Source organism: Strigops habroptila, chromosome 3 (assembly GCF_004027225.2).
Source record: "Strigops habroptila isolate Jane chromosome 3, bStrHab1.2.pri, whole genome shotgun sequence".
Taxonomy (NCBI): domain Eukaryota; kingdom Metazoa; phylum Chordata; class Aves; order Psittaciformes; family Psittacidae; genus Strigops; species Strigops habroptila.
The window spans coordinates 85,795,243-85,914,461 of record NC_044279.2 but is presented as its reverse complement, the minus strand read 5'-3'; the positions used below and the strand labels follow the sequence as shown (position 1 = coordinate 85,914,461).

At 43.0% G+C, this 119,219-nt stretch overlaps 2 protein-coding genes across 11 annotated transcripts; one reads left to right on the top strand and one right to left on the bottom strand.

Annotated features, from left to right (window-relative positions):
* The first annotated feature begins 26,808 nt into the window (after nucleotides 1-26,808).
* Nucleotides 26,809-79,362, top strand: BMP2K (BMP2 inducible kinase). 4 transcript variants are annotated; one of them, XM_030480734.1, is made up of 16 exons: nucleotides 26,809-27,249; nucleotides 46,291-46,409; nucleotides 47,480-47,585; nucleotides 48,876-49,018; nucleotides 49,305-49,426; nucleotides 50,455-50,536; nucleotides 51,196-51,328; nucleotides 51,807-51,910; nucleotides 53,144-53,223; nucleotides 53,920-54,080; nucleotides 55,135-55,310; nucleotides 56,637-56,732; nucleotides 57,312-57,499; nucleotides 59,895-60,052; nucleotides 64,973-65,086; nucleotides 73,989-79,362. In XM_030480734.1, the coding sequence occupies exons 1-16, from the start codon at nucleotides 27,102-27,104 to the stop codon at nucleotides 75,425-75,427; spliced, it is 3,369 nt and encodes a 1,122-aa protein (XP_030336594.1). In that variant the 5' UTR covers nucleotides 26,809-27,101; the 3' UTR covers nucleotides 75,428-79,362. The 4 variants fall into 4 exon arrangements, with proteins under 4 accessions (XP_030336594.1, XP_030336596.1, XP_030336598.1 ...); XM_030480737.1 differs by lacking the exon at nucleotides 26,809-27,249 and adding an exon at nucleotides 32,960-34,742; XM_030480736.1 differs by lacking the exon at nucleotides 64,973-65,086 and having other exon boundaries at nucleotides 26,810-27,249.
* Nucleotides 79,363-79,456: 94 nt separating this feature from the next.
* On the bottom strand, nucleotides 79,457-87,129 carry PAQR3 (progestin and adipoQ receptor family member 3). 7 transcript variants are annotated; one of them, XR_003990725.1, is made up of 8 exons: nucleotides 86,871-87,129; nucleotides 86,622-86,784; nucleotides 85,557-85,712; nucleotides 84,651-84,848; nucleotides 83,269-83,359; nucleotides 82,799-82,947; nucleotides 80,708-82,205; nucleotides 79,819-80,130 (listed from the first exon to the last, which is right to left on the bottom strand). XR_003990725.1 is itself a non-coding variant. In XM_030480745.1 (7 exons), exons 1-6 carry the CDS (start codon nucleotides 87,053-87,055, stop codon nucleotides 82,805-82,807), a joined length of 936 nt encoding a protein of 311 aa, XP_030336605.1. In that variant the 5' UTR covers nucleotides 87,056-87,129; the 3' UTR covers nucleotides 79,457-80,130; nucleotides 82,799-82,804. The 7 variants fall into 7 exon arrangements, 5 of the variants coding, with proteins under 5 accessions (XP_030336605.1, XP_030336603.1, XP_030336606.1 ...); XR_003990726.1 differs by having other exon boundaries at nucleotides 80,112-80,130; nucleotides 82,152-82,205; XM_030480745.1 differs by lacking the exon at nucleotides 80,708-82,205 and having other exon boundaries at nucleotides 79,457-80,130.
* Between the last annotated feature and the right edge of the window lie 32,090 nt (nucleotides 87,130-119,219).

Here is a 119,219-nt window from a genome sequence, read left to right as displayed (position 1 = left end):
CGGGAAGAAGCGAGGGATCACTTGGAAAAGGCACTGCCTGAGAATGCGGAATAACCTAAAACTAATAGGCTTGCTCTTGAGCTAGCAGAAAGGATGGGGAAGGGAGAGGTTGGGTAAAGGAGGACTGTGGGGCTGGTCAAGGACTGTATTCTAAAAACACACTTGCACCCTTATTTTCACTTGTAGAAGAGAGGAGGAACTGAAGCTGCTCACCACTCTCAGTGCTTCCTCTGGACTACAAGCTAAGTCTCAAAGGGTTCTCACAAGCTCATCTTGTTTCTTCACCCACCCCAGAGGAGGATTAACTACACCTGCTTGTCTAACCTGTTACGAAAACCTCCCTTTGCTGGAAACATCACTGTCTCCCCAGGCAATTCATTCAATACTAATTATCCCTGCAGCTACAAAATCTGTCCATGCTGTTTAACCTATATTTCATTTGGTATAATTTAAGTATAACTTTATCTGCCTTGATTAAAGGGATCGTGGCTGCACAGACTGTACCCTTCCATTTGCTGTTTTTGTAACTAATAGGCTCTGTACTGACTCTGTCTTCTCTTTTCTGGGCTAAGCGAGTCCTTATACTTAATATTTACTTACAGGCATGTGGTCTCCAGACTTCTGATGGTTCTGACTGACATCCTCTGGAGCTGATCCTGTCTATGCACACCTTGTTTTAAAGCGCAGTTGCTACTTAGACACAGCGCTCCTGTGGAATAGAAGGGAAGGGTTACTTTATACCTCTGGCATCCTCTAGTCTTGTTTAATACATCCCTTCTTAGTGCCTGCCCCTTGTCAGAACCACAGATACGCCTGACTCAGGTCCCGTCTGTGATCTGCTGTAACCACTTAAGCCTTTCCTGCAGACTGGTGGAGTGACTGGTCCCTTCCCTTGCGCCAGGGCAGTGAGCGCTTCGCTCTTGTCTGTACCTAGCTGCACCCTTCTGCTCCAAGTCACACTTAAACCTAATTCTATTCTTCCTGGCTCAGTGTCAGGTTTTAAAGGCATGATCTCTTTTTTCACTAAAAGTATCACCCAGATTTTCTGTGGAAATATTTAACAGCACTGGGTAGGAAAATACCCCTCTGGAAACAAAAAAAAACCCAAACCCAAACCAAAACCATTTTTCCAGCTGGACAGTAGACTATTAGTAGCTAGAGCTTTCTAGCAGCAGTTTTTGCATTCCCACTAACATGTTTCCCTGTGTACTGTTTCTTTTGCTTGTTTAGAACATGAGACGGCCAAGGCCCAGTATGTCCCCACTTATCTGTAACCTCTTTATGGAGTTCCCAGGATATGATTCACGGCAGCTGCTGCTCTCCAGGCAGTGCTGTGCTGACTGACCCTCACTTGCCTATGGACTTTAACCCATCAGGATTTTCCTGAGGTGCAAGAGCAGGAAAACAGTTGTCTGGGGAGCTGTGGCTGCCTCAGCTCTTCATAGCCCAGCTAAACTTGATGGCAATTTTTGGGGGGGCTAGGGAAAGGTACTTCTTGGGCCACAGGGCACATACCCTGTCAACTAATTGGAAATGCTGTTGTGCAATCAAAGTGAGAGGTGTTCTTTAAAGGTGGATTTGCTACAATGCAGTGTACCAGGCCAGCCTGCTCTTCCTTCTCTAGAGATACGAGTTAATACACATGTTGTGGCACTTTCTGCTGTACTGTGATACCAGTATTATTATTTCTCCTAAGCTTAAACCAAAACCACTGTGTGACTGCCCACACTAAATGAGAAGATGTCACTCTGCAATTGGATCTGAGACTGGTTTCTTTTTGTGGTTGCTGAGTAATGGGTTCAGCATTTCACAGAATCCTTAGAGCTTTTCTAAGCCAGTGTCTCAGTCTCCTCCAGAAGCCAGTTTCTCTCTCCCAGCAGCCTGTCAGTGAGGAGAAGACCTTATGTGCCTGGTGAAGCAGAGCCCTGCACCTGTCTGCTTTGTCACTGGAGTGGCTCTGGGTAAGAAAAGGGAACATGTTGCTTCCATAAGAAACCCACTGCTTTGTACAGATCATTTATCATAGAGAGCAGTGGAACTCAGGCCAGAGCCTGTCTATCGAGGGTGGCTGTGTGGGGAAGGAGTTAGGCTTTTTACCCTCTACCCATGCGCATGGAGCAGTAAAAAGGAGTATGCTTGTTCTATCTTGTGCAGTAGGAACAACACTGATACCTGCATTTACACACTGATGGGTAGTCATTCGGGAGTCGCCCCTCCTCTGGGGCTTCCCAAGGCTTTACAGAATCATAGAATCATAGAATGGTTTGGGTTGGAAAGAACCTTAAGATCATCTAGTTCCAACCCCCTGCCATGAGCAGGGATACCTCACATTAGACCATGTTGCCCAAGGCTCTGTCCAACCTGGCCTTGAACACTGCCAGGAGTGGAGCATTCACCACTTCTTTAGGCAACCTGTTCCAGCACCTCACCACCCTCACAGTAAAGAACTTCTTCCTTATCCTCTTGTAGGCATCACATATATATCCTTCAGTTTTATTTCAGGAACACCTTTTATATGCTTTTTCAAGGAAGCAGTGCTAGGATTTCCAGAAGATTATGCCCTAGCTGTGTTTATCAAGCTTGGGGAATATAACACCAGAACTTTCTCTTTGCCTGCTTCACGGGACTAGGAACCCTTGTTCAGCCCAGAACCAAATGTACAGTCAGTTGGCTGTTGTGTTAATAAAGGTGAATGAGAGAGGTGTGGGACACAAGCAATGCTAAATCTGGATGTGCATTAAAAAAGTATCACCACTGAGACCTAACTCTGCTGAGGGGGATGATATCGACCTTCCTCTGTAACAGACTGGGGAGGAAATGTCTGCATCCTCCCTTTTGCCTTCTCTCCTCTATCTAGTGCGTGTTCTTGTCCAGTCAAATGAACTCTGAGATAAGCCATAAAGGAAGGAAGATAGCTATGAGTTCCTGGCCTTTTGCACCCCACCCAGTCCTTGCTCTGCTTGCTTTTGTTGATTTCCAAGTCCACTGAGTAAGGCTACAGTTGACCTTAAACCTTCCCAGAATTAGGACTCTAGTTTGGAAATTGCTTTAGGATCTTCTAAAGTACAGAAAATGAAATCCAAATAAAACAGTAATTTCTGTATCCTGGGCTGCATTACAGGGAGCATGACCAGCAGGTGGAAGGAGGTGATTCTGCCTCTCTCCTCTGCTCTCTTGAGACCCCACTTGGAGCTCTGTCTACAGCTCTGTGTACAAAAGGTCATGGAGCTGTTGGATCAAGTCCAGAAGAGGCCACAAGGATGATCAGGGGCTGGAGCACCTCCCGTATGAAGACAGGCTGAGAAAATTGGGGCTATTCAGCCTGGAAAAGAGAAGCTGCGTGGAGACCTCAGAGCAGCCTTCCAGTATCTGAAGGGGGCCTACAAGGATGCTGGGGAGGACTCTTCACTAGGGATTGTAGTGATAGGTCAAGGGATGACGGTTCAAACTAAAACAGGGGAAGTTGAGGTTAGATCTAAGGAAGAAGTTCTTTCCTGTGAGGGTGGTGAGGCACTGGCACAGGTTGCCCAAAGAAGCGGTGAATGCCCCATCCCTGGCAGTGTTCAAGGCCAGGTTGGACAGAGCCTTGGGTGACATGGTCTAGTGTGAGGTGTCCCTGCCCATGGCAGGGAGTTGGAACTGGATGATCTTAAGGTCCTTTTCAATTCAAACCTTTCTATGATTATATGATTCTATGATTTCTACAGCAATACTTGCTACTTTTAGTCCCGTAAGAAAGCAATGATTTGTCTTTTCTTTACGGGACACTCTTGGCATTTTCTACCTGTAAGGCTTATGATGGTTGCACACACCTGAGGTAACTGAGGAGAGAGGCTCCTAGATGATTTCCATGCCCAAGATAAAAGGTGTCTGCCTCCCAGGGAATGGTCCTTTAATTGCAAGGCAGTCAGCTATGTTAACTACCATGGCTGATACTGCCTTCTCTTTTTGGCAGGAGATGAGCTCATGCAGCTTTCACTTCCATTTCTGGAGGATTTTGTGCTTTGCAGAAGAAAAAATACCCTTTGTTATGTCAGTTAAAGAATGTGAAGCTACTGAGAGGTGTGGCAGATTGGTGTTATTGACTCTATCACTGTAAACCACAAATCTCCTGTGAGCTGTTCCCTGTCCCCTGTTTGAGATAGCAGCTCTGGAAATCTTATAATTAAGGGGGAGTTTGCTGGGGAATTTTAAATAGGCTTCTTTTATGATGGTGAGAAGAAACTGAAAACATGAATCCTGCAAGCACAAAATCCAGCAAGCAGAGAAATATTCCTGCTTGAAAAAAAGAGAAACCACCATAACTTGGGTGGAAATTGGGACTCCCTGGCTTAACAATTACTTGCACACATGTTCTGCCTGCTTAAAGCACATTTGAGTCACTGATGTGAGGATGTGGGCATCTCAGAATGGGAGGAATAGCCTATTGGTGTAATGCTAAGTCCTCTCACAGGATCTGCCATTTGCCCTCGGATCAGTCTCTCAGTGTGCAGTCCAGCTAAGAGAGCACACCTCGCTCTATATTCAAGGGTTATGGCCTTGAGAACAGCCAGAGACCTGAAAAAACCTTTTTTGCCAAGAGTCACTTCTAGTAGGTAGCAGTGAGGATGTAGAAATCTGCACTTTGAAGCAGAGAGATGACAAACGAGTTAAGATAGTCAGTAGCATCAAGGCTTTTGATGTAGCGTAAAAGATTTCTTGATTTTTAAATGAAAAGAGGTAGCTCCTGAAGTATCTACAGAACCCTTGCTTAAGAAGTCACAAGAGTACAGGGACTTTAACCACGCAGAAAATGTTGTCCATCCCTTAGGAGCACTTGAGCACCCTAAATTCCTTGGCTGAGGCTGGGCTCAGAGCTCAGTTCCTGCTCTGTGACAATTCTCCTCTCTCTCCCACAGTTGCTTCCAGAGAAGAGATTTTGATGCCATTTTCCAGCTGACAGGCAGCTGGGGTGGCCGAAGAATGTCCCTGTCAAAACAAGCCTAAGACCCTACGATGTTCATTTTCTCATTCATAGTAGAAGTTGTGCTTTATTGAATAGTTTCTCAATAAGCCTATTTTTAGTCAGGCACTGATGTTAGAAGATTTTAAAATGCAGTCCTGGTCCTAAAAGAGACTGCCTAAAAAAGAAAATGGGAGGGAGGAATCAAAGTGTTGAGCAGTTCCCTGTGTGTCTCCCTCAAGCAAACCCCAGCATTGACAAGCAGGAAGTTTTCCTTTGTTTTTCCAATTGTCAGTGTTGGAAAGCAGAAGCTGACATTTCAGCTAGGCTTTCTCGCACACATCCTGAGAGAAAAAAACCTACAAAACCTTTCCGAATTCATTAGCATCTCTCACAGGTGAGATGACAGTGGAATAAAACACTGCATGCTGTGAATAGCAGCACTGCAACCTATTCCTTGTCAATGTGAGATGAAAAAAGCTCACTCCTGTTACTATGTTTGCCCTTCAGTTCCAAGAGGAGCAGAGAAGTAGGAGACTCTCCTTTTGGTAGTCAGCAGCTCTGGATGCTCACTTAGGAAATGATTTTCTATGGAAGCAGGTGTTAGACTGAAGCTGAAGTCCATGGCCTAAATAGTTTTTTGACGAGTTATGCACATTACAACAGGTCATGAACAGCTGAAGTGCTTCTTACTGGGACTGAACACTTTTCCCTCCCACATGTTGTAGTTCTCAGAGTTATTTCTGATAAAGGAGTTGCTCTAACTTAAAACTTGCTTCTAAAACAGTACCCCATCTGCAAACTGTTTGAAGATATGAATCTGATTGTCCACTCTGGAGCTGATGTAAGATAAAACTTCCCCACACAAATGGTGTCTGTTTCATTTTAATGCTTTTATTTTCACCAGTGTGGGCTTGATTACTGATGGAGCTGACACGTATTAAGTGTTTATGTAGATGTTTCTTTCTGACAGATCACTAGAAAAAGCCTCCAAGGAAATGAATCTGGCCCTACTTCTTTCAGTGTCTTCAGGCTAAGGCAGGAAGCAAGTATTTTTCTTCTTGTGAAAAGTTATAAAACAACTGGGAATCCTTGCAGGGGATCAAACACTGGAACAAGACCATTCTTTACAAAGAAGACTTTAATTGCATGTCATCAGTTTGTCTTTGCAGCGCTGCTCTGGCCGACTTTTGGTTTATCTTCTGTCCAAATGGGACACATTGATGTGTCCTGCTTGGTTGCACATTTACATTTGCACATGTTCTATAGCAATTAGCTACTTCTCTCTTTTCTTTCTCCCTTTCCCCTTTCTTTCCTTCCAGTATTAAGCTTCCCGAGTCATCTGCTTCCTGTCCAAAACTCAAGGAATAAACTTTTGCAAAGCACTCTAATAGAAACAGGTATTTCAAACTGCTGTGAGTCTGCTGCCTTACGAAATGCTACAGCTCTGAGAGCACAAACCTTCCAAATTAGCTGATCAGATGGAGCGCTGCTATTTTTTGACTGTTTTCGCTGTGTGTCAAGTCTTGACAGCGAGCCAGTCTGAATTGGCAGCAGAGCTCTGGAATAAGCCATGGGGAAAGCAGCAAAACACAGTCATTTATCTTTGAAACAAAAGCACTGAAGATAGAATGTCTGATTCTCTTCTCATTTAGACTGGTGTGAAGCAGGCATAACTCCTCTGAAACCCAGAACAGAAGTGCAGGAGGCAAGAACTGAGCTCTTGCACTGTTTGCACAGCAAAAGTGAAATGGCTGTTTTGTATGATAGAGAAAAATCTGCCGCTTCACTGGGTGGGAGGGCAAATGGTGAAAACCCCAAACTTAATGTCCCTTGGAAAGATTTTTTAGATTGATTTGTTGGGTTTTTATGTTTGTTTGGTTTTTTTTTTTAAGGCGTATGCTCTCTACACTGCTGGTGTAATTCTATGATCAGTGGGAGCTTCTCTGCATTTCTGATGGTGACACTGACAGGGTTTGGTTACTGCTGTTCAATTCTCCTGGTAGCAGGACTTCTTGTCTTAAAAAGCATCAGGCTTCAATAATTTGCAGAATGCTGTTTATACTGCTCACGAATGAGTTTGGATGGGGTTTTCGCCTCTTCTATCCTAACAGCAATCCAGAGTAACTACTGACTTGGGGATGTTTTGGGTTTTGGTGTGAGATCAGAGCCGGTGCATGACACTTCCCTGTGTTCAGAAGGGCGCTGTTTTGAGACAATCTGATCATGACTGCCAGGACACACAATGCGGAAGCGAGAAAATGCTGAGGAAGTAAAACGAGCTGTTGAATGACACAGATCTCATTAGATCTTAAAGCGAAACTCCAAGGTTTCAAAAGAGCTGTTTTGAGCAGCTGATGACTCAGAATAACACCTCTGATGCACAAGTCTGATAACACAGGCCAGTACAGGGGTGGATCCTCCACTTATTCAACTCCTCCTGAAGTCAATAAATGGCACCTGAGAGACACATATCACTGTAATTTTCAATAGAGGCAGTCAGTGTCTGTGCAAGAAAGGGATGTTTTCCAGTGCCATCCAGTGAATTAGCAGCAGAAACCAGGTAACCGTAGTCCTGTGTCTCAGTAACCTGAGAACAGCATCTGCTGCTTGCAGATTTGTGGTCTGAACCCGAGCACATGATGTTGTGTGGTTTGCACTATTAGTTTGTTTCAGCTTTTGTGGTCACCTTGTTATGTAAGAAACTGAGCTTTTCTCCATGTGTGTATATACATGTGTTTATATACACACAAAAGGAAACTGAGTACCGGAGGAAAAGAAAAACCCCAAAGCCAATCAAGACAAATTAAAGTACAACCAAATCTTTAGTTCAAATATGCCAGGTGTGTTAGGTTAAATATATGAAATATTAGTGAACAGTCTTAAAGCAATTCATGACTTTTGGGAGGCTTTAGTGTCATTTTTCTGGCTAGAGTTAAGGGATATGGTGATAGAACTCTGATGGCAATGCTGTATGTCATATTTATAAAGAGAAGACTATAAAAATCTTTCCTTTTTTTATGTCTTGCAGGGAACTGAGCCATGTTTTTAGTGTGTTCCTAAGTCTTGTGACCTGTGCTAAAGCCTGCGCTGTATAACCCTTTCATCATTTGCAGCATGGTTGCTTTGTCAAGTAGATGGGAACAGATACGACAAAAAGACCAGCCACTAACAGGCAAATGATGCTTTCTTTTTCTCATCTCCAGCATGGAGAAATTGGTGGATTTTTTTCCTCCTCTCACAAAAATGCAGTTACATCAATTATGAAATGGGCACTGTGCTAAGTGCTGGACTTAGCTCTGCACTGACCTAAGTGCAGAGGTTTTGCCTGAAAAAAACCCACAAAACCAACCAAGAAAAGTCCCAAACCACTGCAAGGTGGGAAAAGGTGAAACCAGGGGCATTAAAACACAAATTAAGCCAGGAAGGGAGCAGCAACACAATGTTATATCCTAGTGAAGATTTCTTTACCTCTGCAATTAGGTGGAAGATGGCTTGACTGAGAAAAGGCTCTGCAACAGGGGAAGAAGAGTGATGTAAGCTGAAGGGAGGCAAGTAGGATGAAAAAGGCAGAGCAGAAGACAGATGGGGATTCTGTTGTGCATCATGACCAGGATACTTCCATTAGGGGATGAGAGAAATGGTTTAGCTGAAAAAAAAATTTCAAAGATGGATTTTTTTCTTTCACAGCATGTCCAGTATAATTTGAAAGAAAATGTGGCTTGTCGACCAAATACGGAGCTCTGTGATTCCCTGGGGTAAAAACCCTCGTGCTACCAAAGAAAAGCGGAGTTTTGCTTTGTCTCATCTCTGCGGCAGGCATGGGCATAAGCCTGTTCTCAGGTGGAGGTTCTTGGGTTAGGAATGGCTGTCAGCTATGTTCAGCAGCTCAGTTCACACTGCAATTACCTGGAGAGTTGAACTTCTCTAGACAACAGATGGTATTTCACAATGTGGGAATTAAATCCCGGATGGGAAAGCCAGAGACAACTATTCCTTACAATGGTATTGCCTTTGGAGGTTTTTGTTCTGTTAAGCTTACATCTTATTTTGGAAATGCCTGCTTGACCCTGCAGTTTTAAGAACAGGCTGAGCTGGGAAATCAGGGCTTGGTACTCTCTATTTATACTCTGTGCCTCGCGGGTCTGAGATTGGACAATACACATGGTGAGAATTAAAAAAGGAAGAAGAAAATAGATCACACGCTTTAGACCTTTCAGACTAAGCAGATGCATTTGAGTTGATGTATATTTACTTAAGTGAGAACATTTCTACTGGTTTTGGCTTCTAGGGAGGGGATGCTCTTTCCCTGAGGAACTGTCTGTGGCTTTTTGCATTTTTTGGTCTTGAACAAGCTTCTTATTTACAATACAAAAATAATAACTAAGCTGCACATTTTTCATTTTGACATGTGAAATTAAAAATAATTGTGCTTTGCATTAGTAGGCCAAGATGGTAATATACTTCCATTGTCTGGGTTCATTTTTAGTTCAGGTTAAACAAATTCCTTTGCACTGTGCTGGGTGGGTTGCAAAGCTGTATTACGGACTTACTTCTGTTCCCAAAACTGTGTCAGTAAAGGCTGAGAGTCATTTTGGCCATGTCTAGACAGTGGTGTAAGACATAATGTTGGCATGTGCCATGACAACCTTCCATTTGCAAACAAGGTCAGCGAGTGCTTCTGTCATTGCTGCAGGTAGTTATCTGTCTGAAAGTTGACAGCAATCTCAACAGACACAAATTTTATATGAAGTGCATTCAATGTAAATATGTAATTTAACCAGCTATTTATTTGTTTTACTTGGTAGCCCTTCCAGGGAAAAAAACAAAACCTGCTATCTCTTACTCTGCAGTGTGACTAGAACATTGCCCAGTAGGGCAAGTGAGTGATAGCACAGACAAGAGAAAACAGAGTATGTTTTCTTTAAGAAACATTTGGCATGCAAAACAGAAAGCCCTCTGTTTGAAAATCTGGCAGTTCACCTTACGGCATCTTAAAACACGCAAGCAAGCACATCAGCAACTTCCTGTTGCTGGCAGCACTGTTGAAGTGTACACTAAGAGTATGGAGAGATAATGCAAAGCCCATCTGGAAAGCATGCAGCAGCCTCTTCAGAAAGCACTTTGCCTTGAAACAAATCAATCCTATTGCTCTCAAGAAGAAGAGAACTATGGGAGCAAATTGTCTTCAGAGATTCTGTTCCCATGGCAAGAGATGGGAGATCATCTCCTCCTCCTAAAAACACACGACACTTCTTGATCTCTGCAGATTTCATTGTGGTGAAGTAAACTGATGCATAAAATGTTTTTTTTCTCAGCGTAGGCCACCGGATCATAGACTTGTTAGTCTCATGTCTCTGAAGGCTGTTTGCAGAAACAGGAAGAACACCTGGGTCTCCTCACTGTGAGTCCCATGCACGGGTCACCACACTAGACACTTCTCTACCTTAAATTTCCTGTGTACCACAAACTGGGTGAGTATCTAAGTCTTGTCTCTGCACCCAATATTTTTCCCTGTATAGAAGTCTAGTGACTGTGAGCATGAAGAGTATAGCCTGAAAAGAGCTTTCAAATAGCAATTTTTTTTTCCAAGGCAGTCCTGTCAGAGGACTTTGTGATCAAGGCAGGAACTGAAAGCAGCACTCCCTGAAAAGACAGAAATGCTGCGATATCTGAAAAATCCTTCCAGAGGCAGTTACCGCATTGTAGACATGCAGAGCAGCATTCCCTACATTTGACAGCTATTCTGCATTTACAGCTCTACCTAACTAGACTAACTGTTTTGGGGTAATTTCATTATCAGAATAAAATGTTTGGTTTAGGCACGACTGCTGCTTCTTCGGTCCTTCTTGCTGAGACCAAATTGTGAGTTACTTTCAGGGAAGCAAGAAGTGACCATGAAGAAGTGCTGAGCCTCAGCCAAGATGAGGTCTGTAGTGCTGCTGCAGTTGTGTGTGACAGTTTTCATGCTGATTGGAACCTTGTGGGATAATTTTAATTGGCCTGGGGAGTCATTAGCTGATGGCAAATAAAAAAAGGCACCATGCTTGACTGACCCCTGTTAACAGATGAAGTCTTTGTAGGATGACTCTTAGCACTGCTGTGGGATCTGATACAGTGGTAAATCATTGTCCAAGTCCTGTGGTTTCAGCTTCTGATAAGCACCTCAATTTGCTTTTGCTGCTGCCATCTGTATCTTTTGCTGCTGAATCCCTCTGGAGAGAGGAATTACAAGGAGTTAAAGGGGAACTGCAGATTAAGACCAGAGAAAGAAAAAGGGAGAGTCAAGATGAAGGGGTGGAAGTGGAAGGCAAAGTGCAAAATCTATGAGAACACTAGGGAAGAAGGGTAACATGCAAACAACTGAAGAGAAGGATGACATAGAAAAGGCTTGGATCAACTGCTGTAACATTCAAGAAGATACAGCTGAGAAAGAACAATGGAGGAGGAGGAGGGAGTGATGATTGATGTTTTTTTCTTCTTGGAGTGCTTCTGTAACGAGTTATCCTAAATATTCTCTTAAGGGAGACAGGAAGGGAACAAGAGGAAGTGGTTTCCTTAAGAAGATGGGACGTTCACTTTGCTGTCCCCTTTATGCACTCCTGATCTCCCATCTCTTCCCCACTCCCCATTATCAGTGTCCTAATATACTCCCAAACTGATTGCCCTACCCATCGAAAGGTTTCCCCCCTCCTCCTTAATGCTACAAGGCATTTTTCCCTGGTAGGCAAAACCATCCTGTCTGTGCTTGTAATTGTGTCTGTGTTGTTATGGACAAGGGTCTTTTCATTCCAAGACTCAGGGAGCTATTTTGGCCAAGCACACTGAATGCAGCATTTATTACTTTCCCTCTAATGCAGTTTCCTATTACAGGACACTCCATTTTTAAAAAGCTGAGGTTAAATAGCCCAGGAAATGTTCGACCAAAATACTACAGAAGCGGTTGCTTGTCATGGCATATAAAATATTCCATGATGCTGTCCTATAAGGGACACTGATACTCTTGCTAAGCCTCAGGTAGTTGAGGTTCAAAAGACATACACATTAAAACACACCACTTAAACTAAAACAAGTGTTTTCAGATGAAAAGGCAGCATGGAAGGAATCCAGTTCTGGAAAGGACTTTAGAGTGCAGAGAACGGTTTGGTTCATCTCTTTGGGAATAAACAACTTCTACGTGTGCATTTTTTTTAAAGCCTTTGAAACCAGGTTATTCTGGGAAGTATCTCTTTAGAGAGATTTGTGTAGGCCAAGTAAACTCACTCAATAATTTTGTAATAGCTTCACTGGGACTTGATCTTGTGGTGCAAAATACATGCCTACAAATACAAGCACTAGAAATTAATGGGGCAACACAACTTACTGGAAGTTACAGATTAAACAAGGGAAATTTGGTCTTCTATCTTCTCCTGGCTTGCATTATGACCAGTTGGAGTACTTCATCTAGAGACAGAGTGAGCCACTTACCAGCTTTGTCCCTTTTTACATGCCCTGCTGAAGGCTTGCTGCATTTCAGTGCTTGGGGGTCTTCCAGAGGCAACTGTGCCAAGCGTGCTTTAGCTTAGTGTATGGACACAGGCTTGAGGGGAAGTAGTTTGAAACCTGCCTCTGCTGTGCTATCAACTTTTTTACAGAAAACCGTGTTACATGAAAAACAACATACTTCAAGAATTTATCTGTGGGCATGTTTGTAACATGGTTGCTCCCTCTCCACCCAACCTGAGCCTAGGGAATCATGTTCAGGCTTGCATCAGCATGCAGAGCATCTCACAAGTACAACTACATTATTGCTTTCCCAGATGGAGTTCACTGATAAGTCAGGCAGAAAGATGTGCCTCCAAAGTCAGAACTAGAAGCAGGATTTGTATGTTAATATCAAATTTGGAAATAACCAGGTAGATACATTGCTGGTGCAAACATACATTGCTGTATTCTACAGCCTTGTGCTGGTCTATGGCACTGTGCAGATTTAATTAGCTTGATTAGGGATAGGTGAGAAATGCCTGTAAAACCCATGCCAGTGGTGTTTTGAGGTCTGCAGTAGCAGTGTGCCCTCACTGGGATGGAAGAGACCTGCTGCAGAGTTGGTACTCCAGTTTTATCTCTGGCTGTCTTTATACTGTTTTCCCAGGCGGAGGTCAGCTGGGTTTGTTGCTGTGTCAAAAACCAGCATCAATCCTAAACTACGATGTAGGCCTCTGGCACACATGGCAGCGTGCTTTAGCTAGGAGGTAGCTCCTCCATCTGCCTTTGTCACTTCCAGAGCCCCCAGATGCCTAGGGACCACTCTTCTCTATCTATCTTCCCCTGAACACAGGTTTCCTCAAAGTACTGCAAAGCCAGACAGCAGCTGTGTTGTCCCTCTGAGACAGTGCAGCACGAGCACCTTCCCTGCCTTGTTTCCTTGTTTTATCCCACATTTTTAGTGCAAGTAACTGGGACTGAATTCTTAGAAGAACTGAGATTAAGCTGCGGAATTATTAGTTCAAGTAACCCTGTCATCTTCTTTACTTTCAACTCCACACATTCATATACAGAACTCAAGGAGCTATGTGCTTTCCCAGTGTGAGAAACTGTGCTCCTTCTTCAGAAAAGCTCACCTAACAAGGGCAAGATGTAAGATGGAAGTTGGAGAGAAGACTAAACAGAGGATGCGGGACAAGTTAACAGCAAACTGGACTCTGAGACAAACTTGAGTATGGAAAGGGTAGAGTTCTTACATGCACATATAGCGTATTCCATTCCCCTTTATTTGTTAAAGGAACTCCTCCTATTTGGATGACTTAGAGCTAACATGATATTTGTGGAAACCTAGCGTTTTATATTTCCTATATTTGGGGAAAGAGGAGAGAAAGGGCATCTAATTTTTTCAAACTCAATGTTTCTTTTATGGAATCTGATTTTTTTTTTTTTTTTTGTCACTTATGTTGTGAGGAGAAATTGGTTTTGAAGATACTAAGAACCCATAAGTCTGCAAATAGTAGTGAGTCTCCATATGTGTAGAGTGTCTGTACGAAATTAATTTCTGCAAATTGAAAGCATGAACCTATATAAACACAAACCTCACAGTAGCATAAAAGGCAAATAAAGCCTTACATTTTAAATGGGAAACAAATTAAGAAAATCTTTGCCAACTTTCTCCAGCTTTGCCCAGTTGGAGGCACTAACAAAGGTTTACTTTTCTTTTTGGAGGAGATGTTTGCTTGGGAATGAAGAAAACACTGTGCTGTGGGAAGGATAAACCAAGACAGCTGTTTAAATCGCTTACTGTAGTATTAAGCTGTTCTTTGTACTTTTGTTTTATTGTTCGTGCCTTTTTCTTCCTGTAGTTGCCTAACATTGACTGGTGTATGAGGATGCAAAACAAATGGCTGGAATTATATTTGTGAACATGGCTTAATTCTCAACTTGAGGAGACAGTGGAAGAAGAGAAGTTAGAGATGTGCTGCCTGGTTTAATCGTTGTAAGCTTGGCTGGGCAAAGGGAGCTTTGCTTGTTACTGGCAATCATGGAAACAAAACCCAGTACAACAGAAGCTAGCTTGTGTCCTGATACTAGCCGAGAGAGATACTAGAGCCATCAGCCTTCATTGTTCAAAGTATAAATGGTTCACAGGAGGTCAAGTAGTAATTTCTGTCTTAAAATAATGCTGCACATTTGCCTGCCTTATGCAGACTTGAAACCTTCTTTTAACTTTCTATCAATTAAAAGCAGACACTTAGACAAGCTAGTGTTGAGCCAAATGATAGAATAAAGGTCACTGAGTTTCAGGGTAAGGATGGCTCAAGCTGAACCTGTCCCAAAAATAAAAAAGAGAATTGATTTATTACAGATATTTACTCTGGGAATTATGACAATCAACAGTGAAATTCCCACTGGGTCCCACAGCAATATTATATTTATATATACCACTTGGGGAGGGAAAGCCTAAGAAATGATAATGCCAAGTTGAGTCTGCCTCCTTAAGCCTGTTCTTTCATGCATTAGTGTGTCTTTAATAGTGTGACATATTGTTTCTCATCTAGAATATATTGGGCAATTTATTTTACACTTTTAGAGACACTGTGTGTTCTGTACTTCAGAGAACATCAAGCCATTTTTTATCTACTTCATCAATGACAGGCAAGCTTGTATGCTGCTTTTAATGATTCCGCACATGCATTTTTCCAGAGACAAAGCACGTTCGGGGAAGAACTGTATCACACAGCTCAGCAGAAGATTCCTGCTCCCATCAGATGAGAGTATTGTGGTGGTGGTTTATCAGGCTGGTACTCTTTGTAGCATGCTTTTTACCTTCTCATAGGTTTTAGCTGTAGGATGCTACTATAAAGACCATTTGCTGCTAACTCTGTGTTAGATGTCGAGTTCTCCCTTGTCTGTCCCAGGGTCACAGGGAGTGCGGGATGACCATGTGCCATCAGTGTCCTTGGGATAGAGGGTGTAGGATGTGCTCTGGCCCTTGGGGCGGGGAAGGCCCCTGCTGCTGCGTTTGTTCCCCCTTCGTGACCATGGTTCTATCTCCACTGGTGCCTTTCAGAATGCCCAGGCTTAGCATTTGTGCATTGGAATATTTCAATACCTGCAGATGTATGTGACCATCAGAGCTGAGAAGATGCACCAGAGGGTAAGCTGCACCCCAGAAAGGGTCGACGCTGAAGGATACACTCACTCTCCCTTCTATGCCTAAATGATGCTGATGAACACAAACACCAGCGTGGTGCTGTGATAAGAGCCTAAGATGAAACTTGTGGGCAAATGCTTCTTTTTGTGCTTTTGCAGAAAATGGTGCAATCCCTCTGGGTCTTCTGTCATTGGTTAGCAGCATTAGTGCTTCTGAACAGCAAACCCACATTTATGGGTTCGTCTCCAAGTTGTGCAACTTATCTCATTTCAGATGAGTTATGATTTCACTTGATAATAGAATGGAACTTTGAACTTCAGATGTAATTGCAGAGAAAAAGAAGAAACCTGTGATGCAGTCAACTGTCCCCAGTTATTCTCATGCAGGTTTTTAGTGTTTGCAGTACTGACTTCTGCCCTAAACACGTACACGTGTTCACCATGGGTAGGGAAATGTTTAAGCTGATGGTTTGTATTATGATCTCTCCATTCTTAAAAAGCTGAATTCGTATTGTTGCACAAATAGCAAGGTAGCTCCTCACATCTCATTCTATTATACAAGAGTTACATAGCACTAAAAGGAAGAATTTATTTTCCTTCTCTGGTAAAGGAGGCAACTTGCAAATCTCTATCAATACAGTTAACATCCCACTTTACTCATTTATCCTTCATGAGTGGGTGCTGCAGGAATAAAGGCCTGGATCCCATTTTTGTAGACTACTCAGAGGTCGTATCATGAAGCTGTGACTTTTGCCACATAGTTGTTAAAGTGCATCCTAATGTGCTTTTCTTGTAGACACAGGTGCCTTCAGCAGCAAGCCTATGCTAAGACAGGCTAGGCTGCGTATTCTTCCATGTGCTAAAGCATTTTCTGTATAAAAGCATAGCGTTTACAAATGGAAGCAGGAGTCATCTGCTCATCAGCACCTAAGGTTGACAGAAGCATAGCTAGAAATTTCCATACCTTATCTAAGGAATAAGACATTCCCTGCTTACTATAGATTAGAAAAAGGGAATTTTTGCAATGCAATGCACAAAATGTCACATCTGAGTGCCTAGTGTTACTCCTGGTGTAAACAAGTAATTGAACAAGTGAAGATGATCGTAACAATATTGATTCCCTACACTGTTGCCTGCACCTACAAGCCACGTGGCTGCATGTGTTCCATGCAAAAAGACCATTACAGATGACCCACGTTAGCAGAGAACCACAGTTAAGGCTGAAAAGTTGTTCATGTCTTGGCTGTGGACAGTTGTCCATTTTAATAAAGGATGTGTCAAAGGCACAACAGGGAAAACCTGCTCAACTGCCCTTTGCACTTTAGCAACATCTCCCTCATGATCTTAAACTACTAAACTTTTCCCAGTTTCTGGCTGCTTAGACACCAGAGCAGTTTCTCAAGCAGTTTGGTGGACCTAGACCAGAACAGGGAGCATTAACAGGCACTGTAAACATAAGCTTCTTGCAGCCCACATTGTAAGTAATTCCACCTTTGGTCATGCATAAGGTTGCCATTGCCTTCTTTTGGGATGTTATTTCACCACAGATATTTCAGCACAGATGCGGCTGTCAGCACGCACTTCTTGGTGATTGAGAAAAGCGGGAGGATACTTAGGGAGGTTCTGCTTTGCTCTGTCACACCCCATGTTTTTTATTTGCAGGTAACTCAGAGTTATTAACTGAAAAGTACCTGGCTTCATAAGGACAGTGGGGCTTGAAAATGCTTTTGGAAATGACACTTAATGAATCAACGAATCCAAACTAAATGGAGCACAACTGTGGCTTTTTTTTCTTTTTCTCATTTCTCAAGCAATAGATAATGTAGAAAGCTAAGAGAACAGTAACACTATTTCTCTCAATAGAAGAATATAAGACAAATCCCCCCAAGAGGTTTTGCTTTTAAGTAAATGGGCCATTTTGTGGTAAAATGTTTACATGTCATCAGTGTTTAACAATTCCAGCACACTGAGTTCTGCAGGTAGATGAGCTGTTTAGGTAAATTAAAATATTTATACAACAATATTAGAATATATTGTGTATGAAGTCTAATTTAGTAACTGACACTGATTCATCTAGACTTTGAAAGTGAACCACAGCAGATGCCGAAAAGGAGAAAGTAAACAATATATATGGAAATAATGAAGACACTTTTCCCATTACCTGGAATGAAGCACTAAAGTTAATAGTGCTGGTTAACGAATGAATAATTTATCGAGCTGCTTGAGGTAATTGTGACTCTTCTTATTATCAAAATAGATGTCTCCTTTGCATATACCTAAGCTCTTAATCTCTTCAACCTTAGTGGCAAAGAGTTCTACAGGTTAGCTCAGTATTCTATACATACATAATATTTCTGTGTATATTTATGTATCTCTGTTGTTGTATATTTATATCTTATTCCAGATGCAGCTTAAACCATACATGTTTGGGTGTAACTGGCTACCTTAGCTTTGGAATACAAATACAGAGTGTGCTAAATAAATATATTATTCATTGTTGTGTATACCCATACCAGGGTCATAGACTTACCGACATTGCCCAGTCTACCTTTTACTGACTTTCCTCACACAGTGATGCCGACAGGTATCAGCTGTGGACATAGTTGCCTTTGGTTTGGATGTGGCACTTTGCCAATTTAGTTTCTAAATATGAGAGTTTGATATAGGGCAGGATAGCAACAACTAAACAGGAATGCCATGCTACTCTCTGGGTGTACCCGCTGCTCACAGGCGACAGGGGGAAATGACCTCTTTGATCACAGATGAAGCACTTGAGCAAGAGTTTGAATAGAGACTTTGCCTTGATTGATTTAATTAAATCAGTTTAGAAACTGCTTGAGCAGTGAGCACATTGCAGCAATTTAACTAAGCTCACATCTAAACCAGTGCTGCTACACTGAAGTGAATGTCAGCCCCTAGAATCCCATCACTACAGGCAGTGGCAAATACCAGTGTTGCGTTCTTGTCATTGCTGGGTGTTCCTGTCAAACCTGGACTTGGTGCAGTGCATAACTGGACTGTCCCTAAAAGCAAAATGAAAGACCAAGCAGAAGTCAAGTTTCCCCTTGCTGCCACAGAATAAACAGCTGTGCCAACCCTCGATCCTTTCCCTCTTATTTGCCTCTCTGTGCCGATGCTTCTCTGCTGGGGCATGCGTGGGAGAACAGCTGACACTGAATCAGCTCCATTTTCCCGTGCACCAGCTCTCCAGTCATGTTGGTGAGAAGAGTTGTAGCCCAATGGAAGCTACTTTTGCCACTGAGATTACTAAACTCCGTGTGGAGGATGCAGCATCCCCTTTATGTCCTAGCTGGAGCATAAAATTACAGATGATAATCATGACTAACACCCGGGGCTAGTTGGCATCTTCTCTGATTCTGTGTTTTCACAAATGGTCAGAAGTTCACAGCTCTGTAACTGTGGACAAAATGAACTAGAGATGATGCAGCAAACAAATATGTAGAATTTATGTGCTAAAACCTGTGTCTGGTCTGTTTGAAGGTCTAGAGGTGAGCAGGAATTGCTCATGAAAGATGAATCATTCACTGCTAAAGAGCCAGACTCTGGTAGTTGCAGTCTAATGTGCTCATGCCTTTTTGTTTCTTTCTGCTCTTGTCAGCACTAACAGTGTTTACATGGGCAGTGCCCAGGTTTTGTCATGGTTCTTTGGATTGCTTTTACTCATCTCCTCTCAAGGACACTGCAAGTCTTCATTCATCACCCTTTGTAAAGATTAAAAGCATTGCTATTATTTGGTGACACTCCAGTTAAACAGTAATGACTAGGTGTAGGCATTTCCTAGAGACTAATAAAAGGCTGGAGGGAAGTGATAGGCCAAGATCCTGCAGAGAAATTGTTATTGCAATTGTGAGCTGAGAAAAAAAACAAGGGTAAAAATGCAGAAAGGATTTTTTTTTTAACGGGTTACACAATTTTATTGGCATTGGAAAGACAATGCATGCTCTGAAAAGAATGTATGTCCTGAAAGCTTGTCAGATTGTTTCAATCATTTTTCAACTTCCTAGCCAGCTTAAAAAGTGAACTTGAAAAACATTTTATGCTTTTGCTGGGTTTAGCTCACAGTCCCTCCTTCCAAACATATCCTGTCACAAAACTTTATTTATGGGCCTATGTTGGTATTTCTGCTTCATGAGTTGTTCTTCCTTCTACTGTTCAAGCTGGTTTTCATGTGTTACAAAAACTAACCTGTACTACTTTACTGACTTTTCGATAAAAAATGGAATAATTTCCTTAGTAAAGTCAACATGGCAGCAGTTTAAAGGCCCATTCCAACCAAGCATAGAGCAACACAAGAGTAAACCAAAGCAGCCAGCACATCGCAGGCTGGAACCACTGGTTGTTAAGTTCTGTGACATCTTTGTTACACGTCACATAAAACTGGATTGAGTTAGTGTTTCTTCAGCCTGAATGCATAGGTAGAAATATAGAGAAAAATTGAGAAAAATCTACTCAGCTCCTCTATCACCATGCACTAGGGAACATCATGTGTATCTACAACTCGGCTTTGGTCTTTTCTGCACTGACACTTGTCTATTTACCCTTTAAAAAAATCCCAAATGAAATGTTGAGTAGTTTAAGGCTTCTACAACCTTTTTGATAGGGGCACTGCATTTAATTAGTTTTCTTCTATCGCTTTCTTACCCTAATTATAGCAAAGGTTTTCAATGTCTAGTTTAAATTTTCTCTCCTGTAAATTAAGACAAATTATTTTGTCTTCCTAGTAGTAAATACTGAGAAATATCTATCAACTTCTTGTAATTTACAACCTTTGTGTAGCAGAAAATTAACTCGTTCTTTTCTCCCCTTCTCCAGAGGCATAGGACTTGTTTAACCTTTCTTCAGAGGATGTATTTTCTAAACTCCTTATATTTGCTTCACTTCTTTGAACTAATTAATGTCAAATAACTTGTCTTAATGTTTCCATCTCAAAGTTGCATATCGTTTCCTTACTAAGCTGCCCGTCTTTCCCCTGCATCAGAAAACATTGCTGCTAAGTCTGACATGTACGTTTCAGAAGTCATCAGGTGTCCTGCACTCCTATATTCCTTGACTTACTATCCCATATGGTCCCATATGTAAGTATTGTGATACTTAATGAAGTTTTCTGAAGTCCCTCACCTGTGCTTTGCCACTACTACTACTACTTTCCTTACATGGTGAAATTAATTGTTTTGTGACTGCTTTCATCCAATACATTTCACTCTTCTACATTTATAGCTACTTTCACCACATTACTCAAAACCAGACCCAACATATTTCTTCCCCTAATAATCTTCTCTGCTTTCCAGAACAGAAAGTTATGCCCATCTTGTGCCAAAGACTTATCTATCCTATTTAGTATGCACTGGGGCTGCAGAGCATGAGACCACAGTCATTAGAATATGCAATAGCTCTGTCACTGTCTTTTTGCACAGTGGAACAATGGACAGCCTATTTCAGGAAAGAGTGTTGCAAAATTATGAACAATTATTACAGTATTTCTGTATCTACTTAGATCTAGCATAAACTTGCTGCAATTCTCTTTTCTCCATCTTTCCCACTACTTCTGTTGTGGCATGTAACTTCAACCACACTAGCAGCAGATGAAATTCTTCCCTTTCCTTAGCCTGGATGCAAATGCTTTTGGCTAAACAACATCCAAAAGTCTTACTGATTTTTCTAACCAAATCAAAGTAGAACTGGAGTTCACACCTCCATAGTACTTGAAACATACATTCAGCTAACAGCCTGTAAGTGGAAATAACCTGTTTGCAAAATTAAACAATTTATAGTCAACATAAAAGTATTTAGAAGTGGGCTTTTAAAGAGACGAGCCAGCCAGCAATGACATCTGCAGCCATTCTTGTTGCACCATTTCAATGTTTTAACGTGCACCACCACAAAGGCTGCTCAGTTGTGACCCAAAAGACATTCTTTCTTCCCAGGCTCTCAGTTCCAAAGATTTTTTCCTCTCCCTTCAAGCTTATAAAACTATATAAAGAAGTAAGTATTTTTAGCATAAGGCTGATGACCAAGGATATTTTTGTAGTTCTCTAAGACACCAAAAAATACACGGGGGGAAAAAGTCCACTGCTCATTTTACAGAACAACTATAACAGTACAACCTATCTCTGCAAATAGGGTAAAAAGAAAGAGATCTGAAATAAAATTATTTCTTGAACCTCAGTGGCTGTGGCTTTTTTATGACATTTTACTGCTACAAGTAATTTTGGGGCATACCAATGCTTCTGGGGGGGTTTGGTGATGCTTGGATTGGGTTTTTTGCTATAAAATAATGTATTTACATCTCAAAGGGACTTAAATGAAGGATACTATCTTCCAATTTATATGCTGCTGAAATTAAGGTATCACTCAGACTTGATGTTTGTGCCTGACCTTTACCTTTTATCCTTCTTTTTACCAGTTGTAGTAGCAGGAGAGTAGTATTAGTGTTGGAATCTGGGCATTTTAGTTTTCTCGTTAGAAAGTTTAGCTTTCAGGCAGGGGAAAGTTGTGCCACATCCAGACCTCTGTGGACTATCAGCAGGCCCTTTATAAACTGTGTACCAAGGTTTAAAGATTGCTTAGAAACGCCATGTTTTGGTCACATGCATAACTCATTCATTTTTAAGAAAGAAAATAACTTTCTGAGACTTACTCATTAAATAAGTTAGAATGGTGGCCTTCATGAGGCTGCACACTTCATTTCTATAGAGAAACCTCTTAAGACATCTTTAGGACTGCAAAAGTTAATTGTTAAATTAGGTTGAAATTCGGGTGAAATTAGGTTTTGTTTGTAAGAGACAATGAATTAAACCAGACTGCTGGTGAGCTGGGAATAACCAGGCACCTGGACAACAGAAGGCAGGGGAGAGTTTGACTTCAAGAGGTAAAATACAGATCTATATGCTCTTACAAAGAAGCAGCAATATATTGCTCTATCAAACAGAGGAAAAGTCCTGGTCATCAGGATGAACATAGGAGACTGTTTTCCAGAAGGGAAACAGATTATTATTAATGTGAAGCAATTTACCAGGTCAAGATGCAAACAATTCTGAGCTTGTAATAACCTCTTTCCTATTCTTTCCTCCAGGATTTCCAGCTAGGACTCTTACAAACGCATCAGCCCTTATGTTTTCTCCACTTGCCGTTGCAGTTTTGAACCAGCCGAGAGTTGTCACACCAACAAGCAATTTATACTTTGTTTGGTCCCAGTGCTGGCTGTAGTACAGATGACCGAATCTCATGTTGCAATAAAACACTCTTGACCTCAATGTCAATGAGAGCTGCGCTCTGTATCACCACAGCTGATGTCAGCTATTTGTACCTTAAATATTTTCACCAGCATGCTCCTCAGTTTGTTTCCATTTGAATGTCAGAAATCAGTGACTTAGTTGTTTTCCACAGCTCCTTTTTTTCCTGTCCTGATTAGAACAGCTGATGATAGCAACTGAAAGGAATGAAAATTTGTCTCTGTTCACAAGGTCAATGCGAAGTCTCTGCCTCTGCTCAGATCTTCCAAACCGGAGGAGATGACAGAGAATGCACTTGCTTTCTAGCTCATTAGTGCTATTCCTCTGCACCAAGTGATTTCAGTCTTCTTCTTCGCTTTTTTTGTGGGTTTTTTTTTTTTTCCTCCATGTCAACATACTTCCCATGCCAACTTTTTTCACAACATACCAAAATCTTTCTGCTATTTTGTATATATAATTAAGCAAACAAAAAAAGCCTTTCACTACTACTACTGCCTCCGAGATGCGGAGCTGGGATATGACTTGATGCTAGAAAAAAGCAGAAGCAAACCCAAACCAGATGTCTCCTGGGGTTTTCTTAGCTTTTAGCTCATCATAAACATTTTGTCTGGTCTTAGTAACTGTGTCTAAAACAGACTGCATCAAGGTCAGCTGTATGAAACTAAGACACAGCATTTGCTAAGATAGGAAGATTGTATAGCTACTTCTCTGTGTAAAATGATGTTTCTCAAGGCTCCCAGGGGACCAGAAGGAAAACAAGCATGCAACAATGAGGCAGTAAGAGGGGGGAAAAAGAATTGAAAGTGTTTATTGGGAAAACCTTCTCTCTGGTAGGGCTTTATTCACACTGACTGAATGATTACAAAAGAGAAAATAACCCTCACAGACCTGAATAAGGAGAACAAAATTTTTCTGCAGTAATCACTGAACACTTGAGAGTCTGTGTTACAAATCAAAATTAAAAAAAAAAAAAGGTTTCATATGTAACCAGCATATTTCTAGAAAATTAGATTTCTTTCTCTTTCTTTTCTAACACTCATTACTTGGGTAATAAGAATGAAAAGAGTTTGTCCAGAAAAAGCAAGAGACATTTCCAAAACAGCACTCACACAAAGAAAGTTTTCCACTTCTATTTTGCCTTAATAACTACTTTCTGTAAGGGATATCGAACATTTTTGCAGGAAGCTGTTTTATTCTCATGGGATTGATTTAAAACCAATTTATGTAATGTACACAGGAAAGAGTTGTGAGTAGGGAGAGATGTAAGGAAACAAATGCTTAAGAAAAAGTAATCAAGGTAAAGGCATTTGAACTATTCAGCAGTTTTAAAGAGGATTAATCATCATGTTTCAAACTCCAAGCACATGTGAAAAATCTGACGTTTCATTTTCAAGTAGTGTTCTTACCTAGAGCTTTCCTCCATAAATCCTCAGAGGATTTTACAATGGAGTAAATAACCACTACACTAATTTTATAAATGGGAAAATTCTTCATATATGAAGATGAAGCAGCAGACTTAAAGTTGCCTTATCCTGATTTATAAGGTTCCTGATTAATAGACAGGAACCTTTTTTGTCTACTGAGATGAGGCAGCATGCTTAAGGCTGTCTGGCAGTCAAGAGTCAGGAGGGGGACCTAGATTTCCAGCACTCTGAATAAAGCCATAGATACATTATCTGACCCAAGCTATGGCTCTCCCCGTCCCAACACCGTCTTCTCCACCTCTGTAGTTGATCTCTCCTCACTTCAGGATTCCTACTTCTGATTTTCTGGTTTTTGTCACTGGATTTTATTTCCGACCACCTATTGTTTCACATCAACCAGAAAGTAACTGTGTTTGTGGATACTGTCAAGGTTTTACAGCTTTTTTCTGTTTTGTTTAGGGTTTTTTTAAGTAGTGCAAAGACCTTTCTGGTCTGTGTGTCAGACTGCCAAGCATGCGTTACATTGAATAGGTTGGTTTCCTTGCACACATTCCAGATGCAGAAGACAGAAGCATCCTTGCTTTGACTGAACCAAACAAGGGGTTTCATTTCAGTAAGGGAGAGCAGAGTTTACTCTGGGTTTCATACCCTGAGGGCAAGAAGTCTCACAATTCCCTTCTGGAAATTAATACAACTTCTAGAAATGCCAAAATGTTGTTCTGCTCAGGTGCGGAATTAAATCAAAGTCAGTGGGCCTGTTCACATACTCAAAATTATCACTCATTTACCTACTTGGAGGACTGGGCCCATATTTTTTAAGTGATCTGTCAAAATCTGTCTCTTCAGTGACCTGTACTTAATAAATGGGAATCCTTTACAGGAAACCTCCTCAAACATGCTGGCATCTTACAGAAAAGGACTATTTGGGTGCCAAATTTGCAATTCAATGGCCTGTGGAACACTGTAAGGTCGTCGCAGTGTGGCTCTTTGAGATTACTCACGAGAGACCAGCCACTTCTGCAGCCACCTACGTGTTCATCACCACAACTGGGTGTGCAGTACTGATATACTTGTTTGCCAGTGATGCCTAGTAGTTGACCTTAACGTCCTCTAGTATGTCAAGACAGAGATTAGTAGCATTAAACCCAGTATAACAAGACTGCTTATGTTGTCTGGCCTATAACTAACTCCAGCAATAATTCGATCTCTTACTTTAAAAAGAACAGAAATATATGAGTGGGGATAGGAACCCCCAGAACAAATAAAAACTATCCAGTTAACCTAAAAGTCAATCCTACCCTAAAAGTTGAAGTGTCTTTTAGAAAACGCATTATTTTTACTGATTGTGTTACTCACAAAACTAAACTTATGTGCTTTTAACCTAGCTGCGTTTTTCCCAGAGGCATAATTAAAAGCATCTATGTGAGGAGCGTAGGCACATCTCGCTGTAAGAATGCCCTCATTAATGAAATGCTGCTGATCATGCCATTCCTCTCACAGCACTCTGTTCCTTTCATCTGCAGTCAAAATATCGTTCTCTTCTAAGGAAAACTGTGAACTGGAGTCTCTCTATTCTGGTGAAAAGTTGATCTCTTACTGAAAGGATGGCAATGACTACAGAAAGGGGACTACTAATGTGAATAGCTATATCGGTGCTCTCAATGTATGACAAGTTGTCACTTCAATAGAGCAATACCGTCATTTTGTTACCGACTAAAAGCATGGCAACATGATTAAGTCAAACCTAATTCAGTTATTGAAATGTTATCCCAAAGATTTAAGCTTCTGAATTCTCCAGAAGTTTTACTGAACCAATGGCTGCAACTGATACCCATCCAAAACCTAGGTATTCAGTGTGAAAGCCTGTGCTGTTAAACTCCCACTTCAAATGTAAAAAACGCAACTTCATTCATTCATATGTGAGAATGACAGGAGATCCCATGTAAATTTTGGGTTTATTGTATGATTTCATTTGGCAATGGAGACAAAAAATGCACAAGTACCTCACGTGTATTTGCATGGGGAGACTATCCAAGGAGAACGGGCTTGGCACAGTCGCTTTTTCAATGGCTCTAATCCCTGACCGTTTTTGGATGCGTAGAAGTGCTGTTTAAGTACAAAAGCTTGGCTGTCATTGGTGGTTTTGGACAGTTTGAAACTTGCTTTCGGTCTGAACGTGGAAGCTTGAGATAAATTATTTGAAGCTTAGGGTGTTTCCCAAGCGTTGTGCCCAGTGAACTGTGACAAATACCGCCTTATCACAGCCACGCTGAACACGGCCCTCACAGTCCGCGCCTCCCGGCCATGTAACTGCCCCCCTCAGGGCCCTGAGGGAGCGCGCGCGGGGCGCGGGAAGCGGGAGGCGGGAGGCGGCGGGAACACAAGCGCGCGCCGCGCCTCACTCCAACCGCCCCCCCCGCCATCCCGGGCTCCCGCTCCACGTGCTCGCCCGGCGCCGACAACCTCACTTCCGGCCGCCGGGGTGCGTGTGTGTGTGTGTGTGTGTGTGTTCGGTGTGAGGCGAGCTGCGGCCGCGCATGCGCCCTGGCGCCGCTCCCTGGGGAGGCGGCTCCTGCCGGCGCCGCGCTCCTCCCCCCGTCCCGGGGCTGTGGCGGGGCTGTGCCCGCCCCCTTCCTCCCTCTCCGTCCTTCTCCTCCTCTTGCTGCCGCTGTGGGAGCGGGCGAGGAGAAGCGGGGCGGGGGCCGCGGCCGGCATGTGAACCGGGGCAGCCCCCACCCCGCTCCGGCCGCCTTTGGGCAGCGGCCGCCCCTCGCTTCAGGCGCGTCGCCTCCTTCCCGCCCGAGCGGCTTCTTCCTCGGCTGCCCCGCGCCCGTCCCGCGGGCCCGGCGGGCCCCCCTCGCCATGAAGAAGTTTTCTCGGATGCCCAAGCCCGAGGGGAGCGGCGGGACGGCGGGTGTGGGCTCTGGCGGCGGGGCGAGCGGCGTCGCCTTAGGCAAGGTGTTGGCCGTCGGGCGCTACCAGGTCACTCCCGAGGAGCTGCTGGCGGAAGGTAACGTGGGGGGACGGGAGTGGGGCCGTGCGCGGTCGCCGCGAGACGGGAAGGGGAGCTGTGGGGGCCGAGCGCGGCCGTGGGGCCAGGCGGGGGCCGGGGCCCCGCTCCCCGCCCTGGAGAGCCGCTTACCGGCGGTAAGCCGGTTAAGGGGGCTTTGGTGGTTCTTTCTTGTTTCGGCTAGTGCCTGGGGCTCGTTGGTGGGTTAGAGTGGAGTGTCCCGGCGTATTGTGGCGAGTCAACCGGTCAGAGATGTCCGGGGCGCGAGCGGATGGTACCCTGAGTCGGATGGAGCAGTTGGGGCCGGGGACGGCGCGCCCGGGCACTAGCTTCTCCGGATGGGGAGCTGTAATCCTGTAGTAAGGGTTTGCAGCTAATCTGGGAAAAAAAAAACAACAACCAACAAACCAGAGCAAACAAACAAAATAAACCTCATGGTCCTCCTTGTAGGAATGCAGTAGGTTTCTGGCAGGGTCACGAGTGAAGTTGCAGTGCTCGCAACTTCTGCTGTCGAGTGTTGCTGACCTCCCTCCCGCTTGTTGCAGGGTGCGTGACTGCTAATTCTTGTCGTTAGCTTGCACTTCATGTCCTTGGACCTCCATTGGCTCTTTAAAAAGAGTTGTGTGAATTCATATAGTCGTGGAGTTGGCTGGACTTTGTTAGCTGTGTGACTTTAATAGGCGCTGGCATGGGCCATCATCAAAACAGCCATGTTTGAGTTTTACTCCGTGTGTACGTGTGGGGAGGTGTTCTACCCTTGATATCTCCTAGTCGGTGGCAGCCCATGTTGTAATGTATAAAGTATAACTCACTTCCTAGGTCACTGAGCACAGGGTAGGCCTGCATACTTCATAGTGAATGGATTCTGCAGCACTACAACACACAGCTTTGGATGTTGTGGGTAAAATAACTTATTTTTACTCTTTTTGTTTGTACATTGCTTAGAGTAGTTTATCCATAAATGTGCTTGTAAACTTTCATTGCTTAGGCGCATTCCTCAATAAAGATTTAAGATGCGGTTTTAACAAGTACATGCAGATACTATTACTGTTTAAAATAGAAATGTATGGGTAGTACTTAAGTTGTCATTGCTATCTGGAAAAGGTTTTAGTAGAATTCTGAATTGGTACTTAATATTTAGAATGCAATATTTTGTCTTTGGGTTACAGAAATGAGGTCAGGGCTCAGCCAGCTGCATACCTGCTTGCCTAGAAGGTGAGTGGTCTTTGCTGACAGCTTCTTCAGAGTTGTCTTGGTCTGACAGAAGGTCATTTCTCTGCAGGGCTGGTTGCAGGATAGAGACTTGTGAAATTATGGAAATAGGCTCCTGATCAAATGGAGGAGGTAACACAAAAACAGTGTATGTAGTGGAAAGTGGAAAAAAAAATGCACAGTGCTTGGTTCAGGTGAGCATGTTATTGTTTTCTTACAATGTGTTGAGTCACTATAGATAACTGAGGTGGTGGTTTTTTTGTGGTTTTTTTTTTTTTCTTCTTTCTGTAGCTCGCAGAAACAAATTCATAGCCCAGAAGGGCCTGGGAGCAGGGGGAGTATGAATTTTACCAGTGAGTGTTGTGCCAGTTGGCTTCTGTACTTTGGAGACTGAAATAGAAAGTTTTTTGCAGCTTTTATATGGTCTCTTAAATATGGATGTCTCAGACCAGGACCGATAGGAATTGGGGCAGTGTAAATCTGCTGCAGCTTGGGAAAAGTCTTCAAAACCAACTCCAGAGCTGTTGGGCAGAGAGGACGCGAAGAGGCCTAAGAGGAATAGAAAAGAGCAGGTAGCGAAGCTGCATAATTGAGGTGGTCGGGGAGTGAGGGAGCCGGGGGACGATGCTCTTGCAGCTCCCTGACTGTGGTGTGCGTGGGGACCTGGCGTGTGCCCCATGGGGCTAGCGGGAGGGTCATGGTGATGAAGGGGCTCACTTGGTGCTTCGGTACTTACAACTGACCACAGTAGCGCATGAAAGAGAATTGCTTTTTATCTAGGGATTACTTCTTGACAGTCAGTTTTTCCCTTGACTTAGTAACACCTAATAGTAAGTAATTGCATGTTATTGATGTTAGATTAGTCATATTGGAACGTGTTATTAATACTTAACACTTCAAAAATCTTCTGCTTAATACTCTTTCTCTTTGTGGAGCAGGGAGGAACAAACTTTTTTTACCCTCGTCCCTTTGCATAAGGCTTTTTTTTTTTTTTCCTTCCTTCCTTTTCTGAAACCCAGTTTTACTGAGGGTCTTCGGCTTGTCACGTAGTTCCTGTTACTCCAAGAGGCTCAAATCAGAGTTTTATGTTGTGTCACAAAATGTTGTTAATGAGTTAATGAATATAATGAACATAAGCCTATTTCAGAATGGATATATAATGTTCTCTTAGCAGTGCTGTGGTATTGATAGGCCTTTTTACTAGCTATAAGAATTAGTAGCATTATACGGCTCAGACTCAAATGGTTTAAAGACCCACCTCCCTCCCTTCCAAATTTTGACTTAGGAAGCTAGCTCTTTATTTTGCATCTATTTTGCATAAATGTGTATAACGCTGTCTAAAGCAACTGCATCCTTTTGTAGTAAACCAAGTATAAGTGTTCAAGTGCTGTAGTTAGTAGGCCGTTAGATGGTTTTGTCTGTTTCAAACACATCTCTGGTGACTTCTTAACCTTTGTAACCTGTTGGTCAGTATGTTGTTGGATGGAGGTATTTGTTTTTAAGGTTTATTTCTCAGAGGTGGGAAAAAAACCCAGTTAATTTTGGTTAAGGCTTGAAAATGAGTTCCAGTCCATTTGGAGAGGATGGTAGAAATATGTGGAATAAATGACTGATGCAGGCAGAATTAAGGCCTTCTGTTTGTATCTTGTTGTTGAACAAAAGTACGTGCAATGCAGCTGAAGTTTGGAAAATTCAATCTGATAAAAATATGGAGAATTCTCTCTTGAAAGTTACAGTTAGTGCACGGGGAACTCTAGTTATGGTGAGTCCGAAAAAAGACTTCTAGTTCACATTTTGTGATAAATGCGTCATGTGGCTCGCAGGCAGTTGTAAACTTAGCACTACTGGACTTGGAGCTATCTTCAGCAAAGAACCTTGAAGTAAGGGAAGTAGTGTCCTAGAAACAAGCATGAGGGTTCTTTTCGTTGTTAATTTGCTTTTTTGGTCATGTCTTAGGAATGCTAGGGCTGTGGGTGAGCTTTACTGAGTTGGATTTCACAGGATTATCCAATAATTATTATTTGCTTATGCTATAGGTGCTAACCCTAGCTATAGATAAGGAATATCCTCGTGTGATGTCAATATAGCACAAGAGGGTGTTGCTTTTGCCCCCAAAAACCTTGTGTTTGAGGAAGGACTAGGCTGGCCGCATTTGGCAGAAGCAAAACTCTTTTGTCATTAATTCTGTGCCTTTTTTGTCATTTTAACCCTTCCACCAGCAAGTACATTGCTTACAGAAGTGGAGGCAAGATGCTGGAGACTTGAATTGAAAAAACTGGCTAATTCCCTATGCAGCTTGCTCCCAGAAGTACTCAGACTGGGTTTAAACTAGTGGTGGGTAGTGTTGCTGTGCTCAGAAAAGGCAATAGGCTTCTCTTCAGCTTTTATGTGCATCTAAACTTTGCTGCTTTTGGGCTGTAACTTTCTCTGTTGCCTTTGCCTTAGTATATGTGCTAAGAAGTTGTTTGGTAGCAGTTATGCTGGTGTGGGTTTTTTTTTAATCATTGTAATTGATAAAATGGTGAGTTTGGAGCAGTGTAGTGTTGAGCCTTGTATATGTTGTGTTCTATCTTAGGAAGGTGTTGGTTTTCTTAGTGACCTTACATCTGGGCCTAGAGAGAATGGCAGAGAAGAAGCCATTCAAGTGGTGGTTGCATTTAAGTTAATGAGTTTGTGTTTGTATAACACGTTTGCTTCACGTATTTGATATGATGGTTAAAGCTCAGTTTTCTGACGAGGGACCTCTTGATAGGACAAGTGAAAACCTCATGTCTTCCCTTTATAAAATTGGAAATTCCTTCTCCCTTCTTTTATAAGTCATCTCACTACAGCCTTTTGGAGTCATTACTGGCAAACTAGTGAAGTAATGAGCTGCTTACAAGCTCTACCACCGTACTTGCATTGAGCATGCAGCCTTTGCAAGTACTTGATGACATTTATTATTCAGTCGTTCTTTTATTTTCATACTATTCAGTTGAGGCCTAAGAAAACTATGACCTTAATGGAGAGGAACCCAGGTCCTGTTTTGTGAGATCCTGGGCTGTTTGCAGGTTGTCATGCTGTTCAATTTTTAGTGTGCATAAGGTTTTCCTGCCCTTTTAGGATGCTTTGGTAAGCCCCATTGCAATTAGCCATTCATATACTGATTTTTAGGTCTTTAGAGTAAGTTCTCTTGTGGGGATTTGCAACTGTGGCTGCTGCTATAAATCCTGAAGCGTGCTGCTGTACAGCATACGCTGCTTTATCTCATGAAGATGTGGCTCATGGGTTGTGCTTTGCTCTGAAGAGGCGAGTAGGGAGAAGTGCCTTCTTAATGCATGTGAACTTTAGTATCTGAAAGAGTTTAAATGTGGTGTGGACCAACTTTGTACCTCTTGAGATTCAGATTGTACAGTGGGAGAGCTTACTTTTGTGGTAGGTATTATGACTATAGCTGGTGCAGGGTGATTTCTATCATGGTGATGTGGTGTGGCACTGTCCTTCTATGTGGTAAGCTGAGATGTTTGTTATTGGCTTTCTTCATTGGTTTTTGAGGTTATATTGTATGTGACTTGCAACTGTTGGTAGTAGCTGCTGTTTTACTGTCAGTTGGAATCTAGTTCACTTGTTCGGGTGGACTATGAGCTGGAGGGTTATCTGGAAAGATTTGAGTTGGGATTGGTCATGTTGATAGTGTTTTTCAGAGTGTAACATCACTGAATCTGTGTTCACACGTGACTGTAAACATCAAGCCTGTTATTCTGTCTGAAACAGTTTTGCTTAGATAATATCTGAGTAGCAGAAATGGTTTGTTTGAGTTCAAAAGCTAAAGGGAGGAAAAAAAGCCGTGTGAGTACTTGAAACTTTCTGGTTTTCATTTTGTCTAAGAGTATAATGTAATACACGTGAAGTTCTGGCCCACTCCCAGTGATGGGCATGGCTGCCTTGCTCCCAGCTTCAGAATGGCAGGGTTGACATGCTGAACGGAGTTTTGGTCCCCGGGTAGTGCAACATCTGGAGCCTGTACTGTAGCACTTGGGGTTAATCTTTTGGGCTTCTCAAGCCTAATGAAAGCAGCTAACATCTTGAAACAAGAGTGTTGTGTTTTGCCTATTACACGATGTAGCTGTGTTGTGTGTCAAAAAAAGAAAGCAAACCAGGAAGCAGTTTGAGTATTTGCATGTGATCCTAGTCTCGCATCAATATGCAGGTAGAAATATCTTCTTATGTAACGTGGTGCACAAAATGAATGCTTTAACTTCATGTTAGTTAGATAAGTAGCATACTGACAACTCCAGTGGTACTTCTGGAGGACAGTCGTTCTCGCTGTGTTCTTGAGAGCTGTCATGTGCCTCTTTTTCAAAGACAGAGAAATTAACACGTTAGGAAGCATCCACAGGCTGACGAAGATATCTGTCGTACAGGTAAGTCCATGTTCAGCTCTTAGGGACATGTGTCCTAACACTTTTTGGTTGTCAAGTTATTACCCTTCGTGTCCCCTAAGGACTCTCCTTTCTGCTTTGCAGTACACACCAACATGTCGTGTTATGCCTCTGATAATTGCATGTAATTGTTCTGTTCTTTTTCAAGAACATTATGAATTTAACTTTTGTGTGCCCAGAAGTTGTTAAATACTGAGCATGTACTTTGAAATCTAGTAATTCTGAGCTAAGTTTTTAGGATAGTGATAGTGGCCAAGAGTTAAATGATTATAAAGGAGAAGCAACTTGATTTGTAGCAGTATCATACGATGCACAAACTGAAGCCATTTTTCCTATGCCAACTTTTGACCAAAGACAAATGTAACAAATGTATGTGCCATCTACTTGCATTTTTTTCTTAGGGATGAGTTTTGATCAAGTATTCTGATGTTACAGTAGTCATAAAAGGTGCTGTATGTATGCAGATGTGTTTACTATGAAGCTCCTGGACATCTTCAAAGTGTAAGGCAGTGTGTGAACATGGAGGGTATGTTGGCTTTGTCTGGGAAAGACTTGGCCTGGCTGGAAAAGAAGCTGTGCAGGGTCTTATTCTGGGGGTGTGTGTTCTGTTGTTTTTCTTTTTTTAGTTAGATTGGTATTTTGCATATCAACTTAGAAAACAAAGACTTTGTAAACTAATAGAATTCCTTTTCAGGCAGGTGTTAACTAGAAACTAGTGGTCCTTGGAAGAGTATGTTTATTTCTCTGGGCTGTTGTTAGTGTAGTATCAGAGCTGCCAGTCATTGACTAGTGTATTACCCATGTGGAAGTAGCTGTACAGTTCTGTGCGTGGAGCACTGGAGTTAATGCCAGAGATAGAACTTGGTTTCTCTGGAGCAGCATAATTACAGGCTTACATTCCTTTTGCATCTGGGAAGAATGAGCGTGCTTTAATATGTACACATGTTAACTGTGTGAGCTTAGGCATCTTTCTAGCTGTAGATGTTAGCTTGTTTTAGCTGTAAATGTGTGCACATGTGCTGTCTGATGAATGTCTTCTTGCTAAATAGATGTCACATCTGGTTCAGAGGAGAACTGTTGAGGTAATCACATTGTGCTTCTTGTCTCTGGCACTGTTTTGGTTTACAGTGTTCTTTATAAGACTTCATTCTCAAAGCTGTTGAATTTCTTAACCTTGGGCTGTATTTACTTTTTGCCTCTGCAGTAGTCTAGATAAGTAGGTTACCACAGCCCAAGTTGCTGTTTGGAAGCAGAGCTGTATTAACTGACACTATGAATGCTCTATGCCTGCCAAAATGTGAGGTGTAAGAGTGTCAGAAAACAGGGGGTTCTAGTAAACAGATTTTACTCCGCATTTGGGACTAACCAGGAACACGCACATGGTCAGTCACTGAACTAACTTGATTACTTGAGATGCTGTCCTCTTGCTAAGAAATTTAGATTTGTAGGGATCTCTTTTGAATGGCAGTTTTCCCTTGTGTGTTTTTATAGGTTTAGCTTAAAAGCTGTTAATACACTGGATGAACAGCCTTTTCCTGAAATGTTGGGAATATTTGCCTATTTCTAATACCTTAAGGTGAAAGTCTAAGGGTGATTTGCAGATCCCAGTGATGCAGGTCTCATCTCTAGTCTGTCCTTGTGCAGCAGTACAGGTGCTACGTCCTGGGTGTTGCTCTCCAGCTTAAGCAGTCAGATGGTGAACGTGAAACCCCTGTTCTTTTGAAGGGCTCGGTTCTGTTTTCTCTCTTCATCGTTGTCTAGCTGCTGACAAGAAAGGAAGATGAATTCCTCTTCTCCTGCTTCTCTGGTTGTCTTGGGAATGGATTTCAGTCTCTTGAGTGTTGTCTGCTGGTTAAGAAGGTAGGAACCTTTCCCTTCTTCTCCTCTGATTCATGTGTTCCTTGCTCACTCTTGTCTAGGTTGGTTACCTTTTACTATTAGCAGTGGGATGTCTTGGGTATGGGTATGTCATTTGTGAAACTGGGACTCCGAACAGAAGCAGGGTGGTGGAAAATGCACAGGGAAGGAGGTTAACAACTGGAAGCAAAAATCTTACTTGACCTTAGGGGTCTGTTTTACTTAAGCGGGAATATTTCTTTTGGTTTGAGTGGCAAAAGCCATGCTGCTTTTCTTGAGCAGCATGAACACAGATGTTACAAATCATGGAGTCTGTGTTGTGGAAGTGAACTAGCTAAATCGGAGTGTTCTCCATGTAAAGGTATGATAGTCTTTTCTTAGCCTTGATTCTCGTTGCATCTGCCTTGCCACTTCTGACGCAAATGGTAAAAACGCTGAAGAAATGATTTTGTAGACTGATATGAGAGAGAATACCTCTGAGCATTCTTTTGTCTGGCTCTTGAAGAGGTGTCAAAGCTGGTATCGATCTGAAGAACATCACATCCCCTTAGGGAGAGTCATTCAGCAGGTGGAGAAACTAAGGAAGATGAAGGGATTTGCCCCGAGTCATACAACAAGTCTGTACAAGAGATGCTGGAAGAGTCTGGAACATCCTGGCTCTGGGATGGTTTCTTCCTCATCACTTCTGTAATAGACTGTACCTTGATTGCCACATACAAAGAAAGGAATTCTGATTTTGCAGGGCTTGAGGAGGTCTTACTTGGAATAATGTATATGTTGGGCTTCCTTCCAAACTTGCACATTATTTTAATAGATGGATTTGTTTGCGTGGTGCCTTGAAACTTTAATGTGCAAGTCTCTAAGAGTTATGTACTAATATGTAAGAGTGGTCCAATTCTTGGTTTAATTCTTGTACTGTTGTGCTGGCTCATTTTACTTATTTTTTTTAATGTGTTATTTGCACCATGATTTGTATCTGTGCATCTTTCAGTAACAGTTCTAATGAGATTATCTTAGTGTTAGGCCACTTTTCTTTAAAACAAAAAATACTTTTAAAAGTCTGTGATTAATGTGACATGTTATTACGTTCTTTTGTAATTCCTGTAGGTTGAAAAACTGAATATATTTCTATTTAGTTAAATTGTTGCTGAACAACTGTGGGGTTTTTGATTTGGTTAATTACTGAATCACATGCATGCAACTATATGAAAAGAGCATTTCTTTGGAGAGCAAGCTGTGGAGGAACGGAACTTGGAGCTAATCTTTATTTAACTGCTAAATCTACATGGGCTTGGTCTGTGCTGTTTAAGAACTCTGGCAGCACCAAGTGCTCTTTTGGATTGCAGTAGTGTAAACACAGGAGAAGGCGATCTCTTGTAGTACTTTGGTTTTGAACTTGATGTCTTAGATATGGAGCAAATAAACCATTAAAGAATGAAAAGCACTTAATTACTCTGCTGACACGCATGTATAGTGACCTGACTTGAATATAGCATGTGTCGCAGGAATCAAGAATAGGAAGCGTGGATGAAATTTGTCATGTCAGTGTTGGACGTGACATTAGTTCCGTTCCATGCGTGATGTGCAGGAAAAGAAACTTTTTGAAAAGAAGGAAGTGAAGTAATTGTATCCTTGTGAGCTTCTGTCTCTTCAGAGCTCAGTAGCATGGTCTGTGGGGTCCAGACCTTGGCCTTGAGTTCTGTTTAGTTGAGTTATCACAGGGTACTACCACTTGGCTTTTACTTAATGAGAACTTCTGAAAGCAGTGGGAGGTTTATTTGTTCTCAGAAGGAGCTATCCAGAAATTCGTTAGGCCCTCTGAAGATAGAAGAGAAAGCTGATATTATTATGGTAGTTCTAAAAGCAGTATTACCATACAGAAACTCATCAAAAGCAAACTCATGTGCCACATCTAATTTGGTTTAGTCATGTAGATGTCTTCAAGTTCCTCCAGTCTTGGTTTGAATTTAGTATTACCAGCTTTGTGCTCTCTTGAAATAATTGTCTCCATCAAGCAGCTATTGTACTTCTTCCTCATGACTTGCTGTTCAGTGAAGCTGCTGTTGAATTGTATAGCTGCATTTGTAAGAGGAAGTTTTACTTGAATGTCTTTTGGCTTTAGGTGGTAGAGGGGTCCTAATATTTTCATTGTCTGAGATGCAGGCTTCCAGGCTTGTCCATTTAATGAATAACTGCCTTGTTCAGAGTTACTGTTGTTGACTGCCTGCCTTCAAACACAGTAGGTGTATGAGAGGTATTAAATGATTTTGATAATCTTGACTCTGATACTTGGAATCCCGTTGCCATTGCAGCATAGTTTATTTAAAACAATCAAGCTGCTTATACTGTTCAGAAATTTCAGTGTCTCTTTAAATCCTCATGTGTCACAGCGTGAAGTTTGAAAGTATTATTACCGAATGAAACCCAAGCATAAGAGATGTAAAATAATTCAGATAGGAGTCTTAATAAAGAGATGTTTTGTATGTGAATTGAAATATTCAAATGTATTCAACGCATACCAGATAGAGCTGTAAGAACTGCCTGCCCCTCTGCACATGCCGAGGAAATATTATTGCCTAAAATATTTAATTCTGTGTATTGGTATAAGCAGGTTGAATCTCAGTATTTTGCTCTTAGTTTATTGGTCTCCTGTCATTCATTTGCCAGATGGGTCTGTATCTGCTCCTTTGGTATCCTCAGAGTTTAAACAAACGTTTGCAGACAGCTAAAGATGAGGTGAGATAGTGAAAATCATTTACTGATTGCCTCAAATAATCATACGATATATCTTTAGCAACTAATTCCGGCCAGTTGATCCAGGTTTGATCATGCTCGTGTATGAAAAATGGTCAATGAGTTCAGTGGTGATTACTCTTGGATGTGAAGATGTGAATAAGGCTCTGTAGGCTCTTTGTAGCAGTGGAGAGGGACACGTTTCATTTAGCTAATGTGGTATGTGTATGGTGTCTTAGAAAAATAGTAAAGCAGAGACTTTTGTATGACATCTGCCTCAGTCTGGAATGCTTGTACATGATGAATTGCTTTGTTCATCTCAGCATGGCCTGGTGACTGTTCTGTTTCTGCTGCAACGGAAAGTGGCACATCTCCAAGATGCCATGGAACTTGCTGTTTTGCCCAAGCTGGGCACCTCATGCTTTGCCTTGTTTCTGTGCCATGGTGATTTTGTGGTACTGAGTGGGCAGGTTATTCCTGCGCGAGGTTGTAGATCGGTTCTCTAACTTTCTGTGCTTTGGATTCTTATGCTTGTGTATTTAAACAGCAATGTAAATGCTGATACCAAGGAAAACTAAGGACAAAGTACAGAGCAAGTAAGAGTTAAAGAAAAAGTTGTTTTAGATTTATTTTGATGGGTGGTAACGTTCAATGTGACAGTGAAGTTTACTTCCAGAAAAGCTGTGCTGATGCGTATTAGGTATATAATGCATTTGTACCCACTGATTTAACCTTTCTGTAAGTTATTTTGACACTTGTTTATTATGTTGGAGTTAAAATCAAGGTATCGAGGCGTGTTTTGTTTGTTTGTTTAAATAAATGTGTGCATTAAAAATGCTTAACAAATGCCTTTTAGAGCTGACTTTGTGAATGAAGCCCAATGGATTGTGACTTGTTGCCAAACTTTACAGAAATTTCAGTTTCTGTTAGTATAGAAAATGGACCTGTTTAATACTCTAATTTCTGTTACAACATGCTTGTGGTAGGCTTGTTCATTTTACATACTTTATCCTTGAGAGAGATGTTGCCTGATGGGAGGGAAGAGAGCAGGGGCTTTACAGAGAATAGGTTTTTCAGAATTAGGCAACTTGTTAGTCTCAAAGTATATAAACTTTACCGGGGTTAAAGCTTCATAATAAAAATACTAGTACCTGATTGCATCACTGGTATCTGTGGGTTTTGGTTAGGACTGCATGCTTTACCAGTTAATCTAATGATTATTAAATGGTTAAAAAAATCAAATATTTGTGCATTTGACATCTCTATGCTCTCCTTTGCAACATAGCTGCTTCTGTCTTCCCCAGTAAGAACACCAGATTTTTTTTTTTTTCCCAATTTGATACCTGGGCATGTCTGGTGCATTGGTGTTACTAAATAAGAAAAATTCATGAAAATCTATAGCAGACCTTATTCTGTCCTTCCCAGAGCATGGTAGTAACTTGGAGTGTCTTGGCTTCCCAGAGAAGCTGTGGCTGCTGCATCCCTGGCAGTGTTCAAGGCCAGGTTGGACACATGGGCTTGAAACAACCTGATCTAGTGGAAAGTGTCTCTGCCTGTGGCAGGGGTTTGGAACTGGATGAGCTTTAAGGTCACTTCCAACCCAAGCCATGCTATGATTCCCAAAGTAGTCTCAGGTACTTATTGCAAAGCTTTTTGCAGAGTTGGACTGCAGTTGGTGCTAGGAGAAATCAAGTGTGAGAAGGCCTGTGCATCAGCAGGGCTGCAGGCCAGTGAGCAGGTAAAGGTGTTCTGTCACGTCCCAGTGGTATTACTTTCACAGCGCTGCCTTCAGAGCAGATGCTGATTTGAAGACAGCCCTGTTTCTTGTCTAAACTAGCCCTGATATTCAGCTTGTCACAGTGGGAATTTGTGTGGGCAGTGGTAAAAGCAACAGTGGTATGTCCCCTTGGAATGCATTGTCTGCATGCTTAAAATAAAGTGGAGGAATATCGAACTCCAAAATCCATGTGTGTAGAAATGGATTATTTTAAAACTAGGGAGCTATTTCTGCTCTTGGCTTGAGGAATGCTGAGCTCCTGAGCTTGCAGGCAACATCTGTCAACTGTTCTTTTGGATGGAGCTGTGTCTCAGAACCTTGTGTTTGTGGCTGAGACATGGAATATGCTTTACTAAAAACATACAGAAGAGTGTATATAAATCATATACGTATACACACACATTCACAGAGGAGCTGCAGGAGTGGAAAGGCAGAGTTGTGGTCAGTGGCTTCCTTGCCCTGTGGAGCTTTTGCCAAAAGCTGAGTGCTTGAGCAAAGATACTTCATAAGGCTTGAAAACTGCATTGTAATTTTCGATTGATACAGCTTCTCAACAGTCAAGTGAAGTTTGGAGTCTGATGAAATACTTGCAAATGTTTGAGTTCTGTGTGGTTTGAAAGGTTTTGCTGTTAGATATAAAATTTGTTAGCTCGAAGAACTAAATGTTGTCCAGGCAAAACTAAAGTATTTCTTGTGTATGCTTTTAGTCTATCACTCCCATAAATGTGCTTGCAGTACAACATCTGTCCTGATAACAGAAGACAGTGCCTCTGTGGAGGAAGGGCTTCCTCTGTTGCAGGAGGGAGGGAGTTTCTAGTAAGTTGAAGTGCTGTGCAATTATCCTAATAAGATGCCAATGAACATACGGAGTTATGGCATTGTAGCAGGACACCATGAAGGAAGAAATTGAGCAGCAGGATGGCAGAGGGGCCTTTGTGGCACAATAGTCTATCAGGATCACGGAAGTTCTCCCTGAGCTCGGAGAACGTGCTGTTTATTGTACAGTCTGTGAAGATGGGATCAAAACTGAGCTGCAAGAAATAGCTCTTGGCATGGGCTCATCTGCAACTGTGGCCGGAAGAAGTTTACTCAGAATTCCTGGTGAAATAGCACATCGATGTGGTGCTTAGGGTTTACTGAGAAAGGGCCTTTCCCAGTGCTCTCTACGGAAGTGCGTGTGGGTGTTAAGAGCTGTTTTTCATGAGATCATGCTTTTCTAGTAAAGGGGGACTACTTTCCCCATTTTCTTCATAACTGTCCTGCTCTTTTGGGTACTGGCTTTGGTGTCTTGGCACCTCGTAAGGCTATTGAGGTCAGAGGTTTTTTTTTCTTTCCAGCAAAGAGCATGAGCTTATAGCATTTAATGAGGACTTCCTGCTGTACCCTATCTGCAGGGCTTTGAGAGGGACTGGTCTAACTGCATTTTGCATGGATTCATAGTCCATAAAATGGTTCATCCTTGTGTGTTGGGCTTCCAAATTGTAGTGCTCAGAGGCTATGCGATTTCGAGGGGCATCGAGCTTGTGAAGGAGGGTGGCTCTGCCTGCAGGTCAGCCTGATTGTGGGAGATGATTGAGACGTCTCGGTGATTTTTGGCTCTAGAATTAACAGGGAGCAGATGTGTATGAAGTGATCCAGGCATCAAGTGGTGCAGAATAAGAGATCAGAGAAAGTACTGCTAAAGGCAGAGGTTTATTCAGAACACAGATGAGTACACCTGAATTCTTGTTGTATGTTAGATCATCTAAAATGCAAAAAAGCCAGATCTGGTATTGTAACTATTATCACGTGGATGGATAGCCATCGTCTTGTAAAAGGGGGGCAGGAGGGGAAGGTTAGCAGCATGTGTGTGGGTAGATGGTTCACTGGGAAATAATTTACATTTTGATCCCTTTATCCAGCTTTGTGGAGAGAGCGACACAAGTCTATCTCCCCAGCCAAGCTGAGAGCCAAACTTGCAAACTTTGAATTAGAAATAAACTATCCTTGAGGTTATTGAGCTTCATTAAGAACAACTTTACACAATTAGTGTGAAGCCAGTTCTGGGACTGTGCTGTAATGGAGACAGTTATGTTGACCCTGCAGCCCTTCCCAGGGTCCTCTAAGGGTTAATTTTGTCTAAAACTGTCCTTTTTTTCTTTTTTCTTTTTTTCCCCCCCCTTTTTTTCCTAATGCAAAATGATACTTAGTTGTTGAGGAAGTTACTAAATATCAAACTGTCCAGATTGCGTAGGTAGGTAAGAACAACTAGGATCTGTTGCTTCCCACATACACTTCTTCATTTCAGGTTTCTGAAATGTACAGGAAAACTGCATGTAAGGACCATATCTGAAAATACGCTTTTATGTAACAATCAGCTTTCTAAAAACTTTTTTGGGGTATGTATTTGTGTCTAAATGGAAATAGATGTTAAAACTCAGCAGCTCTGTAGCATGCATTTGTAGAGAAGCTTTTATACCTTGCTGGTTTTGATAGCGGCTATAGTAGCTACTGTTCTTGGTTCAGCATTGACAGATGTGGGTAGTGGTTATTGCATGTTACTGTACAGCTAAAACCCTTCTGCTCATGAAGTTCTATTGCTTGTCTGAAGTAGGAGTATAGAGTTTAGTAGTTCACCAGTTGGAGCAAACTGCAAGTAAAAGACTGTAACAGATTCAGCCTCTACGAGTCTCTTGTGGTTGAACCACAGAGAGCAGCTGAGCCCTGCACAGCCACTTCCTCACTCCCTTCGCTGGGATGGGAGAGAATCAAAAGGGCAGAAGTGAGAAAACTTCTGGGTTGACATAAAGACAATTTAACAGGTAAAGCAAAAGCTGTGCATGCAAGCCAAGCCAAATACAGAATTAATTGTGGATTGGTGTTCAGCCACCTCCGGGAAAGCAGGGTTCCATCACATGTAACAATCATTTGGGGAGACAAATGCCATCACGCTGAATGTCCTCCCCTTCATTCTTCTGTTCTGAGGTGGAAACAGCATCCTGTTAGCTTTTTGTGGCAACGTCTGACAGAGCTGAGTCTTGGTTGTGGGGTGCATAAGTGTGGTTTTTCATTGACCCACACTAAGCATCAAGGCTGTGGGGTGTTCTTGTTCGTGTGGGCCGGTACAGGGTGGCGAAGTGCTGCGTGCTGTCATCATGCAAAACAAGGCTTCTCTGTACTTTTGCTTTGCATACAAGTCTCTTCAGAGCTGCAGTCAGTCCCATATTCAGGTCTGGAGTGCTAACTATGTTACAGTCTTTAGTCACTTCTGCAGTTTCTCAGTTTACATTTGAGTTTTTGAGGATGTGAAACAAAGAGAAAACATGGCACTGTGATGCCTGTGCCTGGTAGCCTTATGTTCTGTTGTCTTGAATATGTTAGTGGCAGTTTTTAGGTGGTATCTGACAAATAAGCTCAAGGGCTTGCTACACTGAAATACTGAGACAGCTCAGAGGAATGAGGATCATGTAACTGTATGACTGTATGACCTGTTGACAGCCTGAGCACATAGGCCGTTCACCAGGCTGTTACATTTGGTCACTGGCCTTTTCTGTCAATTTTCAAACACAGGTACTGTAAATTTTGGTACTCTTACAAACAAAAGCACTCGAAGTTGTGTCGGTTTTTAATGGAAAGGCCTCAAAGTTGGTAAAGCTATTGCTTGTTGCCCAGTAGGTGAGAAAATATGCTGGTCAGTGCTTGCATACCAGCCTTGGGCCCAACTGCAGCATGCTGTGGTGTTTCTTGTCCATGGGAAGATGGGAAGATGCTTGTGGGATGCTTTGGAGAGTGTATCTATTGGGAATTTAAGAAGGCAACCAGAGTTGTCATGATGGGTGGTGAAGAATGGAAGGGCATAGAGAACAGGGTGGCTTAACATCTGGAACTTCCTTGTCGTATTCTTATGTGCCATAGCTTATGACAGCTTTGTTTTAATGTACTTTGAATGCATTGCATTATGGAAAACAGGATGTATTTTCTGCCTTCAGTGATAGGAGATAATAGAATTTTTTTCAGCTTCTGAAAATGGTGGTGAAATGGCAGCTCCTTTGCTGACAGGCACGTTGAAGTGTGGTTCTGTTCAGTCTGCAATCTTCAGTCTCTGGGCAACACAACTACTCATTATTCTGGGTGTGTTTCTGTGTAGGACAAGGTTGTGTATGTACTCATCTCCACCCCACCCCCCACCCCTCCCTGCAGATAGCAATGTTTAGTAAGAGCTTTCCTGAATATCCTGAACCAGGATACAGTTTTTGCCAACCATGTCCTGGGCCTCATCAAAAGGAGCGTGACCAGCAGGTGGAAGGAGGTGATCCTGCCCCTCTACTCTGTTCTCGTGAGACCCCACTTGGAGCACTGTGTGCAGTTCTGGTATCCTCAACATAAGAAGGACACGGAGCTGTTGGAGCAAATCCAGAGGAGACCGATAAGGAGCCGACGCACCTCCCATATGAAGTCAGGCTGAGAAAGTTGGGGCTGTTCAGCCTGGAGAAGAGAAGCTGCGTGGAGACCTCAGAGCAGCCTTCCAGTATCTGAAGGGGGCTACAGGGATACTGGAGAGGGGCTCTTCATCACAGACTGTAGTGATAGGGCAAGGGGTGATGGGTTCAAACTGAAACAGGGGAAGTTCAGGTTAGATCTAAGGAAGAAGTTCTTTCCTGTGAAGGTGGTGAGGCACTGGCACAGGTTGCCCAAAGAAGTGGTAAATGCCCCATCCCTGGCAGTGTTCAAGGCCAGGCTGGACAGAGCCTTGGGTGACATGGTCTAGTGTGAGGTGTCTCTGCCCATGGCAGGGGGTTGGAACTAAATGATCTTAAGGTCCTTTCCAGCCCAAACTGTTCTATGATTCTGTGAATGTGTACAGCACTGATTATTGCAGTGCTTTCAGTGAGAAGTTTAACATCAGAAACAACTGAAAAGGTTGAAAGTTTAATGATTCAGGGTTTTGCTGGATTAAGATTTCCAGAACACTGGTGACTATTAATTTTCTTGTAAGTATTAGTACAGTTACTAAAGTTTTGTTCAGAGTTATGCCACTTGACTCTGATGAAAGGATTTTCATAGAGGTGATATTTGCAAATGCAAAACCATTCAAGGTCACATATCTCCCTCTTGGCAAAATGGGGAATTAGCCTGCTTTTATGGCCCTTGCAGAGTTCAAGTATTGGTTAAGATTGCCACCTAATGGCAAGGAAAGCAGTTGGCTGAGTATTTAGATGTTTTTCACTGCTTACTACTGATTGGTTTTACCCAGTCATGTCTGCTCTGGTTACATAAAAACAAGTGTTAGGGAAACTTGAAATCCGGCTTTTTCTTCTTCTCTTCCTGCTAGTCATAGAATTTTAAGGCTATAAAACTGGTTAAAAAGACAAAAAGTGATTTTTGTCTTCCCATCATTAGACTTCTGTGCCTTACCCAAGTACTGTTTTATATTTTTGGTCAGGTATTGGTGCTTTAAAAAGTCTCCTCTTAAAGAGAGGTTAGTACAAGAAAATCTTCCATTAACGAAGGCCTTGACATAATCCCTCAGGCTGGTATTAGGGGAGTGTATAAGATCATTTCAGCTCCAGTTGGAGTTTGGCATTAGAGCTTGAGTAACTTAAGTGCCCGTGTCCTCTTAATGTTTTGGGAAGGCCCTATATAAACTTGGTTAAGTCTAACAATTCTGCAGAATTTAGGGTTTTATATTAAAATTGGCAGTAATTCTTTTTGGAGAGCATAGCATCTCACTTGGCTAAATGAGCAATTAAGTTAAAAACCAATTAAATATTTAATCTTCAAGAAAAGTTCCTAATAAAACTTAGCTTCTTCAGTTGTAAATTACGTGCACGTTTGTTCAAGCACTTGAGACTTGTGTCAAATTATACTTAATAAATGCTGTTTGCAGATTACATCAGGAAACATGAAGCACGTGCATTTCACTTGGCTGCCTCGTTATGCCATCATTTTAATGCACATACTTCTGGCCTGATTGTGCCCCGAGTGTTTGCACTAGTTGAAAGTTCCCATGGTAATAGCTGGCTTACAGCAGCCAGTTAGAGAAAGTATGGGTTGAAAGTTTGGGCTCTTCCAGAAGGTGGATTTCCTAAACCTGTGGCAAAGCTGTGCGTGAGAACCTGGAGGGGATGGGAATGGCATCTGCTGGAGGCCTCCAGCATCAGTTAAAGCTAACAGGAGATGGATAAAACTTGAGTGTGGTGTTTTTCCCTTTAGTTTGCCTGTTTGGAAGTACTTTGTGTAGGTTGTTTCACTTGGCTTCTGTGTGTAATTCCTGCCTGTTTGATTCTTCTCTACTAGTGAAGAGAAAAAGAAAAACCTCATACTGGGAAGCTGGGAGGTGGGCTCAAGTACATGGCTCACAGTTGCTGCTGCTGTTGTGCTAAGAAGGCTTCTGATGGGTCTGATTGGGGGAAAACAATTAACTGTGTGTTTAGGATGGGTTTGAATAAAAACCCTGCTTGGGAGGCTCTACCTGTTTTGAGGCTATGCTGAGAAAGTTGCATGACTTCTTCAGTGTCTTTCCATGTTTCTATTTTCTTAGTGTTTTAATTTCTATGTTGTAAAATGTAGGTTCAGAGAGTTAATATTAACCTTTATCAAGTATTGGGGGATGTAGGAATTCTGAAGATCTGGATGTTGCCTTCACTTTGTGGTTTCTGGATGACTGTAAGTACTTCAGGGTTGATACCTGAGTACACAGAATTCACACTAGGCTTTATAATTTTATTTGAATTTGAAAATGCTTTTAAAAGATTTTTGTTCGATGTGCTAACAAAATAGCAAAATTCTTATGTCTTGTGTGGTTTTTTTTCTTTTTTGGATTGTTTTGGATTTTTTGGGTTTTTTTGGGGCTTTGTTTTTGTTTTTTTTCCTCCTCAACAATACTTGACCTATGTGAAACAGACTGAGGCAGCAAATTTTTATAACTTCCAAAGTGCTTGTTACTCCTTGCTCAATGACTGACATAGACTTTCTTATTCACTTCTTAGTGTGTAGTGATGTTGGCTAGAGGAATAACAAAAACTTGGGTAGCTTCATTTGCTTGTAATTGTTTCTTTCCAGGTGGCTTCTCAACTGTCTTTCTGGTGCGTACCCACGGTGGGATACGTTGTGCGCTAAAACGAATGTATGTTAATAATGTGCCGGATCTCAACATCTGTAAGAGAGAAATTACAATTATGGTAAGAAGCTCATTATTTGTAACTGGAGACTGTATTAATTTGTAACGTACACCAAATCCCTTGTCAATAAAAATGGGTTCTAGACCACCTTCTCTTTTGACTTTGTGGTCCTGATATTGCACTTCTAGCTTCAGAAACTAATGCTGAGTTCAGGGTTAGTGCATGATTAGCTTCTAAAGCAGTTACAAAATTGATGCCGCTGTCTATTTGGTCAGTACAGCTGGTTCCCAGGCGAAAGAAATTCCTTGCAATTCTGCAGGCATCACTTAAATTCTCAAGGCCTCTGTGTACCACAGCTCCATTAACTGAGTGGTGCTGACTAGGCAAGAGAAAATCTGTTATGTTGCCTTCTGTCAGATACTAAGAAGAGTATTTGTCTCCACCCTCATGTATTTCTAGCTTACACATGTTCTAATCATAGCAGCACCTACGTAGTTATTTGATATAAGAAGTACTTCTAGGCTTAACCTCAAGTTACCTTATAGGCAGGACCTCTGCAATACAGATGGGAACACTTAAATAGTCAGATGTGAAATAAACATTGTTTAATTCCACATTTAAAGTGGCTCTGAAAAGTTGTTGGGTTGTTCTTTTTTTCTTGTTTGTTTCCCTTGGGGACAGCTTCAGTTGTTTCTGTGTAATAACTTCTACTCATTCAGACTGCAACAGTTGTGGATTTTTTTAAGAACTGTGAGACTCTTTTTTTACTTCAGCTTAGGATGGGCACAAGTAGCTTGCTTCTTGCATATCTCCTCCATATAAAGGCTTGTAGCTATTACTACTTGCCAACGTTGGCTTAGAATGGAGTAGCTGAGATGTTTTTGCACTGTCCAACAAGAAACACCTAAATGTTCATTTCTGAATAATGATTGTATTTGGTGTGCAGCAGTCACTGACATTGCTGGCAGTGATGACCTTATGTTCTGGGTTTGTGGTGATACTTCAGGACTACTGAATGTGGGGCACAGGCTAATGACTGGAAATGATAAAGAGTTGTCTGAAAACCTGTACTATCTTTTATTTGTTTATTTTTCTCCGTGCTCATGTGTAATGTGTATTTTCTTTTTCAGAAAGAGTTGTCTGGGCACAAGAATATTGTGAGCTATTTGGACTGTGCTGTTAACTCCATAAGTGACAATGTTTGGGAGGTGCTCATTCTTATGGAGTACTGTCGAGGTAAGAGTCAACTCCTTTGTTTTTTAGAGTGAATGCAGGGAATATGTTTGTATTGATCACCTAGGATTTATATGTAGAATTGTTCCCATAATACAGACCTTGAACATTTTCATCTCAGAGCTGGAATCCAGCTAGTTCTTTGTGTTGCACTGTTACTTAGGCACATAGCTGTTGAACCCTGAGAAAAGGTACCAGTTGGTTTCACATGACTTTGTAATTAAGTAGGATTAGAAACAGGGAAATGATTTGTGTAAGTATGAAGTGAAGTTGTTCTGTGCCGTGGTTTGTGCTAATCAGCCTGTAGCTAGAGCTGAAATCAATAGGAAAGATTGGCAAGCTTTTCACTGCTGTTCTGCCTCTGTTGATTTTATTTTAGATAACCATTAAAGATGCTTTACTCTCACCTGACTGGTGACTTGGTAGAAATGACCATAGCATAGTTAGTGTTGGTAATGCTGGTGAAGAATAAATAATAGTCTTGTGGTCCCACTTCACAATGTAACTTTTTCAAACAGTAGGTAAAACCAGGTAGTTTCTACATGAGTTTCTTCCTGCCTCACACGTGCATTAGAATAAACCTGCCATTGAATTTAACTTCTGAAGTTAATCTAAAATGTAGGGTAACTAGGCCCTGACCTCATAATACAAGATGGCGGTTAACCCAAATATGTGATTTTGGAAATTTTGGGGCAAATGCTGCAAGTAGAAAGCAAATCTTTTGAGACTAGAAAGAAAACTCACCGCATTGTCTGTAATGCTCAAAGGATACTTTCTGTTGAGATATACATGGCTTCTATTTGCAACAGAAGCAGTAAACACTACAGCTTGTGCAAAGGAGCCAAGGACAGTTTTGGGGAAGAGAATAAGGAGATAACTTGAAAGGTAGTGACCATGTTTTTGCCCTCTACCCTGCTTTATGGGTGAATTTCTGTACCCTTATGGGAACTCACTTCTGATTCCCTCCTAGTAGTGCTCTTCTCAGTTACAGTGCTAAACAGCCATGTCGATGTCAACTGTCAATGACAGTGTTAGGCTTGTCTTTTTCAAAGCATCCTTGTTTAGATGGAATGCTTACCAAGGCCCTGCAGGTACTGAGTTACCTGAGACAGTAATTCTTCTATCTGTGATGATACAAGAGTACACATGTGGAAAAACAGGTTTGTTTTATTTAAATACAGTGATTGTGGAAAACTTTGTTACATCTTATTTGTGGGCTTTTTGCATGTCGTTAAGTGATTACTTCTGTGCATGATAGGAGCTAATAACAAAAAAGTTGCCCTGTTTCTTTAGCTGGGCAAGTTGTGAATCAGATGAATCAGCGTCTGCAGACCGGCTTTACTGAGTCAGAAGTAATGAGAATATTTTGTGATACCTGTGAAGCTGTCGCGCGGTTGCATCAGTGCAAAACACCTGTAGTTCACCGGGATTTAAAGGTATGAACCTAATAATAGGGAACATATAAGTTAAAATCAATGATCTACTGAAAAAGGATAGAGAATATAGGAGGTATTTCACTAAGATTGACTTGTAGTTAGGGAAACACTTGCCCTTAGTGGAGAGACTAAACTGTAAGACATCACTTATTGCTAATGCCAAGGCTGTCAATTGATTTTACTGATAACTTCCATGTTTGTGTGTGAGAACACATAGTAACAGTTAACTTGGAAATTAATGCTGTGATTTTCATCTGATGTTTCTATGTATTGATTTCCTTTCAAGGTGGAGAATATATTGTTAAACGATAGTGGCAACTATGTCCTCTGTGACTTTGGCAGTGCCACTAACAAATATCTTAATCCTCAAAAAGATGGTGTTAATGTGGTTGAAGAAGAAATTAAAAAGTAAGTTCACTTTTAAGTGGCTTATTGTAAGCAATGATTGTGCTGCTGGCAAACTCCATGTGTTCTTCTGCAGTGTACTTGTATCTTACTAATGTGAATTGAACTTAATGGTTGAATTTGAACTAATGTTGACATAAATAGAGTAAAACTATTTGGTAACATAGATTTCTTCCATTTGCTCACAGATGGTTTTTGCAAAACTGAGACTCTGAAGAATAAAGCTGTTTGAAAAAAAACATGCTGTTCTGAAACTAAATCGTTCAAAAATATGTCTGGCTACTGACCATATTAGGAGTTTGGTATTTTAAGTTAATGCTATTTTAATACAGTTAATGGTATGAGAGAAAAAGAACTGATGCAAAATAAGCATTGGAATGGGTTTATGTAGAGTCTTACTTACAGAGTAAGGTCCATGGTTGTTCTCTAAGGCTGAGCAGAGAAATATTTTAACTTTTATTAAAGACATGCTTTTGAAAACATGTAGAAGTTTGGTTTTGCCCCTTTGGGCTAATTACTGCATAAGAATAAATACAGGCTACTTGTTCTCGAGTTATAAAGTGATAGAGTTTTTTGGATTTTTTTTTTTCCAGCTCTGAAAACCACTTTGTCTACCAGTGTAGTAATTATTTTGAGATGTTAGTTTTTTGAAGTATACATTCTGTATGTTTCAATATGTGGTAGGAAATATTCTTGTAGGACTCCTCCATTACATCTTCTGAATGATTGGCTAACGCAATATTTAAGTGTAGCGATTCTTGCAAAAGTCTATGTGCTAGGGAAATAACATTAAAAGCAAATTTAGGTGACTCAATATTTATTATTATGCATGCTAATATTATATTGCTACCCCAGATATTCTCTATGGTGCTGCAAATGCAGTAAGTGACTTGGCTTGAGTAATACAATTCCAGGCACGTATCTGAAACTTGGGTGTGAATAGTGTGTGTGCGTGGCAGATGCAGGAAAACATGCTTTCAGCTCCGAGGCATGCTGTTCATCAGTGTCCTCTTTCACTTACTTACTCCTAGGTATACAACACTGTCATACAGAGCTCCTGAAATGATCAATCTTTATGGAGGAAAAACAATTACTACCAAGGCAGATATCTGGGTAAGCAAGAAATTGAGTACTATGAAATATGGAACTAATGAAGGAGGGGTGTGTGGGAAGCTAAAAGCAGCATATACTAAATGAAAAACTAATTCTTTGACAGGGAAATATATCATGCAGCTCTACAATACAGAATATGGTGGAGGTACCTTTGGTACTTAGCTCTGCTGTAAATAAAGTGAATGCCATGTGTGATGATTATTTTGAGTTAAGTGGGACGTGATTTAGAATTTGTTTCCTTTTTGTCCACTCCAGCTACTGTTTGATAGTCTCCAGTGACTTCTCGTGGAAGTCTGTTGGCAGCATAATAGGGAAAGGTGTTTGTATTAAGTGATGTGCAGTGACGTAAATGAAGACTAAATTCAGCAGAAACGCTAGCGCTGTCTCTGGGTGATACAACAATGTGAATGCAGCTCTGGGGGTATGCTCTGATTTTGGTAATTTGTTGTTTAGCATAGGAATCAGTGGGAAAGAAAGCCTTTCTAGCGTTGTTTTATATATCAGCTTGTCACATCAATGGAGTGTTTCATAATGCAGCTTCTACATAACAGTGGAAGGGTCAGCTGTAGCTAGGATGCAGTTTATTTCTTGTTGGTGCTGCTTTATTGTGTAGAAGTCTTACTCTCATCCCTTTACAGTGCCTGTATTTGTTTTCACAGGCACTTGGCTGCTTGCTTTATAAACTTTGTTTCTTTTCACTTCCCTTTGGAGAAAGTCAAGTTGCTATTTGCGATGGAAGCTTTACTATTCCAGACAATTCCCGATACTCTCATAGTATACACTGTTTGATAAGTAAGTATCTGGGCAGCATGACAATTCTTTTGCTACTAAGTCAAATAAAACACCGATCATCACAAGAGATGATGTAGAAGCATAGCCTGATGTAGTTAGATATGCGAATCTTCTCTTACCTACATTGAATTTTGTATTAACCCTAGAAAATTCTAGCACCATGAGTTGGTTATAAGTCATTTTTCTCTGAAGCTATTAATTACTATTTCAGTTTATCTGCCCTTTCTATAACTGAGTGTCAAAATACCAAACAACGTACATCTTCTCTAATTGTATTTGACCCTAGAAACTATTGACTTGACAAAAAGTATTCATAAAAACCCCAAAACAAAAACCCTATCCAACGTAACAATAAAACTGATTTTCTAGGGTAAGCTCATTTGGCAGAGCTGCTGAATTTCTTCCTGCTGGTAGCACGCTGACTCAACGGGCTTTTTGATATCCAATAGTGATAATTTGGTCTTGCCAATTTTTGCAGGATATATGCTTGAACCAGATCAAGAACAGAGACCTGATATCTTTCAAGTATCTTACTTTGCCTTTAAACTTGCCAAAAAGGATTGTCCAGTGTCTAATATTAATGTAAGTAATAATAATTAATTGTAAGTCTTTAATGTTGTCTATATTTTTAGTGTATTTTGTAGGTAGCTTTGAGAAAAGTGTTATCAAACCAGCTGAGAGATTATGTCAATTTCTTCATAAACCTTGTTCCTAAATATAAATCCAATTTAAAACATAGAGTAGAGCTCTTCAAGCTGCTGGTGCATACATGCAGTACTAGCTGTCTAAACAAATAATCTTTTAATTTGGAGGGCATAGCTTCATAAATTATATTGATTGTGCACGAATACCTGACTTGCTGTCTTAACCATTACTTATCTTGTGTCTAATACAATTAATACGAAATACACTACAGATCTTGTTGACAATTGAAGGTTTAATGTTGTAACTGTAGTGTCAAGAACGCTTATGTTTGTTCTGGATTAACACCTTAGCATCCTTAGGAATTATGTTAATCCCTTAGAAGGACTACATTGAGCTGGAAGGCACATGGCATAGTGCCTTGGTTAGTCTGCAGTCCTATCCTTACTGTCCATGTGAGGCTGAACTTTGAAAGCCTGAACTTTCTCTCCAAGATGATCTCATTCACAGATCTAATTGCTGTGCAGTAGAATTTGAGGGCACATCATGACTTTGACAGCAGGTTATTTTTTCCAGGGAAAGTCAGAAGTATGCCTGTCTTTTCCCTTTCTCATTTCCCTCCACCACCCCCCCCCTTGATAAACTGTGGTTTAGGTGAAATGCAGTTCATTCAGGAACTTGACTGAGATGGGGATAAGTTAAAGGACTAAGGAAGCTTAGATGCTGCATGGCTCTTTTGAGTTACTGATGTGGTGGGAGAGCTGAGCGGGCTAAAAAACTGCTGTTGGTACACACAAAGTTTAGGCCTTAGTTTAGTTCTTGAACTTGAGGCTAAAGTAAGTCTCTGTTCTGTGCAATCACAAGAAGACATTCGGGGAAAATGTTATAATTTGTTGTTGATGGTTGGTCGTGTGTAATTGAAATAGTTGACAGAAGTCAGACCAGTCATGGTTTTGTTGTACTTATGTGACAGATGAGAGAACACAGAGGTACTGTTAAATTACAGCACTTCTAATCTACAGCCTAATCTACTTCTAATCTTCATGCAAGGCTTCTGCATGAAGCCTTGTAACATGAAAAACTTGAACCCAAGTGTTCCTCTTCAATATGTAATGATTTTTTTCTTTCAGGATTTTGTTTTTTTTTAATTTATTCAAATTTATTTTTCCCAAGAATTCTCCTGTCCCTTCAACTCTCCCTGAACCCATGACAGCTAGTGAGGCAGCTGCTAGAAAAAGCCAAATAAAAGCAAGGTGAGCAGTGAACGTGGCTTCACTTCTTCTTTTTGCTAATATCATCAAGCAAAAAAAAAATCAGTGGTGAATTAGTGTTTTTAAGCAGTTGGACAGTTTTCAAAAATGCCTGTACTATAACCTGATAATGGGATTAAACCTCAGAAGTAGTTTGGTTTTGAGCATCTTTATTACCCTGGCAGACTGTTATACAGCTCTGAAGTACTTCAGGGAAGATGCAAATGTTTGGAGCAGTTTATGGGTGTTACAACTGCTAGAGGCTAAATCTCTAATGAAAAGTAGAAATGAGTTGATTTAACAGATATTTTCTTAACTAATTTCCAGTGCATATGAACAGTAATCATATCTCTAGTTTTAGGATTGCTGACTCAAACACTGGCCCTAACTTCCACTCAGTGCTGTGAACTGAGGAAAGCTTACACAGAGAAATCTCATGTAGTGTCATGGTCCTCTTGGGAATAAGGCTGTTACACAGCTCTGTCTGAATCATGTTCTGCAGCAGTCATGTATCCTATGGCTGCTGTGGGTGGTAAGTGGGAAGTTAAGGAAGCAAATTTTAAGTTGATAAAATGGAACTCGGAAGTAGAGAGTAGCACATGGTGAAGACATAACTGAGCTATTAAGAGAAACTCTTATCTAATTTGAAGAAAGTCCTTTTTTACCAAGTCTCCCGTATGGGAAAACTTGCCATTTCAGAATAACAGATACTGTTGGACCAACAGAAACCTCAATTGCACCACGACAAAGACCAAAGGCCAATTCAAGCACTGTCACTTCTAGTGTGCTGACCATCCAGAGCTCAGCAACTCCAGTCAAAGTACAAGTTCCTGGTGAATTTGGTAATCATGGGCAAAAAGGTAATATTACAAAGTCTAAGGGTGGACCAAAATAAATGAAAAAAGCATTTTATTTTCCTTCTTGCTCTAGTAGGGATAACATTTAAAACTCCAATTAATCTGCTTTTTCTTTTTATCTGCCAAAAAACAACTTTTGTCCTTTCCAAAAGACTAAATGTGCGAGTAGTAAGCTTGACCAGGTGCCACACAAACTGAATGCAAATGGTTGAGAAGGAAAGATGGTTTTTTCATTGTGCTTAACACTGATTTTGAATTAACTTTTCCACTGTGGACATGAGAAGTTCATGCTCAGTCTTGACTTTCAGATAATTCACGGAAAGTACTGAGCCAATTCAAGTACTGAGTTCTGTAATAAACTGCTTTCATTGTAGTAGGAGAAATACTTTCCCTGTACCTCAATAAGTCATGAGATACCAACAATATGTTGGTGGTGTTTGTAGCCTGAAGCCGTGTTGAAACTTCACTTCCCTGATGACTGACTGATGCATTTCACTTTGCACTGGGAATGCAGCAGAGGGGCAATGGAGGAGTAATTGAGGGAGAATAGGTTAAATGGGGTGAAATGGGTTTTCAGTAAATCCTTTGAGTTTGTTTTTATCTCATTCAGAAAGAGTTATGGCTCTGATCAGTATTCACTTAAATAGCTATATCTTGAATACTTTCCCAGTTGCGCTTGGTGGTGGTATGTGTGTATTACAGTGCTGGAAGAGTAGCTTAGGCATGGTATGGGGAAAGCATCCAATCAGTGTCCCAGGTATAAACAACTACTAGACGGTGGAGCGTTAGGGGTTGAGAAAGTAGAAGGTACAACTTAAGTGTCAGTACAATAGAAGTCTTGAACCCAGCTTGTTGTGTCATGACACCAAAGGAAACTTCCCACATCTCTGAATTGTAAATCGTACATTGGCAGGCCTGGAAGTATATTATCAAACTGGGAAGGGATGCTGATAAATTGTTTCACCTCGAAGCCTTATATAAAGCAGTTAACTGCCAGGGAGCTCTCTAGCTAAACTTTAGAGATCAGTGTGTCAGTAGTGTTGTCTGAATATCCCAGGAACCACGCGACCAGGGAACAGACAAGAAATCCTGCAGTCCCAAGGGACCAACCAGCACCCCCCGCAGCAGAACAGAGTTCTCCAGCAGCTGCAGCAGGGTGACTGGAGGCTGCAGCAGCTGCACCATCTGCATCACCAGCACCAACCTACGATTCAGGATGCTTATATTCAGCAGGTACGAGTTGAATCCATTAGACACATCTCTAAGAGACACCTCTTATGCCTGTTAATAATGCTTTAAATGGTGTGCTGGTTGAATACATCTGCTGTTGCTGCCTAGTTTTTTTCCTGCTAGGAGAGAGAGCAAGGGATTGTTGCTCCTGCCCCTTCTTTTCCTCTGATTTGTCTCTTCATAGGCACTGTACTGCTTATCCTTGGAAGTTGCTTTTGCAGTTTGACCCTGAACCCTGTCTTGCTTTGAATCATCACTGTGTGGCCCAAATAGAGGTTTTGTACGTGCATAAATGTGCTGGAGATAAATCACAGAATGGTTTGGGTTGGAAGGGACCTTAAGATCATCTAGTTCCAACCCCCTGCCAGGGGCAGGACATCTCACACTAGACCATGTTGCCCAAGGCTCTGTCCAGCCTGGCCTTGAACACTGCCAGGGATGGAGCATTCACCACTTCTTTGGGCAACCTGTGCCAGTGCCTCACCACCCTCACAGTAAAGAATTTCTTCCTTAGATCTAACCTCAACTTCCCCTGTTTCAGTTTGAACCCATCACCCCTTGTCCTATTGCTACAGTCCCTGATGAAGAGTCCCTGTTTGGCACCTGAATGTTAGGAATTATCTAGATGATGATGTTATGCTTGCAGTAGAGGGTTGTACATACACCATCTGAGTAGGATTTTGGTATTTTTTGCTTTCTTCAGTTTCTTTTGGTCAGTGAAGAGCTTCCTTTTTGTAGTTGTTCTCTCTGCCTGGATGTTTAATGGATACCACATGTGGTGACACCGTCCAGCTTGCATACAGTCAGGTGTAATTGCTTAAGTTGTGTAGCATAAGTAACTGTAAACATTACAAAGGAGCAGCTAAGTCAAATGAGAACTTTCAGATCCTTTCAAGATGCTTACTGCTGTGACTTTTTTGGTTTTTAACCCTGTTGAGAAGCTGGGCTGCTTTAAAGCACAGCTGATGTGTTTTCCAAAGGACCTTAGTACTGGTGAAGGTGGCAAAAGCTGGGATGGTAATTGGCCTGCCTTAGAAAAGGCAGTGCTGAATATGTAGTTTAATTTCTGGTTAAACAGGCTGGTATTAATTGGGGGGAGGGGTGGGTGGGTGGAAAACCAAAAAAACCCAAAAATAGAAAAGCTTCCAAACACAGTCATTAAAATGTAGAGGCTGAATTGCAAGCTGATTCTTGGTTATGTGATATCTTGACTGGAAAATGCTGTTGAGTCACAGAAGTGATTTTAATTGATGCTGCTTCTAAATATCTGGGTATTTCTAAAGGGGGGATCATGACTTATTAAAGCTGTTTTCTTCTTTTCGTCTATAGTATCAACAAGCAATGCACCAGCAGATGGTCCAACAGCAGCTGTTGATGCAGTCTGTGTACCAGCAGCAACCTTCCCAATCTCAATACCCTGCTATGGTATGTCAGGAATGGAACATGGATGGTACAATCTTAAAATACAAGCTGTGTTTGGAAGTCTGTTGTGAAGATTCAGTAAGAAAAGTTTGTGAGTAGTTGTAATGAGCTGTGAATTTGGTAAATATTGTGTAGTTCAGCATCTAAAATGATATTCAGCTGGGGGGTAGAGCGAGCTAACCCAAAGTGATAGAAGGCATGGTGGCATCAAATGCCTACTTTAAAAGGCAGAAAGCTACCTGGCATAATCAATTTCTAGAGAAATTGTACTGAAATTTTGATTATTATTATTTAAGAATAGGGTATGATGAAAACTAACTACTTAGTGCTTCAGTGTGTTACAATAATGGCAAAAAACTGAGTGGTAGTATGTTGAAAGAGAAAAATGGTATCACTGACCTGTTAGGGCAGTTGTTTACCTGTACAATGGGCAGGTCTGGCTTCTTGCTTCTGCTGAAGCTACTAAGCTTTTCTGGAGTGTGGTGGCTGTTAGCACATTTGGCTGTAAGACTGGTGGTGTTACTGAGCAGAAGATATTTACACTGGCCTCTGTGAATTTTAGTAACACAATCATTATCTTAGGTGCAGCAATATCAGCAGGCTCTGCTACAGCAGCAGATGCTTGCTCAGCAGCAACAGCGGTCACAACAGGCACAATCTCCTGAATATATCACTTCTCCTCAAGACTTCTCACCAGCCTTAATCTCCTACCCCGGGTCACTGCCAGTGCGTGCTGGAACAGTGGCAGATTCTCCCTACCCTGCAAGCAGGCAAGTATTCTGACATAGATGTACCTAAGGGTTACTTTACTGCACATATTCTTAATTGTGATGAGCACTGCTAAGTAATTTCCTCAGAAATTACTTGTTTCGGTAGGAAGCAAGTTACTAGGAAGTAGTAAGAAGGAGGAAGTAGGAAGTGTTACTTAAGAGCAGTTGGATATTTGATGTTTAATGGTAAAGGATATTTTGGGAGGAAAGCGGGACACAACTTGTTAACAGATGATTCTGGTACAACTTCTTAAAGGACCCATCTTTCACTTTTTCTTCTTCATGGACTTATTCCAGGAATTGACTGCTAACCATCCTAACTTTGCTTAGGATGGTCAGTTGAATGAAGTTACGGGTGTGTGGAAGTCATCTCATTCTTTGAAGAAAGGCCTTATAGAGGGCAATTATTTGCTAGGGCTTCTAACTCTTTTGTTTGTTGAGGTCTGACTTAGAGGTCTGACTTAAGCACTTCACATTATGGAGTATACGTCAACAGAGAGATAGTCCATTTGCAGGGGCCTGCAGACTTAGGCTGGTTAATAAAGAATGTCTTGTCCATTAGTTCTTATGAAAAACAAAGTGTAGAGTAAAAGACCCCTTCCGTTACTGATTTTAAAAATAAATCACAGCTTCGTCCAGTTTCACTGGTGCTATGAGCTAGGTTATAGATTGATACATACTATATTTAAAGAGAAGTCCTCTGCAAGTGTGGGAATGCTGCAGCCTTTGGTGCAGTCAGTTGTGAGACAGGCTTTCAGTGAGTAGTGTGGCTTACATGTTTTGGGTGCTGCTGTCATTCTTAGTATCTACTAGGTTATAGTGTGTTGAAAGAATAAAAGGCAAAATATCTTCCTGCTGCACGCTGGGTTGATATAATACCATGTTTCACTGTGACTACTTTGGCTTCATCCCACCAATTACGCAGTCTAATCCCTAGCGAGAGTGTTGTCCTGCGCTTCTATGCCTGTATCTGAGGCCTACCAGCTGTACTTTGGTCAGGTCTATTGCCAGAGTACTTCAGTCACAACTAACTTCTGAAAGGAATTGTTCCAGTCTGGAAGTAAATATGCACATTTCCAGTTGCTCTTCTGTGTATTTGGGTGAAGATTTTGACCCTGCTCCTCAGTTTCAGGTCAATGACTCTGAGTTAGCAGTGGTTTGCAATGCATAAAATTGATCTTGCAGTGCATAAAATTGATCTTGCAAACAAGAAATATGACTTCTTGTCTTAGAATCATAGAATCACAGAATGGTTTCGGTTGGAAAGGACCTTAGGATCATCCAGTTTCAACCCCCTGCCATGGCCAGAGATGCCTCACACTAGACCATGTCACCCAAGGCTCTGTCCAGCCTGGCCTTGAACACTGCCAGGGATGGAGCATTCACCATTTCTTTGGGCAACCTGTGCCAGTGCCTCACCACCCTCACAGTGAAGAACTTAGAACTTCACCTTCACAGTGAAGAACTAACCTGAACTTCCCCTGTTTCAGTTTGAACCTATCACCCCTTGTCTTACCGCTATAGTCTGTCATGAAGAGTCCCTCTCCAGCATCCTTGTAGGTCCCCTTCAGATGCTGGAAGACTGCTCTGAGGTCTCCACGCAGCTTCTCTTTTCCAGGCTGAACGGCCCAAATTTTCTCAGCCCATCTTCATACGGGAGGTGCTCCAGCCCCTGATCATCCTTGTGGCCTCTGGATGTGCTCCAACAGCTCCATGCCCCTCTGGAAGGGGCGATGAGTTTCTTTTCCCTTGACATAGTACAGTGCATTGCAGTAGACATAGTTTGCTAAAATATGCATGAAAGGAAAAACTGATCTGGTCAACAAAGATTTCCTTAGTTGTGTAGATAAGGCTAACACAAGCAGAAGCTGTTACTGTTAATTGTAATTAAGAATTACAATTAAGAATTGTAATTAAGAAGCTGTCAACTGGTTAATTGTAATAATTGGATGGAAGTGGGATTCAAAGATGCTTAATGTGTCTGCCAAGAAAAAAATAACTTGAAAATGAAGAGAACTGATGAAAACTTTAAGCTTAGTAGGCTTTTCTGAGGAACACAAGGACAGTCTCCCATGGCAATATAGAAATGACCACGGGTGAAATACAGTTTTTGCCCTTGCATGTCGCCTTGTTAAAGGATTCTGTGCTTTAGCTATAATTAATGAAGTGGAAGGTAAAAGTCCAAGAGTTGTGTACAGAAATGATGTGATCAAACCCACATGTTTCAAGCAATCTGTTTGCTCTTAAATGAGCTTTCAGGTGCTTTTGGGCTAAGCTGTTAATGCATATGTTTTACCTGTATGTAATGTTTTGGCATAGTGAAGCATGTCATAGATTGTCACCCTGATAATCCTGTAATGTTTCTGTTTATTTGCTTCCATGACTGACTTTACAGGTCAGGTATTCCTGATGCCGAATCAATCACCAGTTACCCAAAGCAGAACATCAGTAACCCACCTGATATGTCAGGCTGGAACCCATTTGGAGAGGACAATTTTTCCAAATTGACAGAGGAGGAGCTGCTGGACAGAGAATTTGACCTGCTAAGATCAAGTAAGGGACGCTTGAAGGCTTATTTTGCTTCACAGTAAATAAGGGCTCTGTAGTTGCTCAGCACTTCCCACAAGGGCCTGTCAAGGGCCATGCAGGCTGTGTACAGAACATTCTTTCTGAGCATTTGAGGGCGGAGTTGGGCCTGTCTTTCTTTGCTTTCCATTTCGAAAACGTGTGCAATAGGAACTCGCCATCTAAAATCAGTAGTTACTGGTTCAAATACTGCAGAAATGGTAATATCTTAGCTCGTAAATACTGCTTGTGTCACCTTGGTTGTCAGAAGCTCTTAACAGCAGAGGTATGTCGTCAGACAGGAAAAGAAGTTTGGCTGCTTGCTTTATTCCTTTCCATCTTTTTTCCTTGCAAACCAGAGCAGATGATTCTGTGGGTTGGATCTGTCCTTTGAAAATGCCTGAAAGAAAATTGATCTAACACATTATGTTAATGTTTTGTAATGTCCTTTTCAATGGGTGGCTACATGTAAAGGCTGCTTTATTGTTCTGATATGGCAATAGTTGAATAAACTTTTTCCTCTTAAAGTCAGTTATCTCCATGTTTTTTACTTGGAATTACTTCCTTTTCTTAATTGCTTAACACATGCTTATTTTGGATGCTTCCTAAGTGCCACATATATCTTTTAGCCATACAAATGTTTGGACTTGGTGAAGGCTTGAATAACTTAAAGCTAAATGCTGGGAACTGCTGTCTCTATATCTCCAGCAGAAAGAACAGTTTACTACTACTACAATTCCATTCTCCAGTTTTTGAACTACATGTGTGAAAATAATCTGAAGTTTTAAAAAGAATCTACTTGGGCATGAGTTTGGCTCAGCTCTTAGTAAAGGTAATTCGATGCACAGAAGAGCCAGATGTGACAATAAACTTCATATGCTGTATCAGAAAATAAATGTGACAGCATAGTTTTTCATAGTAATAACCAGCATTAGGGGTTTTTAGTCACTTGAATACAGAAAGTGCAAAAATTTAAAATGACTCTCTAGATCAGTAGCACACTAGATGGCAGGCTTGGTCATGCATACTATGAGGTGCAGTTCCAGCTTCTTAGGCCTTCTGGCTTGACGTCCAGGGAAGGGGAGTCTTGCTAGTTTTAATCTCAGAGTTGTGTGTGTTGCGTTTCCACATAGATACATCCATTAAAGGCTTTAAGACTTGGGTTTTGTGCCAAAGAGGTACGAATTTGCCTTGCAGTGCTAATGCCTTAGCTTCAGTCAAAGCAGAAATACTTGTATTTTGTCTACTGATACTTTCTCAAGCTTAGGTGGATTAACAAGAAATTGGGGGATTTATTGCACAGTTAAAGCTTATACCTATAAAATTGTCTTTAATTGTATACTACTTCCTGGAGTTTCCTCAGATGTATCCTAAGGATCAAGGCTTTATTCTCTTTGGATATAGGTTATCTCTTACGAGAGAAATTTTCTGTTTACTACTAGCTAATTTTTTTAACCAGTTTTTGAGTTTACTGTAAATCATTTTGTCATCTAGAGGAAGGAGAATTGAAGATACAGGCTTAATAAATGCTTACCTTTTCTGTTACTAAACCTGGTTGCTCTCCTGTACTTTATAACTCATGTACAACATTATGCAAGTTGCCTTTCTGCGATGGTATGTAGTACTAAGTAGCATTCAAAACACTAATCCTTTCTTCCCGCTTCCTAAAGCCTGGTTTGTATTGTTGAGCTGATGCTTTATCCATAAATTATAACTATTTTAAAATCTGTCAAATATTTCTAAAGCTGTTGTATTCCTGACAGTAATACATGAGTAATGAAATCTACACAGCCTTCGTTAGAGGATCCAGATGTCATGAGTTTTTGTCAGGCTGACATTACTATTGGACTTCATGCATTTAGTAGCTAAATGTCATAGTGTGTGTAGTGATGGGTATTGCTGTGATGATTAATCACTTTTCCTTTAAAAAGGGAGGTAATTCCTAGAACAGAATACCTCGCTTACACTTTGTGGAAGTTTTCATATTAAAAAGATGACAGTTGCAGTAAAATGTAACGTGCAGTTGAATGAAACTTTCTAAACTGAGCACCTTTTGTGGAGAGTTTTGATATGGAGTTACATGATGGAGTTCCTGGTTCTTGTGTACACTGTTGTTTCTCTGTTGGTTTTGTTGTTATCATTGGTATTAAGGGTGGTCCAGAAGCAACACATGATGCTGAGATTCTGACATCGTTGTGAAGAAATGGATTTCTTACAAAGAGCTCCTGTAACCACTTCATAATCTGTGCAGAGTTGGGAGCCAAGAAAACGAGTCGCCTTTCTCACCAGGGCAAAAATACAGCACAGCCTTCACACTGAATTGAGCAAAGATTCTTTTTGCATCCAGAATCCTCTTGGTGCCTCAGCAGAGACATCTATGGGTCCACAGCCTACAAAGCTCTTGGTCCATCTCCTTTGTAGTACGTACAGTGTGAAGGAGCTACCTGAGCCATGTGTGCAGGGAAGAGCTGTGGTTCTTAACAGGCTTTCTTTGTGCGTAACTGCCGCTTGTACTTCAGAAAGTCCTGAGAGCCGTCTGCTGAGGAACCTTGGGCCTCTCACTTGCATGGGAACAGCTGGATTCCTTGTTCATGGGTTTGAATAACTTCACTGTTCTACAGAAGAGTCTGCTGTGTGACACGGTGCATGATTGTGTCTCTGGCAGCAGTCTGGGCTGCATTTGCGTGTTTACTCACTGAGGTGCGGAAGAAAACTTGGCTTCTTATTTTAAGGAGGTGGTATCTGGAGCATGATACAGTCTAATACTGACACTCCCACACTTCTGCTTGTGTGAAGCTGGAGGACCCATCTGTCTATCTCTCAAACACTTTCTGATAGAGAAGTGGATCTTGTTACAAGGTGGACAGATGACACTTGTGCCTCTGAAGACTGGGAAAATGGTTCTTCCTTTTCCAATAGCCTTAGAGCTGATGAATTGACAAATTTTAAACTTTGTTTTCAAGGGAAGTGTGTCCTGGTACGTATACACCTGGGTGCCATGGAGGAGCTGAAACGTTCTGTTTTCTCACTTTGCCTCATTTTTCTTGCATGCTTAGCACTTGAACCCATTTTGTTTTCCACTATCCCTGGCCCTGCTGTTCAAGTTGGGAGATCTGATCATCATCTGGCAGCTTGAACTTGCATGGCCTTGCATGCCAACATTTGCAAGGACTCTCCAAAGGGTAGTTCAAGTTGTTGCACCCTTAAAAGTTATTCTAGAGTTTGGAGGCCTGCAAACTGTGCAGCAGTCAACCGGGTTTTCCCCTGGAGGCAAGACAGTAAGGATAACAAAGCAAAAGCATCTCTGATTCAGTCTGCATTTGTAAAGCAACACACACACACACACCCCCCACACCCCCAAATAAAAAAACCCACCACCAAACTAACCCAAAACCCCAAACCAAACCCTTCCTGAGGAGCGAGTGCAGTGCGAGTTCAAAATCAGGAACAAGTGCTGCTGTTGGATGTGATGCTCAGCAGGTTTTTGTCATCAGGGCTCAAAACTGATTGTAGAAAACATCCAGCTGCCAGTTGTTGGTGCATCTCTGCTAGTGTTCTTGCCTGCATGGCTGTGTCACTGCAGGATAATCTTGTTCATGTTGGTTAGTTGCTGCCTATTCCATTATGTATATGTTGAGGTGAGAGCAACTACTTAATCTCTACACTAGGAGCCCCCAGTTGGGATTCTGTTTTACATAGGGGTTGCCTGTAATGGAACAACTCCCACTTGCATTTCTTTGGAGAGTCTACTGGTCGGTAAAAGGCAATTCACTTTATGAACATGAATATGAACAGAACACTTGTCTGTGTAATTCCAAAACTCCTGGGCTTTGTACACAGGGCTAATGGGCATCTGTCTGAGGGAGATGAGCTTGCTCTCTAGTCCCTGGTGGTTGTCTTAGTAAAGCCTACTGGTTTCTGTGTTGAAGGACTGAATGGAGAACATGCATGCAGTCTTGATATGGCAGTAGGGTGTAGTTGAGCTGCTTCTCCACAGTGGCAAATTGCCGAGAAGGTTGTACTGCAAATGGTTTGGAAGAGCAGCAGCTTGCTGTGGGAAAGGGAGAAAGTGGAAGGCTGTGTCTTCTGCATAGAGCATGTAGGGTGTTTGCTGAAGGTGCAATATGTTGTCTCAGAGGTGCTGCTCAGTGGCTGCTGGGCCTTGCTGGACCCTCCTGTGTTAAGGTGTGGTGGTTGGGCTGGATGGGCTGGATCTTAAGTTGGCAGCGATGTTAGAATCAGAGCTTAGACAGAAAGGCTTGTCATTACCATTCCTAGTGCTTCAAATATCTGACTCTGTTAAAAACCTTTTGTCTGTCTCTTTATAAAAGGAAATGCAAATTGTGTTTTAAGGGTTGAAGACCATACAAAACAGATGCCATGTTTCTCTATATTATGACACTCAAATTGGTTCTGATTACTAACAGATGTTACATGCTTAATAAAAAGTACTCCCAGCTGTTTTGCTGTGGTTGTCAACTTTCCTCTTTTTCTGGCAAAGGCTGGCCAAAACTGAGATAAAATGAATGATTCTATGTTTGAACTAAGTGTAGCGTTTCTGACTTGAAAACCTCAAAAGCACAGAGGACAAATAGTTTCTGTTGCAGAGCAAGGAGGCTGCATATAATGTGAGAGCGCCTCATTTAAAGCACTGCATCTCCAAATCCATGCTGCTTTTGCTGGGAACAGGGGGATTAACAAGAGGTTTGTACAGGTGAATTTTCCTGAATGATCAAGAACTATGAATTCAAGATACAGGGTATCTTTAAAACATAAAAAAAAATATCTCCTTGTCAAGTGTGTTCCTCCCTCACCCCATGCAGTAGATACCTTTTGCATAGGCATAAGACTGGCCATTTTTATTTTATTTTATGTTTTGTTCTGTTCTGTTTTTGTTTCATTTTACAGACAGGCTGCTGGACAGGACAGCATCTTCAGATAAGAATGTGGAGGCACATTCTGCTCCACAGAAAAATCCTCCTGAAGATCCCTTTGGTTCTGTTCCTTTCATTTCTCACCCAGGCAAGTTACATCTGTAACATCACTACCTCATATATGTGCACTCATACATATATATATATGTATGTATCTGTTGAAGTATGTACATCCAGTTAAATGACCAAAGAATGATGTTGCCTCATGACAGTAGATGAGTCGAATATTTTTTTTAATAATATTGGTTATCTCAAAAACCCACTTCTGCATGCCCAACTCCTGGTACTTGTACAGTGTACAGACTAGGTAGTCTCCACAGTGCAGTTACATTGGACCAGTGCAGCATGAATCACTTGCATGGAACTACAAGTGCTTTTACTAAAAGCAAATTACTTGCTAAGACCAAGTCTTGCTATTCCCATGTAGTCTGTTTTCAACTCAGGTTCAGTTCTCTAGCTAAGCTAAGACTGTAAAGCTTCTGCTGCATTTAATGTATAGTTTCTGTCTATATTGAGTCCAAACAAAGTATTTTGTGATCTGTATACTTGGAGGGGAGAAGGGGATTCATTACTGTGTTTCAGCTCAGCTTTGACTGGTTTGACCTTGGATGGAAGTAAAAATAACACTGTGTGTGAATATTGTCTTTGAACATGTAACCGTGCCTCATCCTGCAATTTCATTGCCAGTTTTAACGTTTGCTTGATCAACACTTCAATAATTGCTTTTGATACCTGTGGCAGACTGATACCTGTGGCAGACTCAAGCCTACATGACAGTTAAATGGTAGAAAGAGCTTCAATAACTTATGGAACCACTTAGACTCCTACGTAAGTTTTGTTGAGAGTCCTTGTGTGATAAAGGTGCCTTAACGTGGCTCGTAAAAACTCTTCTAGTAGAAGTTTAAAAGCTCAGATAACATGCCTTAAAATAAATCACTTTAGGTCTGTATTTCCTTTTGCTTTCATCTTGCACTCCTGAAGGCCATCTACTAGGGCTGCTTAATGCTTATAAGTGTTCTTGTGAAGAGTGAACAGGATAACACTGTTGTATTCTGCAAGGCAATTTGTGAAAATACCTCTGCATCCATGTCTGCTCTGTTGTTAGGAAGACTTGAATTAATTCTGTTTGCTATGTTACTGCATTCCAGTTTCTCTTTTTCTTCTGTTCATTCATAAAGGAAAAGCTTGCCTTTTGTCATCCTCTTAATATTCAGTAGTTCGGTACAATGTGAAAGCAGTTCTGAAGTGAAGGAACATTTGCTTTGTAGGTGCAGTTTCTAGTTTGAAAGGGTTTACCCTGGAGTCTTCATTAAGAGGTTGCCTTATTGTATAACTGACCCTAAATTACATGCCAAAGGAACAGTAATAGTTACACTTAATCTGAGATGGTGACTTAGTCTCCTCTTTTGAGTATTCATACCGACGTGTCATGGGATGATTTGTTTTCATTCCTTACTTTAGGTCTTAGAAATGTGTTTGCTCATTGCTGTTCTTCAGATAGTTACAATATAGCTTATATTGTAAATGAATGGCTTCACTGTGTTATGTTGGATGTTTTATTTTTGTAACTTGTAATCTAAATTTTAATTCTTGACGTACTAAAAACCAAGGGGAGATGCCTTTTCTTCAGAAAAAAAGGAAAAAAACAAACCAATTGAGTTATGCCTGAAAAAAAGACTTCTTGAAAAATGTTGAGTTGCTTGTGAATTGTTGGCTCTTTTACTGGAGGAAAAAAAAAAAACCAGGTATGTTTTTTCAATAGCCTTTTTTCTGCAGACTTGGAACTAGAGTTTGAATAAGTGTACATACTGGCTTGATTTCAAGGAAGGGATTTTTAATTGTGTTAACAGTGAGTTACACTTAGCAACCAAATCAGGTTTGATAAATGTTCAAATCTGAAGATCTGTCTGTTAAAAGCTGGTTTGTTTTCCCCACAGAGTTCTTCAGAATGTCTTGAAATGAGCTGTTGTAAGACGAGGAATAAAAGGGAGCAGTGTTGACTTAGGCATATTTTATTTCTAGTTGAGGGCTGTCTAGGACAAACTTGGCAAATGTCCCTAAGATTTAATATTTCTTCTTGTACTTCACATCTTTGTATAATATGTTCTTTCTGGTTTGTTCCTTGTGATAGTAAAAGGTTTAACTGAGAAGTAAGCTGCATGTGTACCTTACTCAGGACATCAGAGGGAAGGTGCCTGAATAGGAACGGAGGTTTAATACCTTGAGCACAATTCCAGTCTTTGGGTGAGAGCCTGTCTTGATCTAGTTTGAGCAGAAGTTTCACCTCCTTGCTAACGATGCAACTACAGAGCAATATCATTACTCACCCTGGTTTAACTACTGAATCTTGACTGCTTGAATTGTGAGGAGATGATGGGTATTACCAATACAGAGTATTTAAAAATAAAGAGAAAATTCTGCTTCCTTAAAACGTGACAGTTTCTATTGGAGAGGTGTTCTACTGTATTACTAACCTTGGGGTTGGAACTCTGGTCTTTCTGCTTTGGTTATTTTTGCTGTGCGACTTGGGTCTCAGGTTCATAAATGTTGTATGTGGAAGTGTAGCTTAGAGTCATCCAGAGTACTTATTTTTTCTCTGAGGCCTAAGGGTTCTCTGCTAAAAGCAGTTAAATACAAAACTATCTTCCATCCTCTGAGTGAGACAGCACCAAGAAGCTGGAGGTGGTGTATCATCTTTTGACTTAATTTCACATGAAGTGCTGGTAGTCCAGCAAAGTAAGTGTTAGCAGGTAACTTTACGTGTGTCTGGGAAGGTGGTGCAAGGGAGATGCAGAGGGTGACATCTGAAACCTCCTATCATCGCTGGAAAGAACCATGGAGTGCTGCAAGTGGTGAGCCTTTAGGATTTTCCCTGTGGAGCTGAGAGGGCATTTCAGGCCACTGCTGCTGCAAGGATCACTGGGAAGGAGAACCTGGAGCTGGATGGACTAAGGGTGCTTTTCCACCAGAGCTTCTTTGCCTATTCTGCTTGGAGAGCCAGCAATGACATCTGTGTCACTCGATGTGCTGTGCAGAGGGCAAAAAGTGGTGGGAAATGAATTAGCATACTGTTGGGTTCCTCATATTGGAAAACAGTTGATTGTGTAGAAGCACTTACTGTTAGCTGCACGTGGTATATATCCCAATAAAACTGTTTTCACAAGAACTACATGTAAACTTGCTGTACACACTATTTTATGCATAAGTGTGGAAAATAGTAGTGATTTAGAACTTGAAATGGCTGGAAATGCAAACTGGCTAGAGAGAGAATTCCAGTGCTCAGTCTGATAGAAATGGAAGTAACCTTGCAAACATGTTAGGAAAAACAGAGAAGAAAGCACAGTTGTATAGCCAGTAATGGGGCCTTGAGGACAGGCACCAAATGTGGAAAACAAGATCTGGTTCTTGAATGCCTGAAACACTGGATGGTGACAGTGGAAGAACTGCCTCCTGTGGTCAGCATTTTGGAATGGAAGCTTTTGATGCAAGTTTTTTGTTAGCCAGCTGATGTGTTGTAACATCCTTTGTTAACATTGAGTTTCAGAAACTCAGAAGACACATATTTTCTGCTATTTTCAAATTAGAAGAAGGAAATGTCATCAATATAATATACCTTGCTGTTGGGTGGTACTCAGTGGCCTTTTGCCATCTTATGTTAGTTTACACTTATAGTTTCCACTGTTTTTTCTAATCTACATAGGTAACTGCTTCCATGTCACTGCATACATGTTTGCTGTGCAGAGACTGAGGATAAAAAATAAGTTTAGCTCTCTAGCAGCTTCTTTGTGACTTCCAGGTTTCCTGCACTCAAAGACTTTGTTGTGCCTTCACATGATCCTTATAGGTTTCTGTCTTGAATAAGAGCACTTCTGTGATGGCAGATGTAAGTTGCTACTGGCAGCTGCGTGAACTGTGGCAGGACAATGGAAACGTGCTGGAGACTTGGCCACAACATGGCCTTGAAAGGACTTTGCTGCAATAGCTGATTATGAGCATTCACTGTGTTGGAGCAGAAAAATATGGTGTTCTGGCATGAAGAAATGTGGGTGACAAGTAATCATGTGGTTACTTTTTCACATACTGCTTCTAAGTAAGTTTCAAACTACTGCTGCAAGTTTCTGTGCCGTGGCTTTGGAGCCCTTGGGCTATTGTGTAGTCTGGAGTAAGGTCCTTTCCAACCCAAACCAGTCTGTGATTCTATGAATAGGCTCTGCATCTCATGAGGTATAGAAGATGGCATGAAATCTACCTGACAGAACTTTAACTGAAGTACAACTCATTACAATTGAGCAAGAAACTACAAACGTGAGAACAGAAGAAACAGAAAGGCTTGAAGACCCTTTCCTCTGCAACACTAAACGAGCTCATGTCATCAGTTCATGTTTAATTTGGGTATTTATGTACTTGAGCTGCTTGTTTAAAAGATGCCCAGTCCTAAAACTTGATGTGGCTGTTGTACAATGTCCCAGATGTAGGTAACTTGAAAATTAAAATAAGTTCATATCAATATTTTGTGCTCAATGAAAATACTGCTTATGTTACTTCATAACCTCTCCTTGGCTATGGTTTCACGTATTCATACTGCTTGCTGAATGTCGGTTCAGGATCTTTTCCCTGCATCAAGATAATTTTTAGACTTCAGCTTTTCTAGCTAGCATTTCAGAAGTAACTTGAACTTACTCGCATGTCAGAAGACAAAATCTGTGTGGGCTTGGGCTGGGCCAGTGGTGTGCTTTTTCTCTCCAAAATGATTCTTTCTTTCTTCGCCTCAAATCTTAGGGCAGTCATAGTCACCTTTCACTTCTGTTGTACAACACTCTTCAAGCTGTAGACTAATTAGTTGAAAGACTATCTAAGCAATAGCTGTTTGGTTCACCCCTTTTCTTCTTGAAAATAAAGGTGGTAAGCAGGGTAAATCCACTACAATGCTCAGCAGCTGCTGCTCTGGCTGCTGTCAGAACAACAGTGCAGATTTAGTTGCAGCAGGTCAGTAATCCTTGGGCCTGACATGTGGCAAATTGTTGTGCAGTGATGGTGGCAGTATGTTACCAATTCCAAAGAAGCTTAAAACTCCTCGCCACCCCACCCCCCCTCCAATACCCTAAAATGATGAACCAGCAGAAGGCATGTAATTACTGCAGTTGTTGGAGGGAATTCATCCGCTTATAATCGGATGTGTCGAAAAAGAACATCAGAAGAGAAAATTTCCTTGAAGATTGGGATCATCTTATATGATTAAAGATGTTCCACCTGGCTCACATTGGGGCAAAGAACAATTGTCTCCTAGGGGATGCAAACCTGATTAGAAGTGTAGTAATCTAAACAGCACATTACAAACAGATGTTACTCAACATTCTGCAGCATTTTTCTATAAATACATATCTGAACATAAACATCCCTGGCAGTGTTCAGGGACAGGTTGGACAGAGCCTTGGGTGACATGGTCTTGTGTGAGGTGTCCCTGCCCATGGCAGGGGGTCAGAACTAGATGATCTTCAGGTCCTTTCCAACTCAGACCAGTCTGTGATTCTATGAACGGGCTCTGCATCCAATGAGGTAGAGAAGATGATGTGAAATCTACCTGACAGAACACTTCATTTTTGACATGTATTTGGTCAGAGAATTAAATGGTCATTAGACAGAGACCTTTTCCTTTTGGAGCATTGTTTCTATTTGTAGTACTCTCTGTGTTTATGTAGTTTACTAACTTCTTTAGAAGAGGGGGAATGGCGTTGTGGAAAAGGAAATTATTCTTGTCATAGGTTTAAAACCTATAGCTCAGCAGAGGATAATGTTGTTTGGTTTGATTTTCATACCAGTTTGCTGCTGTTTTCTCCCTGTTATTGGGACTAAACCAAATTCATTGCAGATGAGATGTGGTGGCTGGAAAAATCAATATTCTTGCAATATCTTGAAGTGGCTTTAGAATGGAGATACTTGAGAAGATGTTTTCTCCTGTGTAGAGACAAACACTTATGAATACACAGGCTCTGTGTTTACTATAGAACACGAATCTCCAGCAGGGGGGATTGCTCAATGAATAGTTCCTGACTTCATCCCAGCTTTCTAGAGATGGTAGTTAGACTTGAGAGAGGAAATGTAGGATGCTAATATAGATTCCTTAAAAACTAGGCTGTCTGGATGACTGATTCCCCAAATCATTTGCTGCATATTGTCAGCAGTGACAGTTCCAGGTGGGTCTATTAAGAGCTTGTGGCTTGTGTGCCAGTATGAGTACATTGAGTATGGTTTGGGAACCTCTTTAAGGGTATTGCCATGTGTTGTCAAGTCCTGTTTGATCTATGTTCTGTCCAGAGAGGTCTGCTACTGCGAGCTAAACATCCTGTGGCTTAAATCACTTGTTCAGCAAGTCAGCAGCTGTTGGTAGTTGGGGCTTTGCCTTGTTGTTGTCCTTTGCAGTTTGTTTTCCAGTGAACATGACTATGACAGCAACTGAAAAATAGTATTTAAACCTTTCAGGAAGTCAGGTCTATTAGATATACTCTAATTCAGTTCTTGTCTTAGAAAAAAAATCAATTTTATAAATTGTTTTCTGCATAGGAATTACATACAAAGGTGTAATCATTGCTTGGGAGTGTGAACTCTTGGATATGGCCCTACAGAAAAGGCTTGGGAGTGTTTTTGTGTAAGTGATGTTAACATCTAATCTAGAAATACTTCTTTTTTCTTCTCCTTTTAAATGTAATTGCTTTTATGTTAACATTAGTGTTTCAGTAAATATTGGGAACAGCAGGGTTTGGAAGCTAGAGGGTTATAGAGTGCAATGTGAAAGCTGTACCTCTGGGAAATCTAAAGTAAGCAGCCAAATAATCCAGATTCTAATTTAGTGGGTAAAGCAAATATGTAGTGTTTAAAATTACAGTAGATAAGAAGCAATCTGACACCAGAAGCAAAGAAGAAACAGCTCAAAGCCTTAATCACCGGATGGTTTTAGTCATTCTGGTCATCTTAATTTTAAATCCATACATGAAATACATTGCTGAGGAGTTTTTATTGTTGTTTTAAGTGTAATTGCATCAGAGCAGAATGGCGACTGGATGAAGAAATCAGCTGTGAATTCCTTTTAAAAAAGGAAAAAAAATACTTCTTGTCAAACCTAATATTCTGGTCTAAACTGGAGCATAGAAAGAAAAAAATCTGACTTGGCCTGGAAGTTGCATATTAATTTCCTTGTGAAAGCAGAAATTACTTGAGAAATTATTTGGATGTTACAAGAACAAGAGAGTCGGAGCTGGATTCTGGCTGAGGATTTGTTTCAGAGAAATAACTGGTGCACACATCCATCCCCAGCTTTTGCAATCCTGTGAACACATGGAGTGGATTACATTTCAGCAGTTGTTTAACCAAGCTGTGTTAATTTTGGAGAGGTGAGAGGGTCAGCAGTGTAGTGCTGTGCTGGGGGCAGAGCTTGTTAGTAAGTTCTCTAATGAGGAACAACCCCTGCCTCAGGTTTGTGTCAGGTGGGAGAGGTGTAAGAAGTAAGTACCCAGCACTTGGGCTGTACCGTTTGGTGCAGTGTGTCATACGTGGCTGTTCCTAGCTGGGTCACCATGAACTTGGTGCACTTGTCAGGCAAGCATAGGCTGTGGAAATACAGTTGGTTTTGCTGTTGTTCTGGTCCCCAGCCGAAGCCTACCTTATTTTGTGGGCTGGCAGACCCACATAATACTCAGCCTGGAGTGACTATAATACAGCCTCACTTCGAAGGATTGCAGACCCAGAGAAACTACTGAAAATTGGAGTGCAGAGAGGACAATTATCATTGCTGTTACTAGCATTAATTGTTCACCTACCTGAAAGGAGGTTGTAGTTGTAGTGAAGTGGGGTTGGTCTCTTGTCCACAGTAATAAGTGAGAGGACAAGAGGCAATGGCCTCAAGCTGCACCAGGGGAGGTTTAGACTGGAGATGAGGAACAATTTCTTCACCGAGAGGGTGATCAGGCATTGGAACAGGCTGCCCAGGGAATGGTGGAATCGCTGTCCCCAGAAGTGTTCTCATACTGTGTAGGTGAGGCCTCAGTGACGTGGTTTAGTGGTGGCCTTGGCAGTGTTGGGGCAAAGGTTGGACTTAATGATCTTAAAGGTCTTTTCCAACATAGTTGGTTCTACAATTCAGTTATGCCTTCTGAAAGCTGCATAGCTGCTGTGTGATCTGTGTCCTAGAGAAAAGGACATCTCAGGAGCAAATACGCTTTCCCCAGCTAAGACCAAGTGTTTCCTCCTTCTCCTCCTCCTTCTCTTCAAATAGAAATCTGACAGTTATGCTTCTGAAAATATCTCTGCAGCAACAGGGCTCCAACATAGGGAAGAGCTTGTTTTGCCCAAGTCTGAGTGCCATACGCGTGCTCTGCATGCTCTTACTCACTGTCTCGTCAATTGGTGTGAAGTATTTCTAAGCCAACCACTCTGCAAAAGTCACCAGTGAATTGTTCCTTTAGCTCTAGTTTTCAGATAGTTATTTACTATAAAAAAAAAAATAAATACTTGGATGAAGGTGTCAGAGTAAAATAAACTTCCTTCCCGTAGAGAAACTGGGCTGACAGATCCTATTTAGAAACAAACAAGAACACTCTGCTCTCAAACTGAAGTTAAAGCAGTAGTTTGGTTTTTTGTGTGTGTGTGGTTTTAGGGGTTTTTTTTTGTTTGTATTGCTACACTAGAATTTGGGGATAAATTGTGGAGTTTCAATGTCACTAAAGGTTTGAAGCTGCATTGAATATGTCAGTATTGCCACACGTATCTGACTGCATAGTAAAAACCATGGCACGGTGGGTCAGTCTTGAAGAATCTCTTGAAAAGGTACCTTAATAGCTTTGACTGTTGTTTGGTATGTTAGATACAGGTTTTAGCTCATTTCCTTCAGTCAGCGCAGAATAGATGTTTGCTCTGTGTGCCTATGGTGTGTGTGGAACAAGTGCTGACTTTGAGTGTATTTCAAGTTGTGTTTTGTGTTTCTCTTTGACCTGCAGGTTCCCCTGGAAAACCAGCTGATAACTCGACTGGTAATCAAGGAAATAACTTAGGGACGCCAACCAAGGCTGGAAAGCTGAGCCATGCTTTTAGAGATCCCCGGCCGGGGAGGAAGACTGCAGAGGGACAAGTGACAAAGGGTGGCGGTGGCGATGAGTCAGAGAGTGATTTTGAATCTGATCCTCCTTCTCCCAAGAGCAGTGAGGAAGAAGAAGAACAGGAGGATGAAGAAGTGTTGCAGGGAGAGAATGGAGACTTCAATGATGACAATGATACAGAACCGGAGAATTTAGGCCACCGACCTCTCCTCATGGACTCGGAGGAAGAGGTGGAGGAAGAGGAGGAAGAGAAGCAAAGTTCTGACTCTGATTCTGATCGTACTAAGCAAAAGTCTGTGGAAGGGCTCCTGAGTGGTAGGTTCAGAGACGGTGTGGGCAGTGGTGAAATCAAAGAACCCGCTTCAATGCATATGTCCTTGTCTGAGGTGCCAAGTACTATAATCCCAGTGAACCCTGGCCAAGAATTTGATGTGTTTGGGGCAGTGCCCTTCTTCACTCTGCAGCCCCAGGCAAGAGAGAAGATGGACAAAGATGTCTCTTCTCAGGCAGCTTTTCCCAGCCTGAGCCAAGAGCAGGATGACTTTGATGTTTTCACAAAAGCCCCCTTCAGCAAAAAGGTGTCTCGGCAAGATGGCCAAGTGGCAGGAACCGAGCCTCTGCTCTCTCCCACCTCTCCACGGAGCCTTGATATTTTTGGCTGCACCCCATTTCAGCCTTCCCTTCTCCCCAAGACTGGTGGGAGTAGAGAGGACCTGTTTGGGCTGGTTCCTTTTGATGAGATCACAGGGAGTCAGCAGCAGAAGGTGAAGCAGCAGCGTAACCTGCAGAAACTTTCTTCCCGGCAAAGGCGGATGAAACAGGAGGTCTCGAAGAACAACGGTAAGCGGCACCACGGCACCCCAACCACCACGAAGAAGGCTCTGAAACCCAGCTACCGCACCCCCGAGAGAGCCCGCAGGCACAAGAAAGCTGGACGCAGGGACTCGCAGAGCAGCAACGAATTCCTGACCATCTCAGACTCCAAAGAGAACATCAGTGTTGCATTGACCGATGGCAAAGATCGAACCAACCCTCTGCAGGCGGATGAAAGTCTGCTGGATCCTTTTGGAGCCAAACCCTTCCACCCACCGGACTTGCTGCGGCATCCCCAGCACCAAGGTTTTGGTGATGGCTGTGGGGATCATGGAGCGGTGGTAGCGGCTGGCAGACCAAGGCAGAGCTCCTTGCACAGAGCCATTCATGGTGGTGAGGGGCTGAAAACAGATGACTTTGGTGCAGTGCCCTTCACAGAACTGGTTGTGCAGAGCGCACAGAGCCAGCAGCAACAGGCACTGGAGTTAGATCCCTTTGGAGCAGCTCCATTTCCTTCCAAACAGTAAATGCTTCCAATGGATTTCTCCCCTGTTCCACCTGTCCGAGTTACTTACTAGAGGTTTTAATTAGTGGAGTAATTTATCTGGTTGAATTGACAGGGACCTGTGTTGTACAGTTTGTTCAAGTTCAAGGAGGCAGGGACAGCTTGCACGGTGAAATTTGGAATGATAGCAAATTCTTATTGGTTTCTTTGGGTTTTTTGGGGGTGGTTTTTATGGTTTTGGTTTTTTTGGGGAGGGGGGGTTGTTTGGTTTTGGTTTTTTTTTGGGGGGGGGGGGGAATTAAAACCAACCCAGGAGCATCATTTTGTTGTGGCAGATGGCTCCTAAAATGAAAAGAGAAATTGGATATGAATCATTGTCTGTCTGTGACTTTGGGCCCTAGGACATACTGTTATTCTGCACTTTTGCGTTGCCTTTTCAATCCTCTGTGATATGCTGCGGTGGAGGGGACAGGCAGAGATCACACAACCAACCTTTTCCATATGTACAGGTAGGTTACCACTGTGGTGGTTCTTCACGTCTTGGCCGCGGTAGACCTGAGAACCAAAATCCAGCTTGATCTCCTGGAAGCAGTCAAGTCTCTGCTTCCTAGAAGAAAACTACCTTTATTAATCATGAAAATCAAGAAGCCAAGTCCTCAAGGGGCTGTGGCCTGGAGTTCCATAGCATGGCTATGGCTCAGGCCCTAGCAGACACCTATGCAGCTGCAGAGATGAAAGGCAGATTGAATTTTTTTTTTTTGTGCCTAAATGTTCAATTTTTATTTGTATTTTACAGTAAGTGCCGTTAATGTAAAATAGCCAACTGGAAGTGTAGAGTTAAAACTAAAGATACAGAGAATATAATGCTTTGTGAGATGAAAAGCCTGAATGTGGGGGAGTAAACCAGCAGGGATGCAGCACTTTGGAGACTACTCAGTACGCTGGGAAGAGGCTGGTATATACAGGACATCATTTGGCACACATGGAATATACCAGGTGACTTGTACAGTTGTGAGATGCAACCATCAGATTTATTTGATTACAAAATTGGGATTTGTGTCTGAAAACACCTTTTCTTTTCCTCTTGGATTTTTATTGCCAAGAAAACATGTATTCTTTCAAATCAGTTGGCTTATTTTAAACGATTTTATGAAAGGACTGTAATGTTCTTTTAAGTTCTGATGAATCTATTGCTGTACTTGAGCATGTTTTCTAAGAAGGTTTTGCTAAATGCACTGAGCTTTGAAGAAACTCTCTGCCCCTGACTTTGGGAGCAGAAGCAGAAAGCAGCTGGACCAGTGCACTGCATTTCACACCACAAAGCCTTACAGGCAGGACCCTGTCCTGCTCCGCCGGACCTCCGAGACACCAGGTGCTGGGAGCATGTGGTGCCTGTAGGTGAGGGGAAGGTGATGTGAACAGCCCCGTTGAGGACAAGGTGGTGTTACCGTGCTATTGAAGTGGGTGCTGTGTGTCGGTGCGACGGCTTCTCCGCTGCCTCGCAACTTGTGCCAAGCACGTGTGACTCGGGACAAGTCCATTTGTCTGCCTTTTATTCCATGGCAATCCTACAGAGGAAGTGGAAGGAGGTGGTTCTTCTGCTTGACTCAACTTTATATCCTGCTCCACTGAATGCTGATGAGCGGGTAACTGGATGTTTATATACGGAGGACATAAGCGTTTGTGGTAGTGCATCCCTGTGTGTGTGTGTCCCCCCTCCACAGTGAAATATCTAGGGCTGTACTTGATTTTTCTACAAAGTCTTCTGCGGGTTATCCTGTCGTCCTGAGATCTGTGAGGGTGGGGGTAGATCTCTGACAATATTTGTTGAAAACAACACATGAGAACAAGTCATTTGAATCCTTTAGGGGTTGGTTTCTTAAAATGCTCCCTTGAATATATGTGAGATTGCTTCCTCTGGTCCTGGAATTGGAAAGTAGCTCATCTGTATCTGTAGGTCTTCATTACCTTCATCCTCCTCGGTTTTGTGTTCTCACAGGGTTGATGTGAAATATTTCAGCTGTGCTTGAAGTCAGCCTTGTTCAGGCTTAGAAGTTAAGCTCTTAAGAGGTTATGAGTAGAAATGTTTCAACTCTATTTGCACAGGAGTGTCCTAGGCTTTACTACTGCTGTTCTCACCTGTCTGTTTGGTGCCAAAGGCTGTAAGAAGCGCACGCCAAGTTTTGTAGCAATTTCTGATACTCAGGTTAACTCTGATTTTCCTTGTTTTCTTTTCTCTGTGCGTGCTTATGAACTGCTTTCCTACAGTTTCCTTTGGAGCTGTTCCTTCCCTGCCTAGATAGCTGTTGGAACAGAATGATATGACAAATGGAGCAGGTGGGTGAAAAGAAAAAAAGAACACCACAACAGGCAACTGACCCCTGTTTTTTAAATGGAGCTTTCCCTGGCGGAAAAGCAAACGGCCGAGCAGGCCCTGAACTTGGAGCCAGAGGAAGGTGAACAGGGTGCGTGGGGCTGGGATGTAGCTCCACTGCCCAAAAAGACACACAGGGAAAAGGCTTAGTGTGGGACTGAATATCTATGTGAATGAAGAGTAGGAAATGTGTTTGGTTTTTGTCTGCTCGCCCCGAGGCTTCAGGCTGAGGTATGCTGCAGGTTTTCCTCGCATGGCTGGTTGGTTTGGGTTTTGGCAGAGGTGGTGTTCCAGCACAGGAAAGTGAGGTTGTTGGCAGAAACTGAGAGGCAAAGTAAAAGCAAACTGCAAACCCGAGTTGCTCTAAAACTACCCTAATGCCTCTGGCTGCATGTAAGTTGTGGCTGATGAGGCTTGCTTTCTAATGGCCTTAAACCGTGTTCGGCAAATTCTAGTTATGAAACAGGTTTTTGCATAAATCTAAGTTTTGTTTCTAGGGTTAAAATTACTGTATCCTTTCTTGTGGCTGAAAAGAGATCAGTATGCCTGGTTAAGTTGACTTTGTAGGGTATATATTGTTTATACACAACTAAACCCAAGTTTGGATTAAATTTCAGCTAAGATCCACTGGTCAAATGTGGTACTGTCATGGAACACAATATCTTTCAGCCTTTATTTGTGTGCTCGTGACCTTACCTGTAGTACAGGCAAGACCTTGCTGCACTAGACACGTACCATATACTGTCTTTGAAGCCAAGAATGGCAAGGTAAGGAGCTGACCCTTCCTTTCCACCTGACAACACTGATTGATTTTTATAGCTCTCCTTTCAGCACATTGAATTACTGAACCCCAGGCCTTTTAGAATCAGCTGCTTGAGAGAGATTCTGTTGAAAGGTACTAAGAAGCCATTAGTGGTTGTGGTTTTGGCAAGACAAGGTAGTAGTGTTTCCCTGCAGATTCCCATGCCACCAGATGTGTGCAATGGCTTTGACCTGCATCACCATGAATACCAGCTTGGGAGGATGGAAATTCTCATTATATGGGGTGTCCCAGCTTAGAAAAACCAAGTACTGTGAAAATAAGTTGATATATTTGCTACTGTGAGAATAAGAGTTTATCTGGAGTTTTTTTATACTATATCGTGTATTTTTATATATGAAAAGTATATATAAAACATACACATGTTCGCACGCATCACGTATCTCTTGGAGTTGCTGTGTTTTTAGTAACACAGCAGCCACAATCACTTCTGTGTGACTTGAGGGAGTGAATAGGAGAGGGAGAAGTGGGAAGGGTGGCTGCTGTGCTACTGCTCTGTAGTGCTTATTTCAAAAGGAAAATCAAGGAAATTGTGTGTAGCTCAATTTGTGACTAAGGCATCACCTAATGCGAAAAGAGCATAAAAACTATTTTTAAATTGCTGGCATTCAGCTTTTAAGTGCACTTTCCTGAACTACACTTCCACTTCTTGTTAGACTCCAAGTTTCTGAAGCTTTTTTGTGTACCACTAAACAGAGAACTTTAACTTTTTTTGTGCAACTGATGTATGTCATGAAACACTTGCAGTTGTTAAATAAACAAATGTGGTAACAGTGACTTTGCACATTTCCTTATGAAGTATTCACCTTTAGGCTGTAATTCACTTGCTGTAAGCGGTGCTGCCTCTGCTTTTTATGGCTGCAGGATCCTGTCACTCTTTAAAAACTGTTTTAAGGTACTTTTTTAGTTGCTGCCCAACCGCCTTTCTCTGCCCACCTTGTTAAAAACCTGTTGATCAGGTACTAGTTGCAATTCCTTAGATTCGGTATTACTTGCTAATGCCTACAGAACACTACGTACCGCTAGTAAAATACGCTACATGCAATGCTGGAGTAGTGCAGTTGTAACCCCTGTCCTGTGCCTCTGTGCTGTGGGAATTCAAGAACCAGTCTCCCTGCCTATGTGAAACACAGGGGAGGTGACAGATGCTGTGTGGTTGAGCAATTCACATCTCTGGCTCTGCTGTGTGAGATGCAAGAATGATGTTACTTCAAGGAAATGGCCAATGAAATGGAATTTATTTACAGGTTCAGTATGTACATAGAAGACCATCATGCAGCTTGATAAAAGTTCATCAGGGTAATAAAAATGTACATCTTGGCAGTCAGTTTCCTGATCCAGTGAAAACTGCTACAGTAGGTAAGAGTTGACATAAAAATACCTTACCAAACTATCAAGTCAGTACGCTCTCAATACACAAACACGTTCTTCAAACGTTAGTTTTCACATAACACTGGAAATGGGCTTTTCTACTTGCAGGTTCCTCCTCAGGCTTCAGCGGTAGTAATTAGTGCACTTGCAACTGGCCTGGCTGTCAAGTTTAAAAAAAAAAAAAAAAGTAAAAAAATTAAAAAAAATAAATAAAAAATCAGCGTTTACACTGAAAGGCTCAAAGTCAGGGAGTTGAATCTCAAGGGCAAAGTCAGTTCTTGCTACTACATGTTCCTGGAGTTGGAAAAACCCCCCAACAACCCACCGAACTTAAGAGACAGATGGCGTTAACTCTCCAGCACACCAGTAGAGAAGTTGGTGTCCTGCCTCCTCCAGCCCTGACTAGAGTTCAGGTGCCTGACAGTAAGATTTCATCAGTTTTCTGTGGGTCTTTGGCACAGCCCTGATGGGGAAGGCTGGGGAAGAGGCAGCATGGGGGGACTCAAGAGCAGCCTGTCTGCCCTGATGAGGGCACTGCACCAAGGCAGCCCTCTCCCCCTCCCCATGAGCTAAAACCCATGGGGGAATCCCCCCCTAGAGGCAAGGGAACAGCGCTGACAAAGGCAATAGTGCATTAAGGGCTTCTTGCATGTTATAGAGCTTTTAGCACCTTGCCTTAAGGATTTACTCCCCTGTGCCTTGGACTCAGGAGTAAGATAACTTGTTTGAAATCCTACCAGGCCACATCAGCATGTTCTAAGCTGGCTCGTGTCAGAGGATCACAAAAGATGAGAAGTTTGTTGGGATGCTCTCCAAGGCCATGCTGCAGGTAATAAGGGCAGCTGGGACACTTAATCTCAGACCACAACGTTTCTGCCTGGCATTAAAGCAGAAACAACGTTATCTCCTGCTTTCCAACACCAGCCATGCTGATGCCACCTCATCCTTCAACAGCTGTGCTCCCAAACTTGAACCATACGGGATTAAATGGTAACAGCACCTGGAAGCAAGCAAAGGACTCTCCAAAGCGCTAATGCTGACTAATGGCTGGATCATGTGAACAATCAGCATTTGCTACCACTGCTCAACCAGACTGTGAACAGAAGCACAGCTGCTACACAGAAGTCACTTACAAACACAGATTCTAATCCCCAAATCCAAAGAATTCCAATCCTGTTGGAAAAACGGCACCCCTCAGGTTAATTATGCTACAGCAACCTAATAACCTGCGCATTTTGTGTCTCCCTAATGTAAGTTATAAACTCCCTAAAGTTTCTAAGAGCTGGTTTCATGACATTCTAAATCCCAAGGCACCCTTTTTACTGCGGCAGGCTTACGGTAATTAAGTCATTTTCGGTAACAAAGTCTGCAAGGACAGTACCACACATCCCACATTAAAAGGCCAATGGTCAGTGATTCAAATCTCCAGCAGATTCCCTACTTGGGATGTGTTATTTCACCTGTTAAACAAATGTAACTTTAATTCTTAGCAACTCTACTGATTGCAAGATAGTAATAAGGGTGAGCACACAGGCTTTAGCACTGCTCCTGAAGTAGTTTAGAACACCGATTCCAAATTGCTGGAGGGATCTAGAGAAATCTCTTGAAGTAATGGCACTATCCATATTGGCAAGTTTTAGGATCTGAAAGGAAGGAGTAGCTATGGTGGATGACACCTCATCTTGTCTTCCAGAAAGAGAAGAGCTTGTCCAAAGTAAGAGTTACTCAATAAGAAGTAAAAGAAGTAAAGGAGTTACTGTGCCAGTGCTGAAGGAAGTCATTCAGATAAAGATGCTGTGGCTGCAACACACTGTACCACTGTGATTTAGATCCAGCACCAGGCCCCACAGTTACTGTGGGTTTACACACACACACAGCCAGGAGCTGTGTCTTAATGACCCACTTGAGCCAAACCTCAACACCTGGTATGTGGGCTGGGGAGCTCAGCAGGGGACTGAGTTCTGTCATTTGTGTCTCCCAAGCAGAAAAATGCTGAGTCTTCCAGCCCATCTTTCCATTGTCCCACTTCAGGAAGACCTGTTTTATACTGGGCTGCAGAATAGGAAGGAAATGCAGCTCGGATCTCAAGCCACACTGTTGGTTTTTCCAAATGTCACCATAACACAACAGCAACCAGGCAGCAGTCCAGAAGTCAGAAAAGGAAGTGCCTCAGTGCTTCACCTCATAGCTCAGCTCAGCAGGTAAGGTGCAGACCTTCAAAGTCAGAATTTTCATCTGAAATACAGTGGGAAACCAAGTTCAGTCACTTACTATCTATATGGAATCACAGAATGGTTTGGGTTGGAAAGGACCTTAACATCATCCAGTTCCGACCCCCTGCCATGGGCAGGGACGCCTCACACTAGACCATGTTGCCCAAGGCTCTGTCCAGCCTGGCCTTGAACACTGCCAGGGATGGAGCAGTCACCACTGATCAACTCTTACCCGATTAACAAAAAATCCAGCTCAATGCTTAGTAGGCTGAAAACCTGACAAAACCTGAGGACAAGGCTACTTGGGAACAAAGGCTAATGACAGCTTGAGGCTACTAAATTGTGGAACAGAGCTGAAAGGGATCTGGCAGAGCCCTATCCAGCCTGCTCTGGGACTCTGCTCAAGGGCACTGCAGCCTCATGCAACACAGCAGTAGAGATGAGCAGAGTGCCTGGCCTCAAGATCACTGCGTTTTTCTTCACCACAAGTGCTACAGCAGCCATCATTTTCTTTGGGGAAGCTAATGAGCGAGGTTGACTGAAACTTGGGACAGGATTACTTAACTCTACACTCGTTAGAAGACCCGATTCTCAAGAGTATGAGATATGCTGTACCTTCACTCACAAGCCTGGGCTATACTCAGGACAGGGCTGGCTGTGTCGGTATTGCATGATGTACACTGTGGACTGATGCCACCAGTACAGCATCACCACTGCAAGGATATGCCACACTTGGTGACTCGAGCCGAGGTAGTTCAGCTGGCCTGTGGGCAAGAGAAAGGGCAAGTCGTCAAGTCATTCCATTTGGCAATAACTCATGCAATGCAACTAGCAATCAGTCTCCTCCAGAGCTCAACTACACAGGCCGCTTGCAGGGAGGCAGCACAAGTTCTCTAACGAACTTGATCCCAAGTTGTTGGCCACCTTTGGATGCAAATACACGCAGTGTTTTACTCTATAGAACGCTTCATTGGGAATGTGGTCGACCTGTTCTCTCACAGGAAGGTGAGGACTCACAGCAAGGACTGTGACACTGCAGGAAGCTAAACTGCAGAAAAAAAAACATCTAGAAGAGAATTTCCTACCTGGGAAGTATCTTTCTGGAACTTTGGAAATATAGAAGAGAAAAGCTACAGCAGCGATGAAGTACATGACAACTATACGCGGAGCAAACTCCTGCAAAAGAAAAGGAAGCTCTCCTATTCTGATTGATAGAAAGTAAAAATAGCAAAAAATAAAGTCCCTACAAATAAAAAAGGCATGACAAAACTGAATCAATCTTTACTGCCTATGTTATCTACAGACAAAATCCAAGAGGGAAGCAAATGTCCAAGTTTGAGAAAATCTGAATGGAAAGAAACTTGTTTTATTATGACCTCTCTACTTCAGTACACAAGCTACTTGGTATTTCTGTGCAGCCTGCAGATGACAGGACATCTCTCAGTCAAAGGACATCTTCCAGTACACTGAGCTAACACAGGATAAGTGAGACTTCAGTGCAAGATCTCATTTACCAGTTGGGATTCTGCTATACCAGGAGACACTAAATGGGGGAAGACGTGGGCGACAACTACAGTTTATCTGATTTTGCAAAAGCCAGTGTCAAGTGCCCTGTCTAAAGACTACATACACTCATAAATGTTGCTCTTCCACGTTCAAGAGCAGCTCTGGACTGGGCTAAGCCATCACCCCAGGTGACAGCCCTCCAGCAGAACAGAGAACCATAGAATCAGCTAGGCTGGAAAAGACCTCTAAGATCATCTAGTCAAACCTTCACCCCAGGACTGCCACGCACAGTCACTACTCACTCTGAAAAAATAAATTGTCTTTTTTTCAGGACAGGTAGGTCCCTGAGGAACTGAAGTATGATTTTGGGGGTTTTCATATTGGGGCATACGTTACTGTCTCCAGTTACACTGTGCTGGTTGTTCCCCAGAGCATAATTCTAAGTGGTAATAAAACAAAAACAGGAAAATAGTTCAGTTACTTCACGGTGATGTGAAATGACGGTTGTGTAAGAGACAGAAGGCTGAGCAGGCAAATACTGATTTTTGCTGCCAACCTAGGGGACAGAAGAGGAAGCCAATACTCAATTCCATCAGCGTATCTCAGTTCCCCTGTCTCCTCTGGAGCCATGGCAGCTCCGCAGTCTATTCAGCTCTTGGCTCCTGCCCCTCTCCCTGGGGTGAGCCAGGGGGGAATGCTCCCACAGGGTCTGCTCAGTTCCTCAGGCATATATGCCCAGTCACCCTTGCATCCAGTTTTCCTTCCCATGGTGCACTTTCACATCAGATCTATTCTACTCAACCTGTTTACTGCTTCTCAATAAATTTCTAAGTGATTACATTTAGATTGGATGGTCTGAAAGAAGTCTGTGCTGCTTCCCCCTCATTTTTCAAAGTGTAAGAGGACTGAAGGAAAAGCAGAAGGTAAAAGAGAACCTTATTTCCTTCTTTTTCTCTTTTACCTGTACAATAGATGCACCAATGCCGCCATTGAGCCAAACCCAGTGGATGGTGGGAATGATTCCGTATCCAGACACGGAGCAGAAGATGATGGAGCGAAGTCTGTGCCACTGTTTCGTGAGGTAACTGGGATGAATCTGAGCAAAAAATACTGCCAAGATCATTGCCAGCACAGTGATTAAATATACCTGACGCCAGTACTGAGGAAAAAAGAAACAAAAGCAAGTTTGTGAGTTTTCTTATCAGGTGTAAAAGTAAACTATGGGTAGAAAGCTCACAGTATGAAATATATATATATCATGAGATATCAAACCTCCTGTCACTGCTGTCAGCACCAAGAGAGGGGGTTTGAATGAATGGACTTGTGGTTATTGACTGACAGCGAGGGGAAGGGATTCTGTCCCCCAGGTACACATGTTAGAACATGCGGTGCCTTCACCAAAACGTTTTAAATCCACCTCTCCCTCGGCAGGCTTATTCAGCTGCAGGCATGGAAGTAGTCTATGCCTTCAAAGGGGAACCTGTTTTAATTGTCCTCTATTAGATAAAGAGAAAATGAGCTCGTTTCTGCCTCATGCAAGCTACCTAATGGGAAATGATGTCTGAATTACTTGTGATGGGGGCACATCCTGTCATCAGCCTCAGGCCTATGACAAAGACAGGACCTGGGACGTGTACCCTGTCTTCATATGAATTCAAGTATTTTCTTGAGGCTTATGCAAGTGACAGCTTGAAAGGAAACCTCAATTTGCCCATCACTTCAGCAAGTGGAATTCTGTCCGAAGGAACTTGCTTCAGTTTCCATCACTGCCTCCTGCCTACTGTTTACCCTGCAAGGAACCCACTTCCTACGGTGTGGAGGCTATGCCACTGAGACCACAGGAACTAAACAAGCACTTCAAACTTACGTTATTACAGTAAAATGCATAAAAGATGCCTGACACATAGCAGCCCAGGATCCCGATGGAAATTCCTGCATAATCTAATGCCATCCATCGCCGGCTGGTCTTCTCTGAGCGGTGACAACAGAAAAGATGATATCCTACTGAGCAAAGCATGCACACCTAGGCAAAGGTTCAAAGAAGGATGCATTAATGTCTTAAATATTAACAGGGACTATAAAAAGCTTAAGGTCTGAACTTTAAAGCATGCTACTGACCCCCTATACATTTTGCAGTGCAACTTGGTGTGGGCAATTACGATTCCTGTCAGTAATCATAGAATCACAGACTGGTTTGGGTTGGAAAGGACCTTAAGATCACCCAGTTCCAACCCCCTGCCATGGGCAGGGACGCCTCACACTAGACCATGTTGGCCAAGGCTCTGTCCAGCCTGGCCTTGAACACTGCCAGGGATGGAGCATTCACCACTTCTTTGGGCAACCTGTGCCAGTGCCTCACCACCCTCATAGGTAAGAACTTCTTCCTTACATCTAACCTGAACTTCCCCTGTTTCAGTTTGAACCCATCACCCCTTGTCCTATCACTACATTCCCTGATGAAGAGTCCCTCTCCAGCATCCTTGTAGGCCCCCCTCAGACACTGGAATCTGCTCTGAGGTCTCCACGCAGCTTCTCTTCTCCAGGCTGAACAGCCCCAACTTTCTCAGCCTGTCTTCATACAGGAGGTGCTCCAACCTTGATCATCCTCGTGGCCTCCCCTGGACTTGCTCCAACAGCTCCGTGTCCTTCTTATGTTGAGGACACCAGAACTGCACACAGTGCTCCGAGTGGGGCCTCACGAGAGCAGAGCAGAGGGGCAGGATCACCTCCTTCGGCCTGCTAGCCATGCTCCTTTTGATGCAGGCCAGTACATGGGTGGTTTCTGGGCTGTGAGCACACACTGAAGCTGCTCATGTTCAGCTTCTCATTGACCAATACCCCCAAATTCTTCTCTACAGGGCTGCTCTCAATCACTTCTCCACCCAACCTGTAGTTGTGAGCCTTCTCACCGATGGCTCTCCCCAGCCCCTACCTGGAAGCAGAAGAGGCAGACGGAGCAGATGACGAAGTCCTCCCGGGAGGCTCCGGCGGCCGGCAGCACAGCCGTCAGGTCGTAGATTCCTAGCGTGAAGAAAAGGACGAAGCCGAGCAGGTGGCTCCAGATGTTGACGGTCTCGTTGGAGAGGATGAAGAGGCTGCGAGGAGACACAACGGGGGAAGGGGAGTGAGCCGGCGTCTCGGCCCGAGACGGGACGGGACGGGTCGGGGGGTTTATCCTCACCTCTTGAGGCACAGGCGGGAGGGCAGGTAGGCCCGGTAGCCGTCGGTGATGTAGGGGTTGTCCTTCAGGAAGACGGGGATCTGCTCGTAGGTGTAGAGGCGAATGCCACGGGGCACCAGCACCGGCCAGTACTGGTAGCTGCCCAGCTCGATGTAGTGCGCGCTCCGCAGCAGCTTCTGGTGCATCCTGCCCGCCGCATCGGGCGGGACCCAGCACCCCCGGCACCTCCCGGGGCACCGGGCTGCGGCCGCGGCGACCAGCGATGCCGTCACAGTGCCGCGACAACGCCTGCGCCGTATCGGCGGTGCGCGGCGCCGGTCCGCGGGCGCGGGGGGGCGCTGTTTCCCGGCAGGCGTGTGGCCGCGGTGCGCGGGATCCCCCCTCCCGCGGGTGCCCGTCGGGGCGGCGGCGGCTCCCGGCGCAGGGTCCCGGTCCCGGTCCCGGTCCCGGTCCCGGTCCCGGTCCCGGGGTGCGAGTGGCAGCATTGCTGGGTAGGCACTGTGGGTGCGGGTAGTGCTGCCTTTACAGCTCTCATAGTGTGCGGTGTATGGTAACGTTGGTGTGTGTTACTGCCAGTCCTGCCATGGGAGAGAAGGTTGTCTAAAGGAGATGGGCCAAAAGGTCCTCTCTGAACTTTGTGTAGTCTGGAGAAGAGAAGGCTCAGGGAGGACCTTGTCGCTCTCTACAACTACCCGAAAGGAGGTTGTAGTGAGGTGGGGTCGGTCTCTTCTCCCAAGGAACAAGTGATAGGACAAGAGGAAACAGGCTCAAGCTGCGCCAGGGGAGGTTTAGACTGGATATTAGGAACAATTTCTTCACCGAGAGGGTGGTCAGGCATCTCAAACCATGTAGATGAGGCCCTCAGTGACATGGTTTAATGGGGGACGTGGCAGTGCTGGGGGAATGGTTGGACTTGATGATCTTAAAAGTCTTTTCCAACCTGGTTGATTCTGTGATTCTGTGGTGTTTATCTCTGAGAAGCTTTGGGAGAAACATCTTCTGGAAAATCAGCTGTTTCTCTCAGGTAGACCTGAACATTGCAAACCTTTCTCAAATCCAGGCCAGAAACGGAGACATGAAGTTATAAAAGTGCTGAGGATTATCATCACTTGTGGGAATTGTACTTGTGCCTTGCAAGGGTAATCTCTGGTTAATTAAGATAACGATTATTAGGTTTGGGGTTTTTTGTACGTACACTCTATGAAGTACCAAAAAAATTGATCTTAGTAGTGAAGAAGACTCTTCCAATGAGGCCCTGGCACAGGGTGCCCAGAGAAGCTGTGGCTGCCCCATCCCTGGCAGTGTTCAAGGCCAGGTTGGACACAGGGGCTTGGAGCAACCTGCTCTAGTGGAAGGTGTCCCTGCCCATGGCAGGGGTCTGGAACTGGATGAGCTTTAAGGTCCCTTCCAACCCAAACCAGTCTGGGATTCTATGATTTGCTTGGCCTAAATACGGAAAGTTGTTGGTTGTTTGTCAGTTGCTCTTAAGTTTTTTCTTTCCTAATTTTAAAAAGAGTCAGAAAGCAGTAATTCACTAGGTGTCACCTGGCTCTAGTTTTCAGAGTTGGAATGATAATCCTCATCCACCTGTGCCTCCTCCTCGGCCATGTCTCATGCAGAATGCTTTGAAGGTCTTTTGTCTCATTAAACAACATGTGAGACCATTTCTCCAAGTCAGTGTGACAGGTATGAAATGTTTTCCTACGGAAGGGAGATTTGTATTGTGAAGGAAAAGATTAAGGGTGATCAAGAGTGACAGTAACGACCAGGTGTTCAGTACAACTAGCTGTGCTGCCTCACCCCCAAATACCCATGTTATACTCTTTGGTTACCCAGATTAAGTTAGTTTTGGTCAACAGCACCTCTCGAATGTATCTACTAATCAGTTATGCACTGAGATCTCTCAAAGTCAGTGTTCTGGAAGCTGTATTCCTCCTGCCCCTGCAGACCTGCTGACAGAACCTCATGCCTTCTCCCTCCTCCTCAGCTGTTGTGTGTGCTGCGTATGGTTTTCTCCTGCATGTACTGCAGGGCTCAGGAGGGTAACCCAGGGGAATTGTGTTCACAGTAATAATTCAGCAAGGATTACCTTTAAGAAACTTCCTTGTGTTCTCACCTTTCTGGGTTGTAGCTGAAGCATGTCTCTGAACTGTTCATTCCTATTTTGCTTAGTTTCTGTCTTCTTTTCTGGGTGGTTTCTCTGTTTCTGGTTGGTTTTTGGTTGGTTGGTTGGGTTTTTTTTTTTGTTTGTAGGTTTTTTTCCCTTCACATGAACTTGCATTAAGAATAATTTAGAAAAGATACCTAGAGAAAATGCATTCCAAAAGAAGATCCTTATACATAGTTGTTCTGAGAGGAGGGGAGGGACCTCTGGCTGTATTTAGGATAGAGCACAAGATATCCCTTCTGCCGGCAGCAGGGAGCCCAGTGTGATAAATCACCTCACAGAGTGCTGCAGGGCTGTGAAAAGCTAAGCTCAGGAGATGGCTCGGTGAGTCCCACACGTAACAGGGTCACAGGAGGATGGAGAATTCAGATACCAGGGATTCCTGGAAATGCGGTCTTAAGAGGCCACAAAGCTGTTGTCTGGTAGGGAAATAATTCGACAGGCTGTTGATGTTTTTGTTCTGTGTTTGTCCTGGTTTGGTCAGCCTGGTGTACTTGGCAGCTAAAAGTCCTGAACCAAACAACTGGGATCAAGCTAGGAGGAATGATATATGCGTGGTGGCAATCTTTTTCCTAACAAGTGTCCCACTGGCTTTTCTCTTCGCAGTGCTCACTGGGAGAATGAGGGAGGTAATCCAGGTTTATGCAGACACATGTATTTACAGGAACAAGAATATAGCTGGCACATGAATTAAGGGGAGTGAATCCTGCCCATCCTCTCACTGTGGTGAGCCCGAGCGGGGGCAGTCCCACTCCTGCCACCTCCCGCTGACAAATGAAGAGCATCAGTGCTCACTCCAGTGGTGACTCACTTTCCTTGAACCAAATACAGCATAGAAAGTTGCTACCAAGTTAAAAACCTTAATTAGCCTTAATTGTCCATTGAGTCATTAGCTCACTGAGAACATTATACCTGGAAAAAACACTTTGTTTCTAAGCCCTGTGCAATTTAGATGAAATCCCAAGTGCTTCAAAGAGTTCAGTCAGAAGGAATCGGAGCTGACAGCACTTTTTTTTAATAAGAGGAGCTTTAATTGGCTGTTAAGTTCAAGCTTTGAAGCTTGGAGAGGGGAAGTGTTATAGGTTAAATTAATAGGGAAAATTGAGAAACAATTAGGGCAGCTTTAAATTAATTACTTTCACTATTTATTTTGAGCTTATTGAACAATTGTGTCGAATGTGTAAGTGATTGAAATTAGCCATCTGTGCAAGATAGCTTTGACCTAAATTGACCTTCCTGGGTAAGTGAGTAGCTTGCCCTAATTCCTGTACCGTATCCCTAATTTTACTGGCAGATAAGGTTAACTGGGAGTGAAGATGGGTGTGCCTGGGAGCTTCCATACTCTGTTGTTGAACAGACTAAATCACCTGTGCAGAGGAAGGGAGGGAAGGCTTTCAAAGGGATGCTGGAGGAGATCAAATGTGAGCTGAAGTGTTTCTTGTTAACCCAAACTGAGCCCTGTGGGGTTCCATTCTGTGCTCAGCAGCCTGCCTGAGCATTGAGGCATGAAGTGTAACCCGTAACTGCTGCTTAACTGCTATTTGAGGAGAACCTAGGGAAGGACAGCACCTCTAGTTGAACTAACTGTGCTACTGACAAGGGCTTTTTATGGGCTGCTCCATCCTGCTGTGTTTGTTTCAGGGAGAAACAGGGGGCAAGTGACTTGGGAGAACTATAGAAACAAAATACCTTAAATGTTCATGAGAAAATGGGAGCAAAAAAAAACCTTAAAAAAAAAAAATGGGGGGGGGGGGGGGGATTCAGTTTTGAAACTGAAACGGTAAAAATATTGTCGGTGCTATTTTTGGAGGCATTGAAGTATTTTTCTCCCCTTCCCTTTCCCTCTTTGCAGCAGGCCCGCTGCAGAAGTGCTCCGCCGCAGGAGAGGGGCTGGTCGCAGCGGGCGGCGGAGCAGAGGACCCCGGGCAGAACATGGCCTTTGGCCCCGCTTCTGCCTGGCTCCTGCCCGGCTCCTCCCGCTCCTGCCCGGCTCTCCCTCCAGGTGTCAGCCTGGCACTGCGATGCCGGCCTCCGGGAGCTGCCTCTGCCGCCTGCCTCTTCATCCATCTCCCGGTTCACGGGTTTCCCATCCCGGCAGGGCCGTGGCAGTGCGTTGTCAGGTCAGTGCTGGTGTTCCTGAGGTGGCGCGGTGTTTGATCCTCCTCTTCTGAACTGCCCGGCAGAACACTTCCTCCTCATGTTTTGTCTGTGGGGATCTGGCTTTTGGAATGTTCGTCACAAGCAAACAAATGGGAGGTGCCGTGGGACTCCTTTTCCCGCTACTGGAATCTGCTGCCGTGGGAGAATCCAGCTTGCTCCAAGTTTTCCAGAAAAGACAGTTTAGTGCCCAGGAGGGAAATCTGTTATCGGTCTGGCCTTTGTTAGGAAAACATATTTGGGAATGTTGGTTGAAGGTATCACTTGTGCTTACAGCTGTGTCAGTGTATAGCTCAGTTTTATTTTGCCTGTGATTAAAAACAATTGTGTCTTCCCTGGGGACGGGAAGAAGGATGTATAGTTCAGAATACTCTGCTCAGGAGTATGTTTCTATGCATAGCCTGTGAATAAAATACAGACACTGGTTTATGGTTGTAGAGACCATGGATTTATTTAAGTGTATAAAGCACTCGTGGTTCTGTGTCGGTGTGCAAAGGCGGCTTGCAAAGGGCCACGTATAGAAATTCCTGCTTCCTGACAGTTACATCGGGAGACAGAGAGATTTAAAGCCCCTTGTCATGTAAAGCAGATAGATCCTGTCTCATCCTTTCTTGGAAGTAGCCAAAGCATCTGTGAAATTAACTACCTCATGTTGGTGTGCAGTGAAGTTGTGTTTAAGGAAATAAGGTTCGTAGCTTCTTGGAAGTCGAAGAGTCTTTGATAGAATGTGTGTGTGGAAGCACAGAAATCCCGGGACACCCCCAGTCCACAAACTCCCATCATGAGAGAGCATTGGGAACATGAGTACCTTGTGTTTGAGAATTAAATTGACCGTAATCCTAAGCAAGCTTGATTTCAAGGCCCTCTTGCCTGCAGACGCAGCTTTCTTCTGGGCACTGTCTCCACTAGGATTTGTTTGGTGAAGTTCTCTGTGGTTTCCTGTAGCGTGTTCCTCAGCGTAGAGCCTGAGCAGCTTTCAGGAGTGCCCGAAACAGACAGCCTGACATCTGCTGTGGGGGTTCAGGCTGCCTCTCCTCTCCCCGTGGAGAGATGTATGTGTGATGTGTGCAGTCAAGTGACTTGTTTTGGTAGGGCTCTTCCTTTTTCTTTTTAATTTTTTTTAAATTTTCTTTTTTTAATTTTTTTTTTTTTTTTTTTTTTGGATTTTTGTTTTCTGATTCAATCCCTTTGGCTTCCAGCTCCAGCTTCTGAATCTCAGCATCTGTCAGTGGTGCGATAAATTCTCTTTGGTGATAAGAGAACAGCTGCCAATAGCAAGAGCAAGGATGGCATTTGGGCTTTTTCCTGCCGTGCGAGAGCTTACAGTCAGCAGAAATGCACTGTGCACACAATGGAAGAAGGCACTTCTCCTGCCCAGCCTACTGGGTTTTTTCTGATTTAGCAGCATCTTTTCCCTCTGTGTTAAGCAGATGCACATGAACAATTGTGCAGCATAATAAAGTCCTGAACCTAAAGAACTGGAATTAATTGACAAATGGCTTCTTTTTCTGGATGGGTTCTGAAGGTGAGAGTGGTGAGGGAGCATTAAAGGAATTATTTTTTGTTTTAGAGAAATTAAAGGATTTTCAGGGAAAGAAAGAAGCTGTTTGGAAAGCTACTTAATCATGTGGGATGGTGTTTCTGAGCAGAGCAACCTGCTCCAAGTGAAATTGGTAGGGAAAAAAAATTAACTGCTTTCTATGGAGTCCTGAATTTTAGGAGCGTAGGGCTTGGTTTGGTTTTTTTTTTGCTTTTATTTAAAAGTCTCTCTAACTCCAGCTTGCCTATAAAATTTTATCACAGCTGGAATTCATGCCATGACAGAAGGCATTTCGAGAGAAACTGTTTTGACCGCAGAGGTTTTGTTTCTCTAGTTGTGGTGAGTTTAGTTGGTTTATTTATAACGAGGGTGAAGCTCCAGGAATTGTGGACAGCTTTAGTCGATACAGTGGTTTCACTCTTGGACAGCCGTGTGGGTTTCTGACTTTATAAAGTCAGAACCAGACTGTTCCTGTGAAAATCCCCTTGCCTGGTCAAAGTCTGACAGCAAATTTCCCCCAAGAGGATCATGTTTCTGAGACACTGTTAAAAGTCAAAATAGCCTTTCTGTAAAGTAGTCATGTAGTTGTGGTTTACACAACTGTAACGTCTTGAGTAGCTTCTCAATCGAGCATGAGAGAGAGACTGGATTTTCAGTGGTGTTTAAGCCTGTTTTGAGCTGTGTGGTCACCCAGAATGATTTCTCACTGTCAGGCGGATTAGGTGCTTTTTCCAACTCTGTTCTTGTAAATTCTATGCCGTTGCTGACTGACCTCTGTAGGTATTTGAATCTTGTTGTAAATGTGACACGAGATACACAGATACACGTTCTCATTTGGTTCTCATGAGGATTTGTATGCCTAAATCAATGTGACCGTTTTCCAAATCGCTTCCAAATGTTTAATGTGCTCTTAAATTCGATCTGTGAAGTGCTGCTTTAATGCTACACAATGCCTGGCGACTTGGCATTTGGGATCATCTTGCTGCACTTACTTTTTACTTGCTTTTTCTTCATCTGCTAAGATGAGCACATGCAAATCATGGTTGGTTTTTTTTCCTGACTGTGCTGCTAAATGCCAAAACCTCCACTAAGTAGCACTGGTATAGTTTGAAAGTTGGAGATGTCAAAATAAAGATTTGCCTCGCCTCCAAAAATGCTCTGGGACAGAAAGATCTGGGAAACGGGGAAGAAACGATTATCTCATTTTGCTGGTGGCACTGTGGATATTGTTGCCTATCTGCCAGGATTGGATTTTCCCCCTTGCTAGTCAGTTTGTCTTTGGAGACAAAGGTTTTCCTTGGTTATCTGGATTACTAATATTGGAATCCCGTGATCTTCCAAGGATACACAGTTCATCTCCCCTCTTTCATCCTTGTCATCTGTCTAGCTTCTTCTAAGTCATCAAGACCTTTAAGTGCAAAGATGTATGGAGGAGACAATGTGTTAGGAAGCGCTGGGAAGTCAGTAGAGACTGAAGTACAGTATAACGAGGAAAATCCTGCCACTGTTTTTAATGTATTATTTTGTAATATCATTTGTTTGTCTACTTTTGGTGCTAGTAGATGTTCCAGTCTCATCTTGATGTGAGGCTGGGAGCTGTGGAATGCTGCTTTTCAGCTGTTACTTAGACTAAAAGTTCTCTGTGCAGGAGAGAGGAAAGGGAGTCAGTAGCCTGCTTTCCTGCCTCATTTTCCCCCTTTTTTCCTCAAATAATTTGGCTGTTTCGTCTGTTAATTCCACATATTTAAGTTAGTGTGTTGATTTTAGTGTTTGAACACTAAGCAAGGTCCATACAAGATAGTTTCACTGTCTTAGAACCATTTGTTAGAATTTTTCTCAGTGGTTCTCCAGTTGCTTTTGCTTTGCTGTTTCCTTTGGTTTCACAAACCATGCTTTGTCCTGTATTATACAAGACTCATCAGCATAGCCCAAAAGCAGCTGCAGAGTGCTTGAGTTTGATCAGCCTTAAGAATTCTGTTATTCTTCTGCTCCTTTTTCTGTACCTTTGGAATAAAGGTAATACCATCTCTTCTTGCAATGCCCTATTTGGGTGCAGTGAGGCAGTGATTTAACTCCCTATTCGTGCTGTACACATTCAGCCATAAGGAGTTAGACTTCCATTGCTCTCGCCCAAAGCCCATCTTTGTTCAATGTCATGTTTTCCTACAGTCTGCAAAAGTGGTGGATGCCTTCTGATGGTATTCCTGCCTTCTGAGTGCCTGGTGGATTGAAAGCTTTTCACTCCACAGCAGACACAGCGCTGGAGCTCCTGTATTGTCAGCTTCTACTGTGTAACTGGGAAGTGATCTTACAAGCATTTGAAGTGTGTTTCTTCCCCTTCTAACATCTTTGATTCTTGTAGACGTGTTGAACGCACGAGAGCTCACAGCAAACCCACTGATCCGTGCTGCTGGGGAGGGATTTGGAGTGCTAATTGGAGTGCAGCATGGATACTGTGGAGCGGTAGGAAGTGAGCAGAGCTCAACAGCTCTCTTGCTTGTCCTACAGCCATGTGTCATGGAGAACGATCGGGCTTGGCTATTATGGGTGTTTCTGGCAAGCCAGGATTTTTTTTCGGCAGCCTTGCAAGGAGTTGAACAGCCACAGATGCTTTCTCCTGACTGGAGGTGGAAGTTTGAAGGGCAGCTGAATTTGCTAATGTTCATGCTTTGATGCAGGGTGTGAGAAATGTTGATGAGGCATGAGGCAGAACAGCTTGCTCTATTGCTGCTGTATTGACTCTGCAGTGCTGACAGTAGTTTAAAAAAATGGCTTTGCTACATAAGCTTAGTTAATATATAGAACTTGGAAGACAGCTAGGAACAGCTATGGGCAATGGCCACAGTCTCTCTCTGTCTCTCTCTTTTTAATAGTCACTTCCCTGTCCAGAACTGCACTTTAGTTTTCAATCACTTTAGGAAAGGTTGACATTTTTGAAACGTTTGTACAGTATAAATATGAATAACAGTATCCATGCTTTGTCTTTCGAGGGGATGCACACTGAGGTCAGGATTATTTTCCTGGTGTTTTGCAATGGTGACAGTTTTGTTTCAAGTGTAAAACATGGTGTTCTTTTTGCTGAGGAGTTAGTCCAAAGCAAAGGCTCAGCTGAGGACTTTTAAAAGCAAGATATACTGGATGGGCTGTGCTTTCTTGGGTCCTTAAGGCATATTTGTGTTGAATTTCCCAGGGGGAATCGAATCGCTGCTTGATGTTGGAGTTGTTCAGATCATTTTCGCAATAATGATTGCATATGTGCTACCTGTTTCTAAGGTGGGGTCAGATGGTAAACTCGGTCACTCACAGGAATGCTCAGTCATTCCATTGGCAATCCTGCTGACTTCAGTGGGAGTGCTTGTGTGAGAGGGAGACTTTCACCCATGAAAACTGGGGTTCTTCCTGCAGAGGACTAAAGGCTGTCCTTACACGCTTGATGGTTTTGTTTAGCCTCGTAGTATTTGTCCTTGTGCTCTCCAAGTGAAGACATGCATCAGCTCATGGAAGAGAAAAAGAAAGAAAGACCTGCAGGTTCATTATTATTTCAATGTAACTTCTGACGTGAGGAGATCAAGCAATTATCTCCTTTTTGAATGTCAGTCTCTGGCTGTCAGCGTGAAGAGACCAACTGTGGCTCTATGTGAGAGCAAGTTTCTAGGCACGCTACCTGAGGGGCACTGGTGAGTTTCTTTCAGGTTGCTGGAATGTGGTTTTTTTTTTGTTTTGGGTTTTGTTTTCTTTTTGATCGACTGGTAAATTATTAGGATATGAACTTGTCAGACAGGCTTGCCAGGTTTTCAGCAGTCATCCCAAGTGGACTGCCTAAAAAAGGGCTGGCACTGCATCACATGGAATGACCGATGATATGTCATATATTTTTAATGGGCAAAATGTTTTAATAAGCATCCTCTCTCCTAAAACACTGGATTTTGAAATAGGTTTTAGCCTTGAGCCATGTAGCTACCCAGCTGTGAATTTTATAAGGCAACAATCTCCACATCATTAGATGTTATGACTGATACGCCAGCGATGGCAATAGTAAGTATTTCCATGCGTTAAAAAAGTTTCTGATAACAGCTAAAGGAAGTGTGGCTCTGCTTGGAAGATTTTCTCAGCTCAAAATTACAGCAATTTCCTAAAATGATGAAGACAGGCATGTACTTTCTTCTACTGAATGCAAGTAGCTGTTTATTCAAGCCAGGCTGATTTTTGTCCCTCACAGCTTTAGTGACATTGCCTGACAGTTCTGAAAATCAAAATGATTTTTCTCTTCATGGGATTTCTATGTCTTCAACCAGTGGAAATTCAGCTGCAATGTTGCACAACGAGGCAGATCGGAGCTCAGCTCAATCTCCCACGGTTCTGTTGGTTCATAGGGAAAGCCTGCTTGGTTTGTTGGGTTTTTTTATCCTGAGTTACAAGTTATCCTGTTTTATTTAGAAGCATGTAGGACCAGATCTTGAGTTGAAAGGTGACCCAGTGACCCCTCTTTGGGCAGACCAAGTCCCTCCTCTGCAGTGACTTTGGTGCAGTGGTCAGTAAATCACGTAGCCTGTTCTCCTCTGCCGAAACCTACTACTAAGTTTCAGCACTGAAGCCACTGCCCCTGTCAAAAATGGCTTGCTGTTATCACGTCTTACCTGTTGCTGAACTGCAGAGTGAAATCCCAGTGCCTTTATGTCTGAAAGAGAGCATGAGAGGTTCTGCTTTATCTTTTACTTTCTTGCATCCTCTGTGAATGGTAGTGATCCTTTACATGTGGCTAAGGGAGTTTAAAAAGTTGAAAAGTGGTGGTGTTGTTTCTGAGCTTTTTGCTGTTTGTGGTGGGATAGAACGGATGTATTTTCTGTGATTATTTTGAATTATTGAAGTTCACTGACTGGAGCATTCCTTTACAGAAAATAACCTTGGTTTTTTTTCAAAACAGAAGGCATTTTTTTCCAAGTCCAATAGTCATTCACAAATTCTGCACAAAGTGATTCTTTTAATAGTTTATAGTTACTTTCGAGCTGTAGAAGGAAGCAAGAGGCTTTCTGCCCTGTTCGTGTAGAACAGAGAAAGAGGCACAAAAGCCACTTGGAAAATGGGAGCAGAATTCATTTCAGAGCAGCATTAATCTTTTACAGCGAACATAGTTTCATTCAACATCAGTGCTGTCAGCTAGCTAATGAACTGGATATATAGCTGGAGTGAGCAGTGTACCTGTTGAGTTGCATCATGTCAGGTTTTTCTTGTGGTGTCAGTAAAAGGTACTTATGTTTCTAGCAATGCAGGAAGAAACTTTTCATTATTGACCACATGGTGATTTTTTCTACCAGGAATTAGTTATCCAGATAGTTAGATTTTTCTTTACAGGGCTGATATGTCTCTGGTTTTGGTGCCTAGGCTGAATAAGAAGACCTGTTTGGTTTTTTTCACAAGTACAAATGTTTGCTCTGCGAGTGTCAGTTTTACAGGGCAAGTTAGGTGTCATGAGGACTCATACTGTTCCGCCTCTCCCACTATGAATGGGGCAACTTCTGGCAACACATCACTTTCTGTCTGAGGGGTTCAAATATACAAGCACTGAGTAATGGCTTTGGGGAATGGGGTCCTAGAGCAACACTGTGACTGGTCTCTGTTAAAGTGGTTGTTTGGAATGATCATGCTCAGATGAAAAAAATGACCTTTAGGTCAATGTCTCCAAAAAGAAAAAAAAAATCTGAAAGAAGCAAAACCAGAAGAGCCTTGAAGAGAAGTCTGAAAATTTCTTGTTCAGATCACATCTTTCTTGCACTTAGATGGATGGTGGCCTCCCTTCCACAAGTGAAGGAGTTGCTGTTACTCTGCACTTTTGTCATTTTCTGTTGTGGTGCCCAGACAGAAGAGAAACCAGAGATCCTGGGTGCTAGCTGCTGCAAGGGCAAATAGCAACCAGCAGCCTCTGTCCCACTGGGCTGTCAGTCCAAAAGACCTGTCACAACAAGAGCATTAACAGAAGCTCTTTAAAAGATGTGAGAGACAAAGTCACTTAATCACATCACCGCTCAGGGAAGACTAATGGTCTTGTGCTGCCCTTAACAAAGGAGTGAAAATAACTTTGCCTTACACTGTGGTACAGGGGAAGACTTTGGAAAAGCACGTCCAGATGTACCTGTTGGTTCCCATTTAATTTTCAGGTAATTGCTGTCTCTCCTGTTTCAGTGCTGGTGACAGCACTTCCACAGGCCTAAAGCACTGTGGTCTCTAAAGCTCTCCCAGAGATTTGTGCAGCCTTATCACCTTAAATCATGAGAAGGCTTAGTGTTCTGTAGGCCTGGATTTGCACTGGCCAGCATAAAGCCTTCCTGCAGGTTATCTCTTATGATGGGACCTTGTTTCTTGCCACTAGTCAGGTTTCACTCAGCCCTGTATCATTCCTCTCCGTGTTCCTCATGTGGTGTCTGTAAGGAGCAGTTAGTTAAACAGCAAATAAATCTGGTACTTTTTAGAGTCAAAAAAGAAGTTGGGTAAGTTGCAGCATGTCTTTGCTTTGATGGCTCTGTCTGTTAGGCAATGATTTCCAGCACTTTCTCCTTGCTGCTGTCACCCCTCATAAACTCCATTCCCAGGGACCTGACAAAGTTGCATGGCACTTGAGAGCAGCGTGGCCTCTGCACAGGAGGGTATTCCTGCCCAGCTGCCTGGCCTCACTGCATTTGGATGGCTGCACTGCTCTTGCTGGAGAGAAGGATGCTCTGCTCTGGCATTGCATCAAGGGATCCTGGCAGAGGGGAGCAAGCGGGCAGGCATGGGACAAGAGGCCGTGCTTTTACTTCTCCTGTGTTAATGCCAAACCAGCTTTGGGGTAGAGGTGGAGAGGGAAGGGGCAACGTGCCAGGCGAGAGAACAGTGACCTCCACACGTGTTTCTTTGTGTGGTCAAACATGGGTTGGGGAGAGCTGTTTGCTCCTGAAAACAAGGGCTGAGGGACCCTTCGAATGGGTAAGTATTCCTAAGGCGACTGTCTCTTTCTGCCTAGCACATGAAGTAGGGATGGGTGAATTCCCTTCCTCCCTGGAGGAAGAAGAGCTGCATTTTGGTTTTACAGTACATGAATACCTGATTTCCACGGTAAGCCAGGATGGCATATGCTTCCCAGTGCACTGTTTGGATTCCAGGAGGGGAGCACTGCAAACCATAGCACAGTATTTGCCCAGCCTGCACGTGGATTTGGTTAAGTCTTGAAAGACTTTGTGGGTTATGACATTCCCCTAAATGTGCTGAGCTTTCTTTAACCTTTCATAAAACATTGTGATCTTTATGGACTGTATCATATTGTGCAGTAATGTGCTTTATTGTCCACAGAATAAGCTTTTCTTAAAGATAATTGGAAAGCTGGAAATGGCTGCTATCGGCTGATTTTTTTTTAAATACATTATTTCTGAAATGGGCCTGGTGTAATAATGACCCTATCTGTTCAAGATTTAAGATTTGTCTTGGCAGAGAAAATTGATCCATTTCACCTTTGTCTAATGGAAATTTTTATCTGGGATTATCTGTTTATGTAAATGAATGTTCCTCTGAAAAGAGAACTTGAGGGGGCTGTAAATCTCAGTGACACTTTAGTTTCATGGGGGGAAAATTGGAAAGGATTCTAGTATTTATCTGGCTGAAATTGGTTATAAAAACAAAATTATCTTCATGTACCTGCTGCATCTGATGTTTCCAGGAATTTCATTACCTTTTTGAATAATGCAGCATTACGCCACATTCAGGATTCTCTGCCATTAGCCCCAAAATTGTTGGGGGGGGGGTGTGTGTCACTTCTGAGCATTGTAATTAGCAGGCAAAGGCAGCCTGTTTGGGGTAGGGGGATTCTGATTCAGTGCCCTAATGGGCACCAATTAGCACAGCCACATTATTCATAGCGCTCTGTGTGGAGCACTGAGAATATACCACATGACAGTTTTTTCTTTACCAGTTGTTTGGGTTTGGTTTTTGTTTTTTTAAACTGAGGAGTGAATCTAATTACAGGGGAAAATGTCTTTGGCTAATCAGCTTTTGTTTACACTTTGCAGAACAGGACTGTGAATGTAGCATTTAAACTAATATTTTACACATCATCTTTAAAAGCACTTTCACTCTTAAAGAGACATACTAGCGGGTTTTCCAAGTTTCCTCTTGAGATCTAGATGCCACAGAACTGACCAGGCTGGATCCTTGCTGGAATAGCCATGCTGAAACACAAAATCTGGCTTGTGGTGCTAGCTGTGAATGTGGCTGTCTACCATAGCTGCTGTAAATACTCCCTCTTTGCTGGCACTCGGTGGGACTGACAAAGAACAGAGAGCTGAGCTGATTCTGTAGCTGTTATTGTGTTTAAAAGGTACTGTACAGGAAGATGCAACTTTTTGGATTATTTTACAGTTAAACCAGATGAAAGCTGCACGTAGTTTCACATGAAGCAAAGCTACTTTGTAGATATCTTTGTCACCTTTGGCAGACCAAAAAGGATTTTGATTTTGATGTGATGTATGACCAAAGGGAGCAGAACACACACCAGTCACGCATTTAACATGTGAAACTTCGGGTTGCTATTGCTTATGATCACATTGCTGCTTTCCTGGAGCAGAGAAGCAGTTTCTGTCTTCAAGCTGATTTCAGTGGGACTTGGGCCAAAGGCTTCAATGAAGACAGGATTTCCTCTCTGCAGTTAGAAATCACAGCTGTACTTGATGCTGTACTGAGGTGCATCAGGACTTCTTCGATGGTCCAGCCTAACATAGCCATTAGTACTAGAAATCATAATAAAACCAAGGTATTAAAAAAGGACAATCAGCACTTAACCATGGCTTTCACTCTGTGATATCTGGCAGATTCTCCATAATCTTCCATGTCTTAATGTTGCTTAATTTTCTTTCCATGAAACTTGAGGCAGCAATGTTCCCTCCCAAGTTCTTATCTTCTGTGACTTTCTGCTCCATGTTTCAGGCAGTCATTTCAGCTGGAAATATACATTATTACCAGCTCATTAAATCCAAAAGAAATGAAGTGGAAAATTACAGAACTCCATGGATTACAGTGCACCCAACTCAAAATAGAAGTATGTGATTAAAACCAAAATGGGCTCCATTTTAAAAATGGATTAATAGTTTGGGGCCCAGCTGGCAAAATACCATGCGAAATGTGTTTTCAGAGTTGGACTAATGGAAATGAAATATCACTAAAGGTGCTCAAGTTGGGCCCTCTACAAGTTCAGGACTTGCCGGTACACATGCTCCAAAAAAAAAAGAGAAGGAAAAGACGTATTTGTAGTATAAAGGAATGTAAAGTTGAGGGAGACAAGACTTTCCTTTGCCTCCCTTAAAACATAAATGCACATCTAGTTCTTGGCAGAACTCTGAACCCTTATTTCTTTTCTTTGAAGTGAACAATAATAACAACAGTGAGAAATAACAACAAGTAAATTCCCATGCAAAAGCCCTGGGTTGGCTGACAGCACTAGCAGGCAGCATTTAATATGAACACACAGGTGGATGAACTACTTCCTCTCAGAAGAAGCAGTGTATGTGTGAGTGTATGTGTATGCAGAACAGGTTTCTTTCGTTTTCTTTTTTTTTAAGGTGTTTCCCCCTGTTTTGCTCCAGTTTATGTAGAGCCTAAGCAGAATGAAACTGGGTGAAGGGTGAAAACAGGTCTTTTCTGTCTTCTCTGTGTCACTTTTCAATAGTGAAGAAGAAAACGGAGAGTTAAGAATGGGGAAATGTGAAAAGACAGGCAGGTATTTTGCAGCACAAATAAAACTGGAGCTTGATTTCCTTGTGGCATTTCAGCACATCTTCCAGGCTTTGTAAACTGTTCCCAGGTTTAGGTAAATCTTGCTGTTCCTCATAAGATGCAGAAAAAGCATTTACGAAGTCTGGAATGAAGTATATTAAACACTGAAGCAAAAATAAAGATCATATAGTTAACTCTACAGGATTGTTCTTCTGGTTTGCCCTACAACAGCTGTGCATCAATGTTTAAGTGCTGCTAGTAGGTTGTGCTTTGTGTGTGAGACTGAGCCACAGAAACAGGGTTTTGACATGACTAAGTGGACAGTATTGCAGAATTTGGTCAGAATTTGGGTTTTCCTTAGCTGTGATGAATCTCATGTCTCCCTGGCCTCCCTAGCAGAACACAGTACGCCTGCAGCTCTGCCTCTCTTCTCTGCAGCCTCCAAGAGCAGTTACACACAATGGAGAAAGGAGGAAGGCAAAAAAAAGTGGACCATCTGTAGATGCAGATGGGGATTTGTGGACGGTGTACAAGTTGCAGTCACTGAGTAAGCAGAGATGCCCAAAATATGTCATCCACATTGACCAATCAGGCTGATAAGGGGAGCATTAGCCTGCCTGGATGCTGGTGGGTCTTTCAGGCCCACCCCAGCAACTGTGCGCTCACACCGACACTCAGGCTCTCCATCAGCTTTTCTTCCCTGCAAAGCCAAGCTGCTTTCACCTGTCAGCTCAGCACAAACCTCCTCAGACTGGCAAGCTTCAGCCTGCTTTTTCAGAATGTGAAGCAAGAAATGTCTTCTTTTCCTCTTTATGTGTGTTGGTTTTGTTAAGGGATGATGCAAAATCTTTTACAGTGTTTGTATGTGCCGAGATGCAGTTTGAGTACCGAGTGTTGAGGTGCTGCAGTTGGCGAACGGCTTGTGTTTTCTTTGGCCGAGTGACAGCTAGATTTGCTTCAATCACTTACGTTTCTTTTCTATTCTGAAAGATAACACCACCACCCCCCCCAACCTTGCATTTGTGGGGAAATTAATTTTGAGGGGAAAAGATACTCTGTTTCTGTTCTGTTCTTGGGGAAAGACTGTCTTAAGTTGGAAGAAGTAAGTGTTGCTGTACACCAAATCAGTTGAATATTCTGATCTTACTGGATGCCAGTTAACTTTTTTTTTTTTAGCTTTCACTTCAAAAAGAGCTCGTCAAACCCAGTCTGTTTTCCATAGAAATTTTTTTATTTCTATTGAGTGTGCCAGGTACATGTTGTCCTGTTTCAGGAGAAGGAAGAGCCTGACACAGCTCTGCAGTGCTGGGAGGTGGTGGTTTGGCAGTGCTTTCTCTCGAAACAGCTTTGACCAGTGCTGAAGGGGCAGGTGGCTTTCCTGCACACCCATGGGCTAGTGTGGGTAGATAGAAGGTGGGAAGAGGAAGAGTTAACTGCTGGAGTGTGAGTTCCCTGTATAAGCAGAACCTCAGTGAGGGTGATGAGCTCATGGAAAGGTCTCTCAGGTGGAAATTCTGCTATCAGGATCTTTTTAAAACCTGGGCAATGTTTCAGGCAGCTTCACATGGGGATCAGACCTGGGCAGGCGAGAGGATGGACACTGATCCCTTAGCACGTCTTTCATGTTGATATGCTTGCAATGGCTTCTGCTCATGTGAAAAAAGACAACCTGCGTTCACTCGTATATGGAAGCCATCGAGTGTTAAATGTTCAGGACAGAAGGTGGGACAAGGGTTGTAACGTGTGAAGAGCACTGTCCAGGGTTGTTAAGTGAGTTGCTCAGTCAAAGTGTGTGCCAGTTTGTCAGCTATAGCCAAACCTGATCCCAGACCTGTCAGCTCTGCATTGAGGTGTCAAAATTTACTTGAATGATTTACTTCAGCATAAATGAGATCAAAGCAAGCCGTCAAGCATAGTGAGTTGTACAGCTAGTTCAATACACTGTTCGTTGCCAAGTCCCTGAGAGGTTTTTAGGGTGTCTGAGTACATGATACCTTTCCTAGTGAACTCCCAGTAAAAGAAATGGCTTGGAGAGCAGGCTGGAAAGGCAGGAGAGGGGAGGACAGTGCGGCTGCTTTTGCTGGTGTTTCTGCAAAGGAGTGGACAGACACTTGCCATATGCAGCTGAAAAGAAGCACCAAGGGGAGGTTTGGCCACGGGCTCGGGTTCCCTCAGAGCAAGTTTTCTTCAGGTGGGGCTTGAGATTCAAACCCCCGTGACTGCTGTTGAAGGCCCGTTTGTGTTGTTAGATCTTGATGAAGGAGAAATGCCAGCTCGGGCTCCTGTGTGGCGTGCCCACACAGCATGCCAAGGCTCTAGTTAGGCATACTGCATTTGTTTGCTCAAGTATCCAAAGCCAGTTTTTATTTCAGAGAGGGCAGTTTTGACTGTGGCGGTTCAGCCTTGCAAGCATTTTCTCGATTTGTGTTTCATGCCACTTTTAAATGGGCCTGGTGTTTCGTGAGCTGTAAAGAGTCTCTGAGCCTGCTTATGCAGGACTGCAGAGCAGTACGGGCATACAGGCATACATTACAAGTCCTCCTTGTAATGCCTTTCAGGATGGCTCCATTTATATTAATTGTGTAACTAAAAATACTCCCTTTTACTTAGGGGAGCGTAGCCTGCCTCATAAATCATCCAGATAAGATGAACTGTATCCACAGTGGACAGCATTTTCTTTAAGGTATGGGTTTTTTCTCTGGCAGCTTTAAAATAACACCCACTCTTCACTCTCTTGCGGGAGCTGGTATGGAAAGCTGCTGCAGGTTACTGCCTGGCTCCTTTGTTAGACAGCAGAAGTGGTTAGGAACACAACCGTGAGTGTGGCCCAGAGCCATTCAGAACTTTCTCTTTTCACTACTATTACCTTACTTAAGGATAAACTCAGGTACCATTGTGCTTGCTGAAATATATCACGATGTGTTGTGTTACTTACTGTCTGCTAACTAAGAACACTGAAAGTGCAAGAGCAAAGGCTGAAACGCCCATCAGGGTTGTCAGGCAGCTTTTATGTCAGCGAGTGCTTTCATAGAATTATAGAATCATAGAATGGTTAGGGTTGGAAAGGACCTTTCTTGGAGATCCTTCTGTCTACGTGGACCTGGCGATTCCCAGAGCGCTGGTGTACAGGCACCAAGCTGTCTGCCTGCCCCCTGGGGGGCTCTTGGACTGACAACGCTGCTGTCCGTATTCCCTTCTGACTTGGATTGAAGGTTCCTCCTCACAGGCCCGCTCTGATTCAAGCTCCCACAGTCAGTATGTGTCTTCTCTGCTCCCTCCAACCTTTGTCTTTGGGCCCTGTTCTGTGTTGGACGAAAGGCTGTAGAGCACTACCGATGCCAACAGTCTGTGTCAGCTTCTGGGTGTTGCTGTCCCCTCCCACTCTTTCCTTCTCCTTTGCTACTCACTCCACCTTCCCTGGCTCTGTGTTTTCCCCCTACCCCCTCCAAAGCCCTCCTCCTCTTCCTCCTACAGCCTCTCCCTCACCCAACAAAGTCTTAGGTTCTTCCTGCTTGTAATTTGTTGCTAATCAGCTGTCAGTGTTGGAGCAATGATGAGAGGTTCATCTCTTGCTGAGGGTAATGGCCTTAAAAGTCACAGAGTCAATGTCAATGGGATCGCTCCAATTCAATCAGAGACCTGAATGAGAAATGGCCCCCGCTGACATTAGCACTCATTTTGAGCCCAAGCATCTGGGCCCTAGTAAATAACCATCAGTGGGTGGGTCTGGGGGACAGGTCATTAGCCCCACGAAAAATAAATATCGTTTCCCTTGATGGCTGCGAGTAATTTAGCTCAGACGAGGAAATTTCACCCTAGATTAAGTATGATGAGCCAATATCAGTCAGAGGAGGCCAAACAGTGAGAGCTTGATGAGATAGAGGGAAATTTATATGCAGCTGGCTGAATGCAAGATGAGTTTAAAGAAATGACGTTCTCTTCCACTCTTTAGCCGTGTGCAATGCCAGGCACTATGCTCCCTGCAACCCCCTGTCCATGCTCCCAGGGGCTCCCCCAGCCCGTGGGCAGACATTTGTGCAGTGGTCGGGCCATCCACTGCCATCCCCACCAGCACCAGCCTCTGCTTCCAAACAACTGGCTCTCACCCTGACAGTTTTGCATGCGATGCCTCGGTGTCAGAGCAGCCGCAGCTTCTGGAGAGGAGCTTGCCATGGCCGCGGGCTTGCGCACACATCACAGCCATGGCCAGCCCTGCTGAGCCGAAAACAGCGATGGGGCTTAATTGCTCTGGAGGCCCTCAAGGCCCATCCTTGTTCCCTTTCCTTTACATGAGGAATGTAATAAGCCTCCCCCTGTATGTTTGCTCTACATGTTTGGTTTATTTTTTGGTTATTGATGTAACCCATCAATCTAGGACACGATATGCTCGATGGCTATTAATTCCACCCCCCCCAGCCCCTCTTTATTGGGAGCACACATTGGGAATCGTGTTTTATGTCTGCTGGAAGCAGGAAGCAGGCAGCTTCTCACTCCCTCATTGGCCCAGCTGTATATCCTAGAGCTGTGGCTGGAGGCTGGGGGCTGTCCCCCATTTGTGCTCTGAATACAGATCAGGCATGTTGCAGTAACCAGTTCGGCTCTCCCTCCTTGTCAGGTCTTTTAGCTGGACCCTGTGGGTGGCTGGGACAGGAGTGTGGGATGAACCCGATGAGTTGGGATGTCAGAGGAACACTGAAACTGGCCAAGATGAGACAGGAATCAACAGAAACTATGTGGAGAGGTAGATTATTTTAGCATAGGTATAAAGGAGGTAACTGAATGGAAAGAAGCGAGAGGCTTTGCTACAACCAGTGCACCCTTTGGCTGCCTCATAGGAGGCCGGTTTCTTGATGTTAGAGGTCATTAGTTGTGCTAAGAATAGGAGTTAGTCTAGTTATGTGGGAGAGCCAGGTGGCTTTGTCCTTTATTTCCACCTACCTGCTGCATTTCCTTGTGCCTGAATGTTTGTCTCACTTGGCTTACGTTTTCTGTTACCTCAGTAAAATACTTCAGCAATGACAGATCAGCAGAAATAGGGGCTGGACTGGGAATGCTGCAGGACATTTACATCTTTCAGGGTTTCCGTGCTCAAACCCCATATATGACTGTCAGTCATTTATATAGTTCATGCAGAGGAATATTAAAGCCAGTTTTATCACAGCTGGCTCTGTGTCCTGTTCTTATCTCTTCCGCTTCCCCTAGGCAGCTCTTGTGGAGGAATGTCCCAGCTCACACAGCAGAGCTGGTGTGGATTTTTAAGGTTGTTTAGATATGCGCATGGTGGCCTTAGGGTTGGCAGAAAGTCACATTCTTAACAGTGGAAGGAGTCTCTATCTGACTCATGGCAGTTTCTGTGGGGAGCAGCTGAAATGTGCTTGCTGTGTTCGTTTATTCCATGGTTTACCACATTACTTTTTGATAAAAAATGGAATTGAGTGTTTTGTTCTGGAAAATGTTCTGAGATCTTAGCTTTTTATCCCACACCAAGGTGAAAGCTATTGAGATCTCTGTCTATCTATCCATCTGGCTATTTTTTTTTATTTTTTATATATATATGTATAAAAAAAATTACTGGAAACTCGTAAGGCATGAAAATTCTGCTGCTTTCGTGGTGATATGATATCGTTAGCTGAAGAGAGAGGCAGCTTATAGAGGAGGAAGTGAAACTGGTATTTTCATTGAGGTGAAGCAGTATAGCCAACAGAAATAAATGTGGTAACTAACCTGGGACCTGTTTGTAAAGGTGTGAAAATCTTTGTATCCTTCTAGCAGCAAATGGAGCTGAAAAGTCAGCCCTAGAACATAGAGAATGTGATTTTAACATTCAGATTCTTGGTGATGACGTGAACGTGAGCCTCTCTTCTCCCTAATGCTTATTTTGCACGTTCTTTGCCCCCGTCTCTTGAATTTGTCCAGGTCTTAATGTAGCAAACCTGCGGGTTCTGTTGCTAAGTAATTTTACATGTAGTTTATACACAATAGCTTTTTCCTTCTCTCCTCTCTGTTGTGAAGATATCAGTTGGCAGGACTTCTTGGGCCTGAGCACAGACCCCTTTGGAGGGTGCTGGTCTGTGTTTGCAACTATGGACAACAACTGTATTTGTCTCTGAGGACCAGTGCCTGGGATGGGCCATAGTTATGTGGCCTGTCTGACACTCAGGAGCAGTGCCCTGGCAGTACAGAGATGGGCCCTGTGCCTGTCCTGCTCCCTTGCCAAAGCAGAAATTGCTATTCCTGGGGTTTTTTTCCTCCCTGGCGCCCCCTTCCTCCCTGTCTCTAATCATTCTCTGTGCTGCAGTATCTGTCTCCTGGTCTCTTGTGTTGGTGCTTGGGCAAATTGATGAGCATAGCATTGACAAAGTCCTGATGGTGGAGAGGTTGATGATGAATTGGGGGCCATTATAGCAGGTATTGTGTGTGTTCTACCAGCTGACACTGAACTTCCCTTCTAATGCCAGTTGCCTTCTATCATCTGGTAAACGGATTGGATGCAGGCTTCTCCCAATTAAAGGCAGTGAGGTCATATACTTCCTAATTACAGGCTAGCCCATTGTGTCTAAATGTGACAGACATGTGCTTGGGAAATTGCTTTTAATGCCTAAATAAACATGATGAACTAAATGGCAGGTTTGAATCCTAATTGCAAGTGCTCAGCCTCTTGAATTCTGCACTGACTTTCTGATAGCCACTTGTCCTGCTGACCACCCCCATATGGGGTGCTTTGTTCTTTACATAGCAATACTATTATGTCTCATCTGGGCTCTCGCCCTTTCCCTTTCTCTGGGACATTGGTGTTTTACAAACATACGCAGCAGGATCACACAACGGAGAGCAGTGCAGCCCTCCTAGAAGAGGAGGAAAGGGCTGCAGAAAGAGAGACAAATTAAGTCTACACCAGCAGCCAGAGCAGGTGAGAGAATAGGTCTAGGGCAATGTAGATACCACAGCACAACAAAAGATGCTTAAATAGAGAAACTCTGAGTATTCCTGAGGAATCACAAGTGACTGCCATCACCATCCGGGTAGGGAGATGTCTCTGCACGGGCGAATTCTGCTCCCAGGTATTTAGGGAGAAATCTGGACTGTTTCCAGACAAGCAAAACCAGTCACTCTTAATTCAGATCACAAGCGTAATGTTGCCCTCCGTGCTGAAACTTTGAGCAAGAGAGGATAAGATCTGTGTAGATATTCAGGAACAATCTTTTGAGGATACATGTTTGTTAAATAAGACACTTAATGCTGGACCAAAGGCAATGTGTTATGTTTTATCTGACACCGAAGGCAAAAAGCTCAGTTTCCCAGGCTGCTTGCTACTATTACATATGTATTAGTTTCTATTGGTAGTATTCCCTGCAGGATTATCTAAACTGGCTAAAGCCTCACTTGCCTTTTTCCTGTGTTTTATAATGGTTGGCAATATTCAGTGCTCACTAACAGTCACAAATGCCTGCTGTGCCTGGCTCTGCTCTGCTTCTGCTCTGTTCGTTCCCCAGGGCTAAGTCTGTGTCTGAAGGTTTGACTCTGAGTAAGGCAACTGGGATTGTCTGTGAAAATCAGGAACCCCCCTAATGGTATCCAGAATAGGTGGTGCCATTGCAGGGTGAATGTGGAGAAGTTGTGACCATAGTCACAACTTGTTCTCCAGTGTGTGTGGTCTCAGCCAGCTGCTTAGATGTGTGCTGGGCTTGAGCAGAATGGCTGATGGGCTGGAGGCCATGCCTCTAACCATGTGCTCTGCTAATGTACAACCTGACTTCTTTGAACCAGTTTAGACTGACATGCCACAAAATCCTGAAGCTTTCACTCAAAGGGTCCCTCTAAACCCAGGGATTCCGAGTCCTTCCTGGCTCCTAGACACCTCTGCCCAGGTATCTGCTGGGGGCAGAGCTGAATGTATGTTTGTTCCAGCCCTGTTTTCCAGCAAGGTCTCACGCTCAGTGTGCAAATGCCAGCAGAATCATACAGATACCTTGAGTTAAGTCTGAGCAGAAGGATTTTGTGACAGTAGGACAGGGGAAAAGTTTTGGGGGTTGGAAGTAAGGAATAGCTGAAAGCCCCGGGTTTCTGTCAGCTGAAAGCCCCATTGAAACATCAGGACTCTACATAAGGAGTGACTTGGTTTTATCTTCCTTTCCAAGCAATGCTAAAGTCAGAAAAGACTTGGATGAGGAGAGTGGATATTGACTATGTCTTGTGTCATTAATTTTCAGTGTCTGATTGTCACATGAGCCATCAGTAGCGTACCCTGTTCTATGGGTGCAGAGATTTGCTGGCTTTAAAATAATACATAATTTGATCAAGCTTTCAGTTTTTCAGAAGTTGTTCAGCAGCCTTCCCATCAGCGGTGGGGAGGTGATGATTTTAAATCAGTGGAGTTGGTAATGGGCATGGTGGAATTTGCGGTGAAGACTGGGTCCCAAGCTGGTTCAGGCAAGGAATATCATCTAGTCCATTTGAAACGCTGCAGCAAGGCAGCATCTGGTGGATCCTGTTTTAGCATGCCCTGGAATATGAATAAAGCAGAAGTATATGCATAACTTTAAGACTGCGAGCAGCTCTCTTGAAACCAGTGCTGGAGGTTATACGCCAGCACAAGCACCCAGCTGGACTGAGACTTGACCTGACAGGTATTTTGCTGTAGAACAGATCAGCATATTTGCCTCGTGCTTCATTGCCTGAGTCATTTAATGCTGTCTGAACAGAGAGTGCTGTCCTCCTGCTGTGCTGTAGGAGCAAGCGCTCTGGTGTGGGGCCAAGACGATTCCTTTTGCAAGCTGTATTTTATCTTGTGAACTGATGGGTGTCAAACTTACGGTGGTGTCAAGATAGATGTGAAGTGCTCGGGGCTTGCAGTAATGTACTGTGCCCTGTTGTTTTATGTTGATAGCATGCTGGTACAATTTACGTCAGCTATTCTGTCTTACCTTGAACTGTAAGGTGCAGCAGCTGTTTACTTTATATTTACAGCACTGTAACTATTTGGGCTATGCTTTTGACAAGCACTCACATATTTCATGGTGCTCTGCATCCTCTTGGATTCTGATAGACCAATGGCAAGGACTAGTGACAAGACACTTGGCAAGAAATGGCCAGCTTGAGCTAGTCGGAGATGGGGTCAGCTGTGAAGGGTTGGGATACATTGCTCTTGAAGTGAAATGTTAGTTCTCTCCAACCTATGTTCTCTCCAGCCACCTATTTTCATGGCCCTTGCAGAACCTTAACTGTCTTAAAGAGTGTCAGTGCTCTTTCATATGTGGTTACAGTCGATTAGTATGCACAAAAGTTACTGGTCAAGTGGAAGGTGAACAGTCTGAGTCTTTTTTGTTAGCTTTTCCCCATGAGAAACTGGGTTAAAAGTTAAAAATGTGAATAAAATATGGGGACATTCGTAGCTAGGTGGGAGCTGTCGCTGAATCCAAGCTGCTGTTGAATCCATTGCTGAATCCGAGCCCTAGATCAGGTGTGCTGAAGCATGAAATGAAGTCTTTATTACCCCAAGATGTGTGTTACGTACTGGCATGGGAGAAGGGCTGTTTGCTGCAGCTCTGCAGAGGATTTCTGTCCTTTGCAAATGATGTGACATCAATGCTGTTTATTTGGCATGAGGTAAGGACATTAGAGGGAAAAACAGGTCTTGCCAGTAAGGGCTTCATTCCTAGGGGGTAGATTTAATAGCATAACCAATCCATTTTAAATGACCTGGCTGCAGCAGGCACTGGGTTTTCTGGGAGATGAGGAATGCTCAGGCAGCCAAAATAACAGCTCTGATCTCTCTCTAACTTTTTGTAAGGCTAGATGAATTCCATGCAAATACAGGATGCTCCTTTCCATTCTGGGTGTATTTTCTTAGCGGGAATGAAAGTAAGATTTCCCTGAGAACTTTGGAGATTAGTCTCTTGATGTGCTGCAGACTCCTTGTGTGAGCTTGGGTTAGTCACTTAGTTCAAAATCCTCAGGTGTACTTGCACATTGACAGTGATTTTCTGTGAGATGCAGAGGCTGAAGTGCCTTTGACAGTCTGGGTCCTGCTCTCTTTAGCTTCATTTCCCTGGCATACTCGAAATGTACCCACGCAAACCTGCTCCTGTCTGAGATCTGTGTTTTCCTCCCTCATCAGAGTGTTGTGACAATAAACACAGCGAAGATTGCAAAGTGTTTACTTGATAATAGGAGCCATGTAACTATCTGACATGGATAAGCTGCTCTTTTGTGCATGTGTCTGGTAAGGAAAGTGTTATTTATCCTTGCAGCATCCTCTGAGAGTTGAAAGCTCCCTCTGGGCTTCACCTTTAGGCTGATTACTGCCAGCCCTGCAGTCATCCTCTGCCTTATTCCCACACGTTAGCTCTTTTTCTCACTCGAATTTATTTACAGTGGCCACCACCTCCTTTGCTGCATCATTTTTGTCTCTGCAGAGCCCCATTGTACAGAAGGAAGTTTCTGGATGGAGTTTGCTGTTTGTTTGTTTTCAGTCCAGATGGTCACTCTGAGCCCCACTTGACCTCTCAAGTACAGGCTCTGGACTCAAAACCAGGAATTAGCAGGCTTCATCTTCTCCTTTGCAACAAACTGTGAAGAGCTTCAGCAGGAGGTTGGCTTCAGGGAGAGGCAATGTATCGGAACGCATTGCAAAAGACACTTTGTGCAAGAAAACATGGCTAAGTAAATGAATTATTGTTTTTATTCCTGTAGCTGGAACTTGCTTTCCAGCAGGGTTGGAGGGCCCAAAGACCCCTGCTGAAGGAGAGACCTCTCTTGGGTGTTGTCTCATGCAGATGTTTTCATTCCCAGGGGTACCTTTCTCCATGAGTGGCACTCATGAATCCATTTCCCTCTGCCCTGCCTGCCCTCTCTGAATCCATCCGGAGAGCTCCTTACCTGGGATAGGGGAAACAGTGGGTACCACTGGTCATGAGTCTTGCTCACACCAACAGTGTACGTTGGTGGTAGTCATGGTGATGTAATGCTGATGGAAGGGGTGACACTTGCACCTCTGCAAGCAGCTGAAGTTTTAGCAATAAAGGCAAAACTTGGCCTGTGAGTGACAGCAGGCTTCTGTGCAGGGAGTTGAGAGGAGTTGTCTGTAAACTCTTCCAGCACTGTATGAGTTTAAGACCAGTCCCAGTGATTTGGAGCATGTCCAGTCAGTGGCAGATAGAAGTCATTAGTGGCACCACCATCAGTGTGTGGATGCTGGGGGAGGGTCTATCTGACATTAATTCTACCTAACTAGTGTAAGGCTGCATTATGGTTGGGTACTCATCTGTTTTGTTTCTGTATTTTCTCCTATAATGGATCTTTCTTTTCTAAATGCTTTCACGTACTTCAGTAAATCTATTTGTCTTGTATTTATTACCCTGTGCATGTGTGCTGTTTGTTCTGTTACCTATTTTGGGTGCCCTACAGAACACTGTAAGTTTACTCTCTCCTTCCAGAGAAATTATTTACAGTTTTGGATCCTGCAATACCTGCTTTTCCTCCTGGTGCTTGACAATAGTGTAAAAGCAACTGCTCACCTCAGCAGATCTTGATCAGTTCAATTTTCAAAGTAATGCTCCAGAGCCTGCTGTTGGTTTTAGGACATACAGTCACAGTGACATCTTTATGGCTTGCTTATAAACAGAAAGGTTTCCAATAGGAAACCCCAAATTTGACCAGTTTCCCTCTACACCTTCAGGCTGGATTCTGCAATCAGATACAAACTTCTTACTAAAGCTGTTGTCCTCAGGCTGAGGTTTTACCTAAGCAGGTGCTGCATGAAGTCTGAGGATTTCAGTGCTTGGCCCTGCAGCAAGCAGCCTGCTCAAAATGCAGGTTATCAAACACAGAAGCCAGCAGCCAGCACAGAGGAAAGCATCCTGCAGAAGGCAAGAGGTCTCAGGTAAGAGATTATTAAATTTCAAGTGTCGCTGTCAGCAAGAGAGCATGCTAGTGCTGTCTCTGTATGTCAGCTTTAGGAAGAGACTGCCTGTCTCCTGAATCGCTGTCCAACCTAACAGCAAGATCATCCTGTTTTTGAAATGATGGCATTTTAATCAATTGGAAAAAGCAGCTTGAGCTGGCAAAGTTCCTCTTCTTTCTCCCCCCTTTTTTCTCCCCTTTCCAGCACTCATTCAGTGCAGCGAAACCATGGCCAGAAAGATTTTGCAGAGAGTAGTTCCAACAATATTCTCTCCAGAACCCAGACACCCTCCACTCCTTATTTCTGCCAGCAGCAAATTTTTAGGAGTGATTTATAAAGTCCCAGGCCTGGGGGTTTTGTAATGGAAATGCTGACAGACCCTTAACTGTAGCATTGTGAAATGCAACGCTGTAATACAATGACTAATATTCATGAATCTGCCATAATGCTGGATATTATCACTCATTACCATTGTAAGAAAGGGGTGATTAAACTAATAGTTATTGAGAGACATTGCTGGTGACAGGAGGCAATGATTAGAATGAACTGACTTCAATATACATTTAGAACTGGGAATAATGGGATGTGGCAGGAAGCCAATAAGTGAACATGGCCCACAGCTCTGATCAATGAATTACTTTTTCTCCGCTTTACAGCAGTACATGGTGTTTAATGAAAAATCAATAGACCCCTGTAACTCAAAACCTTAATCAATCCTTTGACCTGAAGCTTTCCCTTTTTTTCTTGTTTCCCTTCGCCGCCTCCCCTCCCAGAGAAGATGTCTTCAGCTGACCACACAGTTCAGTTGCAGGTACAGTACTTCATGAGGCTTGCAGGAGGAACCTGACACAAATCTGCTGCAATCGATACTAGCTGCAACAAGTATATTTGTATGGAAAACTGAGGATGGACTTGATCAGGTGTGGCTGCAGCCTCACCATCTTCCTGCCGCTCCACAGCCAAGATTGGAAGGTGAAATGAGAACTCTGCTTCTGCTTTACCCTCTCATCACTAGCCACAAGGAGTCTTATGGCTATTAGTCCCGTGCAGGCCCGGGGCAAGTTGAGAATTGTTGGCCCCTGTCTTCAGGCTGCACCCACTTGTGCAACCCAGAGTCAAGACACTGTGCTGTTCTTCAAAGGGAAGGTCTTCCCACCAGTACACACATGGGTAAAGCAGGTCCTTTGGTTTCAGCAGAGCTCTTGGTAGACACCATTGGATCTGACCTGTTAAACCTCCACTTCATGTAGGTGTGAATTAATTCAGCTTGTTTTGAGCACAGACATGGAGGCATAAGTGAGAGAAAAATACTGCAGTTGACTGTCTTTCACTCAGAGAAGTCAGAGCCATGCTTTTGGCAGGTAGGTGGGTTGTGTCATCAGTGCCTTAGGCCTCCTGTGCCTGTCAAGGCTGTCAGAGGGGTTTTCTATTGGAGTTTTGCTGCGAAGTAGAAGAGGTGCTGCTGGTGATGCCATCTATCCAGGGTCTTACTGGGCTAAACTGGTAGGAGGTGCAATGGTGGGCTTATGTGCAGTTGCTCCTGAACAGGAAGACAGACTGGTGTATCTCAGCAGTGCCTTGTCAAAAAGGATAGTGAAGCTGATGAGCAGCATGTCCATCCCAAGGATAACCCATTTCTGTGAACCAATAATAAAACCCTACTCTCAGCAGAGTCTGGAAAGGACAGATTTTGGAAAGCTAAGGTTTTATTTGAGAGCTACTTGAGTAGGGGGTTTTTCTTTTTGTGTGTGTGTGTGTCTTTCTTCTCCCTTGCTGGCTTCTTGCTCTAGTCTTGTCATCAACTACCAGAACCAAACATCTTCTCCAAGGAAAGAAAATGAAGCATCAACAATGGCAAAGAACTGCCTACTGCAGGATTGTTCTTAACAGCCTGTTCCTGGCTGGTTTACTCAGCCTACTTCTAAATGATTCAGTGACAAAATGTCACCCTTTTTCATTCCAAGAAAGCTCATAAATGGGAAGGTTTTTGCTCGTAACTTAAGCTGTAAGATACCATCTCAGTATGTTGGTTTTGGTCCATTCTCAAGCACTGACTAAGCAGTTTTTGTCCTTGATGCATTGGAAAGATAAATGGCTTAAGCTAAAATTTACAGCTTTTCCCTGGTTCCTCACTCCCCACACCCACCCCTACCCCCCTGCTATTTGTTGTAGCACATGAGGAGAAGAGAGCTAGCATGTCTCTTGGGTTTGACGGCTCCCTTCTGCTTCTCCGTCTTCTGTGGCCGCTGCTTTGCCTGTTAGCTGAATGGCTGATTTCCTGGCACAGAGACAATGCTGGTCCCTTGGCGGGGAGCTGAGCACACACAATATTGCCAAGCAACACTTTCCCATGGATTGTGTGTGCCACAACTCTTGCTTGGTGTCATGTGCTGCAGTCTTTGGATTTTTCTTTCTATCCAGTGAAACGGCGTATGCCTTGGGATGGGAGAGTGAGTGGGTAGAAATGGGATCTTGGTGGGAAATACTAAGGTGGAGGGACCAGGTTTGCTCTGGGGCACAGACTTAGTCAGAAAAGCATGTGTGTTTTGGTGTGTTTCAGAGCTTTGGGTGAAAGTTGGACTGTAAAAGAACATTCCATGACATAGCTGCACATAAGCATTGATTGCTTCCCTGTTCAGTGACCTGCTGGGCTGGCATCTGTCACTGCTCTCTGTAAGCCTGGGCTGAACATGGCAGGTATGGGCCTGGAGGCAGGCTGACCTCATGGGAAACCCAAGTGCTCTGGACAGGTCTTCTACACTGCTGCTTAGGTTCCCACTCTTCCTTCTTTATTATCTCAACAGTGCTTTCCCTAAAATGACTGGCATTCCCTGTGTAACATCTTACTGGCCTCTTTGCTTTGAAAATGCAAGGTTTGAGGAAAAGCTCCTTGTGTTTATAGACTGCTATAAATTCTGGTAGCCTGAGTAGTTGCACTGTTGTGCTGTGTCCACACAAGCCAAGCAGTTTCTGCTGTGGCTTCTTTTCTTTGCCCTAGTTCCTGGACCTTTACTTCTGTTTATTGTGAAAGAGGACTGGATAAGGGCTTTGGGATTTGGCTTCAGGACAGGTGATCCCTTAGACATGAGAAAAACGCAAAGAGTGAAGCCAGCTTTCCTCAAGAGCTTGCTCCCCACTGCCACGAGAGCCACATCTGCGGCTGTGAAATGTCCACCTGCTCACTGGAATGGCGTGTACCAGGTACCACCTCAAATGCAGCAGGGAAGAAGTAATAATGCCACTAGTAATGGCGTTGTGGGTCGGAGAGGCAGTGAAACTCTCAATCTGGATGTGGCAAACCTCATCCTGCCGATGGAGTGAGTGAATTTGCAATAACACTGCAATTGCTGCAGTGGCAGCTTGTCAGGCGGCTGCTGGAGCAACGAGAGCTCTCAAGCTGTGGTAAATACACTCTGCATCGCAATTCTCTAACACACCACGTCCTATCCCCAGCTCCTTTGCTAAACAAAGAGAGCCAGCTCCTCGCTGGTGTAACTGGGGTAGTGCTGCTGACTTGGGTGCACGAGGGCTGAACCCTGGGCTGCTTCTCTGAAGTCTCGCCATCAATCTCTTCATCTCATCTCATGCCATTTCAAGATGAACCTGTATTCGTACCTTCTGCTGCATGACTTAATTGATTTCTATTTTTTTTCCTAAATACTATTTGTTAATTCACATTGTGTATTTGGCCGACCAATTATATGCATGGCCATATTGTGTGACTGCAGCAGTCTGGTGCAGTGCAAGGAATGCCACATCATGTGAGACGTTTCATCTCCATGAGTAACCTAGTCACTGTAGTAAATGAATACATGAATACAGTACATCCAGAAGAGATTAAACGTATTGACCGGTACCTCTAGTCACCATGCAAATGTCATTCTTTTTTAATTCTCCCCCCCCCCTCCTTTCTTGTTTTCCCGACACATTTTGGTCCCCTTTTCGCTTCTCCCCTTTTCCCTTAAGTAGAGATGACACAGATCAATACCTTTGATGGAAAGTAATAATCAGGCCTATTAAGTGACAAAGGTTTACTCTGTAACAGCTGTGCTGGCGGGAGAGGAGAGCTTGTCTGACTAATGAATCATGAAACAATCAGGCAGTAGCCATTTGTGTTTAGATCTGTAAATATGGTGTGGTTCAAGTGCCAGACCATCTCCAGCACTCCAGCTGGGGGCACAGATGGTCCACATTCAGAACAGCACAAGTGTAAAGAAAAGCTTCCCCCCCTTCCCCCTCTCCTCCTCTGTCCCATACTGCCCCTCTCAAAGGAACAGATCAGCTCGCTTGAGGATAAGCTTGTGTTGGGGGCAGCAGTCCTAACACAGGTCTTTCTCACTGAGCAGCTCCCAGCAAAGTGCCTGCTCCATTACTTGTCCAAGGCGGAAAAAATGCTAGGAAAACCCTCCAATCCTATATGCCATATACGGACTCCTATGTTTTGGACTAAAAATTGGTTTTTTTTCCTTGCTTTCTACCATTTTGATTTCTTCTTCATCCTGTACTGACAGCATGAAGTGCTGTCATGTAGATTTCCTTCTCAGATTTCCTTCTGAGAGGCATGATGATGTCCATGTGTTAGCTTCTAGAGGGCAAGCGAATGGCATGTCAGAAATTCAAAGCTGAATCGCAGGACCATGGGCCCAGGGAGAGAAATAAAGTTGTCAGGGAGTTCAGGCTGTTGCCACTCTCTTGACTTGAGCTGAGACTGCTGCCTCCAGTGCTGGCTCTTGATGCAGCTCTTTCCTTAGCCTCTTGCGGGAGGCCGGACATCTCACCCGACACTGAAGATGCTTCTGATTTCCCCCCTATCAAGAACTGGTACCATGGTAATGAATCTGTGTTCAG

What these genes read in the sequence shown, in the direction of transcription:
- BMP2K (XM_030480734.1), top strand. Translation starts at nt 27,102, where the DNA reads ATGAAGAAGTTTTCTCGGATGCCCAAGCCCGAGGGGAGCGGCGGGACG. An exon ending in GTTGAAGAAGAAATTAAAAA is followed by an intron (nt 49,427 to 50,454) that starts GTAAGTTCACTT and finishes ACTTACTCCTAG; the next exon opens with GTATACAACACTGTCATACA. An exon ending in AGGATGCTTATATTCAGCAG is followed by an intron (nt 55,311 to 56,636) that starts GTACGAGTTGAA and finishes TTTCGTCTATAG; the next exon opens with TATCAACAAGCAATGCACCA.
- PAQR3 (XM_030480742.1), bottom strand. Translation starts at nt 87,055, where the DNA reads ATGCACCAGAAGCTGCTGCGGAGCGCGCACTACATCGAGCTGGGCAGC. An exon ending in ATGCATTTTACTGTAATAAC is followed by an intron (nt 84,849 to 85,556) that starts GTAAGTTTGAAG and finishes TTTTTTCCTCAG; the next exon opens with TACTGGCGTCAGGTATATTT. An exon ending in TTGGTGCATCTATTGTACAG is followed by an intron (nt 83,360 to 84,650) that starts GTAAAAGAGAAA and finishes TTTCTTTTGCAG; the next exon opens with GAGTTTGCTCCGCGTATAGT.